General features: G+C 35.1%; 1 protein-coding gene and 2 pseudogenes across 1 annotated transcript; 1 reads left to right on the top strand and 2 right to left on the bottom strand.

Annotated features, from left to right (window-relative positions):
• The first annotated feature begins 8,204 nt into the window (after positions 1-8,204).
• Positions 8,205-109,498, top strand: LOC149265225 (metal transporter Nramp6.2-like). Its single transcript, XM_089402227.1, has 16 exons — positions 8,205-8,920; positions 9,105-9,373; positions 94,001-94,111; positions 94,291-94,421; positions 94,921-95,005; positions 95,133-95,173; positions 104,342-104,420; positions 104,526-104,630; positions 104,767-104,876; positions 104,996-105,177; positions 105,372-105,441; positions 105,551-105,724; positions 106,737-106,841; positions 106,962-107,093; positions 108,739-108,834; positions 108,939-109,498. Exons 1-16 carry the CDS (start codon positions 8,205-8,207, stop codon positions 109,200-109,202), a joined length of 2,670 nt encoding a protein of 889 aa, XP_089258353.1. The 3' UTR covers positions 109,203-109,498.
• A 9,571-nt stretch (positions 109,499-119,069) lies between these two features.
• LOC149265226 (putative receptor-like protein kinase At1g11050 pseudogene) lies at positions 119,070-119,384 on the bottom strand (annotated as a pseudogene).
• Positions 119,385-120,489: 1,105 nt separating this feature from the next.
• LOC149265227 (putative receptor-like protein kinase At1g11050 pseudogene) lies at positions 120,490-121,104 on the bottom strand (annotated as a pseudogene).
• Between the last annotated feature and the right edge of the window lie 23,075 nt (positions 121,105-144,179).

Consider the following 144,179-nt stretch of genomic DNA (forward strand, 5'->3'; position numbering starts at 1 on the left):
TTGAACTTCTTCCTTCCCTATCTTTTCCTCCAACTCCATCTCTCGAGTCCCTCTATCCATATTTGTGTCCCCCCCTCTCTCTTACCCTTTTCTCCCACTTGCTCTCACTTTATATTTCAAAAACATTAAAATACTTTGACAATTAAAATATTATGTTTGAATAATTTTTTATTTTTTTTTTATGTCATACAATAATTTAATTTTTTTAGATAATACATATTTAGAATGCAATATTTCAAATGTGTGTTTTACATTCACCTGGAGGGAAAAAGATAATTTTCCATGGAAATATTATCTACAATTTTCCAAAATATTAATGTTCCAACTACCTCCATAAAAGATACATAGACAGCTTCATGTCTTCCAATTGAAACTGTTTAGGTTTTATTTCCCTAAAGGTAGCATTAGCTTATGATTACTTTAGGATTTTAAAAATATTATATATTTTACTATGTTAGATTTATAGAAAAAATTAGGTTAAAGAAAATTAACATATTGAGTCAGCTTGTATGACACTTTTGTTTATGCATATGACATATATCAACCACATTTATTAATGTGGTTGTGCTAGTATATATTATAATATAAGATATTTTATATTATATTAAAGTTAATAATATTATATTAATCGAAAATCAATAAATATAATATTAATATTTTTTTTTATTAATATCATTTCATCATTTAATTTTATAAGAATAATAACAATATTCTTTTAATATTAATATTAAATTTAATAAGGCATTTACATGACATGATAACAAAAATTCTAATAAGATTTAGAATTTTAAAATGAGGTGAAAGTTTAATTTTAGATCATTCAATTGTTTTTTTTATAGAGGCTTGATCGAGCTACATAGCTTGATAGAGCCCCTCTTAACCACATATATGAATTGATCAAATGTTTACAAAACCATCGATCAAGCTATTTGAATTTGAAATTTAGGCGCTCGATCGAGCCTCTTAAGTCCTAAAATCAACAATTTCAACACCCGTTCTGTAAAATTTCCTCCAACTCAATTTTGTACCCTAGCAGACTTAATGCTAAATTTTTCCTCTATCCAATGGCATATGAGTTTGAAATTTTTGAACTCATATGATACTTTTCATCTAATTTCTTTTAAATGTATTGCTTAAATTTTTTTTGAATGGTTTCAAAGGGGTTGAATAAAAAATTAATATCATAAAATATACACAACGAAAAAATTTCAAAAAATCCCACTATCTTCATTTAGGAGTCCTCGTCAAAAGGGTACTTTCGATTTTTTAATTTATTTAACTATTTGAAAAACGCCTTACGTGAACACATGTTTCTGCAAAACGTAATTGAAATATTACTTCTACAACTTCAAGAAATAATGAAAAATATATTTTTGCATAAAAAAATAATTTTTTAATATGAAAAACTTAGCTCTCTCCATGTAGATCAGTGTCGTATATATATTTTTTGAAAATTACACATTTTAGAGGAAGTTATGCTACGTGGACACGCACATACCTCTTAAGGTCCAAAAATTTGTAGGGACAAGCATTTCATTTAATGGAAAATTAACATATTATACAACACCAAATATTTTTGTAAAAAATATCATGAGGACAACAACATAATTCTCCACAATTTTTCTTGTTACTCTGAATCAAAATTCACAATGCTTATATGAATGTTGAGGGCTTCAATTCGATAAAAGAGGAAAAACTTGAGATTTCATCGCCACATTCAACTGAAACGTGTAACCCATATTCATGGTTTCACCCTTACATGAAATTATATTACATCATATCGACAATTAACTAAACATGCATACCATATTCATTTGTGTTTTTTATTATAGTTGACATTGCTTTTCTATTTTGAAAATATTTTATTTTTATTTTAAGAAGGACACATGCCAACTCCACATTGAGCAGGGACAAAATTACACATCCCCTCGGAAATCAGATACTGTAATAGCTCAATATGACTTGTACCATATTCTCAAATCAAGGAATTTGAGCAAGAAAATAAAATAGGCCTTGTAGATCTCAGAGAAATGCCACAGAAAATGTTTTTGAATGGTTATGATATAACATAAACCCAAGAATCTGATAAGCAAGAAGATCTGAAATCTTGAGGAAAGGTGTTAGAGAGTGAAAAAACAGAAAATCAAGATTCTAATAATTACCTTATAGAGGCCCTGAATCAATTTAGAAGAAAAAATGTGACTAAAGTGGATGTAAAATGAATGAGTTCAATGGAAAGATTTAAACTCATCCAACAAATGTAAGATTCAGAATAGGTAGAAATAAAATCATGGATAAGATAATTTGTTGCAATATTTTTGCAATTTACTTTGCTTGTAGCAAATATGAGCAAGAATGAGTGTAAGAATTTCATTTCAACTGCATCAATGAGAGACAAAATATGATTATTGACTCATATTACTAAATTTGTAAAGAAAGGAAAATATGAATGGAAGCAAAACAATAGAATACCCAGATTTTGATGAAACAATGAATACTTCCCCGAACATGTTGCAGAGTAATCACTTACTTTATTTATAAATCTAATTAGATTTTCTTGTGAAAATCCAATCTCCAAATCAAGTCAACAGAGACCTGCAAAATAAGAAAATTATAAATAAGAAGTAAACTATAAAAAGAAAAAATAAGAACAAATGAAGATGAAGATATGGATGCATACGCGAAAGAATTTTGATTGTAGTTTTACCTCATGAATCTTCTAGTTTTCCCATGCATTTCTCAAAATTTGCATCCGTTCTAAATCATTTACTTATTAAAATGCTAAGTAATGAACTATTGTTTTATATTTACTTCAAAGTAAAATTGAGAGATAAGAGAGAGAAAAGATATCATATAGAAATGATTATGAATGAAAATTGAATTTCTTAAGAATGCTTGATTTTAAATATTCTTTGGAACTTCATTCTTCTTGATTTTCTTTACAAGTTTCAACAATATGATGAAGCTTCATTAAGAATAATAAGAAGGTGTTGCATATGAAAAAATTGATAAATTATACTTTTCAAATACTTAGCATCATAGGGTCATTACATGCTTATTAAAATTCTGAAAACAAGAAAAAGATCTAAATTTAAATTAATTTATTCCTAATACTAACTAACTAAAAGGAAACATGATTAGGTATAGTCATACTTCCGATGCAACCATTCTCTCATTTTAACTCTTACATGTATGTACAAGACAAATATCAATAATAAAAATATAATTACAATTCAACCAACACAAATAAATCTAAATGTATTAGATACACTTATTGCTAACATATTTACAAGAAGAAACTTGTTTACAATCACCTTCTCTTGAAATGTCCTTTCTAGCTAAATTTAAATTGAATCATAGAAATATGGATGTATTTCCATTAATTATGGAAGATGTTCAAAAGAGAAGATAACGGGTCAGATTATGGAAATAAACTTTAATATACAATGACCTCCATGAAATTGTAAGTCTTATGTACATATGTTAAATTATTAACAATCTTATGTGCAGGAAAAATTTTCAAATGGGTCAATGAAATACGAATGGAAGTGGTATACATTTAATAGAAGATTATTAATTGAATTAGATCGTTGGTCATATTTTGGAGATACACTCTCTTTTTGGCACTACTTTTGAGAGGAAAGGAACAAGGGATAAGATATGAACACCAATTGGAATTGGAAGAGTAATAGCTCTTGATGTTCATGATTATGATTTGAAATGTCATTTTCCCATTCAAGAAATGCATCAATTCAGCGTTCAATATTGAGCCGCTCAATATGCCATCATAACATATCTAAAAACTAAAAAATGAACAAACAAAAAAATATAAAATCAAACAAACTAAGTGAAGTAAAAATAACAAAAACAAATAACTATTTATAGTAGTATTATAATTATTATTATAGAACAATTGGGACTCGTTTGAAGTAATCTCCTCTTCACAAGAATTGGCAAGAATAATGCAATTAGAATTATCGCCAACATTATCTTGTGAATTAGAGAGAGGATCAAGACTATGAATATGAACGAGAGCTTTATCATCATAAGAATCATAGATTGGGATGGGTTTTTGAATGCTAAAATCATGAGTATGATTAAATATTTGAAAATGAGAGTCATTTGGAACAATTCATGTATTGAGTTTCTCTTCATTTTCAAATATAGTTTGATTTGGAACATGAGATTTAATAAGGAGACAAATCAACATCTTCAATGTTAAAGTAGTCATCATAAATGACCTCACAAAATTCACTAGTATTCACTTTATTCTCATATGATGTATCAAAACAAGAAGCAATATGCAACACATGTTTATTAATGTCAGAAGAATGATCAATAATTGTCTCTGTATCTTGAGAAAAACTAATAGGAAATTCATTTATATCAACCTGTCTATTTTTTGGAATAGCATTAGAGAAAAGTGGGGATAAATTGATATCAACAAAAAAATCATGATAGACATAAAAATGAGAACCAAAAGCAATGAATTTGAAAATATCTCTATTTGTGGATTCTTGTAAATTTTGTTCATTGTAAATTTCAGATTCGAGATCATTATCTTAGCTAATTGTGCTTTCTTGAGGAATGTTCATTTTCTGCCCTGAATTTAATATTTGATCAAAATTATTATATTGAATAATTTCTGTATCAAAATGCACTTTGCTGGAATGTTAAATTTGTGCTTGTGGTTGTTGATTTTTAGATTATGAGGAAGATGGTTCTTCAAGTATGTTATGGATTTCTTCTTGTATTTGTTTATCAAATTCTTGTAGGATTTGCGATAATGATTCATTAGAATGATTATCATTAATACTATAAGAGTTGTGTACTATATTTATGAATTTATCATACATGGTTGAGGCCAGTTCATCATGGATAATATTCACCTCTATATCTGAATTTTTGATAATGTTACTAGAAGTTGAAGGAGAGTCATCAAATATGGAAATTGTAACCAATCCATAAATTCGTTGTCTGAAGGTTTATCTTCGGCTTTGAATCTCAAGCAAATTAATTGAAATCTAACAGTAAAATGTAAGAAAGATTCATTTTCAAATCTTCATAAATATTTGAATTCATCACATACCTATTCATATTCATAGCCAACAAAATTTATAAATGAATTTTGTGATGAGTTGATCCCAATTGTGAATAGAGACAACTAGAAGAGATTGACACCAGTTTCTAGGTATTCCTGAAAATGTAAGAGTAAAAATCCTACATAAAATGCCTTCATCAATATCATGAAAAGCAAAATTTGAAAATTTTTGAATAAATTATAAGGAATGATCAAATGCAGAAGCATTCTTCTTACCATTAAATTTTACCTTTGACAAGTGTCTTATTATTTTTGCTTGAGTATTAGAAGATGCACGTCTAGAGATACAACTCCAATCGAATGTTTGAGAGGATCCATTGTGATTAAATAAAACTTGAAATAAAAAAAATCCAAAGGACAACAAGTCATCGACCCTCCTTCTAGTGCCAAAAATTTTGATGGCCGAAAATGATCATTCAACATTATAAGGGAGATCACCCAGTCGAGAACTTAAATCAAGTCCTTTTCTGTTTGGAATGGTGGTTCCAACTGGTTAAGCTAGGTCTAGTTACCTTCTCTCCATCTCCACTAGCTTAAAGTATGTCTTTTACTTATTAATAGAGAAGAGACATTAAAGCAACCCTCTTATTGAGCTCATGCAAGAAAGTGATTCTTAAGCTGATCTAGGACTCAACCAAGCTACAACTAAAATTTGCCTCTTTGATAAGAGGAGTTCTATAAATGTAATGATTAATCTAAATGAAAAGTAATCCTATAATGCACGCAAAATGAAATAAATCCTAAACCTATCTCGATTAGGAAGATATAGACCTAACCCACTCGAGAGTAAGATATTAACATAATTGGGATTTTAACATTTTTTCTTAAGATGAATATGTAGATAATGAAGTAGTTCAATTAACTAATATTAAAATTACAAAACATTTTGTTCATAGATCCATTAACAATGAATGATGAACCAATAACATTAGGAAGTAGTTCACATAATGCGAATGGAAATTAAATCAGAAATAGATGACATATTTCTAAGTAAATAGTTGCTCAGAAATTTGGTTTTAATATATCAGAGCAAAAGATACAATTGACAACAAATTCATGAAACTAATAGATTAGATAGCTAATCTGTAAGACATGTATTCATATTGACACTAGTGCACAATATAAATCCAATTAACATAATTCTGACATCAAGAATAAAATTCATATTAAAAATAATAGTATTTCTAACACAAATTTATTTTAACCTGTTATCCTCCTCTGTTATTTAAATCCGATCTCCTACAATCTCCCGCAAAGAATAAACTCTGCTACTAAAAGCAATAGTTGCAATAGTGCAAGCTCTCCCTCTCATACACAATTCAAGATGAAAAGAGACAAATCCCAGTAATTCCAAGATCTGAGAGTGACCCTCTCTTCCTACGGTATGAAACCACTATTACAATAGTGCTTTAAGAATTCCATAATTGCAAAGAAGAGAAGCCCCCTATCTATTCTACAAACCACTATTTATAATCACAAAAAATGAATTCCAAAATAGGAGAGTTGTTGAAGAATAAATCTGCTCCAACAATTTTCACTGGTCATTTTTTTTTTTCTTATCTTGTTGGAGAAATTCCATTGATTCAATTCTTGTTTTCCTAATCTCCTCAATTTTACTCCTCCCGAAAACCAACCAAAATTAAATTAAAATGCAAATCAAAATAAAAAATACCAAATATGAAAAACAAACATCTTCAATCAATTTTAATTAAATAACTAATTAAAAAATAAATTGTGCTTCTCATTTATGCATTTAAATATATTATTTTTCAATGATAACATCATTGCATGGATCTTCAATCAACAGAGACTTTGAGCAAATGAAAAATGCAAAATTAAACTTAGAAAATTAGTTTTCATTAGATATTCAGAGCATAATTTTCTACTAAATTTTAGACTCATCTAATGACCGAATCTGGTCAAGGAACCACTTCAGAAATATTTTCTATGATTTTATCTATCTATGAAGCTGTCTTGGGTCTCATTTGGCCAAGTAAAACTCAACTTATGAGATCCAAAAGTTGAGGGGTCAAAACTGCCAGAATTCTGGAAAAATTGCTACCTCAGCCAAAGCTGGACATTTTTAATTAATATTCTAATTCTAATTAGTTATACAATTAAAGTTAATTTAATTAAAATTATAAAATCAATTATTTAATTAAAAACTTTAAATAAATTACAAATTAATTTAATTGTATTTTAATAAAAAATAAATTATTAATTATTGTTATAAAAAAAACTAATTAATTAATATTACAAATATATTGGGACACGTGACATCACATTAGCGGCTATTGGTCCCATACGGATGGGATAGAGTGCCTTTTTGGCTCAACATATGAGCCATGAGTAGATTTGGGCTCACATGGATAAACCATGGTGAGACTAAGGGGGAGTCATAAGGGATTTGTTATATAATATAATGTGGAGGCCTTAAAGACGAGCATGAGAGACTTGGGATATGAAAGGTTCCTCAAATTAGAGTTGTGATATAACTACTCTCTGAGGTCTGATATATGAGAGAGTATCGACATTTGAAATATCAGAGGTTTTATGAAAGAGTCTCAAGGTCTAAAGGAGGCATCATAGAGTTTAATAATATCAGACATTGGGAATACCGTAATTTTTTTGTTATGTGCTTATGATATTCAACTATCTCGAGGTTATGATATTGCAATATAAAATACATCGAATATAACATGTGATGAAAATGAGTGAAGGTATGATGCGAAGTGGGAGAGGAGGATAATGTGGAGCGAGACCCACCCATAAACTACAATCACTTTGTAATTTAAAAATCTGACAAATCAAAGTACATCCACTTTGCAATTTAGAGATTTTAGATCTCATAATTTCTTTAAAGTTGGGATTTAATCAGAGAGTTATGAAATTTAAAACCACCATAATTTTAATTTTTCTATAGTTGCCCCGAATGCGGGTGGTAGTACGTCTAGCAGTGAGGTGCTACATGCCAAACATGGCCGGCCTCGAGATCAACCGAGGAATTCAATGCCTCGCGCCGTCGAGGAATTAAGAGCTGAGACGCAAGCACAGGGCATTCAATGTAGCATAAGGTGAATTGGGGAGGTTGCAGAGCGCAGTTATGGAGGACGGATCTCGAGAGAATGTTGAGAGGTTTAAGATGGGTAAAGGAATGTTGCAGGTCTATGCTCAGAGCGAAGATCACGCAGTTCAGGTTTTTGGTGGCAATCTCTTCTTTCAGGCTACAGCGCTTGCTGTTACAGCCAGCATTCAAGAAGCTAAGGGAAGTCTCGAGCTCGAATACTCTGTTGGTTGCTGCTTCTGTGATACTGAGCTTCGTCCCAGATCTGTGGGGAGAGGACTTAATTCTGTGGGAAGGCGACTCAAGACGGGAAAGCTTTCAATTGCCGCTCTGCTTCACGCCACCGGCATCACTGCAAAGATGGTTAGACCTAGGCAAAGGCTACTCAGTCGACAGGGCTCTGCTCAAGGAGGTTCTTCAGGCCATCCTGCTGCGGAATCCCACCACCACTGCTATTGTTGTTACTGCTACAGAAGGGTAGGGGCTACTCCCGTCCAGGCAAGTCAATTCATGGACACAGGCAATCCCAATGCTGGACCGCACCCTCTTCCGGCATTTGGATCTGCCATCTTCACCCTCGGCAGCTCGGGGGACAATTGCCGCATTAATGCACACATCTCAGTCTTATTCATTGAGGACTCTCCGGAGGATGAAGGCGGTTCGGGCAGCAAGGGGGCGCTCCCAGATGAACAACTGGAAATTGTCGAGGAAGAGCCAGCGGGGGTACCTGAGCAGACTCCCATCCGACCTCAAGAGTAGGAGGCATCGACCTCCAAGAAGGACACAGTGGAAGAGTGGGACGACTTCCCAGAACATCACGGGTGGTGTAGAATTATCGAGGAGAAGCCAGACGAATAGATTCCAGCGGCACACTCTGTCATCCTCCACTTTTGTTCAGGTCTGGTACAAGTCATACGTCTCTGTCTGCGTCTGGTATAGGTTATATGTCTCTGTCTGTGTCTCTATAGTTCATATATATGTCTATGTTTGCTATGGTTCTGCTAGTAGGACTCGTAGGGGAGCTGTCATAGGTCTTCTGTCGCCCCTGCGAGGGAAGAATTTTTGTTCCGAAGCCCCTGCACGGGATGTTTTTGTATGGTCTGAAAACAATGTTGTGTTATGGCGCGATGTGGAAGCGATTCTGTATGGAAATGTTGCCCCTGTGAGGGCTAATACTGAGTTGCGAGCTGCTAACCCAAAGAGCCACAGTCGGCCTTGGGCAACCTGAATCTTTGATTGTAATGTTTTCCAGTACATAATATAATAGAATAGCGTAGATTTACCGAGAAAAAAAAAATTCTATAGTTTGGTTGTGGCGATTTTGTAGGACCATTAGTGAAAATTAATTAATTAGTAAAAATTAAATAGGAATTAATATTTACAATCAATTACTATTTTCTTTATAAAAGCTAAAATAATGTAGATTTTGTAGATTTTTTAATCGAGGCGGTAAAAATTATCAAACTTTGGATAAGCACCATTTGCAAACCGTGTAACCAAATGAGATGAAATGAGTATTGATGGAAAGCTAGCAAAAAACAAACTCATTGATGCAATCAAAATAGACATCCAACAAAAACAAAAAATTGGCAAAATTGTAGGACACTTAACCAAAAGAAAATATTAAAAAGGTGATCTAACCAAAAATTTATTGAAATGGTCCCCATTATTTGAATTAAATAAGTCAAAAATGGGGAGGTTGAGTTTTCAGCTCAAAAAGGAAATAATTATATTGTGACCTATTATATTCCTATATATACCAATGAGGTCTTATCATTTAAATCATCCAGGATTTTTTCATTTATGTATGTGAAAGGTGGTTTCCCCCTCGAAGAGGTTTATTTTCAAGACATTGATCTATATTTTCTTCTATTTTGTTGTCTCATTACATAACATTAGGTATCAAAGCTTTGTATCATAGGTTTTCACTACTTCAAACAGGTCATCTTAAAATTTTCTTTATAATTATTTTTCTGCAAGGTTTCAGAAGCTAGAATTATAACCACATTGAACTGAAATATTGGTGATTTTTTTTAAATATTTCAGAGCTTGGTTTGCTATGTTTTTGGAGATATATTTCAAAGACCTTAGGGTTTATGCATGCTCCATAATTCTACCTCAAACAGGTGTTATGAAGAAAATCATCATAACTTTCTCTTTGTGCATTGTATTTCAATTTCGAAAAAGGTGACTGAAATTGCATGAGCTGTTAGGTCCCTATAATACTAGTGATTCCCCCCTTACTATTGTCATTGTAGCCCTTATTGTTATTTTTGTGCCCCTATTGTCCATATATTGTTATTATTATGCCCCATAGAATCCTACTATTGTTATTGTTGTGCCCTTATATTATTTTTATTATGTCGGCTTTGATTATATTGTGACCCATTAGACTCCTATATATAGAAAGGAGGTTTTGTCATTTGTATCATCCAAGAATTATTCATTTGTGTAATGTAAAGGAGATTTCCCCCTCAAAGCGGCTAATTCTGAAGTTGTTGATCTATATTTTCTTCTATTTTGTGAGCTGGTTACATAACATTTGCTATCAGAGCTTTGGATTCTAGGGTTTCGCTGCTCCAAACAGGTTGTCATGGAATTTTCAATATAACTTTGTTTCTACGACGTTTCATAAATGTAAATTAAAACCTATTTGAGCTATAATCTCTATGAATGTTGGATCAAAATTTTAGCTCTTTTCTTGCTATATGTTTGGACATGGGATCCAAGTAAGTTAGGGTTTTTGCAGGATCCCGAATTATATCTCAAACAGGTGACCTGAGGAAAAGCACCATAACGTTTTCTCTGAGCATCAGTGTGAAATTTCGTAAAAAATTACAAAAAGACGATAACATTTAGTTTTATTTGTATTGGTTTTGCATCCTAAAGCTGAAACAATGACACATGGCACTTCGTACAAGCTCACTCTACTGAACCATTCAATAATCAGGTCATCATGGGAGATTTGGCATAACTCTTCCTTGGAGAATCCAATCTTAATTAGAATTGTGGGGTTGGAAATAGGACTCAGAGGGCTACCGCAAGAGGAAACTAAAGACCTTGGAGATTTGAAATTACATAGATACAACAAATTCAATATTGACCTCCTACAAAGTGAAAAAAATGTGTGAAGTTTTTTTTTTTAAATTTTGCATAAGTTTGGTTTGAAAAATTAGTTTGAAGGAATTCAAAGGGCATAGTGAAGCATTATTATCATTATTTGATGCCCTGAAGAAATAAAATGGAAACACCTAGTAAACAACCTGAAATATCTAACATGACTCATGAAGAAGAGTGTCACACGGAATCAGTCAAGGGTGCGGACACAGCTGACCTTCCTAGAAGTCTAAGACATTCTAATGACAAACAAAACAAAATGGAGTGATCTTTCTCTAAATATACCTTTTACAACATGAAAGCTACAAGTGTTTAGGCTTACCTTATTCCAAAACGCTATTGTTGTAGTCCGTCCTTGGCGATCCGGATGAGTTCCTCCTTCAAGTCAATTCCTGCAACCACAAACAATCAAACAATTACCAAGCACTTGTATTTCATATAATAAAACATATATTCAACATGCAGACCAAGGAACACATGAAATAACTCATTAACACAAGCTATTGAGAAAAATAAACCAGTTTGTATTAATAACGAAACAAAGAAACTCTTACAACCTGACCTTGGTGTTGTGCAAGTTCCTCCCAGGGTCCATCAAGTGTTTTCCTCTACTTTGACAAAGCTCACCCACTTCCAAGTAGAATCAAGCAAAGACAATCTCTCCTTACAAGGCTCTAAATGGGAGTCCTAATTCCTGCAGCGTTTACCCAAAGAAAATGTATAGCTCTAGCCTCTCCTCCCTCTGGCTCAATGTCTTTATTTATAGTGCTGTAAAGAGGTTATTCAGGTCCACCATCAATGGGATAATCCCCCTCTTTGGGTGGGATAGCTCCCTTATTGATGGGATAAGTTCCCTCTTAATAGAGATACATGAACCAACTGGAGGCGCATCCATTTCATCAAACCGACCTCTAGAAGGTTCTAGAAGTAACCACAAGTAACTTTTTCAAGATAAAACTCGCGCATTTTGCCTTTTACAGAAGGACGCACCTGTCCCTTAACATACAGAGCGTCCATGGACGCAGCTTTTGTGAACATGGTCAGCGTCCCCGCAGGTAAGGCTAGAGAGAACCTGCGACCCCAGAGATAAACATAGTTTTTACAAGACTTTCTCTCTTCTTTGAGTTTGAGATGGATAACAGAGGCATAAGACTTGCCTAAAAGGGTAGCATGACTGTTGATTTGAGCCATACTAACTGTAAGTAGTCAAGGTGACATTTTTTAGTGTAACAGATTGCCCCCTAAAGTGCGAAGCCTGGAATAGATTAGGGTTTTGTAATTCTAGGAAGGGTGAAGCGCTTTATCATTTCAAGGATTGTCTTGTGGATGACCTGGTTGGAACTTGCAATTTTCAACACAAAATACATGTATAAGATTATATCATCACTGAGGTAGGCATTCCCATACTCAGATTCAAAACTTTAACTAATGGACTAACTACTCTGATACAGGAATGATCTTGCAATACATCATTTTTATAGACTTTTGTAGACACAGTATGGACGCAGCCATCTGTTTATGATTAGTCTACATAGATAATGAATACAAAACTCCTCGCAGCCTGGATGGTAAAAACTAGATCCAGGGTCTTCACTTCTACTTCCTGAATTGGTACGATTCTAAGCATGTGATTAAATGATTTGATGTCGAACATGTTAGAAACCACTTGATTACCAGTCAATGATGTAAACTGTTAACAAGCGTGAGAGAGACCACCAGTAATGTCAATGGTTCTCAAAGTACCAAGCACAACCCGTGAAATGTGAATAGATGTTTTGATGTCGAACACTTCACGGAATCCTTTGATCGAAAGTCAATGATGTAAACTGTCGTCAAAGGCGAGAAACCTGCCATTGATGCGTGCAGACTTCAAGGTACTGTCGATTCCTAAGTCATCTTTCTAGATAATGTGTCGATGTCGATAGAAAGTGACCCGTTGCAGGGAAGCCTGCAACACGAAATCATTGTTCAAGTTGAAGAAATATTGTTGTAAGGACTGACTCAGGGATAGTCAAATGGATGACAAGTATTTTGTAGATGAAAGTTTTGCTTGCAGACCTCTTGAACACATAACGACATGACAGATGGTTTGGTGACGAATAACTCAAAGTTAATCCCTGGAACCCGGTTAAAGACTTTCAAAGTGATTTGGTCAACTGTGAGGTAAAAGATTTCCCAACCCAGGTGAATGAAAAGTTTCGTGTTCAAGAGTGGTAATAAAGTTTCTTTTGAGATAAAGGTAACAAATAGGTTCATTCTTCTCTCTTTTCCCCCACCATTTCTGGCAAGTACCTCTTTATTTTTAACAAGCTTCAGGAGGATAACATATGCTTTATTGTAAGCTCATCCTTCGGACGAGTCCAACCTAGTTTAAATTCGAATCCTAGGAAGGAGTGGTTCGTTCCTGTTTGTAATTGAATAGGTCCTCTACTGTAAAAGTTTAACGAGCCCAGTATAGGAGAAACTCGGCGTTTTTCAATTTTAGAGAGTCTGAAAAAACTAAAGGAAACTCCAAGTTGAACTTTTTCGTAAATTTGTGTCCCTCAAGCCCGAAAAAGTATAAAATAATACCTGGGGGAACCGCTTGATCTTGCGACCAAGGAGTACTTTCATAATTAGTGCCACTGACCTGAAAAGTAAAAAGCGATCAAGGACACGTCGTTTTATTTCCGTATCGAGTTTGAAACGACAAAAACCCGGCAATCTTTTCCTGATTTTACGGTCAGAAAAGAACTATAAGGGGACCGTCTTTTAATTCTGTTTTAACGAGTGTAAAAGAAACGCTCGGCAATCTTTTCATATTTTTAGGAGTCTGAAAAGGGCTTAAAAGAGAACTCCAAGGTTTCACTTTTTCGTAAGTTTTAACGAGTTCGAAAAAGGGATAAAAATGTACTCATGGTTTTCACTTTTTCGTAAATTTTAATGAGTTCGAAAGAGGGATAAAAATGTACTCATGTGGCCGACTTTCAATTTAATTTACGAGCAGGAAAAGACAGAAAGAATTCGGCATTTTCATTTGTTTTACGAGAATGAAAGATAGCAAAATAATCTCGGTATTTTCATGAGTTTGACGAGTCTTGAAAATAACTGAAATTGACTCGAGATAGGTTTCATTTTTACAAAAGCTTGAAACAGAGAAAAACTATGCTTCAAAGCAGTTTTATCTTTATACAAGCTTGAAACAGAGAGAAAACTGTGCTTGATGCCCCCTAAGTGTAACTGCCAGAGTGCATGCCCCTCTAGCTTCATTTCATTCAACTACGGTGGATGAAATGAAGGTTCAAGTACGAGATCATTTGAAAGACCCGACCTAAAATTACGTAAAAAACTGAAATAACTAACCTGAATATACAACTTAACATCTATGAGGTCTAGACAAACTCTCGACTCAATTAGAGGAGGATTTGTTTCATTTTTTAACGAGCTTGACACAGGAAAAGAACTATGCTCGGATTCGGTTTCATGTTTACGCAAGCTTGAAACGAAAAACTATGCTTGTTATAAGTTCACATGCCCCCAGCATAATGACGCAAATCAAGGTACATGCCCCCCAAGCTTCATTGCATGCAACCAGTTGGATGGAATGAAGCTTTACTTTCAAGATCTTGTAAAGATATGACTTGAAAAGGGATTTATTTCATTTTTTTAACGAGCTTGACACAAGACAAAGAACCATGCTCATAACTACTCTCTAAGATCTACCTAACAATAAACTCTACTCTAAAAACCTTGATTCATTTTTTAACGAGCTTGACACAAGACAAGGAACTATGCTCATGAATCCTTGTTTCCTTTTTTAACGAGCTTGACACAAGACAAGGAACTATGCTCTAAAATCCTTGTTTCATTTTTTAATGAGCTTGACACAAGACAAGGAATTATGCTCATGACTCTACAATCTACCTACTTAACCTACCCTTGTTTCATTTTTTAAATGAGCTTGACACAAGACAAGGAACTATGCTCAAAAAGTTCGCATGCCCCCAGCATTGCCCCCAGCATAATGATGCAAATCAAGGTACATGCCCCCCAGGCTTTATTGCATTCAACCGGCTGGATGAAATGAAGGTTTACTTTCAATATTTAACTTGAAAAGGGAGTTGTTTCATTTTTAAGGAGGTTGACACAAGAAAAGAACTATCCTCAAACCTGATTCATTTTTTAACGGGGTTGACTCCGTAACAAGAACTATCCTCATATCTGATTCATTTTTTAACGAGGTTGAATCAGTAACAGGAACTATCCTCAAATCTGATTCATTTTTTTAACGAGGTTGACTCAGTAACAGGAACTGTCCTCAAAATCCTACTTTCTACAATCTACCTACATAACCTAAAATCTACCTGATTCATTTTTTAATGAGGTTGACTCAGTAAAAGAACTATCCTCATACTCCTTGTTTCATTTTTTAATGAGCTTGACACAAGACAAGGAACTATGCTCATGACTTCCAGTTTCATTTTTTAACGAGGTTGAGACAGGAACAAACTATCCTCACCATCCTATTTCATTTTTTAACGAGGTTGATACACGAAAAAACTATCCTCACTCTATCCTGTTTCATTTTTTAACGAGGTTGATACAAGAAAAAACTATCCTCGCGCTAGCCTGTTTTATTTTTTAACGAGGTTGATACAGGAAAAAACTATCCTCGTTCCTGATTCATTTTTTAATGAGGTTGACTCAGTAAAAAAAACTATCCTCTGACCAACTGATTCATTTTTTAACGAGGTTGACACAGTAAAAAGAACTTTCCTCATACTCACTGATTCATTTTTTAACGAGGTTGACACAGTAAAAGGAACTTTCCTCACAACCCTTGTTTCATTTTTTAACGAGGTTGATACAAGAAAAAACTATCCTCGCACCTGATCATGGCTTCCAACTGGAAGAAAGAGATGTCAATGGGCACACCTTGATCATGGCTTCCAAGAGGTCTTCATCAGAAGGAAGAATAGTTTTTTGGAAGGAACACACGTCAAGGGACTCAAAAGGGATAAGAACATCGTGTTCAAATAATCCCATAGAGTTTTCCATGTCAATTACCGGATCTAAATCAACAGTGAGAGGCTCACTTACATCGGTAACTGAAATCATGGGACCGGTTGCCACATAATTAACCCGTTGCAGGGTAGATACCACTTTAGAATCAGGAACATTTAGGGGTGTCATGTTATTGGTAGTTGAAACAAGACTAGGGAACGAAAGCTGGTCTACAGTCACAATACTGCCATTGTGAGGGAAAGACATCACGCGAAAGAGTGTCGATACGACAGCTTTCATTGCATAAACATAGTCTCGCCCAAGGAGTAAATTGAAATCCAAGGGACCTCGAACTACCATAAGATCAATACAGACAGTTTTACCTTCCAAGGTAATAGAAAACTTAGGAAGTATCCCTAAAGGTTCACTAATGGTTCTGTTAAAAGCTTTCAGATTCTGCGTAATAGGTGCAAGCTGAGGGGAACCCAAAGCTTTCCAAACAGTTGAGGATAAAATACTAACAGAAGCACCTTCATCTACCTGAGTACGATGTATGTCCCTACCACCAGCCTTGACAACGATTTGGAAAGGGATGGAGGAAGGAAGACGAGGTTCTATCAGTCTATTCCAATCAAAGGAAAAGACCTCAGTGCTTGGAGGGGGTTCTGTAGAAACAGGTGAAATGCCCCCTGGCATAGAAGAATCTTATGTAACAAGAAGAACCTGAGCGGTATGAAATTCACTCTCTAGATGGAAAGTGGGATCGACCGAATGTGAAATTGAATCGACCTCTTGATCAACTAACGGATCATCAACCTGAGTGACATGAGTTTCACTCTCCAATGGAAGAGTGTGATTGATGGTACTTGAATTTAGATCAATCACTCCGTCAGTTGACGGTAGGTTGGGAGAAAGTTTACGGTAACCAGTTGGAAATTCTTGCTATGGAACAGGAAGGTTTTCCAACAATGTTGAGGCTTCATCCATGTGAGGGAAAATGTGAGTTTGATGACTCCCTTTGCATAACTTACAAGGAAACCTAACTTTACCCTTTTTCCCAGGAACCTGACTATCACTGGTTGATGGATCAACGGAAAGTTGATGAGATTTTTCTGACCATACTTCCAAGACCTTTGGAATACCAGGACAATTGACAAGGAAGTGGTCACCCTTACAAAGCCTGCAAGGGTATTTGGGTTTACGATGTATGTCGGATGTTTCCTCAACACAACTAACACTTAGTTGGTTGACTTCTTTCTTATCTTGCTTCTTCTTCTTCTTCTTCTTCTTCCCTTTCTTCTTCTTCTTAGCCTCCTGGTTACTAGCATTAAGGCTTTTACCAGGCGAAGAGGAAGAAATGGAGGAAGAAAAATTAGGCGAAGAAGGTAAAGGGTCAACAGAAGTTTGGTGATGTTGAGATGGTGAACTCTGTTGAGGTGAAGCATCCGGTTGAGGTGGAACAATCGGAGTATTTTGGGCCAACGAAGTTGAAAATAACCATATCGGTAAACCTATTGTAAATCCAGGTAATGACAAAGTAGCCATATAAGGAGGACCAACATTTCCAAAGTAAGGAAAAGTACTAGGATTCTCATTAGGAGGGGTTCCTAGGTTGATAAATTCTGGAACATTTGCCATTATATTCAACTTCAGTGAATTTTATTAACAATCTAAAACTAAAATTAACAATTCACAATTCACACTTAACAATTAAAATTCACAATTCACACCTATGGTCTCTAAAAGTAAAAACAAACAAATTGACACGCGCTATCAAACCTAGGAGTCAAACCACACACAAACAGTAGCCTTCTGGACTGAAAACACTAGTTGGTGATTAAGCCCAACCTCGCAGAATCCAGTACAGAAATAGTGGGTGGAACAGTTACCCCGACAACCTGCTTAATGAATAGACTGGACCAAGTTCCTCCACTTTAACCGTCTCGAGTGAAGTGAACCCCCCAGAAAATCCAAGTGAGTATAGCCGACGTCTGCTCCAGGTACAGTGGGACCTTCCCTCCACCGTCACCTTGGGTAGAATCCTAGAGATTATGGTCACTAAGGTTACCAACGGCCACAAGTACACCTAGGGGAACAGTCTAAACTCCGACGGCACGCAAGGGCAGAGTAGCAAGCTCAATCCCCTTACCGGCTCCTTGACAGTAATCCAAGGTTTACCGATAAGTGACCCCTGGCTCCTCGACAATGGTTAATCCGAGGTTTACCGTTTGTAATACGTACTGTCTGGTGTCGTTCCCAACGAGGGGGGAATGATCCCCTCACTGGTTCGGACACGAGCTCGTGCTTCTCCTTTAAGAGGAGCTTTCCCAGAGTGTAAATGTAACAATTGGATTTGATTCTATCACAAGATCGACTACTTGTTTGGTTTTACTGTCTTGGAGAGTTAAGTACTCAACTACTCCAAGACACTAGCCTAAGCTATGTTGGTGCTTCAGAGCCCTAGAAATGTAAAAATTACTAGATGAATTTTAATTAAGCGTTGTGTTATTAAGGTTGTTATTACTCAAATGGGTAAATGGAGATGAAACCAATGGTGTTATGACCCTGACTCAACTGAATGCAATCGAATATGATAATGTAATCTTTTCAATTCGATGAATCCTAACTAAAGTAAGGATAGAGTTTCTATTCACTTCCAACAATTCAAAAAATTGATCACTAAGAGAAAATATAACAAATTCTCTAATGCACTAATTTTATCAAGAAAAACTAATGCAAATCAATTCCAAACCATTATTTTTTTTATTTTTATTTTCGTGTAAATTCAAATCAAAGAAAGATGATCTAAATCTACAATTGATTTCTTCAGAATGTAAACTATGCAATTGTAATCTATGCACAATTCACTTGAAAAGTATGCAAATGTAATCTATGCACATTTTTCATTCATATTCCGAAAAGGAGAATTCTAATTATGCAAATGTGATCTATGCAAGAGAATTCTCAAACACAAGATGATTCTAATGTAATCTAAGAACCAATCAAGTGAAAGTCGAGAAAATTGGGTGAGAGTTCCAAAGATCAAAAAATAAAAACACTTAGAGGCGATTAACACTCATACACAATTTAGCCCCCCCCGGCGAATGAGGGAATTTTTTTTTTGCAAAAACAGAAGCAAAAAGATGCAAAATTGTGAAAGGACTGAGACAAACCTCCAACTAATGACCAAAGGAAATCAAATTAAGAATTCCTGAAAAAAGAGACTCAAAACACCCAATTGGTGAAAGCTAAAGCAGGAATGCCAAGGAAACAAGCCTAGGTGAAGATTTATGGCAGGTAACCAGTGGATCTGGGCAGTAAAAACTAAGAAAAAACAAAATCTAAGAGCAAAAAATGCAAAAAATGGAATTTTCCTAAATTTTACAGGAAGACGCAGGCAACCCGTTATCACAGGCGCGGGCCCGCTCTGTGCAAACAGCAACAACGCGTCCAAAGACGCACTGTCCAGTACTCAGAGGGTGCGTCCTTCGGGAAAAGTTAAGAAAAACCAAATCTAATCTAGTCCTAAGCTAATCCACCCAAATACAAGTTCACACAGCCAAAAACCAGAAAAATAAACCAATTTTCTCAAAGCAAAGTTCATTCAAAGGAAAAGACTTTGAAATCAATGGTTCCCCAGCGGAGTCGCCAATTTGTCACACGGAATCAGTCAAGGGTGCGGACACAGCTGACCTTCCTAGAAGTCTAAGACATTCTAATGACAAACAAAACAAAATGGAGTGATCTTTCTCTAAATATACCGTTTACAACATGAAAGCTACAAGTGTTTAGGCTTACCTTATTCCAAAACGCTATTGCTGTAGTCCGTCCTTGGCGATCCGGATGAGTTCCTCCTTCAAGTGAATTCCTGCAACCACAAACAATCAAACAATTACCAAGCACTTGTATTTCATATAATAAAACATATATTCAACATGCAGACCAAGGAACACATGAAATAACTCATTAACACAAGCTATTGAGAAAAATAAACCAGTTTGTATTAATAACGAAACAAAGAAACTCTTACAACCTGGCCTTGGTGTTGTGCAAGTTTCTCCCAGGGTCCATCAAGTGTTTTCCTCTACTTTGACAAAGCTCACCCACTTCCAAGTAGAATCAAGCAAAGACAATCTCTCCTTACAAGGCTCTAAATGGGAGTCCTAATTCCTGCAGCGTTTACCCAAAGAAAATGTATAGCTCTAACCTCTCCTCCCTCTGGCTCAATGTCTTTATTTATAGTGCTGTAAAGAGGTTATTCAGGTCCACCATCAATGGGATAATCCCCCTCTTTGGGTGGGATAGCTCCCTTATTGATGGGATAAGTTCCCTCTTAATAGAGATACATGAACCAACTGGAGGCGCATCCATTTCATCAAACCGACCTCTAGAAGGTTCTAGAAGTAACCACAAGTAACTTTTTCAAGATAAAACTCGCGCATTTTGCCTTTTACAGAAGAACGCACCTGTCCCTTAACATACAGAGTGTCCATGGACGCAGCTTTTGTGAACATGGTCAGCGTCCCCACAGGTAAGGCTAGAGAGAACCTGCGACCCCAGAGATAAACATAGTTTTTACAAGACTTTCTCTCTTCTTTGAGTTTGAGATGGATAACAGAGGCATAAGACTTGCCTAAAATGGTAGCATGACTATTGATTTGAGCCATACTAACTGTAAGTAGTCAAGGTGACATTTTTTAGTGTAACAAAGAGGAAGAAATTCAACATGATATATCAAAATTATGAGACCAAGTGCAACAAAATTCACTCTCACAAAAAGTAACAGAAGCTAAGATGGATAGTTTAAAGAATGGCATGGAAGCTAAGATAGATGGTTTAAATAAAGGCGTGGAAGCTAAGATGGATGGTGTAGAATAAAAGCTTAAAGGCAACATGGAATGTTTGAAGACAGGTGTGGAAGCTAAGATGGATGCTATAGAAGAAAAACTTGAAGGCAACATGGAAGATTTGAAGACAACTTTAAAAAAATTGCTACAAGAAATGCTTACTAATGGTGAAAGGGTAGTAACGGAAACTCATGAGGAGAACAAAAGAAATGTTAATCATGCTTTCATAGACTCTAATGGTGGATAGAAGGCCCACCATGTTCCAAAGATCGATATGAGGAAGTTTGATGGAAAGGATCTCTTAACATGGATACTACATATGGAGCAATATTTTGATCTCCATAATGTGCAAAACACACAAAAGGTACGCATTGAAACTTTATATTTGGAACCAAATCAGTTTGTATGATGTCAATGACTTTTCTCTCATAAACAAAATGTCACTTGGGAAATTTTTACGGAAGAAATGGTAGCACATTATGAGGATACAAAAAGCAACACTTTTTTAGCCAATTGATAAATCTCAAACAAAAGGGTTCAATGATGGAGCACATTGAGGACTTCCAAAAATTGAATATAAAGGTAAAATATATTCGAGAGGAGCATAGGATTTATGTGTTCATAGGGAAATTAAAGGATAACATCCAACATGACATTCACCTTTGGGAACCTGATTCATTGGAGAAGGCATTCAGGTTGGAAAGAAAAATGGAAGAAAATTCATGGCAACAAGGAAACCTACCACTCACAACTATAAAGATGGAAGTTTTATTTCCCCTAGCCTTCCACAACCTACAAGGTTGACACCACAACAATTCAAAGAAAAAAGAGAAAAAGGACATTGTTATAGTTGTGATAAAAAATACACTAAAGCTCATAAGTGTGCTAAGAAGAAATTATTTTACATAGATTGTGAAGAGGAGGAAGAAAACGAACAAGAAACGTCAAAAGAAGAGGATATAAACCAAGAAAAAACCCTAGAGAAATAAGAAATGAATCTGAGCATATCTTGTAATGCATTGGCCGGAATTACCACTCCTCAAAATATCAAGGTAGAAGGACATATCAAGAAGAAAAAGGTAATAGTGTTGATTGATTTGGGAAGTACCCATAATTTTGTTCATTATAAGATATCCAAGGAACTGAATTGATTCCTATATCCAGCACCAAAGTGTCAAGTGATGGTTGTGAGTGGAGGAAACATAAATTTCTTTAGAAAGTGCCATAATATCAAGGTATATAATAGCACAATGCTTTCCATTCCAATGGGTGCTATTGATGTTGTACTAGGATTCCAATGGCTACAATTCTTGGGTACAATATATTTTAATTTTCAAGAACTTTTCATGAAATTTTCTTCGGAAGGAAAGGGAGTTAAATTAAGGGGTATCACAGGGAAACCGGGAAAGATAATGAGCTCTAATGAAATGAAAAATATTCTAAAGAAATAAAAATGAGGTGTCATTGCACAATTATGTTCGCTATAGGTTCCCACATCAAAATCATCTATTTCTCCAGATCTCCAAAAAGTCTTGGACAATCATTCCAAGGTATTTGAAACTCCGAAATGCCTCCCACCTATTTGTGATCATGAGCATGCTATTCATTTGATTCCAAAATGTGTTCCTCCAAACATCAGGCCTTACAGATATCCCTATGCCCAAAACAGTGAAATTGGTTGCAGAAATGCTAGAGGCTGGTATAATTCAACCTATTCAAAGTTATTTCTCTGCTCTAGTAGTACTGGTGCACAAGAAGGATGGGTCATGACACATGTGTCTAGATTATAGGGAGCTCAAAAAGCTCACTATTAAATATAAATTTCTTGTTTCTGTCATGGATGAATTAGTGGATGAATTGCATGGACCAATTTACTTCACCAAGTTGGATCTTCATTCAGGATATCATCCAATCAGAATGAATACTGAAAACATTCCAAAAAAAGCATTTAGAACTCATGAAGGTAATTATGAATTTTTGGTCATGCCTTATGGCCTTACCAATGCACCTTCTACATTTCAAGGTTTGATGACTTCCATTTTCAAACCCTTCCTTAGAAATTTTGTGTTAGTATTTTTTTATGATATACTAATCTACAAAAAGTGTTGGAAGGATCATGTTCAACACGTTGATAGGGTGCTCAAACTATTGGAGGAGAAATAATTATATGCAAAAAGCTCCAAATGTTTCTTTGGAGTACAAGAGGTGGAATATCTAGGTCATATTGTATCTCATGAAGGTGCGAAGGTAGGCCCCAGAAAAATTAAAGCCATTAAGGAATGGAAAATCCACACATCCATAAAGCATATGCGAGGATTTCTTAGGTTGATAGGGTATTGTTTCAAGTTTTTTAAGGATTATGGGCGAATAACAGCACCTCTAACAACATTATTGAAGAAAGATGCATTTTCATGGACTCCAGAAGTAACGAAGGCCTTTGACCATCTTAAAGAGGCAATGTGCCAAGCACCAGTCTTAGCTACGTTGGACTTCACAAAACCTTTATTATGGAATGTGATGCCTCAGGAAATGGAATTGGTACTATTTTAATGCAAGAAGAAAGACCCATTGCTTTCGGAATTCGTCCAATCAAAGGAAATTATTTACACAAAGTTATATATGAGAAGGAAATGTTGGCAATACTACATGCACTTAAGAAATGGCGACCCTACCTAATGGGAAGACACTTCAAGGTAAAAATGGATCGTTATAGCCTTAAATACTTTTTAGAATAATGATTATCTTTAGAAGAGAAACAAAAATGGGTCACAAAGATGTTAGGTTATGACTTTGAAATCATCTACAAAAAAGGGAAGGAAAATGTTGTGGCACATGCACTCTCAAGAAAATATGAGAATGTGGAAGAATTGCTTTACGCCATTTCTATTATCCAACCAGATTAGATAAATGAAGCAAGGGATGAATGGAAGAATGATGAAGAAGTGTGGACACTCATTCAAAAGTTACAACAAGATCCCAATACATATGATACATTTAGCTAGAAAAATGATTCATTATGGTACAAATATCGCTTATACCTATGTAATAATTTCCAGCTCAAACAAAATATTCTTATGGAATTGCACACCTCTCCCTTCGGAGGGCACTCAGGATTTTTAAAAGCTTACTATAGGGTTAAGAAGAATTTTTTTTGGGATTTCCTTAAATTGGATATTCAAAAGTTTGTGGCGGAATGTTTGGTTTTCCAACAAAATAATGTTGAACCAATTAAGACCCCAGTTCTATTACAACATTTATCCATTCCAAGCCATCTTTGGGAGGAGGTTTCAATGGATTTTTTCACAGGCTTACCCAAGTTCGAAGGAAAGAGTTTCATCATGGTGGTAGTTGACAGACTTACCAAGTATGCACACTTTTGTGAATTATCACATCCATTTAAATCCATTACAATTTATACTGCATTTATGGAAACAATTCAAAAGCTACATGGAAACCCAAATATTATTATAAGTGACAGAGATCCAATTTTCACTCAAATTTTTTGGACAAAATTATTTTCTTGTCTTGGTACTCATTTAGCTCATAGCTCATCTTATCATACTCAATTTTATGGGAAAACTGAGATAGTATAACACTTCCTTCCATACTGTAGCGAAAATGACCTCATTTATGGTACTTTATGGATATCATCCACTATCCATCACATCATATGTAAGAGAAAATTCTAAGGTTAAAGTAGTGGAAGATCACATTGATCTTCAACAAAAATTTCTCCAACTCTTAAAGGATAACCTCACTTTGGCATAGAATAGAATGGAACAACAAGCAGATCAACATCGAAGTGAAAGAAGTTTTGATGTAGGTGACTAGGTATTCCTACAACTACAACCATATAAACAAATTTCCCTCAAGTAGGCTAAGAAGGATATTAAATTATCACCAAAGTATTATGGTTCGTACAGGGTGTTGCAAAAGATTGGTACTATGGCATACAAATTGGAGCTTCATGCAGCTTCCTGAGTGCACCTAGTTTTCCACGTTTCATGCTTAAATAAGTTTATAGGTGAAAAAATCCCAGTTCAAACAATATTTACAGAACTTGATGATGAAGAAAAAATCGTATTAGAACCTAAAGCAGTCACAGAAATAAGAACTCGACAGCTACGAAATCGATCAATTTTGGAGTATCTCATCAAGTGAAAGAACTTACCCACTGAATATTCCACATGGGAGCGTGAGAATTTTATATAGAGGCATCCAAAACTACTCAAGCATTGAGGACAACACTTTTTTGAAGGAGAGCGGCATGTTAAGTCCCTATAATACTAGTGATTCCCCCATTACTATTCTCATTGTAGCTCTTATTGTTATTGTTGTGCCCCTATTGTCCCCATATTGTTATTATTGTGCCCCATAGAAGCCCACTATTGTTATTGTTGTGCCCTTATATTACTATTGTTATGTCGACTTCAATTATATTGTGACCTCTTAGACTCCTATATTTATAAAGTAGGTTTTTTCATTTGTATCATCCAAGAATTATTCATTTATGTAATGTAAAGGAGGTTTCCCCCTCAAAGAGGTTGATTTTGAAGTCGTTGATCTATCTTTTCTTCTATTATGTGAGTTGGTTACATAACATGAGATGTAGTTTCTCTTTTATAATTGTCAAGGCTGAAGGTTAAAATAGTGAAATGTGACATCCCGTACAATGTCACTCTACTGAACTAGTCCATAATTAGGTCATCTTAGGGGAATTAGTATAATGTTACCTTGAAGAATTCAATCTCATTCTAATAGGTGGGGTTGGAAATAATACAAAGAGGGATACCACATAATGAAATTTCATACTTTGGAGATTTGAAATCATATATATGCAACACTTGCAAGGTAAGCATTATCAATAAGCTCAAAATCAAGTTCTAAAAGTTGTGTATTTATAAATTTGCATTACTTTTACTTGAAAATTATGTTTGAAGTGATTCAAAGGGAATATTGAAGCATAGATATCATTAACTGGTTCCAAAATATCTCCAAAACAAAAAAAAATTACACTTATTAAGCCGTCAAAAAGCTCTATTATGACGCATGAAGAAGAAGAAATACAACATGATATATCAAAATTATGGACCAAGTACGAAAATTTCTCTCACAAAGAGCAACTAAAGATGAAATGGATTAAACAAATGTTAATATGGATGGTTTATAGCCAAATAAAATATGAAATGGAAGGTTTAAAAGCATACATGGAAGGTTTGAAGGAGGCTTTGACAAAGTTGCTATAAGAAAGGCTTCCTAATGGTGACAAGGTAGTCCATGAAACTCATGATGAAAACAAAAGGAATGTGAATCATGATTTTAGAGACTCAAACTTTGGGCTAAATACCAACCATTTTCCAAATATTGATAGGAGAAAGTTTTATGGCAAGGATCCGGTAACATGGATACTACAGATGGAGCAATTATTTGATATAAACGATGTGCAACACACACAAAAGGTACATATTTCATATTTATATTTAGAACACAATCAATTTGTATGCTATCAATGTATTTTTGTCATAAAACACTTGTCACTTGGACAATTTTTACGGAGTAATTTATAACACATTATGAGGATATAAAGAGCAATACATTCTTTAGAAAAATGATAAATATAAAAAAAAGGGTTCGGTTGGGGAGCACATTGAGGACTTCCAAATATTTAATATCAATGTAAATGATATGCTATAAGAGCATATGATTGATGTCTTCATAGGGACTTGAAATGATAACATCCAATGTGAGGTTCTCCTTTAGGAACCTAAGTCATTGGAGAAACTATTCACGGTCGAAAGAAATTTTGAAAGAAAAATTATGGTAACAAGGAGATCTACCACTCACAACTATAATGATGGAAGTATTTCCACTTCTAGCTTCCCATAACCTACAAGTTGACACCGCAACAAATGGAGGTAAAAAGAGAAAAAGGGACTTGTTACAATTATTATAACAAATACACTAAAGGTATTAAGTGTGCTAAGCAAAAATATTTTACATATATTATAACGAGGAGGAAGAAAAGGAACAAGAAATATCAAAAGAAGAATATATACACCAGTAATCAACCCCAGGGGTTGAAGAAATGAATATGACCATATCTTGTAATGCATTGGTTAGAGTTACCACTCCTCAAGTTCTAAAGGTAGAAGGATATATCAAGAAGAAAAACTTAATAGTGTTGATTGATTCAGGTAGTACTCATAATTTTATTCATTCTAAGATGGCCAAGGATTTGAATTTCCTTTTATATCCAACACTAGAGTGTAATGTGATGGTTGCCAATGGAGTAACTATAAATTTCTCAGGGAAGTGCAATAATATTAATCTAACAATGGGTGGGTTTATTAAATAGTCCAATGCTTTCAATTCCAATGTATTGTGTAGATGTTGTATTAGGATTTCAATGGTTGCAATATTTCAGGACAATAACTTTTATTTTTTAAGAAATTTTCTTGAAATTTTTCTCATAATGAGAGGAAACTGAATTAAGGGGTATCACATGGAAACATGGGAAGATAATAATATTTGATGGCATGAAAAATATCTTGAAGAAGGAACAATGAGGGGTAATTGTACAATTATGTTCACTAGATGTTAAAACATCTAAGTCATTTATTTCTCCAAATCTCCAAAGTCCTAGAAAATCATTTTAAGGTATTTGAGACTCCCAAATATCTCCCTCCTATTCATGATCATGATCATGTTATTCACTTGACTCGAGGAAGTGTTCCTCAAAACATTAAACCGTACAGATATCGTTATGCCTAGAAGACTGAGATAGAACATATGATTGCATAAATGATAGAGGAATGTGTAATTAAACCTAACCAAATTTGTTTCTCCTCTCTAGTAGTGTTGGCGCACAACAAGGATGGATCATCGAATATGTGTCTAGATTATAGAGATCTCAACAAGCTCAATATTAAACATAATTTTCTTATTATTGTCATTGATGAAGTGTTGGATGAACTACATGGAGAATTTACTTAACCAAGTTATATCTTTAATCAAGATATTATCAAATTAGAATGAAGACTAAAGACTTTCTGAAAACATCATTTAGAACTCATGAAGGTCATTATGATGTTTTGGTCATGCATTTTTGCCTTACTAATGCACCTTATGAATTTCAAGGTTTGATGAATTCCACTTTCAAACCCTTCCTTAGAAACTCTTGTGTTAATATATTTTGTTGATATACAAATCTACAACAAGTCTTGGAAAAATGATGTTCAACATATTGACAAGGTACTCAAACTATTGGAGGAGAAACAATTGTATTCAAAACTCTCGAAATGTTTCTTTGGGTTGCAGGAAGTGGAATATCTAGGCCATATTGTATGAGGGTGCTAAGGCAGACCCTAAAAAAATTAAAGCCATTAATGAATGGAAAATCCCCACAAACATAAGGCACCTTCAAGGATTTCTCATGTTTATGGGGTATTATTGCAAGTTTGTTAAGAATTATAGAAAGATAGTAGCACCTCTAACAAGATTATTGACGAAAGATGCATTTTTTTGGAATCCAAAAGTAACTAAGGACTTTGAACATCTTCAAGAGTCCATGAGTCAAGATTTGGTATTATCTACATGAGACTTCACATAAACCTTTATTGTGGAATGAAATGCCTCAAGAAATGATATTGGTGCTATTTTAATGCAAGAAGGAAGACACGTTGCTTTTGAAAGTAATCCAATCAAGGTAAATATTTACATAAACCTATTTATGAGAAGGAAATGTTGGCAATCCTACATGCACTGAAGAAATGTCACCCTTACCTAATGGGAGGACACTTCAAGGTAAAAACATATCATGATAGTCCTAAATACCTGGAACAAATATTATCTTCACAAGAGAAGAAAAAATGGGTCACAAAGATGTTGGGTTATGACTTTGAAATCATCTACAAAAAAGGGAATAATTTTTTTTTTGAGATGCACTCTCAAGAAGGGATGAGGATGTGGAAGCATTGCTCTGTTCCATCTCCAATATCTAGCTTTATTGGATAATTGAAGCAAGAGAGGAATGGAAAAATGATGAAGATGTATGGATACTTGTTCAAATGTTGTAGCAGGAGTTTAGTGAAAATAATTCATTTATTTAGAAAATGATTCATTGTGGTACAAATATTTCTTATATCTACATAAGAAATCCAAACCTAAACAAAATATGTTTTATAATTGCACATCTCTCCTATATGAGGGAACTCAATATTTTTAAAAGCTTACCATATGGTAAAAAAGGAATTTTTTGGGATGGACTTAAATATAATATTTAGAAGTTTGTGCTAAAATGTTTGGTTTTCTAAAAAAATTAAAGTTGAGAAAATTATGACCTCCGGTCTATTACAACCATTATCCATTACAATTCAGCATTGAGAAGTGTTCTTAATGGATTTTATCGCAGGCTTACCCAATTTTGAAGGAGAAAGTGTCATCATGGTGGTAGTTGATAGAATTACTAAGTATGTACAATTTTGATCTCATCCTTTCAAAGCCAGTATAGTCACTACTGCATTTGTGTAAATAGTTCAAAAGGTATATGGAAACCCAAATTTTATTGTAAGTGAAAGAGATCCCATTTTCAAGGGAAAATTTTGGATAGAATTGTTTTCTTTTCTAGGTACTCAATTGGCTCATAGATCATATTATCAACCTCAATCTGATGGGAAAATTGATATAGTGAACAAATTTTTGGAAGGATATCTTTGTTTCTCTGTATATGACAAACAAACACAATGGATCAATTGGTTTCCCTTGGCAGAATGGTGGTATAACACTTCCTTCCATACTGCAGAAAAAATAACCCCATTTATGGCTCTCTTTAGATATAATTCACCATCCATCACATCATCCTTACGAGACAATTCTAAGGTTCAAGCAGTGGAAGGACACATCAAGCATCAACAACAAGTTATCCAACTCTTAAAGGATAACCTAACTTTGGCACAAAATTGAATGAAACAATAGGAAAATCAACGACATAGTGAAATAAGTTTAGATGTGGGTGATTAGGTAATTTTACAACTACAACCATACAAAAAAATGTCCCTTAATCAAGCTAAGAAGGATAATAAATTATCACCCAAGTGATATGGACCTTACAAGGTGTTTTAAAACATTGTTACTATGGCATACAAATTTGATTTTCCTGCATCTTCGCAAGTGCATCCTATTTTCCATGTTTCATGCTTAATGAAGGTGATATGTTACAAGCTCCTAGTTCAAAGTAAATTTCCATAACTTGATGAGGAAGGAAAAATAATATTGGTGCCTAAAGTAATCACAGAAACAAGAATATGAGAGCTATGGAACAAATCCATTTCAGAGTATCTCATTAAGTGGAATAACTTACCTACTGAAGACTCCACATGGGAGGATAAGTATTTTATCCAAAAGCATCCAGAACTACTTAGCATTGAGGACAAGAATTTTTTCAAGGAAAGGGGCATGTTATGTCCCTATAATACTAGTTTAGCCCCGTATTGTTATTGTTGTGCCCCATAGAAGCCCAATATTATTATTGTTGTGCCCTTACATTATTATTGTTACATAAGCCATAGTTATATTGTGACCGATTAGAGTCCCATACATACCAAAGATGTATTTTCATTTTAATCATCTAGGAATTTTTCGTTTATGTGATGACAAAGGAGGTTTCCCCCTCGAAGATGCTTATTTTCAATTCATTAACCTATGTTTTCTTTGTTTTATTATCTAATTACATAAAAAAAAATTAACTCAATTAAACCTATCTAATCAACAAATGCTACTTCACCTTCAATACAATGTGAGCATCTCAGTGAAGTGCTCTTTGTGGAAACTATAGAACAATACCAAATGTTGGCTAGTTATAAAGGATCCAATTGTAATTCTTATTGATTGATTGAGATTCATTTATACCTTTGATTTTTTATATTTTTAAATCTTGTGCCCACAAATTTTAGTCCCCACAAAATTAATACATCAATTTCATTGTGAGGTATGGAGAAAGCTTTCATTTTGCAAGGTGTGGATGTGTGGAAGAAGCAAAATGAAAGCTTGTTTTTCACCTCTGCACTTCGAGGATATATATTTTGTATTAATTATGAAATATATTTTATAGAATGCTAACCAAAGTTATTAATTTTTTTTGGAAATATCAACGTGGAATATAAAATATGGATCTGATTCAATATATGCCTTGGGATTTGTTTATCCAATTTCTCTGCATATGGCCTATAATTTCAAGATGTATGTTGGGCATAACATATAACAAGATAATTAATTTTGCTTATGAATTGCAGAAGTATTTTAATGTTTCTAAAAGTGGTAGTCAAAATATCATTAATATATAGTGTTTTAGTGGACATCATTAAGGAGGTACGAAGGAAGATTTCATTATAAGGAGTGTGGAGGAAGCACAATGCAAATGGAAGAAGTAGAAAATTAAAAATTAGCACAATGTATAATGGAATAATATTTCATTTTGCGGAGTGCATCTTCTACAATTCTGTTTTCAAGATAATGAGATTAACTCAATACTAAACATATAGCATCTCTTGAAATTATATTAAAACATGTCAAATATTTCTAATTTTATAGTAAACAAAGGCTTCACTATTGGAAAATGTAAGGCGTTTCAACATTTTTCGGCGAATCAACACTTAAGAAAGAATGGGAAGTGCTATCACATACAAAAAGTTGTTTCTATAAAATAGAGCCAATCGATGTCACCTTAGTAGTGGGTACCATTCCAACCATAAATTTTCTTTGTAATAGAGATAATTTCCCAGTCTCCACACAATATTTCTTTTTGGTTGTTGTTGCACGCCTTTCAAGTTGGAGCTATTATTGACAGCTTGTATGTTAGTTGTCATTATCACAAGGATTTCACATTTAATTTAGTTCACAAATATCTGACACTTAGGTTACACATGTCAATGATATTAAAGCAAGAGAAAAGTGAAAAGTAAATGGATGAGATGGTTTTGCATTTTTTGAAATTTAGATCCACAACTTCCCGTAAAATATGCCTTTGATATATTGAATTTCTATTTAATGAGATTATACTGTAAGACATATTTCATATGCCAAATAGTAAAAAATTGTGATTCTTTAGCATATTGATAAATTTGCACTTAAAGGGAATTGAAAATGTTACCGATTGAGAGAATATTTTGAAACTACAAAATGGAAATGGCTAGCAAACGAAGGAAATAGGTTATTTGTATTGATATGATTAACCCACTTACTCTTTTCGACAAGATATTTTGTTGGTTTGTTACATATGAATGATATGTGAACTTGTCAATAGAACATAATAATAGCAATAACATTTGGTCTAGCGGATTTGAGCATCTTGCATATGTTCCAAAAGTGTTTTGTTTTAGAGAAATCATTTATTTGTGGACAAAAAAAGAAAAAACATGCTAACAATGAATAAGACTCCAATTCCTCTAAATTCCAAGGATTTCAAATGGATATTCAAGCTATTGGAACCATATATGTGCTTAAAACTGTCGGAAGCAAATATTTTTCAGGAGTCACAGGTAGGTGGGATGAACATTATTTGAGAATTCATTTCTCTAACTTATCTGGTTCATTTTTATCTTTATGTACTAGATATTTCTTTGTCTTGATAACCATTTAGAGAATTATTTTGGCTTTGTTCCCATCTGATGGCCCAAGAAACTATAACAAATGTCCCAAAATCCATTCTCTATGTATTGTATTAATAATATAAAAATGATTTTTTCTTCGACTGGGATGATCTTATTTCAAATGAATTATCTTTTTAGTTAGTCATTTTGTAAAGAATAAATAGATTCTTTATGATAATGTACCTGATAAAAACCCTTGTCTTGAGCCATGTCATTGATGATTTACCCCATAAACCTAAATTCAATTCCAATGAAGAATAGATGCAATTTTGGTATTCCATACTATAAAAGAAAGAAATTACTTTAAATGTTTGTCTAATCTGAGATGTCTTTATAAATAAAATTATTTACATGAATTCTGGATAAGAGCCCCATTGGATATCTTCCTAAGCTCAAGTTTTCTTGTGGGGAAAAGGGGTGTATGAATAAAGTAAAAATAATACAATTATTCAAATTTATGGGTTTAAAGGTAAACAAATGGTGCTCCCAAAAAATATTATAGATAGTTATTTTGTTGCTAAATGTTGTAGACAATATTGTGCTTGCCTTGTTATAATTGTATAGAAAAAGAAAAAAAAAAATATTTCTTTTGCATTTACTATTAGAAAAGTCATTGTGAGCAATGTGTTTACATTGTAATGCTTGCAGAGGCTTAGGGTTATTTTAACTTAGGAGAACTTGAAGTCTATTGAGACTTTTATCCAGAAGGCCTATTTACTACACACATAGGTATTGTTAAATATGTGAGCTTGTTTAGAAGAGTTACAAAGGAAAGTGAGGAGAGTCATAGTGCTCCAAAAAAAAATCAAGAACCAATAATGGATACTGAATAAATTTCTAAATAAGGCAACGTCAACATAGAAGCAAAGTACAAGAAAAGAGACACAAACCATACACAACAGTCTCTACCTTGCACATCCAGTACTAGTCGAAATTCATCCTCCAGTCAAAGATAGAGAAAGGATGTTGCAAGTGAAAAATAGGTTCACGGTTACCTATTAGCTGGTGGAGATGGAAAAGGGTCTTCTTAGAAATTCATTCCAGAAAGAACGCCCAAGGTTTAATCACCCAAATCAAAAAGTCCCCTGAAAACAGGAAGCATTGAACAAGCTATGAACGTGGAAATTGGGAGTACAATAGTGCTTGATTGGGTTGGTAATTGTTTAGTAGAAAATAAAAAAATAATGGAGCAAACTACCAAAGAAGCCACTATTTTCGATGACTACCTTATCACTTTGCAAGTTGCAAACTATAACAAGGGAAATAATAACAAAATCTTTCAGAAAAAATGACATAGGAGTAATATCATCGATGCGTTTCACAAAATTCTAAACTCAAAAAATAAAAAGGTTGTTGATAAAGTAGAAATTGAGGTTGATGTGTTTAGGGTTGTAGCCAATAGACTCATGAAATGGCATCAAGCTATTGGTAACACACTTGTAGAGTATATTAGCCAATAAGAAGCAAAGAACTTGATACTGAAAGAAAGAATAAAAGAGCTAGAAGATGCTCTAAATCTAGGTCATTTGTTAATGAATCCAATGGTAGTATGGGATCCACCATCAAAATATTTTACTCTATGCACATCCCATGGATCTAATAAATCTCTCGAACTCCTTAATTTAGTAAAATCTTATAATATCACTAATATATGTCAAATATTTGAAATTATTGAACATGCATGGAAGGAAACTTATGATCTCCTACATTTAGCACAAGGAGTTAACTCATTTATCGATTTGGTTAAAAATAATGTTAACGAAGACAAGAATTTCTTTGACAATGACTCACTTTTATTAAAAGGCTTGGTTTGTTGTTTGATGTAGACATAAAAATTAGAGGAATTCCAAATGGTAATCGAATGAAAGGTCAAAGATTGATGGTTTAAAAGAATCAACGCACTAGAAAACATTATTTCTGAATGTAAAATTATAAACATTAAAAGAAGTGATGCCTTTCTCAAGGCAATAGAAATTGTTTAGAATTCAAACGATCCAAGCATCATATGTAGCTTTGAATTAATATCAAGAGATACATTAATATTTGAATTGGAGAGACTAAAAGAGTAAAAGAAAAGAGAGTTAGATGATATAGCTTATTTTACTATAGAATAAATTAACAAATGGATAATTAATTTTGTTAGTATTAATGAAGATATTTTTTTCTTGGCTTCTCAATTGTAAAAAGAACATGCAGAAATTGAGAAGAAGATATTCAATGAACATATTAAGCTAGAGACTGCAATCGGTCCAATGAAATATTTCATTAAAGCTATGTTGGATAAATTCCTTCAAGAAATCATGGATCCAAAAGACAATTGATAGTCAAGTAATCATGATTTATGCTTTCACATATTATGAATTTCCTTAAATCTTAGCACATTCATTTTTTTTACTAGTATTTAATTATTGAGATTTGTTAGATGTGTTATTGTGACCTAAGATAATTGTTGGATGCATTTTATTGTTTTCTCTTGTACTTATCCTTTTCCATATTATGGTTCATGGGATTTCAATCCAAGTCCGCATTGGGATAATCAATTTAATTTTGTGTTAAGTAGTAGGATTTTGATGAGTTATTTAGACACAATACATAAATATAGGTTCAGTTATATATTCCTTGCCATCTGCACATGCCTTTCTTTTACCATATATTTGTTTCAGAGATAAATTATAATTTATTTTGTTTAATTACTTTATTAAAGAACAATTATTGCTACTTTTTCCTCGAATGTGGGAGTAGGTATTTAAAGAGGGAATATGCCATAATAGCATAGTGAATGAGTTGGTGAGCTGAGCTGCTAAGAATTCTCATTACCAATATAAGTGAGTTCCACCATAAATCAGGGTTCTTAATGTTTTGCATAAGATCTTGTATGGATCTAAATTTTGTGGCGTTTCCCAAAAACATTATTAGGACATAAGTTTTCAAGGATATGCTATTAAATTTTATATTATATCTATCTTTTTGTTATTTATCGCAATGAAAATGAATGCTCGAGAACAATTTTGGATTTCATATATATGTTTTGTGTTTTAATGATAACTATGATTATTAGAATCTGAATCTTGATATAGTTCTTTTCACTGTAAGTATCTCTCTTTATATTCAAGACTTATGCATTGAGCTCTTACATTACATCATACATACATCTCCCAAGAATACAAGGCTAACACACTGATGCTCAATAAAATATTAAAGGAAAATACATAATCAAAGACAACTTTTATTATTTTCATTATCAAGGCTTTTTAGTTCTATTTACTATGATGTTTAAAAGATATTATATGTTTTAATATCTTAATTATTTTTGAAGTGTGGAGGTATAGAAAAGGCTCTCATTATGATTCTCATGTACTCCACATAATGAAATCTTCTTCCACACCAAGAAATTAAATTGATATTGTTGGAAACCTTTGAGCACTACTAAGAGTGTGGTGGGGGGGGGAGGGGGGGGGAGGGGGGGTAGGGGTGAATTATTAGTGCGATCTTCTTAACAATTTACCAATTAAAAATTCACTTACTGAATTATGCAGATAATAACAAATCATAACATGTGCACCATATGAGCATAAACTAAAAAGCATAAGCAACAACATAAAAATTAAACAATGCATACAATCATATCATCACACATGAAACACAATATTTCTAGTGGAAACCCTTCCAGGACAGAAAACACCCTTGTTGTTTTCACTCTAATCTGAATCTCTATTATGTTAACCAATTTGTCTTTTACATAGATAGTTGACTCTGATTATCTTTGAGACTCGATTAAATATACAATAGGCCAACACCAATCAACCAGGAGACTCAATTCTACTGATCCACTTGGAAGACTATCTTCTCACACTGATCTACTGACTACCATCTTCTGAAGGCCACCATAATCAATGATCCTCGCCCTACTTCAATTGGACTATCCAAATCCGATTAGATGGAGAAATTGTTCCTTTCAATGAAGATTTCATATTATTTCTCCACTCTCATGAAGTCACTGCTCCTATACACTATGTGGACCTCATTTCATAAAGTTTCAAACTAAATCCAAGACTCTCTGCTCAACTAGAATTCATCTCTACAATCCAATTCTCAGCAGTAAAACAATCTCATTAAATAAAAAAAAACACCCATAACCAAAAACAACCAGTAGACATAGTCTCACCCATATATAACTCCATAAAAAACAAACTGCAATAGTCAAAAAATACATTAAACCCTCTATAAATTAACAACATAAACCATTAGGGGAATTTTTAGGTCTACAATGAGCATCCTAAAGAAAATATAAAGTAATAGTGGAAATAATAAAATAATACTTTACATCATCAACTTTTAGGGGGAAAAAGAAATAACTATTTTTTCAACTCGTATTTTCAACTTATCTCCATATGGGTTTACTGAAATATAGAGCTGAAACACTCGTTGGATGCAAAATTTTATTCCTCATCCAAGGCGTACCCATGTTGCATACTTTCAATGGTCCCTACTACAAGAAAAATGAGAAATACATGAAAAAATGTGTTTTCAATAATGTTTTTCATGTATTTCTCATTTTTCGTGTAGTAGGGTTCATCAAAAGCATGCAACATGGGTACTCCTTGGATGAGGAATTAAATTTTGCATCGGAAAAGTACTCATGCTCGAAGTTAGAGTAAAATATTAGGGAGATAAGTTGAAAATAGGAGCTGAGAAAGTAGGTCTATTGTTTTATTTTTTTTAATCTTTTTACATTTTGACCCCAAAAATGGTGAATCATCCCCCATGGTTGACATCATCATCTTGAATCCTATTGGTCCTTATAAATTTTATTATGGTTGTACATTTTTCTTATGAGGCCTATCTTAGACCTCAAAATTCCCCTAATGTCTAATATGGCATTCTTCCATATGCACGAGAAAAGCCTTCAAAACAACTGCCAATCATGAAATAGATCCTTTACTTAAACGATACTCAAACATTGGCCTTTTCCTCAAAGCTATTCTTCTCCAAAACAGCTTCTACTACAACAACCACGAATCTTATCTGAAAATTGATGCTCCACAACAGAAATTTGCTACAACAATGCCATTTACTCTTATACAATGAAGAATATATACTCTCAACTAGGCCTAAAGCATATTTCCTCTATGCAATCTTCTCTAACTCACTATCACACTCAACCAACCATAAACCAACTACAAAATGTAGAATATGAAACATGTAGGGAAAATTGTACTTTTGGACTAGGATCAAAGGTGCACAAAGTTGAAAAAATAAATCCTCAACCATCACTAGCTGTGAAGTAAATGTCTTCACACCCACTGGAGGACTTACTTCACCAATTCCAAAATTTACAAATTACTTTAGAATCTTCCCTAAACATGCAAGTCAAAATACATTAGATGTGTGCGAGGGATCTAAAGAATTTCTAGCCAAATTATCAACTCCACGCATAAACCCATTGAATATTAGATGCAATTGCATGGATAAATCTAATTGTATGTGGTTGGGGCCCTTCAACAACATGCACAAACCTAGCTCCATGCGGTTGGGGTATAGGATGAGAGAAAACCAAGAATTTCATCTCCGAATTGCCTCCAAATTCTTGTTTACCTTATCCAACTCTTGAACATGCCTCGAATCCTCTGTCACATCCTTTGAAACCTCTATAAATGAACAAAACAAGTCTCTTAAGTGTCACTTCAATGATGACCTAGAAACCAACAAATAAGGTTTTTCCATGACTGTCAAACAAGTCCTCAACTCTCCTTTGACACCTACAAAAGTTGAAACACCTCTAAATAGACCCTGTAGCACCTCTTCAACATCACCATCATATCAACACATTGTTGGAACAAGTCATAAGAATCCTACTAAGCTCATCAACATGAAGCACATCTCCATCACTTGTAGCAACATCTCCAATGCCTCCAACTCTTGTAGAATCATCTCTAACACATGTAGCAACAACTCCATCATCACCATAAGGAAAACATTCCACTACAACAAGTCATGATAATGAAGGTGAACATGAATACCTAGACTTTCCATAGTCCTCAACATGGAAAAAATCAACATCACTGACACTTGCCAAAGGTTGACATCAATGCCGACATAACTATCTCAGTTTCAACACTACCAACTGCAATCACGCTACAAGAACGGAATCAACACATTAGCTAGGCTACATAGGGTTGACATTAATGCCAACACGAGCTAGCTACCATCATGAACCAACACCAACATCAACCAGTTGCACAGATGAACACAATAATTCCAATAATCTCCCCTTTTGGCATTGATGGAAACCACACACAATCTCTAGACCATCATCCTCTGTCACTCCCCCTTTGACATCGATGGAAAATGGACCACTCCATCTGAATATGTAGCAAGAATACAAGCACAAACACTGAAGAGACTAACCTCCATATGGCTGAAATATGATGCATATCAACCAATAACCATACTCTCCATACAAGCATCAAGTAGCATATGAACCAACAACATGAAAGCATAATGTCCAACCAACAACCTCTAGTAGTAGAAATAATATGCCAACATAAGGAAACCATACAAGAATCAATGAGCATCAACATAATGAGAAAAATCATCCAACAATTTGCACATGAGGCATCAACAATAACTCTCCATAGAGACTGCATAATAGAAACTACCAAACGTATCTAAACATAGCATGAGGCCAAGAACCCCAACCATCATAACATATCATGAGGCACATCATAAACACCTTCATGTGGATCATAATGAAAATAATTTATTTTGAAGTAAACAAGAGAAAATAATGCTCCCCCTGAACACATGTCATGCCTAACATCCTCTTAAGGTTGTAGTGAACCACTTCATCTACAAGTGATTGCTTCCTTTCCAAAGGAAAGAAGCACAAGGTGAACCGAGACTCCCCATGACCATGACTTATGACATATTCATTAAATATATATGGTTGTAATAGTGATACAAAAACCTCATACATGAATATTACATGACCTCATGACTCAATTTTACATGAATGCCCAATTATAGCACCAAATCACTAAAAGAACCAATGATGAAACAATACAAGTACAAGGCATCATGAGCATTTTACATCAATTTTACAATGAATTACATTGTTTTTGTCATCATATATTATGGACCAATAACCCGAAAATATGAAAAATCATTATTGTTACAATAACAGTAGCCCATACATGTGACTGCAATAAGGCTCCATAATGACTCAACATACTATTATATGGACTCTCAACCAATACATAATGATGAAATAGTAAAATGTACATGGATGTAAAAAACTACATATGATAGCCTACATATGGTTGATCCAAGTGTTAAGTCACATTTTCATGGCATTCCCACACTGCATCCATGCTAGGATAACTAAAAATGATTAATGAGTGTTGCAACAAGGCTAATATACATGTGTTTTCCACTCATACACAATAAATATATCAGTTGAAAAAATAATGAGTGAAAATAAATAAACATAAAGAACAAGCCTTGAAAAACATAGCTCCCTCTAAGCATGATATACCTCATATGAAGTGATCCAGATGATATGAAAATGCATGGAATAACTGTATCAAAAGTCATTTCTTCTAGAACTCCTCAAGCTGTCAATGCTCTCCCCTGAGACCATGCTAGTCTCATACATAGTATTGTAGTAAAATAGTTCTAACATGCAAGAATGTATTGCAGTAGGGGCTGATATATCCTACTTTGAATCTAATGAGGAAGAGTACTCCATTGATCTCTTATTTATCTTCACTCTTCCTGTTGGTACCATCCCATGACCTCCTTTTTCCTCCTAAAACATATCATTTGCGTACTCCTTTCCATCATATGTCTCTTAGATCCCTTGAAAATTGATTAGTTAATAGTCCTATAGTTATTAAAATGCATTGAAATTGATTTAGGAGTTTTATGTTAAAGAATTAGGAATTTTTGGTAAAATGACTACAGGAAGTTCCAACATCCTGTAATTGGTTTATTGTTGGACATGTGGCATGACAGCTAGGCTAGAGCGAAGGGTATGGATGAAAAGTAGAATGTCCAAGCATGGACGAATACCTATCGTACAGCAGAATCGACCCTCCTACATGCGCGGTCAACGATGGTCAAAGTATAGCATGTTGGCGACAAAGGCAGAAACAGCAAAGCATTCTAAATTGATTTAGTTTTGTTCCTTTTTGAAATCAGTTTAGGATAGAAACATTTTAAAAATCTCGACATGATAAAAGCGGCAACAGCCACATCATGAATGTACATTCGTTTTCGAAATGTAAGGGTTGTAAAAACATATGTAAAGACAATTTTCTGTAGTCAATGGTTGGTTATCGTTGTATCGTTTGAAAACAAAGTTTAAACTTAATATCAAGAACACAGTTGCAGTCACGATCATTTTCTTGTTGCGTTGATTTTATAATCGGTTGAACACAGTCCAGTATACCTTTGGAACGCGGACGGGCCCTGCGTTAAACTGGTATACTGTAATTTCCTTTTCATTTGCAACTTAGGGTATTGAATGATCTGCACAGTAATTAGAATTGGTTTTCGATTTCAATAGAATGCGTATGGTTTATGTTTATGATAGTGCTTGAACAGTTCATCACTGAGATCGTGAATCGTATCCTGTAAGGGATTTGATCCTTTGTTGTCTTTTAAAGCAATATCATGAACTTTGCTTTCGTTTCAAAGTATTTTATGATTTCCATATGTCTTTATCTTGCATGAATATTAGTGAATGCTGAGTATTTGCTAAACAGGGGTTTTATGCATGGTGTCTCTGTAAGGAGATTAAAATCTTGGTTTGAAGTGATACACAGTGTTTTAATTTGATAAATAAATTGAGTGATAGTGTGGTAATTAGGTAGATTAACTGAGTGACCTAAGTGTTTGGGTGATAGGTAACATACCGCAATCTTCCGTAAAGAAGTCCTGTGACCTACCATCATAACCACTTAGCTAATAATCCTTTATGTCTATATACTTTATACGCATGCCTCTAAGTCTACGCATCCTGGTCGATAATAAATATAGCCTAGTCTAGCACCCTAGATAGGACACTACATTTTGGTGCCGTTGCCGAGGAGGCGTACTTAAAGGATTTAAAAAAAAAATCAATAAACAAAAACAAAAAAAACACAGTTAGAAATCATGTTCATTTATGCCTAGATTTAGAGACAGTCACGGTAGATTCGTAAAAACCCCCCACCATCTAAAAACTAACCTATCATCATCAGGAGCAGACTCTTTAGGGAATACAACACCAGCTGAGGAAGTCATCCAGGTATTAGAGGAAAAACAAAAGTCAGGACAAAGACTTACTCTCATCGAAAGGAAAACTTTATTCACACATAAATCGCAGAAGAAGCACTTTCATAGATCTTCCAGACAAGGAGAAAGTAGCACATTGACCGAACAATCTTTCTTTAATCTCCTCTTTCAAACAAGTGACACTGACACAGAGAGACCTATTAGAATGGCTGAGGAAGGAGCTGGATCAGTACCACTTCAAGGACAGATAGATGAAGAGGAGTCAACTTTTAAGTTTCCTATACATGAACCACAAGAAGGTGATGAGATCAAAATGAAAAACATACCCCCATCCATGCTACCAAACTTTTATGGTATGGCTTCGGAAGATCCAGACTCATTCTTGTACGAGTTTGACATTGTATGTCGAACATATGGCTATACAGATGATGCCCATAGGCTTAGACTCTTCCCAGCGACATTAAAGGCATCAGCCTTAAGATGGTTCATGAGGCTTGGTGAGCATGCTATAGTTGATTGGGATGGCATGAGAAGAATATTTCTAAGGAAATATCAACCATACTGTAGATCCAAAGATTCTAAAGATGATATCTTTAGAATGAGCCAGCAAGAGGATGAAACCTTAGAGGAATATTTAGAACAGTTTGTCTACAACTTACAAAAATCCAAACACCGAACTATGCCTCTTGATCTGATCCGCACAATATTCTTGAAAGGAATCCGAGAGGAATACATGGATGATCTTAACTTGATGGGAAAAGGTGACATTTCTGCCTTACCCTTTGAAGAAATCATTGAGTTGTGCGAAAATTATTCAAGGAGCAAAGCTAAAATGGGAAAAAGAACCCTGTCATCCAAAGTCACAAAATCTGCCTCCGCAAGTGTCACAAGGGCTGAAATAGGGAATCTGTTAGAAGAGTTTAAAACAGGTCTATTAAGCACTCTAGGGAACCAAATTGACACTTTAAAAGCTAAGAAGAAACAAGAAGATGAAGATCAGATAATGGCTATCTTCTGCCCAAAATGCCGGAAGAAACATGCATTAAAAGACTGCCCACTAGAAAACATCCAAGTTTGTGCTTTCTGTACTGAACATCATGATATGTTTAATTGTCCTAAAGTTAAGGTTTTGCAGAACTGTAATATGGCAGCTAATGCAGAGATGGAAAACGTGTATTACATGGGCACAAAGAGACCATGGCAGCCAAGGCCAGCACCTCAAGGTATGTTTCCAAATCAAAATTTGCAATTTCCTGTAAATGATCAAATGTATGCACAGAATTCATGGAATGTACCCGTGCCATGGCAGCACCAAAACCACCCATAGCAACAATGGAGACCATCTCAACAGTACTCTCAATCCTATCATACATATCCTCAATCATACCCACCATATTCACAACCATATCAACAATACCATCATCCGTATTCATCACATTCTCAACCATATCAGCAGTATCCTCAGCAAGTTGTTTATCAGCCTCAACCTACTCAACAAGCACTGCCTGCTCCTCCACCAATAAATCCACCACAACTGCAATTTCCAGCTAACTCACAACCTCCCAGACCTACTCAAATTCCTGCTCAAACTGTCCCAAATCCAAATAATAGAGCATAGAGGCCCTCCTACAATGTAGAAGAGGGAACCTCATATTCCACACTACCCTTGCAAAATATCAACTTGAGGTCTGGTAGGGTACTCCACAAAGATTCTCCAATAACAGATAAGCAAGAAGAAAACACAGAAACTGAAAATGAAATGAAAAATCAAAGAAAACCAAATGATGATACCAAAGATAAGCAGATGCAACCACTGCATCCACCTTTTCCAGACCGATTGGTCCAAATAAAACCTCCACCGTCTATACCACAGTTTGATGTCTTAGATGAACTCAAGAATGTCTACATAAAAATTCCACTGTTGCAAGCTATAAAAGACATTCCCATATATACTAAAGCCATCAAAGACATATGCCTCAAGAAGCCTGCTAGAAAAATAATTGATCCTCAAACCATTCATGTTATAGGACATTTAGCAAGCCTTATGACCAATACCATCTCCATGGAAAAGTATGTTGACCCTGGCATTCCCAAAGTGACCACCATCATTAACAACATACAAATTCCAAACACTTTGATAGATCTTGGGGCCGCAATCAATGTCATGACTCTTGAAACCATGAGAACACTCCAGCTCATAAATTTGCAACATACAACGATTGTTCTAGAACTAGCTGATAGGTCTAAAGTGATTCCTGAAGGGATTTTGGAGGACATAATTGTCTCACTAGACTCTTGGGAGTATCTAGTGGATTTCATAGTTCTTCAACCCAAATCCAATTTAGGAGGGCACCCTATCATCCTTGGTAGACCATGGTTAGCGACTGCTGATGCATTCATAGGATGTAGATCGGGCAACATGATCATTTCGAGAGGGACCGAAAGAAAACAACTCACTCTTTATCCATTGGCACAATCACCAGCAGTAACACACAATTTGTGGCTTGATGATAAATTCAATGATAAAGAAGAAGTACAATCTATTTTTAGCATTGACCAAATCTATGATTTCCAAGAACAAAACAATAATGATTTGGTAGAATTATTCCTTTCTCAACCTGATATTTCCGAAAATTTGAGAAATGACCAATATCATGTTGCAGATGTACTTTTAGCTCAAAATTTTCAGGAGACATGCACCATTCAATCTTTGAAAACCACATTTCACGACATTTTTCCAGTTCAATCCATCACCAACACACAGAGTCAGATCATAGAGATTAGTCCAGGGAAAACTCTGAACATAGGCAATCACCTAGACTCATCTCAGCAAGACAAATTGATTCGACTATTGAGAAAATACCAAAAAGCCTTTGGTTGGGAATACACCGATATGCATGGGATTCACCCGGACACATGCACTCACCATATTTATACAGATAGCACCATCAAACCAGTGAGGAAACCACAGAGAAGAATGAACCCCATGCTCCAAGATATTGTCAGAGAAGAATTGCAAAAATGGTTGAGAGTTAATTTTATATATCCTATTTCTGACAGTCAGCGGGTATCCCCATTGGTTATAGTGCCCAAGAAAAATGGTAAGTGGTGCATTTGTGTTGATTACAGACAACTGAAGAAAGCAACACTCAAAGATTATTTCCCACTACCATTTATTGACCAAGTGTTAGACACCCTAGCTGGGAAATCATCATTTTCCTTTCTTGATGGTTTCAGTGGCTACAACCAGATCAGGATAGCCTCAGAAGACCAAGAAAAAACCACATTCACCTGTCCTTGGGGCACTTATGCTTACAATGTTTTGCCATTTGGACTTTGCAATGCTCCAGCTACATTTCAGAGAGCTATGTTAGCTATTTTCGCTGATTTAATTCATGATTGTGTTGAAGTTTACATGGATGATTTTTCAATGTACGACAATTCATTTGAACATGCATTAGAGAACCTTGAGAGAGTTTTGAAAAGATGTATTGAAGCTAATCTATCCCTCAGCAATGAAAAGTGCTTTATGATGTTAAACGAAGGGATAGTATTAGGCCACTATATTTCTTTTCAAGGCATAAAAGTTGACCCAGCAAAGATCCAGATCATTGTTGATTTGCCAATTCCACAGAATCAAAGAGAGGTAAGAAGTTTCCTTGGGTACGCAAGCTATTACAGAAGTTTTATTGAACATTTTACTAAAATAGCTTTACCTTTTTTTAAACTTCTAACAAAAGATGTACTTTTCAACTGGAATGAGAACTGTCAACAAGCATTCGAACTACTCAAAAAGAAGTTATCAACCGCACCAGTCTTGAGAGGGCCTAATTGGAGCCTACCATTTCATATCTTTACAGATGCATCTGAAACTGCAGTGGGTGCCTCATTAGGCCAAAAAGAGGAATCTTGTAATTATGCCATTTATTTCATTAGCAAAAATCTAACACCCGCAGAGTTAAACTACACAATCACAGAAAAGGAAACACTTGCCATCATATATGCTGTGAATAAATTCCGACATTATATAACTAGTTATGAGGTATTTGTACATACTGATCATTCTGCCATTAGACATTTAATGAATAAACCAATAACTAGTGGCAGAGTTACCATATGGTTATTATTGTTACAGGAATTTAACATCACAGTGTTAGATAGACCAGGTAAAGAGAATCAGGTGGCAAATTTTCTTTCTAGACTGCAAAATCCAAGTGAGGTTGTTCCAGTTGAAGATTCTTTTCCAGAAGAAAATTTATTTGCAATTTCCATAGTGAATCCTTGGTATGCTGATTTGGCCAATTATTTGTCTACAGGAAGGACACCTCCACACTTTACCGCAAAGGAAAAGAAGATACTAGTCAAACAAAGTGCTAGATATTCATGGCTTAATGGTGATTTATTTTACACTGGTTATGATACGATCATTAGAAGATGTGTAAGAATTATGAGGTAATTGATATTTTAAAATCTTGTCATGATGAACCGTGTGGTGGGAATTTTGCAGCTAAGCAGACAACATTCAAAGTTCTTACTCTTGGATACTACTGGCCATCCATTTTCAAGGATGCCAAGAAGTATGTGAAGAGTTGTGATAGCTGCCAAAGAATGGGTAGGCCAACAGCTACAGACGAGATGCCCCTTCAGCCCCAAGTTCACCTAGAGCCATTTGACAAATGGGCTCTAGACTTTATAGGACCCATTAACCCAACCTCCAATGGTAAGAAGTACATCTTAGTATGTACTGATTGCATCACGAAGTGGGCTAAAGCAAAAGCACTGGTTAGAGCCACCGAACACACAGTGGTAAATTTCCTTTTTGAAGAAATTTTTGTAAGGTATGGAGTACCAAGGGAAATAGTGACTGATCAAGGTACTCAATTCACCTCAAAGCTAGTGAAGGACATCATAGACAAATACCAAATCAAGCATAGGAAAAGTACCCCTTACCATCCACAGGCCAATGGGCAGGTGGAATCCACAAACAAAAGTTTGGAAGGGATCATTACTAAAATTGTGGCAATGAACAAGAAGAATTGGGAAGAGAATCTCAATGATACACTCTGGGCTTACAGAATTACGTGGAAAGATACTACAGGATTTACACCATATCAGTTGGTGTACGGCAAAGAGGTAATGCTTCCTATTGAGTTTCAAATACATACTTTTAAACTAGCTGCAGATTTGCAAATTGACTTGGACCAAGCACAACAAGAAAGAATTCAGCAGTTGAACCAGCTGGATGAAATGAGGCAGCAAGCAGAGGAAACCACACTCCTCATGCAAAAACAAAGGAAGCAGTGGCATGATGCACATATCAAGAAGAAGCAGTTCAAGGAAGGTTACTGGGCTTTACTTTTTGACTCTAAATTCAGAGATCATAAAGCCAAGTTTACCACCCATTGGATGGGCCCATACCAAATTATTCAGGCTTACAACAATGGTTCAGTCAAGCTCAAAACTATTGATGGAGGAGGTCATTCCTTCACTGCCAATGGTCATCGCCTGAAACTATACACTAAGCCCATCAGCAAGCAAGATTTTCTCCAAACAGTATCTCAACAAAGAGAGGTTGAGATACTGCATCCCTCAGCTGCAGTATCCCTGCCTTAGTTCATTTCCTTTCCATTTAGAAATTCAAAAAGAAAATTAAAATAAAAAAACAAAACAAAACAAAAACTAAAAAAATATAAAATAAAAAAAATATATATATAATAACAATGGGTTAGATGTGAAAACCAGCCTCTGGCACACTCTAACCCTGAATTCTTACTTGAAAACCAATTCATTGGCGGGTAAGAATTCTCTTTCGTTTGTTCACTGTTTGATTTATCAACTGAATAATGACTTGAGGACAAGTCAAAACTTTAGTGGGGGAGAGAAGCATCAGTATTTTGTTCTTTTATCTCTCCATTGTAAATTCTTAAAGATTTCTTATCTCATCTCCTCACTGTACATTTCCAAAGCAGTTTGTTCCAGCATTCCATATTTCAATAAATAAGTTGTTTTGTCATTGTTTTATCTCAGAGGAACTTGGTTATAAACATTATGCATGGGGACCTGTTCTGTCCAGAAGACCTTGCTACCAACACCAGTAGTAATGGGACCTGTTTAAGACACGTAAAAGGGACCTGTTAAGAGACTGTTACTTTAGGGCTACTTCAACAAAGTTTCATCAAGCTTCTACAAGCATTCACAGGTTGCTGGGCACCAAGACTCCATCAAATACCGAAGCTCAAGGAACCTGTATACATATAAGGAGCTGCATGAACATCTTCAAGATTTCAGAGGGACCTGTTGCATTCGAATCTATCTCAGGGGACCTGTTATGAACAACAAAGAATAGTCAAAAGAGACTAGTCCTACTCAGCATGCCAATGCAACAACAACCAACAAAAGTATAATATGTTCCTTATTCTTAGCATGTAATTTCTTAGATTAATTTTTAATGTTAAATTTAATGACTGTGACTGTTATGATCGATTTCAAGGACACTATATTTTCCATCATTCCTTATCTCACTGTTAATTCTTATCATCTTTCATACCCCAACCTATTTCATACTTCTAAATCCATTAACCCTTTTCATATCAACCTTGTTATGCCAATCGCACCCTACATTCATACCAACATCTTCCATTTGGCCGAGTACCAATAGGAACAGGACACGTGGTGGATTGTGTTTTAAAAAAAAAGGGAAAGAAACAAATGTTAAAGCAGGCATATTCATTGTATTCCACACGGCCGAATTATGATTCCACCACCCGACGTAGCCAAATGATTCAGAGGACTCCCTGAAATCATACCCCAGTATTGCATATACGCTTACAACGCTTCCTATGATGGCATCTATACAAGCGGTACAGCCATTCCTCTGTTCCAAAAGATAAATACGCTATGAAGTAAGTGTAGTGGTTATCCCATCATCATTCTCAGTTATTTCACGCTGGCATTTGACTCCAGTCACTTCCACAGTAAGGATTGAAAGCAGTGAGTGCCACAAGAGGGAAATATAACCATTCGGTTTCGACTCCCACCAAAGTCACAAGACAGTCGACCGAGCATCATACTGGATATTAAGGGAGCGACACCACCAGGTAACAAATTGAAATTTCTTTGTTGAAATTGCTAGAGTACGACCCTCTGCCAAAATGAACAATAGGGTCGAGCCGAGCATGTTCGACAGTTCTCAATATCATGAAGATTGCATTTCAATTCTCAGAGAGATACAGTGGTTGCCCTTTTTAGAGAAATTTCATGGAAGTAATGAAGAGGTTACCAAACAATTTGCTTTCACATTCAATGGAGAGAAAGCACTAATAGGTAACTTCTCATTCAGGGTTTCGGAGGACACCATAGCCCAGTCAATAGGGATTAGCCCAGAAGGGGAGAAGTACTTTAAGACAAAGCAATTTAAAAAGAAGTCGTGGACTCAATTTATGTCTAGATCCAAAGTCTCACCAGTTAACTGGAAGAAAGGCGTTCCAAGGAGTTGGTTGATGCATCCCTGGGATGAGATGGTCTATATTCTCCAAAAATTCGTAACCTACGAAGGTCGTTATAGTATTGTCTATCTATACCATATTAAATTACTGCTACACTTGAAAATGCAGTGTGTTATCATTCTACCATATTTTCTATTAGAAAGCCTAACCAAGATGTCGAAGACCATCCAAAAGTAGAAGGGAAATGAAGACAAGAGCCTATATCACTTTGGCTTAATTAAAATTCTTATTGAGCATGAATTACAGAGAAGAGGGAAACCGTGGAAGGAGTTCTTAGCTGCTAATCAAATTAAAGATGAGGAAGACAAAGAAGAACTGCAGGAGAACTCAGGTTTCATGAAGGATATCGATGAAGAGATCCCAGTATCCAAAGCAAGCAAAGTACCTCCACCTGTGAGCAACATAAGGACTAGGAAAATGAGAAAAGAAGATGCTCAGAAGGTAGAGCAAGATAAAATTTTCACCACTTATTCAAGAAGAACAAGGAGAGCACCAAAAGCCCAGTTACAAGAAGACCAGCTTGAATCCAATGCACCCATACTGATGGATATTGAGAGTAGTGACCACTCACCTCCAGGACCAGGAGATGATATAGAAGTTGAAAGCAATAACATGCAAGAAAAAGGTTCACCACCTCCCATTAAGAAACAGAAGAAACTGGAGAAACAAATTGAGAAATTAAAGGAAGAAGTCATGGAGGCTAATATGCTAGAAAAAGTTATCAAGAAAGAAAATGAGATGCTCAGAGCGCAGAGTAAAGAGACTCAACAGAAGAATGAAAAGTTAAGGGAGCGAATCAGTGAACTTGAGGCTGAGCAAACAGATATTTGTAAATGGGCCACTAAGTGGTACAACCAGAAGAGGACCCTCAAAGAAAAATACAAAAGATTAAAGCAAGAGCTCCATTGTCAGAAAGATGCCCAGGTGAAAAAGAATGTGGACACATTCCTGAAGGCAACAAAGATCCAAACAGGGACAGAGTTCAAGGGAAGCACTTCAGGGTTAGCATGAGGACATGCTAATTCATTAAGTCGTGGAGAGATGTTGGTACCATCCCATGACCTCCTTTTTCCTCCTAAAACATATCATTTGCCTACTCCTTTCCATCATATATCTCTTAGATCCCTTGAAAATTGATTAGTTAATAGTCCTATAGTTATTAAAATGGATTGAAATTGATTTAGGAGTTTTATGTTAAAGAATTAGGAATTTTTGGTAAAATGACTACAGGAAGTTCCAACATCCTGTAATTGGTTTATTGTTGGACATGTGGCATGACAGCTAGGCTAGAGCGAAGGGTAGGGATGAAAAGTAGAATGTCCAAGCATGGACGAATACCTATCATACAGCAGAATCGACCCTCCTACATGCGCGGTCAACGATGGTCAAAGTATAGCATGTTGGCGACAAAGGAAACAACAGCAAAGCATTCTAAATTGATTTAGTTTTGTTCCTTTTTGAAATCAGTTTAGGATAGAAACATTTTAAAAATCTCGACATGATAAAAGCGGCAACAACCACATCATGAATTTACATTCGTTTTCGAAATGTAAGGGTTGTAAAAACATATGTAAAGACAACTCTGTGTAGTCAATGGTTGGTTATCGTTGTATCATTTGAAAACAGAGTTTAAACTTAATATCAAGAACACAGTTGCAGTCACGATCCTTGTATTGTTGTGTTGATTTTATAATCGGTTGAACACAGTCCAGTATACCTCTGGAACGTGGACGAGCCCTGCGTTAAACTGGTATACTGTAATTTCCTTTTCATTTGCAACTTAGGGTATTGAATGATCTGCACAGTAATTAGAATTGGTTTTCTATTTCAATAGAATGTGTATGGTTTATGTTTATGATAGTGCTTGAACAGTTCATCACTAAGATCATGAATCGTATCCTGTAAGGGATTCGATCCTTTGTTGTCTTTTAAAGCAATATCATGAACTCTGCTTTCGTTTCAAAGTATGTTTATGATTTCCATATGTCTTTATCTTGCATGAATATTAGTGAATGTTGAGTATTTGCTGAACAGGGGTTTTATGCATGGTGTCTCTGTAAGGAGATTGAAATCTTGGTTTGAAGTGATACACAATGTTTTAATTTGATAAATAAATTGAGTGACAGTGTGGTAATTAGGTAGATTAACTGAGTGACCTAAGTGTTTGTATGATAGGTAACATACCTCAATCTTCCGTAAAGAAGTCCTGTGACCTACCATCATAACCACTTAGCTAATAATCCTTTATGTCTATATACTTTAGACGCATGCCTCTAAGTCTACGCATCCTGGTCGATAATAAATATAGCCTAGTCTAGCACCCTAGATAGGACACTGCACTTCCCTTCAACACATACACATTATCTGGTGTCTTGACTCCCTTGGAAATCAATCTCCTCGATCCTTCTTTTTGGATGACGCAACCTTTGGAGTTGAAAATTACTTCATTTCATCCATCAACCATTTTTCTCACACTCAAGATATTATGCTTTAGGCCTTCAATGATACAAACATCATCTACATTTGTCCTCTTCTCACCAATATTGGCTTTGTTGCTTCCCAACACTCTTGTTGTTGGTTTTGTTGAGCAAATGAAATTTTCTCTGATCCCCTGACATATATTGTGAACATCCACTCTTAATATACCACATATCATCCTCATCACATGAACAAAGTGTAATGCCACACATTCCTTGCTACTCATCCTTCTTCTATCATGTATTCCTTGGTTGGTTCCTTGGTTGTACATTTTCCTTTGTCTGTTGCTTTTGAACCGAGGGCATCAAGTTTTTCTTATTTTTGATGCTCTTCTCAAGGTCTTCATCATTGTTGCTGAAACTTGCTCCAAATAACATATGAAAATTTTTCCAAAACTCCTTTGCATATATTGAATCTACAATTTTATCTAAATATGCATTACGGGGATTTTCAAAAGTAATTCATCTTGCTTGAGCATTTTTCTTCATTACTTCAAATGAGGGAAAATAGTCAACATATCCTTCACATATTAATCTCCACAAGTTAGATCCACAAGAAAATAATTTATACTTCACACTTTCTTGCCATAATTTGAAAGTTGTAATAGTAAGAACATGTATTCCTTGAGAGTTAATTATGTAAAAGAAACAAAAATTGTAAATTTCTTCGAATAAAACCTAGATATACTCTCTAGAAATTAAGTTCCAACCAATATCACTGCTCTAAGCTAGAAAACTTTGAGCACTACTAGGGGGGGTGAATCAATAGTGTGATGTTCTTAACAATTTTACCAATTAAAAATTCACTTATTGAATCATCCAGATAATAACCAAAAGCTAATGACAAATCATAACATGTGCACCATATAAGTAGAAACTAAAAAACATAAGTAGCAACATAAAAACCAAACAATGTACACAATCACATCCTCACACATAAGGCACAAGATTTCTGGTGGAAACCCTTTTGGGAGAAAAACCGCCCTTGTTGTTACTACTCTACCTTGAATCTCTATTATGTTAAGCAATTTGTATTTTACATAGATAGATGACTCCGATCAGCCTAGCGACTTGACCTCATATACAATAGGCCAACACCAATAAACTAGGAGAATCGATTCTACTAATCAACTAGGAAGACTTTGTTCTCACACAGATCTACGGACTACCATTTGATGAAGGCCACCATGATCAATGATCCTCACCCAATTCTGATTCGACTGTCCAACTCCAATTGGATGGAGAAAATGTTCATTTCACTAAAGCTTCGAAATAATTGGTCCTCTCTCATGAAGTCATTGTTCCTCTATACTATGTGGACATCATTTTATAAATTTTAAAACTGGATCCATGACTCTCTGCTCAACTAGAATTCAACTCTGCAATCCAAGTTTCAAAAAAACTCAATCTCATCAAACAAATAAAAACCACTCATAAATAAAACCAACCAACAACCATAATATCACCCATACATAACTTCATAAAAAAGTAGCTGCAAAAACCTACAAATACATCAAACCTTTGTAAATCAACAATATAAAATCTAATATGGCATTCTACCATATGCACCAACAACACTTGCAAAAAAACTACCAATCATGAAATACATCCTCTACTCAAACCATACTCAAACATTGGATTTTTCCTCAAGGTTATTAATCTCCAAACAACTTTTGCTACAATGACCATGAATCTGATCTAAAAATTGATGCTCTGCTTCAGAAATCTTCTACAACACTACAATTTAATCTCATACACTAAAGAATTTATACTCTCAACTAGGTCTGAAGCATATTTCCTCTATGCAACCTTCTCTAACTCACTCTCATACTCAACCAACCATAAACCAACTCCAAAATGTAGAATATAAAGTATGTAGGAAAAGTTGCACTTTTGGACTAGGATCAAAGGTGCACAAAGTTGACAAATTCAATCCTCAACCATCACTACTTGTGCACTAAATGTGTTCACACCCACTGGAGGAATTACTTGACCAATTATGACCTTTACAAATTACTTTAGAGGTTTCCCTGAAAATACAAGTCAAAATACCTCAGATGTTTGTGAGGAATCCAAAGAATTTCTAGCTAAATTCTTAATTGTGTGAATAAACCTATTAAATGTTGGTTGCATCTGCATGGATAAGCATGTTTCCATGTAGTTAGAACCCTTCAATCTCAAGCATAATCTTAGCTCCATGTAGTTGGGGTAGATAATGGGATAAAACCAGGAATTCCACCTAAAAACTGCCTCTAACTTCTTTCTTACCTTCTCCAACTCTTTAACATTCCTCCAAGCCTCTGTAACAACCATTGACAACTTTGAAAATTAACAAAACAAGCCTCCCAAGTGTCACTTCCATGATGACCTAGAAACCAATAAACAGGGTTTGGCATGACGGTCAAACAAGTCCTCAGCTCTCCTCTGACACTTACACAAGCTGCAATACCTCTGAATAGACACTATATCACCTCTGCAACAATTCCATCAAATCAAATCATTGTTGCAACAAGTCATAAGAATCCTACCAATCTCATCACCTTGAAGCACATCTCCATCACCTATAGAAACATCTACAATGCATCCAACTCTTGTAGAAGCATCTCCAATACTCGTATCAACAACTCCATCATCACCATAAGGCCAACACTCACTACAACAAGTCATGAGCATGAGGGTGAACATGAAGACCTAGACTTGCCATAGTCCTCAACATGGACAACATCAACATCGCTAACACTTCCTAAAGGTTGACATCAATACCAAAATAACCATCTCAATGTCAACACTACCAACTGCAACCATGCTACAAGAATGGCATCACCACATCAACTAGGCTAGATGATGTTGACATCAATGCCAACATGAGATAGTTGCCATCATAAATCAACACAAACATTAGCTAGATGCACACATGAACACCATAATTCCATCATATATATTGATTTTGTGTGACTTGGACTTCCGAGTATACATTTGCTTGATAATATTTCTTGGTGTTTGCCTCATTTTTATTTAATATTATTTCTTTATTACTCGTAATGTACAATAATTTTTATTATTTTGATTATTGAATTGCATGTCTTAATCTTATGCACAATGAGAGATTCCTATGTAGTCCGCACAATGAGAGATTCCTCTGTAGTCCACACAATAGAACCTTCCTCCCCCCCTCCACATTTCGCATAATGAAAACATTGAGCCTATAGGAAAATTTATGATAAAATTTTTTGAAAAGATCATGTTCGACAAGCTCAGAGAATTCATCATGCACTCCCTTTCTTTTGGCATAATTGTTTTTTAGTGTTTCAGTAAGTTCTCCTAAATTGTTGGTTAAATTCAAGGATTTTTTTCGTCATGCAAAATTCTCAAATCCTTAAACCTATATAAAATTGATTACAAGAAAAACCGAAGTTTTAGCTTTGATGTTGCTATTAAATCTATGCATTTTTAAACATATGTGCTCCTATTCTATTTCCATTTTTTTATAAAATTTAGTTCAAGAAAATATAATATTCACCATAACAATGATACATTATGCAAATAATTATGTGTCTTAATCTTTTATTTTCTATTAAGTTAACATCATTGAGTTAATCTTTTAAATTTTTAGTATGTAGATGATCTGAAATGATCATAAACTAAAAACTGATGTAAAATTGATTAACCATTATTGATTTGAATGTTAGTTGAAAGCACGCAAAAATCGAGGAAAAATGCTTGATAAGGACACATTAGGACAACTTATTAAACATAAAATATATGCATAAGAGAATTATAAACAACAAAAACACAGTGATACTAGACAAAAAAAATGATTACGGAGTTCGTCCCTGATGTACTATGTCTTCGAGTCTGCTTTCAGGATGGGCGACCACTTTATTATGATTGAAACAAGAGTAGTTGAATACATAGAGAAAAAAACCAGAATTAATGTGCACGCAGGAACTTCTGATCACTGTCAATAGATAGCTTTCTGAACCAGCTTTCCAATGCTTCTTACGGTTTCCAAAACTGACCCCGGATTCCCATGTTACACTGAAAACAAAACTGCCTATAACCTCCAGAAACTGCAAATGAAAAACCAAAACCACTTTAATGTTTTCAAATAAGCAAATACGCCTTTTAAAGGTCTCCAAGTTCATAAAAACCACCTTTACTGAATATAGGGTGAATTTGGTTTCTCCTGGTTGAGTTTGGAAACTCGGTCTGGTTGTTGTTTGCCACTTAGGGTAAGTTTCTTGGTCATCACATTAGTTTTAAAAACAAACTGAACCAAAAAACCCATAAATAACATTAGGATAAACCATAACCGTAGGTTATTAGGCTAACTAGGAGGAGGCTAACTGCTTCCATGTGAACGCCGGCGGTCAACTGTCTGTCTACCATCTAGTGGTTTTCCCGACAATCCTGGCGATGGTTTCGCCAACCATCCGAATGTGGCAACTGCCAACTTTTACCTGGCGGTTACCTCCACAGTTGTCAGTTGTAAACCCAACATTCACACTATCCACGCGGTGATCTCCTCTGATGGTGAACTCCCACATTGGTCACGTGCAAACCTTTCTTCGATGCGGTCAAGTGTCTGTGCAGTGTTATGAAACCCTGATGGTCTATCCATCTTTGGTCACATGACCATGCATTTCCACTATGGTTTACAATGGCGGTTAGGGACTGTTTCATAATACATTTTCATTATTTATAAATTTCATGGATTGAGGGTGTATTAACTTAGGTTTTTAGGGGTTTAGTCTTAGGTATCTGATGCTTGGATTAGGTTTTTAGGTTTAGGATTAATGTGGTAGGTTAGGCTTATGTTTTTAATAGATTTTGAATCATATTTATATACCATAGCTCATGTCCTTTTAAATGAACCATATCAAACCAATTTGTCACATTGTGACATTTCACCACAAAACCTTATCGACGAAACAACCCTGAGAGAACTGAAAACTCTGGCGACAATTGATGAGACTGACGACAACCTGACTTCTCTAGATGCATTAATCTAACAGATCCTCCTAGATCAATCCTCTCCACTTGAAAGCTTTTGGACCATAAAAGTTTGATTAAACAATTATTCAATGAGGGTAGAACTCTCTCTCTTTCCACCTTGACCTAATGATGTACAAATACATTTGATCAATCACCTACAAGTGATGACCTTGATGATCCTGACCATGATACTTTTGAGTCGGTGACCTGTTTCATCCATCTACAGTATACACAACTTGCGATGATGGGAAAACAACCTGTTATAAACAGGGCAATTGAATTCTTTCCATGAAGAATCATGAGTTAGTGATTCACAATATTTGAAAAGAGTGTGTACTTGTTTAATACTTTTGACATCAAACCAGATACTTAAATTGACATACTTTCCTGCTTCCTGATTACTAAGTGACCTTGCTGCACTGAACCTATCCAACTATAAGGTGAAAATTACTGCAACTTAGTTTGACTTTGAAAGTATTGATTTGTTTGAATCACTTTTAAAATATGTTTCCATTGAATAAAACTTTCCTCTGATGTATAAGTTCCCATTAGACACTTTGACACTGCTTTAGAAAAGGATTTGATATGAAAACAAATAGATTTCCTCTCCACTTGAAAAGAGGTGTCCAAACTATTCAAGACATGACATGGCGACACAATACAAGAGAAATTGAACACTGAATTCACCCAATATTGACCTGTACCCCTGCAACTGTTAAGTTCCAAACTTAAACTGAATTGATTCATTCTGACATTAGGAAGAGGAGCTTTACGCACAAACTGTAATTCATGTTGTAAACCTTGCTTATGAATAAGATGTTTGGTTTTACATAGAACTGGACAAGTTTCTATCCCTTTAATCAAACCATCTTTAAGCTGAGTTGCATAAATTAAGCAAGAATCATGTTGATTGTTATGTTGATCCTTTATACACATTATTACAAACCGCTTGTTTGAACTTATTAATCGCTTCATCTAATTAACATTAATTGAATTCAAGTGATTTTTACTTTGATGTTCCATAACAATAAATTAAACCCCATCTTTCTTAAGGTGATATTTTCTCTCCTGTAAAATACTGCATCGTGATCATAAAGGTAAGGACTTCCTAAGACAAATCCACATATGTCTACTAGAACCACATCTAATTCCACTTCATCAATATAATTAGTTGTTATGGAAAATCTTAATTGACATTGTTTGGTGACTTTTATCTGAGTTGATTTATTTGGCCATCCTAATGGATGATTCCATGTTTCCAAACCCAAACTTTTAACTAAATATTCAAAGATTAAATTCGCATGTGATCCAATGTCAAACATTGTATCTATCTTTGTATGCTTAGAAGTTATCGTAATGTTAAATAATTCAACTCTTTTATCCTCATGTGAAGGATCTACGTTTGAGGAAGATGTAATAGTTTTTGAACTTGAACTAGTATCACAAGTTTTACCTGTCGTAACCATGGCGGTTATCCTCCTCTCATCACCTGAATCTGAACCTAGATGTTGTTGGACTGCTGCAATGGCCTTCTTTTCATCATTCTCCTTAAGGAACCTTTTGGGTTTAAGTTCTAGATGAATTTTCCAGCACTTCGATTCATCATGACCGATTCTCTGGAAATGAGAACAAGTAGGTCTTTCCTTCTGAATGATCGTTGATTTCTTTATCTTCGAATTGTTCTTCCCCTTACTGTCACTGGAGTCTTTGGTTTCCAACTCTTTGGATGAATACGATGAAAACTTGAATGGTTTGCCACCTAATTCAATATGTATGGCCTGAACACACACCTCATCGAAATAATCAGGATTAAACATCAATAAAGTATGCTGCAAGTATGAATGTAAATTGTCGATGTATTTTATCAAAGTTTCACATGTATCCAATGAAATACCAAGTGCCAATTATTTATTTTTGAACTCCTAAGTACTCTTGAACACTCTTCTCTTTACCTTGCCTCAAATGTTGCCAATCAATAACAGCTTGCTACATGTATCCTAAAGGATAGAACTATTTCCTACGAGAATTTAAAAACTTAGACCATGATGAGATGACTTTTCCTTTACGCTTTACATCTATCTGAGACTTTCCCACCGGATTAAAGTTTTTTCCCCCATTCTAAGTGTAGCTAAATGAATTTTAGTTTTATCACTAGAAATGTTCTCAATGTGACAGTACACCTATAACTTCTTTGTCCAGTTACCTAGCCTTTCAGGATTCATTTCGCCATCATAAATAGGTAACTCAAATTTAACATCAAGTTTCAAAAGAGATGTTTTCTTAGGTTTCTTTTCTGTTTCAGATTCTGCATTGGAAGAAGAAGAAGAAGAAGAGGATGATGGAGATGATGGAGGTGAAGGTGGTTTATCAGTATTCCCTTTACCTTTGTCCTTCTTCGATGGCTTTGAAGAAGAAGTTGCATCTCTCGCCTTCTTGTCTTTGTACAATTCTCCCAACATCTGTTGCATGGTTAAGAATGCTTGCTGAAACTGTTCTTCACTCATCTTAGTTTCAGTGTTTTCACTTGCATCAGGTCCTGACATGGTCGATTTCTGAACGACTCATCGCTTTCCAATCTATGGATCGATCTGCTCAAGGATTCCTTCTCTTCGTTGAGAATTTGACCTGGTTAACATTCAATGGAAAATTCTACAAATGAAACCTACTCTTATACCAAACTATATGATCTAAAATGATCATAAACTAAAAACTAATGTAGAATTGATTAACCATTATTGATTTGAACGTTAGCTGAAAGCACGCAAAAATCGAGGAAAACTACTTGATAAGAACACTTTACGACAGTTGATTAAACATAAAATTGATGCATAACAGAAGTATAAATAGCAAAAACACAACGATACCAGATAGAAAAATTGATTACGGAGGTCGTCCCTGATGGACTACGTCTCTGGGTCTACTTTCAAGATGGGTGACCGCTTTATTAGGATTGAAACAGGAGAAGTTGATTACATAGAGAAAAAAACCAAATTGAATTTGCACACATGCACTTATGGTCACCGTCAACAGATAGCCCTCTGAAGAAGCTTTCCAATGCTTCTTACGGTTTCCAAAACCAACCCTGGATGCCCTTGTTACACTGAAAACAAAACTGCCTATGACCTCTAGAAACTGCAAATGAAAAAACAAAACCACTCTAATGTTTTCAAAGAAGAAAAACTGCCTTTTAAAGGCCTCCAAGCTCATCAAAACCACCTTTGTTGAAAATAGGGTGAATTGGGGTGCTCCTAGATGAGTTTGGAAACTTGATCTGGTTGTTGTTTGCCACCTAGGGTAAGTTGCTTGGTCATCGCATTAGTTTTAAAAACAAACTAAACCAAAAAACCCATAAATAACATTAGGATAAACAATAACCATAGGCAGTCCGGCTAACTGGGAAGAGGCTAACTGCTTCCATGTGAACGCTGGTGGTCAACTGTCTGTCTGCTATCTGGTGGTTTTCCCGACAGTTCCGACGATGGTTTCGCCAACTATCTGCATGTGACAACTGCCAACGTTTACCTGGTAGTTACCTCCACGGTTGTCGGTTGTAAACCCAATGTTCACACTATCCACGTGGTGATCTCCTCTAACGGTGAACTCCCACACTAGTCACATGCAAACCTTTCTTCGATGCGGTCAAGTGTCTATGTAGTGTTATGAAACCTAGATGGTCTATCCATCTCTAGTCACATGACCATGCGGTTCCACTCGGGTTTACAATGGCAGTTAGGGACTGTTTCATAATACATTTACATTGTTTATAAAGCTCATGGACTAAGGGTGTATTAACTTAGGTTTTTAGGAGTTTAGTCTTAGGTATGTGATGCTTGGATTAGGCTATTAGGTTTAGGATTAATGTGGTAGGTTAGGCTTAGGTTTTTAATAGATTTTGAATCATATTTATATACCATAGGTCATGTCCATTTAAATGAACCATATCAAACCAATTTTTCACATTGTGACATTTCACCACGAAACCTTATCAATGAAACAACCCTGAGAGAACTAAAAACTCTGGTGACGATTGATGAGACTGATGACAACATGACTTCTATGGATGCATTAATCTGACAAATCTTCCTAGATTAGTAGAACAAACGATTTGAAAAACAAGAATATGTGCATGAAGAAGTAGGTGCCAAAGAAGAAAAATGAAAGGTTCCTCTACACTCCTTTCTCTGTTCCACACAACAAAAGTTTTCTTCCCACCTCTGTAATTTGTATAATGAAACTCTTTTCTGCACCTCAAAAATTTGTAGGAAGAAATATTCCTCTACATCTCAAAGTGAATTTGCGACAACCACTACAACAATTGCAAAGTGTGTATGTATCGAGGTTTGAGTTTCGTTGTGCATGGTGTAGTGGTGAGCAGTAAGATTTTATTCATTCTTCCTTTGCATCTCGAAGTGAACCCGAGGGAACTACTATAACATTTGCAAAGTATACATATCTTAGTATTTAGATTTCATTGTGTAGACATCAGAGGAATGGATGAAGCTTTCATTATGCTTCTTTACTTACATGCAACCACGTTTCTACACTCCCCACAATGAATGCTTCTTCCACTCCCAGAGTGAAATTCATATATTAATTTTGTGGAACATAAATCTTTGCATATGAACTTGCTCCTTGATTCCATTTAATCAAATTTCTTAATATGTGTTTTAGATGTTGATAGTATGAGTAAGCCTTAATTATTTTGATAATAGGTGCGGATTCTGATGGTTTGATGAGTAGTTTTCAAAATTATATTCTTAGCTTTGATCCATCATTGAACTATCGAATTATATATCACTGCATTCCACACATTGAAAAATAAAACCATCCTCCACACCTCTACACTTCATATAATGAAAGTGTTTTCCACTCTGGACTTTCATTTTCCACTCTACACTCTGCACAACGAAATTAACTCAATTAAAAATAAAATAAATTAACTTAATTAAAATTCATATTAGGAGAAAGTTTGTGAGTGGAAATTTAAGTGCCACAAAATTAATATATCAATTTCACATGTTTTATACAATCAAGGTTTAGATTTTATTGTACGGAATGCAAAAATGCAAAGAAAGGTTTCATTTAGCAAGTGAAACACAACATTCTCGAATAATAGCACACTTTGCACAATCAAGGTTTAGCTTTCATTGTGCCAAATCAAATAATGAGACATTCCGCACAATTAGGATTTATATTTCATTTTGTGAAATACAAAGGCATAGATAAAAAAAATTATTGTGCATACTATGTAAATTTTGTGGAGTGTAGAAGTGTGGATGAAGCTATGTAAAGGTGGATTTCATTGTGCGAAGTACGAAGGTGTGCAATTGTTTGAAGGTGGATTTCATTGTGCGAGATACATAGGTGAGGAGGTGGAAATAATGATATATTGTGAAAATGTGAGCATTCTCGAATAACGACAAAATGTGGGCTCCACATAAAAAGACACACGCTTAATTAATTAATTAGTGATAAAGATAGGAACTATTCTGCATTGCAACTATTAATCTTATTTGAATTATTAATGCTCAAAAAATTCATTTTAACTTTATAAAATTTTAACAATTCAAAAAAATACCATCAAATTTAAATATATAACTTTTTCCTCCTGAACAATATACATTAAATTAATTCAAATTAATTAAAATAACCTGTTAAATTATTAGCAAAACATCACAATAAAATTTTATTAATTATTTTTATTTAAACCACCCTCAAACAATATATTCTAGAACTACTATTCAATAAATTACAGTAATTTTATTAAAGTATTGAATATCAAAAAATATAAAAATATATTTCTATATATTTTTTTTCACTTATAAAAATAAATAAATTTGATTTTTTTTCGTTATGTATAAAATAATAGATTTTAAATAGAAAATAACAAATTAGAGTATAATGTATTGAGGCTAATATCTAAAATATTTTTGAAAATTAAATAATCATTTAAAACATATTTTTCAAAAATAAATAATAATATAATGGAAAAAATAAATAATCAAAATTTTCAAAATAAATATTTTTGAAAATTAAATAATCATTTAAAACATATTTTTCAAAAATAAATAATAATATAATGGAAAAATAAATAATCAAAATTTTCAAAATAAATAATAATTTGATAAGTTTATTATGAGATGTTTTTTTTTATATATAATAATAATAAAGAAGATGGTGATACCCATTAAAACCAAATGATAACAATAATAGTAATTAATATACACTAAAACGAAATGGGTTACAAAACTTTATAAAGGTAGGAGATTATTCTAAATATCTTAGAGTTTTATTTGTAATTGAAAGCATTTGAAGACCACTATATTTTTATTGAGTTAAATGGGAACAAAAAAAATTTAAATTTAAATTTAATCTTAGTATAAGGTAGACAATTTCAAAGAATGTGATTTTCATTCTTAACCTTCTTAATGTCAAAAAGTGACAGACACTTTCATTTCATGGTGTTTTGGTTAACCAAAGATGTGTTTCACTATAGGACTCATGAGAATTTGTTGTTATTTGATCAATGTGAAGACATCAAGATCCTTTGTATTTTCATGATTTTGTTGATCACCCCATAATATGTTAGTTTTCTTTTTCCCTCATCTCTTTTATCTTCATCCAAAGATTTGCTTTGGGAATAATTTTAAAAGATTTTTGGGAAAATAGTGTCAATTCTTTTTCTAAGGTCAACTAAACAACAATAGAGATCAACTTTATTATTGCAACACTACTCCACAATTATCATGACAGTAACACGATAGTCCACCAATAAATGATATCCCATACTTGTATTTTCGTTGTTTCATTGTGTCTTTCTAGCCACAAGCTATTTTTTTTTTTCAAAATAATGTGTTATAGCTTGGGTAGATGGGGATAATCATCATGGTCCTATAATTAGAAGGAATGCTTTTATCCCTAATTTTAAAGATAGGTACAATGATATTTTGCAACCAATGCTTAGGGAAGTCTACCTTCACTTCCAAATTTTATGTGAAGGAGAAGAATAAACACTATTGTTTTAATTACTTTAGCATGGTAACTTTTAATATGCTTAGCTTTCCCAATTAAAAGCCACTTAGCCTTGAACTCTATATTTTTCCTGAAAGATATAGACATCAATCCATAATAAGCATCAAAACACTTGCCTCATGATACATGTTAAAATTAAAAATATCATGAGAAATAACTAAATTATAAGCTTATTTCAAATTATTAGAACTATTATTGTTAATTATATAAAGTTAATATAAATTGTACATATACACAATTAAAAAAAAAATCAAACAATTTTTTTAATCATGGATATTTGCCCCTGCTTTATATCAACATTATTAATATGGAAATAGGATTTGATACAATACCATGGACCAATACCATGGTTTATCAATACCACATATCGAAAAAACCATAACTTACTTCATATGATGCTAGTTCATATGTTTTTTTTTAATTTACCAATTTAATTAAAACTGCAAAAGCATCAAAATCATTTTAGAAATAAATTTTAACTTTTGATTTATGTGCACTACTAAAAAAAATTATATAAATTAAATTTGTACCATCCACTTAATTATTGATAATAAAATCAAATTTATAAAAGTCTGGTTTCAAAATAAACAGGCCTATCTCATTAAAAAAACATTCCAAATAACATTTATAAAATTAATAAATTAATTAAAAAAAATTAAACAAAATCTTATTATTACCCCCAAATTCTTTATGCGGTAGAGTAAATATGAATCAGTGATATTAGTGTTTGTAAATAAATATTCATCCACTGATATTTGGAATTTAAAAAGCAATTCCGTTAAAATAGTCATCACGCTCAAGGGTTACTTTACAATGTTTTCAAATTATCTAATATGTCATCATCAATGTGGGAGCTTGATACAGTGAAGTGACATGAATTGTTGTTCACATGTGCATGCCTTATGTCTTAATTATCTTGATGACAAAGGTTACACTACGCAATAGACATTATCACGTACATACGACATGGTTATGAAATAGACATTATCACTTTTATTATCACTTATATTTCATATTTTCAGATTGTATTATAATAATTTAATTATATTAATTTTTAATTAAAATGTTATGTGATTCTTTAAGTATCTTAGAGCTCAGATTCAAGAAACTTAAATGAAGTAATATTTAGTGACAATGTTTCATAAGAGACTTATCCTCTTAGTTATTGAATTTGTTTTCATTATAAAAATATTTAGTTGTTAAATAGTAAATTATTTTATTTATTTAATATTAAAATTAATTCAAATTCAAATTCAAATTCGAACATATGCTTAATTTTAAATGAAAAATTTAAACTTGATATATTTACAGCGTTTAAGATTTCATCATAGAAATAGGGAGTCATCTACTAAGGCGGAGGAGTTTCTCGGACGATCAAAAGTCGCTAGAATCTGAGCAAATATTTCTTTAAAAATCCTGTAGAGGAGTGTTGCACAAACCAAAAGGAAGGACCCGATATGCAAAAGTACCCCAAGGACAAATGAATATGGTCTTATCTTGGTCTTCCCGACTGATTTGAATCTGATTGTACCGGCTAAACCCATCCAGGAAGGAGAAAAACTTTTTCCCTGCCAAACCGTCTAACACTTGATCTATGAAAGGTAAAGGGAAATGGTCCTTTTTAGTGGCTTTGTTCAATTCCCAATAGTCGACACAGATTCTCCACTAACCATTTTTCTTTAGCACTACCACCAAAGAAAAGACCCATTCACTATCAGATGGGATAGATGAACCCTGCATCAAGAAATTTCTGCAGTTCTTCCTTAACAATATCTTTAAGTGTTGGCTTAATCCTCCCTTGAGGCTACCTGACTGGTTTGCAATTCTCCTTGATGTATATATGATGAGTACATACTGAAGGGTGCACTCCCTTCATCTCCTTATAACTCCAAGCGAAGGCATCTAGATGTTTTCTCAACAGGCTGCATAGCTCCTTCTCCTGGGAAGGAGATAGAGATGGATTGGTTTTCAATGTTCTTTCTGGACTGAACTCTATATTTTTGACACGAAGATAAGTGGATTCGGCCACACAGAGATCAGTTTAGGGGTTGTTTTGGGTTTCTCTTACTATGTCCTCTAATGGTGATACACTGGGAGGTGGATTTTGAATCAAATTTTCAATCATATCATCCCCATCTTGTTGTTTCCCCCCATTGCAATTTCCAATGCACAAAGCAGTACAGAATAGACTTCATCCTCATCTTCCTCCTCCAACCAGAGAGGTAGATCATGTTCTAGCAAGGGTTGGGCAGGAGGATATAGGATTAACTACTTAGACATGTGCTCGTTCATTATGGTCAAGTTCCCAGCTCGGCAGCTGATGTAGGCATTGGCAGTAGCCAACTAGGGTCTTCGCAAAATGAGAGGATACCCAGTGAGGTTTGCCTTTGGCTAGAGAACTAAGAAATCAGTAGGGTACCCCCAAGAATCAATGGAGACCATCACATCTTCCACAATCCCCTCAGAGGTCACGGTGGAGCGGTCTGCTAGTTGTAGCACGGTCGTGGTCTTCCTCAAGGAGCCATGGATGTTAAGTTTGAGCATTGTATCCTTTGTCATCACATTAATGGTAGCTCCCATATCAATCAAGGTATGTGGGATCATGGTGCCATTGATGTGGAAATCAACTACTGGGTTTCCAGGGTCCAGATATTATGGACAGATTACTTGCTCTAGCATCAAGTCGAACAGTTGTCCTATGACATTAATGGTTGGGGCATCTCTCTTGCGCCTTCTTGGATGCCTAAAGCACTTCTCTATGATCAACCTATTGTAGATAGGCACATCTTTTATGGCTTGGAGAAGTGGTATCTTCACACATAAAAATTTCCATTCTCTCAGGAGTTCAGTTTCTTCTGGGGTAGGCTAGACTATCACGGATAGTCTCTTAGGAAAGGGTGGAATTTCTTTAGGTTCACTTTCCTCTTTATCTTCCTCAACCTCCCTGGGTGGAGGCTAGCTATCTGGGAGAACTTTCCTAGATTGCAAGTTAATTTCCTGAATCTCCATAGCATAATTTGGGCATGATGGTTCCCCACTATACACTTGTTGAGCCTATCTGTTGTTTGGATTCGGATTTCATTGGGCAGGCATTTGGGGTTGCTTTGGTGGAGCAGGAGGTAATGGTTGTGGTTGGCCAGGTGGTGGAGGAAAAAGAGTGGGAAGAGAGTTGTATTAAGGCCTCCACCCCTGATGAGATGCATTCCACTGAGGTTGTGGCTGAGCATAGGATTGAACTGAATGGGTGGATGGTTGGGCATGATATTGAGATGTGAAGGACCAAGGAGGAGGTGTGGACCAGGAAGGATAAGCAGGAGGACCCCAAGAAGCTGTGGAAGTGACTTGGTTGCGGTTGCAGTATGCCTGAGATGTCCCTTGCATCTCATATTGGTATGGTCTAGGTCCATGCAGCCTCCTTTGGTTTATGTAATAGAGCTGTTGAGTGACTCCCTCAGTCCCGTGATATACAACTTTATGTCCAGGTAAGGAAGGACACTTATCTGTAGAATGATTTTCTTCACAGACTAAACAAACCTCTATAGAGTTCAATGGGCATTCATCCCTAGGATGCCTCTTGGTACATCTAGGGAAAAAAATGGCCAAAGCCCTCTCTGCTTCCTCTTGTTTCCTTTTGATATGTAAGGTATCCATTTGCATGGCAAGAGTCTGCAGCATCTCATTCTTGAAATCTTCCAACATGTTTCCAATTTCTCCTTTAATGGATGAGTTAGAGGAAGAGGTACTAACTATGGATTGACTCCCCCTACCTCTCTTTCTAGCTGCTCTAGAATGGTTTCTAAAAATAGTATTTATGTTCTCATAAGATAGTTGGTAGATGTCTCCCCCGGCCAGTAGATGGAGGATGTCTAAAAGATCTTCCTGAATTCCCCTAAGTAGGACCAGCTTCAGAGACTCAGGGTCAAGTGTACACCCGACCCTTTTGTAACTCAGTTGGAACCTCTCTTCATAGTCTTCCAGGGACTCATCACTTCCTATGGTCATTCGGAAAATTTCTTCTTTAGCATCTTTTGACCTACAATAGTCTCGATACGTGTTGTTAAAGGCTTGCTACATCTGAGCCCAAGTTGTGATGCTATTGCCAGGTAATCCCATGAACCAATGCAGTGTTGCATCCTTGAGAGTAGAAGGGAAGAGTGTCAACTTTTTCTCATCTTCTGCATAGTCATAGGTTCAATAGATCACAACAAACTCGAATAAAAAGGTGTCAATATCTTTTGTAGTCAGACCATGGAAATGAGGTAGGGCGGAAGGGCTTATATTCTTCATTTTGGTGTCCCCATTGGTCTCCCAAATGGGAAAGGTACCATCTATTCTCTCTCCATTCCCCCTATCATTTTTGTTTTCAGCCATTGGCTCCAAAGGAATTTTTTTTTCTTCTTCTTCCCCTATAGGTTCTTCAAATATGTCTTGTTGTTCACCTAAGGGTTCTTCTTCATCGCAGCCACCGAAGAAGAGAGAAGGGTGGCTGTGTGAAGCAGTGGGGGTGTTGGACAAAAATTTTCCTAAGTTATCTCTATTCCTACAAGGAATGAAAGGAAATCTTTTTTGGTTGGTTTTTGTTTCTTTTTCCCCACACTGACAGTGCCTGTAGAAACTAAAATTGATTGAACAAAACAAATTGCATCCAGCTGAAATGAACTTGCTGAATAGAAATTTACAAAATTGAAGAGGAAAGCAAGGAAATGCAGAACTGAAGGAAAAGGAATGACTAGTCTAGCTTTGCTGAAATGAAATTTGCAAAATTGAAGAGGAAAGCAAGGAAATGAAAAGCTTGAAAGAAGAGAAATGACTAGTCTACTTTTGTTGAAATAAACTATTAGCAGAATGTTGCAATAAAAAATAGAAGAAAGCAGTAATCACATAATACTATGACGCTTCCCCAGCAACGGTGCCAAAATGTGGTGAGCACCAGTATTGCAGCAATAATGCTGCAGCTCATGGGTTGCCTACTTTACTCTTATCAACCCAGTAGTTTGTAACAAACTTGGAAGCGGCGGTGTTGTATGCACAAGTACTAGTTCTTACTGCAGGTTGTCACTTGGTCAACCGGCGCAAGATCACTAGGAGCTCAAGCCAACTTCTATGGATTCCAGAAGAAGCTCTATATGTGATGAAAGGAAAGAAAGATTACTCTACAGATGTTATTCTAACTGCAGAAAGGAGAAAGACTGAAATGTAAAGCAAACCTAGTAAACCCTAATTAACCAACTAATTTTAATTTTACAAAAAGAACTATGTAAACCATGAAAGCAATGCCATTACCTACTCAAGGAAGTAAACAACATCTAACTAGTCTATTTCTGGAATTAAACAAGCAAAAAACATATTTTTGGATTTCTATGTATTTTTATGTGAATTTGACATGCATGTAATTTATTGTGTGTGAGTGTGGCAGCGAATAGGTGGCGTTGAAGGGTGGTTTTGGGACTTGAGAGGATGTAGGATGGTGTGGATGGGTCCTAGGAGGTCTTAGGTGTCCTTCTGGAGGCTTTTCCCACACTCGGCCTTCAAAATAAATCCTACAAGAAAATTTACAGGAGGACATAGGAAATCTACAAGAGGAAAATAGGGCAACTACAGGAAGCCTATAGGAGGAGGCTGAGAGCAATTTTCACTGTTTTGAGGGTGTGAGAGTGGGTGAAAAAGGTGGATGAAGGTTGGAATGAGGTTCTATGGCACCTATGGTCTACCATGAACCACCAGGAGAGAGAAATATGACTGGATTTGCTCAAGGAGAGAGGAAGAATTTCTAGGAAAAATGCAGGAAACTAAGGCAGAATTGAGGTGAGACTTGGGAGACCAATAGGGCATGGATCAGATGGAGGGTGTGATTGTTGATAATCTGGCCTACTGCTGGAAGATATCTGCTGCAAAGGAACTGACAGTTAACCAATAAGATCAAGCAAGCAATGAAATGAGTGCATCTAGAAAAACAGAGTTTTGCATCAAAATAGTTTAAACTATGATATATGAAAGGAAATGCTGAGAAATGTTGCAACGAAGGAAAGCATGAAAGAATACTATTGAAAACCGGGAAAATTTTAAGAACCACCCTAAATTTATATGTATAATAAATGGGCTAATCCCCATGATACATAGGAAAAATGGGAGGCGATTTTATCAATAATATAATATGTATATAAAAAAAATTGGCGAATCTCTAGCCCTATTATATTATCTTATACAGTGATGGAGAATCTTTCATTGAGTTATAAAATCTTATAAGATCTTGGCAAATCTTTTACTGAATAATAAAACATTGTGAAGTCTTGGCGAATGTTTTGTGAAAGTATGAAACCATATATGATAATAAGAAAACGTATTCATTAAACTGTAATATACTAACATACATGTTTGGAAAAAAGAAACATAATTTTCTCTTCCTACAAACAATGTTCCAAGTTTCAGTGGCCGTGTTTTTCAAGGTTCTTACAATACACTCTTTCATATCCTTCTATTAGTTTTGATAATATTCCACAACAAAGTTCTTGTAGGTGTTGATATTGACAACGAGTTCTGTCAAGGTAGGAGAGATTAATCTTTTCTCTACAACTTTTGTCAAGCTACCACTTTTTTCAAGTTATCGAATTTCTTTCTTATTCCATAGACTTCAACTGCGAGATAAAAAAAAAACACATCAAGTTTGTGTACCCCAACATGCCAACAAGTAACAAGCCCCAACTATATTATATAAGAAAGTATTAGGTGTCCCAAAGGGTTGAAGGGGATCTAATTGAAATAAGTGACCATTGTGAGAATCCTTCCAATCAATATATGAATATATAAATGTCGATTTATTTGATTTTAATTAGAAATCTTCAATTAAATAATAAAATTTAATTACGACTCTCCCAATCTAAATTGCTTATTAGCATAATTCACTACCCTCACAGGTCTCGCATTTTTTAACAACGTTGTAACATGTAGATTAATTTCCTTTTTATGAACAATCTCCACCTTTTAGGAAAATATGGTGCAATGGCTCCAACCCCTACAAATCATTAGGACAAACTAAGAATAGCACAGAAGATGAAAGGTTGTACAAACCAGCTTACTTTTCAAACAACTAATCCAACATCAATACCTAAACTTTTTCATGAAGATATCATATTGAGAATGTTTCAAAACTGGTGAGAAATATTCGAGGGCGATGTGGAAAGAGTGATAAGATTTCATTGTTTTGAATTTTGTGCAAAGAGTGAAAAGGTTTCATTGTTTTGAATTTTTTTGTTAAATCAGACAAAGTTAAAATCCAATATTAATGGAGATATTGGTAATTTTTACTAAATTTTCTGAACTGACTAAATGTAGCTTTAACCATTCACCTTAGGATGTTTTTACAATATAATTTCCTAAGTCTACTTAATATCTTCATTATCATAAAAACCAACCTATATCCATCTTAACTCCACATCTACCACTCTTAGGGGGATGAAATCTATTTATCCCTCTGAGCACTTAGTAGACCCAGAATTAAGATGGATCTAATATGATAGAATTTCCCCTTTAAATAGTCTATTCTCACATGAATACCATGGTATTACCATGGGTCAATACCACGGGTTATCATAAACCTAAAGCTTAAAAATTACTATTAGTAATTTATAAAAAATAATAAAATTAATAATTGATTTTTATTTTATTTTTTATTTTAACCAAGTTAAAATGTTTAACATACATTAAATTACAACATCCATTTTTACTCTTGATCCACCAAGCCCCGAGAGGGATCAAATATTTTTTCACTCTATGCTAGTTTGCATATCACAATATTTGATCCTCTTGGGGCTTAGAAGATCCAAAGTAAAGATAGATCTATGTTGGTTTAATTCCCCCATTTAAATAGGCTACATTCCACGTGAATACCATGGGTCAATACCATGTGCCATTTTTATTTTTATTAATATTAATATTAGGGTTAATAATGTTTCTTTGCATGGTATTAATAATAATCTAGCCCATAGTATTTGGTCCATAGTATTTTGTCCATAGGTTTCACCTAAATATAATGCATTTTTTGAGTGTTCGTAAATATAAGGTGACTTATGGAGTAAATATTAAAAAATGTTTTATTTGTTTACCATACCTCTCGTTTATTTATATTTTTATTAATTTGCCATACCTCTTTTACAAATATGGTATTTGGCCCATAGGATTCACTTAAATAAAACCTCTTTTTTGAGCCTTCATAAATAGAAAGAGGGTTATGGACTAAATATAAAAAGAGGTTTTATTTATATACCATACATTAGTTTATTTTTATTTTTATTTATTTACCATACCTTTTGAGTAAGTATAAAAAGAGGTTTTATTTATTTACCATACCTCCACTTTATTTATATTTTTATTTGTTTACACCCTTGCATGTACATAAGGTGACTTCTGGAGTAAATATAAAAAATGTTTTATTTATTTACCATACCTCTCATTTTTTTATATTTTTATTAATTTACCATACCTCTTTTATAAATATGGTATTTGGCCCATAGGATTCACTTAAATAAAACATATTCTTGAAAATTAGGGCGAATGGAAGGTTGTAACTCCTAATTTCAAGGGCTAAATTTACCTTTTTTACCCTCTCCCTTAAAATGAGGTGGGCGATTTGAGGCGATTTGTAAAAATGTACTATGATACAAAATATTTTCCCACTAAAAATTTAAAACCCCTTAATTTCGCCAAAGGGCGAACATTCGCCCCTAAAATTTTCCATGATTGCAAATCAGGAAGTGAGCATGATGAAGAATATCTGAAGCAAAGTACAACTGGACTATTATCCTACCAAAAGTTGCAAACACTAGAAATCCTATGAATGAAGAAAATCTGTGTTTTTGGGGCAGCAAGAGGATCTTTGACTCAAATCATGGTCCCAAAGGGACGAAGAGAGGCCAAGGCACTGTTGCTAGTCTTTTGAGTCTTTGTTGATCACTATTTAACTTGCTACAGAAAGCACAAATGGAAGAAAACTACTAAATCATCAAAAGCAACATATTCTTAACCATAAAAGAAATACATCTAACAACACCCTAATCTACAAACTGAAATAAAACATACAAATACAAGTAAAGAGGAGATTGGCTGCTTGGATTGGAACCTAACCTAAGAGCCTCAGCCCTCTGAGGTAACTCAGTGCTAGCTCAAAAAGGATTTCATCTTCATTATCAAAACAATGGTAAGATTACATGAAACTGTCACAAAATAATAAGCTCGAAGTTGGAGCAGAGTTTACATGAGCAAAATTATAACAAAAATCTGAACCTAGTGAGGTCCTAGGCCTCTCTACTTATACAAATGAGGCTACCAACAACTTCCTTAAAATCAGGGAGGTTTAGCTCCCAAACTCGAGATAATCATCAGTCATCCTCCACTTGCTCGGCTGCCTTCTAGTGCATGGTTCGGCTACTTGTACCGAACTAAATGAATGGGAATTTGAAGTGAGGAGTAATAAATTAGGGGAATTCCCTCCTATAAGTCCTCTCCTTTGTCCACTTCGAGTTATTGCTGCCATTTGTCCACTAGATCCTTGACTTTGACCTCGAAATTCATCAATAACCTACATTAAACACATGTTAGACCATATGGCATCATAACTAACTCAACTCACTCTATAAGCATGAATATAATCATAAAATTATACAATAAGCTAAGAGAATAGTTGATTTGACTAGGTTAGGAGGTAAAATGAGCCCATATAATTACCCATTTATGAGGCTCATCAAATTCCACTACAACAAGTCGTGATCATGAAGGTGAACATGAAGACCTAGACCTTCCATAGTCCTCAACATGGACAACATCAACATCACTAACACTTGCCAAGGTTGACATCAATGTCGATATAACTATCTCAATTTCAACACTTCCAGCTGCAACCATGCTACAAGAATGGAATCAACACATCAGCTAGGCTACATAGGGTTGACATTAATGCCAATAGGAGCTAGCTACCATCGTGAGCCAACACTAACATCAACTAGTTGCACACATGAACACCATAATGCCAATAATATCCCCTTTAGGCATTGATGGAAACCACACACAATCTCCAGACCATCATCCTCTGTCACTCCCCCTTTGACATCGATGGAAAATGGAACACTCCATTTGAATATGCAGCAATAATACAAGCACAAACACTGAAGAAACTAACCTCCATATGGCTGAAATATGATACATATCAACCAATAACCATACTCTCCATATAGGCATCAAGTAGAATATGAAGCAACAACATCAGAGGACTATGTCCAACCAACAACCTCTAGTAGTAGAAATAATATGCCAACATAAGGAAACCATACAAGAATCAATGAGCATCATCATAATGAGCAAAATCATCCAACAATGTGCACATGAGACATCAACAACCACTCTCCATACCAACTACATAGTAGAATCTACTAGACATCTCTGAACATAGCATGAGGAGAAGTACCCCAACCGTCATAACATATCACGAGCCACATCATAAACACCTTCATGTGGATCATAATGCCAGCAATTTATGTTTGAAGTAAACAAGAGAAAATAATTCTCCCCTTGAACACATGTCATCTCTAACATCATCTCAAGGTTGTAGTGAACTTCTTCATCTGCAAGTAATTGCTTCTTTGCCAAAGGAAAGAAGCACAAGGTGAACGGAGACTCCACATTACCATGACTTATGATATATGCATTATATATATATGTTTTAGTAGTGATACAAAAACCACATACATGACTATTACATGACCTCATGACTCACTTTTACATGAATGCCCAAATATAGCACCAAATCACTAGAAGACCCAATGATGAAACAATACAAGTACAAGGCATCATGATCATTTTACATGTATTTTACAATGAATTACATTGTTTTTTTCATCATATCCTATAGACCAATGACCCAAAAATATGAAAAATCATGATTGTTACAATAACATTAGCCCATACATGTGACTGCAATAAGACTCCATGATGACTCAACATACTATTAGCTGGACTCTCAACCAATACATAATGATGAAACAGTAAAATGTACATGGATGTAAAAAATTACATATGATAGCCTACATATGGTTGGTCCAAGTGTTAAGTCACATATGCATGACATTTCCACACCGTATTCATGCTAGGATAACAAAAAAATGATCAATGAATGTTGCAAAAAGGCTAATATACATGTGTTTTCCACTCATACACAATAAATACATCAGTTGCAAAAATAATGAGTGAAAATAAATAAACATAAATAACAAGCCTTGAAAAACATAGCCCCCCCCCTCAGAATGATATACCTCATATGAAGTGATTTGGATGATATGAAAATGCATGGAATAATTGTATCAAAAGTCATTTCTTCTAGAACTCCTCAAGCTCTCAATGCTCCCCCTGAGACCATGCTAGTCTGATACATAGTATTGTAGTAAAATATTTCTAACGTGCAAGAATGTACTGCTGTAGGGGTTGATATCTCCTAATTTGAATCTGATGAGGAAGAGTACTCCCTTTATCTCTTCTTTCTCTTCACTCTTCCCTTCAACACATACACATTATTCAGTGTCTTGACTCCCTTGGAAATCACTCTCTTTTATCCTTATTTCTGGATGATGCAATGTTTGGAGTTGAAAATTACTTCATTTCATCCATCAACCATTTGGCTCACACTCAAGATATTATTCTTTAGGCCTTCAATGATCCAAAAATCATCCGCATTTGTCCTCTTCTCACCAATATTGGCTTTGTTTCTTCCCAACACTCTTGTTGTTGGTTCTATTGAGCAAATGCAAATTTCTCCGATCTCTTGACATATGTTGTGAACATCCACTATTAATATACCACATATCATCCTCATCACATGAACAAAGTGTAATGCACACCTTCATACCTACTCATCCTTCTTCTTCCATGTATTCCTTGGTTGTTTCCTTGGTTGTACATTTCCCTTTGTCTTCTGCTTTTGAACCGAAGGCCTCAAGGATCTCTTCTTCTTGTTATTTTTGCTGCTCTTCTCAAGGTCTTCATCATTGTTGTTGCGAATTGCTCCAAATAACATATGAAATTTGTTCGAAAACTCCTTCGCATATTTTGAATCTCCAAATTTCTCTAAATATGCATTATGGGGATTTTCAAAAATAATTCACCTTGCTTGAGAATTTTTCTTCATTACTTCAGATGAGGGAAACTAGTCAGCATATCCTTCACATATTAATCTCCATAAGGAAATAATTTCTACTTCACACTTTCTTGCCATAATTTGAAATTTGTAGTAGTAAGAACATGTATTCCTTGAGATTTCATTCTATAAAAAAAAAAATTGCAACTTTCTACCAATAAAACACAGATATACTCTCTAGAAATTAAGTTGTAACTAATATCCCTGCTCTAATACCAATTGCTAGAAAACTTTGAGAACTACTTAGAGGGGGGGTGAATCAATAGTGTGACGTTCTTAACAATTTGACCAATTAAAAATTCACTTATTGAATCATGCAGATAATAACCAAAAGATAATAACAAATCATAACATGTGCACAATATGAGCAGAAACTAAAAAACATAAGAAACAACATAAAAAATAAACAATGTACACAGTCACATCCTCACACATGAGGCACAAATTTTTTGGTGGAAACCCTTCCAGGAGAAAAACCACCCTTGTTGTTGCTACTCTACCTTGAATCTCTATTATGTTAAGAAATTTTTATTTTAAACAGATACATGACTTCGATCAGCCTAGAGACTTGACCTCGTATACAATAGGCCAATGCCAATCAACCAGGAGAAACGATTCTATTGAACAGCTAGGAAGACTTTGTTCTCACACGGATCTATGGAATACCATTTGATGAAGGCCACCATGATCAATTATCCTCACCCAACTCCGATTGGATGGAGAAAATGTTCCTTTCGCTGAAGCTTTGAAATCATTGATCCACTCTCATGAAGTCATTGTTCCTATATACTATGTGGACCTCATTTCATAAATTTTAAAACTGGATCCAAGACACTCTGTTCAACTAGAATTCAACTTTGCAATCTAAGTCTCAGTAGCAAGACAATCTCATCAAACAAATAAAAACCACTCATAACTGAAACCAACCAACAACCATAATATCACCCATACATAACTCCATAAAACACAAGATGCAACAACCTACAAATACGTCAAACCCTTTGTAAATCAACAACATAAAAACTAATATGGCATTCTACCATATGCACCAACAACACTTTCAAAACAACTACCAATCATGCAATAGATCCTATACTCAAACATTGGATTTTTCCTCAAGGTTATTAATCTCCAAACAACTTTTGCTACAATAACCATGAATCTGATCTAAAAATTGATTCTCTACTTCAAAAATCTACTACAAAAATACCATTTAATCTCATACACTGAAGCATTTATACTCTCAACTAGGTCTGAAGCATATTTCCTCTATGCAGCCTTCTCTAACTCACTCTCATACTCAACCAACCATAAAGCAACTTCAACATGTAGAATATAGCGCATGTAGGGAAAATTGCACTTTTGTACTACAATCAAAGGTGCACAAAGTTGACAAATTCAATCCTTAACCATCACTACTTGTGCACTAAATGTGTTCACACCCACTGGAGGACTTACTTGACCAATTTTGACCTTTAAAAATTACTTTAGAGGTTTCCCCAAAAATACAAGTCAAAATACCTCAGATGTTTGTGAGGAATCCAAAGAATTTCTAGCTAAATTATTAACTGCGTGAATAAACCTATTGAATCTTGGTTGCATCTACATGGATAAGCCTGTTTGAATGTAGTTAGAGCCCTTCAACCTCATGCATAAGATTATCTCCATGCAGTTTGGGCAGTAACGGGAGAAAACCCAGAATTCCACCTCAGAACTGCCTCCAAATTCTTGCTTACCTTCTCCACCTCCTGAACAAGAATCCAAGCCTTTTTCACAACCATTGACACCTTTGAAAATTAACAAAAATATCCTCCCAAGTGTCACTACCATGATGACCTAGAAACGAATAAACAGGGTTTGGCATGACGGTCAAACAAGTCCTCAGCTCTCCTCTGACACTTACACAAGATGGAACACCTCTGAATAGACCCTATATCACCTCTGTAACATTGCCATCAGATCAAATCACGGTTGAAACAAGTCATAAGAATCCTACCAAGCTCATCCCTGTGAAGCACATCTCCATCACCTATAGCAACATCTCCAATGCCTCCAACTCTTGTAGAAGCATCTCCAACACTTGTATCAACAACTCCATCATCACCATAAGGTCGACACTCACTACAAGAAGTCATGAGCATGAGGGTGAACATGAAGACCTAGACTTGCCATAGTCCTCAACATGGACAACATCAACATTGCTAACACTTTCCAAAGGTTGAAATCAATGCCAAAATAACCATCTCAATGTCAACACTACTAGCTGCAACCATGCTATAAGAATGGCATCAACACATCAACTAGGCTAGATAGTGTTGTCATCAATGCCAACATGTGCTAGTTGCCATCATAAATCAACACAAACATTAGCTAGCTGCACACATGAACACCATAACTCCATCATATATATTGATTTTGTATGATGTGGATTTTTTAGTATACATTTGCTTGATATATAATATTTCTTCGTGTTTGTCTCACTTTCATTTAATCTTAATTCTTTACTACTCATAATGTACAATAATTTTTATTATTGAATTACATGTTTTAATCTTATGCACAATGAGATATTGCTTTGTAGCCCACACAATAGAAGCTTCCTACCCCCCTCCACAATTCTCATAATGAAAACATTGAGCCTATATGAAAATTTATGATAAAAAAAAATTAAAATCTCATGTTTGATGAGCTCAAAGAATTCATCATGCACTCTCTTGCTTTTGGCAAATAATTTTTTTTTATTGTTTTAGTAAGTTCTCCTAAATTGTTGGTTAAATTTAAGGATTGCTTTCTTCATGCAAAATTCTCATATCCTCGAACCTTTATCAAATTGATTACAAAAAAACCAACGCTTTACCTTTGATGGTGCTATTAAATCTATGCCTTTTTAAACATATATGTGTTCCTATTCTATTTCCATTTTTTATAAAATTTAGTTCAAGAAAATATCATATTCACTATAACATTGATACAATATGTGAGGAATTACATGTCTTAATCTTTTATTTTCTATTAAGTTAACTTCATTGAGTTAATCTTTTAAAATTTTAGTGTGTAGTGTTATCACCTAGAATTTCAGCCCATGTACTACAGTCCATGTATATAATGTTTTCCCAAACAAAAAAGATTTCATTGTCAAAAAAATGTGTGTCAAATGGTTATGGTCCTATGTGTGTTACTTAGGGATCATGTTTTAAAAAGGTATTGATGTGAATCATTACAAAAACCGTTAGTCATACTCCATCATAATTCTTTAAGGCATGTCTTGTCTTGTTTGCGTCATTGGTCCTTTGCGCAGTTTCGCAGCGCAGTCTGATTGGCCCATTTGGCAGCACAATGATGTTTCCGCCTTTTCGTAGCGTGTCATCTATCAGCCATTTCGTAGCGAATTCTGTCTATTTATAGCTGTTTGCGCTACGGAATCGGGGATTCGAGGTTTCTGCAGCGCGTTTTCTTGAAATGTCAAGTCTGGGGAGATGAATCATTAGGTCCGTCCATATATTGTCAGTTGATGTCCTCTCCAGGTCATTATGGGTCATCATTCCGCTAAGAGGTTCAAAACCACGCACATAAATATCATTCAAAGTGATTTTATGATGTATGGTTGTATCATGATATTTGTTATTAGTGCGTGAACTGACTTGTTTGTGTGACAAGATTATTGAAGCGAAAAGGAGCCCGAGTTTTCATTTAAAGGAGCTGATTGCAAGCGAGCCTGCATTCCAAAGTTTGAAGTTGCATTCTGAGTTGAAGCTGCTGTTAGTTCTCTGTCCGAAAGTTTTCAAAGTAAAATGGAGAAAAGGGAACATCGATCCGGTAGGTTCCAAAGAACAGAACCAGAGGGGCTTGATATTACGTTAAAGGATGAAGGTGTAGCAAGAGCTTTTAAAAGTGCTGGTTGCTGGAGGTTTTGTGAGAAGTTGCAAGGAGGGCACGCAGAGGTAACAAAAGCTTTTGCATTGAATTTTACTGGTTTAAACTCTAAGGTGTCAATGCTAGAATTCCATGTATCCCCAGAAGCCATTTCTAGTGTGACTGAGATTCCTAGAGGTGGACATGAATGGTTCAAAAATTTTAAATTCGACATGAGTCCCTGTAAGAAATTTCTGAAGGAGCCTTATGTAAATGAGGATCTCACAAAAGCTGTGCCAAGGAGCTACGTGAAGGAACATTTTGCCCTGCTCCTCACATGCATCCAAAAATATATAACATGCGAAGGGAGGTATAACAAAGTTTATTCATATCATTTTAAACTTTTGTTACATTTCACAGGCAAAGCATCAATTGATATCCCTTTCTACTTGTTCAGAAGCCTAAGTAAAATGTGTGATAAAATTCAGCTGAAAAAAGATGGCTGTGAAACATCACTGTTCCATCATGGTTTGGTGAAGTTGTTAGTGTTAGATGGTTTGCAGAAGATTGGTAAGGATTGTAACTCCTTTATTTTTATGGCTGGCTTTCAGAGCAAGACGGGCCTTACTCCATTGCCTGTTAGGGAAAGGGAAAAAACAATTGAGGAACCTACTCTTGCTGAGCTCAGAAAAGAGGTGAAAGATCAGAAGAAGTCCAAAACCAAGTTGAAGAAACCAGTGAAGCCTTTGGTGATCAAGGAGACACCTCAATCATCACCAAAAGAGAAGGTCAAACAGAAGAAGGATGCACCTGCACCAAGTGAAGTTGAAAAGGTATCAAGAGTAAAAACCAGAGGTCAGTTAAGCAAGGAGAAGGGTAAGTCAATTGTTGTTGAAGAAAGTCCTGTGTCAAAAGCTAGTTTAACTGATTTACTTGAAGCAATTGAACTTGAACAAGATCAGTCACTGCAGATTGAGCCAATGGAGCTTGAGCAGGACCAGCCAGTGCAACCAATGCACATTGACTTAACCCAATCCTCACCAGAGAGCATGAAGAAATAAAAGGCTTCGAAAAGGTTACGGTTTGAGGAGCCAAGTGAAGAATATGTGTTCAAGCCACGGAGGCCAATTACAAGAAGACAAATGAAAGAGGCCGAGAAAGTGCATAAAGAGGAGGTAGCTGTAAAAATGCCTAGTACAGAGTTTCTTGAAGTTTTGACTAAAACAGTGCATGCAGCCAAGAGTAAAGACAAGAGTAAAAAGGTTATTATTAGCCAAGGAGGGAATGTCATAGCTATCAAGAACCAGGCAGGAAAAACCCAGGAAGAGGTTAGCAGTTTGAAGAAGAAGCTAGGTAAACTAGCTCACTGACTTAAGAGGAAAGGTACTTTTCAAAGTTTTGATAAATTTTGGTTCAACTTCCATCATTTTGAAGTTATTTAGGTCCCTAACACCTGTATAAAATGTCTGAAGAAATCATGAGTTTAAGCAGAAAGCGCTGCAAGATAAATGTGTTTTGTTTTGACAAAAACAGTAGTTTCGTAGCGCGCTATGAAACTACTGTAGATGTTGTTTTATAAGAAACAATGAAATTTGATGATGAGGTCAGCGAATTTTGAAAGGAATGCCTCGAGGACAGGAGGGAGATCATACAAGGCTATCATAAGCAATTCAAACAGTGACAGGTGTAAGTTTTGAAGAAAAAGTGAAATATTTTGGTTTTTTGCTAAAGTTTTCCTAAAGGCACTTTATGACCGAATTTCTAGGGTTCTGGTAGGGTTACCGGGATTTTTGGTTTGTACACCTGTTCAGTCCACAAGGCATCCAGATCATGAGGCATATGGTGTTATGCGTTGTTATTGAAGGATTAAAGAGCTTGGAGCGTGGTCTTTAAATAGTAAAGAAGAATGGAAGACAGGGACCGTGAAAATAGGGTGCTCATGTTTACTAATTAATGAGCCATCTACACAGCTAGCACCCGAAGGCCAGCTCGTTCAGTGAATGTTCCTCAACATATCTCAGCCACAACAGAAATTGTACAGTTGTCAAGGATCCAAGAAGAATCATGCATACGAGGAGATAGAGTTGGACTTTCAATGTAATTAGGACTCTATGTATTTACAGCACAATACCTTATGTATTTAATAAGTTTGTTTAGAAATAGATAAGGTTAATTAATGGTAGATCATCGAGCTCTCCCCTCATGCTTGTGGAGGAGACTCAAGGTAGTTTTAGTTTTGGTTTTTCCTATATATAGTGAAAACTCTGATGTAAGTAGGGTTGGAGATTTATGAAAAAACAGAGTTTTTATATCAGCTTATGTAAAAGACTTTTGACAGTAATATAAAGATTACTTTTTCTCCCCAAGATTCATCATGTGTTCAAATGCTCAGAATATATGTGGCTTTTTCATTATCCTTTATGTTTTACAGCTCACTAAATATGCAATCACTCTGAATTCACCTAGTGCTCAGACTTCCTGTGTTTATTTATGAGTTGAGGTTCTTTTTGAGAAATGTTATGAGTGTTTAAACATTATATGCCTTGGCTTCCATGATTGAGTAGTTAATGGTTTACTGCAGAAGTGTTTGACTCCGTGAGCCCAATGGAAGAAGTGTTGTTTTGTTGTTCCAGCCAGCTTATTTTCATGTACTTTTTAAAGAGTTAGCCATCTGTTCTTGTTATTAATTCCTATCAAAAATCTGTGAGAGAGCCCTCTCTGACTAAGGAGGCTAAGCCTTAGTCTAAAGCCTGGTTTGAAGTAGTTGCATGAGATCTTGCTAAGTAGCAGCCCTTACTACACGATTTTGTGATAACATGTAGAACAAAGGATTTGCAAAGAAAGAATATGTGCAAGAAGAGGTAGGTGCGAAAGAAGAAAAATGAAGGCTTCCTCTACACTCCTTTCTTTGTTCCACACAATAAAAGTTTCCTTCCCACCTCTGTAGTTTGTATAATGAAACTATTTTTCGCACCTCAAAACTTTGTAGAATGAAATCTTCCTCTACATCTTAAAGTGAATTTGTGGCAACCACTGCAACAATTGCAAAGTGTGTATGTCTCAGGGTTTGGGTTTCATTGTGCATAGTGTAGTGGTGAGCAGTAGGATTTTATTCAATCTTCCTTTGCATCTCGAAGTGAACCCGAGGGAACTAGTATAAAGTTTGCAAAATATACATATCTTAGTATTTAGATTTCATTGTGTAGACATCGAAGGAATGGAAGAACATTTCATTATGATTCTACACTTATGTGCAATCACATTTCTACACTCCCCACACTAGAAGCTTCTTCCACTCCTAGAGTGAAATTCATATATTAATTTTGTGGAACTTAAATCTTTTTGTATGAACTTTCTCCTCGATTCCATTTAATCAAATTGCTTAATATGTATTTTAGATGTTGATAGTATGAGTAAGCCTTAATTATTTTGATAATGGGTGTGGACTCTGATGGTTTGATGAGTAGTTTTCAAAAATATATTCATCAACTTTGATTCGTCATTGAATTATCGAATTATATATCACAACATTTCACACATTGCAAAATAAAAACTTCCTCCACACCTGCGCACTTCGTACAATGAAAATGTTTGCCACTCTGGACTTTCATTTGCCACTTTGCACTCTGCACAACGAAATTAACTCGACTAAAAATAAAATAAATTAACTTGATTAAAATTCATATTAGGATCAAGTTTGTAAGTGGAAATTTAAGTGCCACAAAATTAATATATCAATTTCACATATTTTATACAATCAAGGTTTAGCTTTTATTGTACGGAATGAAAATATGCAAAGAAAGGTTTCATTTAGCAAGTGTAGAAACACAATATTCTTGAATAATAACATACTTTGCACAATCAAGGTTTAGCTTTCATTGGGCCAAATCAAATAATGACACACTCTGCGCAATTAGGATTTAGATTTCATTGTGTGAAATACAAAGGCATGATAAAAAATTTATTGTGCCTACTGTGGAAATTTTGTGGAGTGTAAAATTGCAAAGGAAGCTATGTAGAGGTGGATTTCATTGTGCTAAGTACAAAGGTGTGCAATTGTTTAAAGGTGGATTTCATTGTGCGAGATACATAGGTGAGGAGGTGGAAATAATGATATATTGTGAAAATGTGGGCATTTTCACAATGCCCCACATAAAACGAAACAACCTTAATTAATTAAATGGTGATAAAGATAGGAAGTATACTACATTGCAACTATTAATCTTGTTTGAATTATTAACTACTCAAAAAAATAATTTTAACTTTATAAAATTTTAACAATTCAAAAAAATACTATTAAATTAAAATATATAATTGTTTCCTTATAAACCATGTAAATTAAACTAATTCAAATTAAAATATATAATTGTTTCCTTATAAACCATGTAGAATAAACTAATTCAAATTAATTAAATTAACTTGTTAAATTATTAACAAAACATGACAATAAAATTTTATTAACTATTTTTATTTAACCACCCTCAAACAATATATTCTAGAACTACTATTCAATAAATTAAAGTAATTTTATTAAATTATTGAATATCAAAAAACATAAAAATATATTTCTATATATTTTTATTCACTTATATGGTATAAAAGAGAATAAATTTGATTTTTATTTTTATGTATAAAATAATAGGTTTTAAAGAAAAAATAATAAATTAGAGTATAATGTTTTCAGGCTAATATTTACAATATTTTTGAGAATTAAATAATCATTTAAATCATATTTTTAAAAAATAAATAATAATATAATGAACGAATAAATAATCAAAAATTTTAAAATAGATAATAATTTGATAAGTTTAATAATAATAATAATAATGAGAATGGTTGTACCCATTAAAATTAAATGATAATAATAATAATGATTAATATACACTAAAATGAAATGATTTAGAAAACTTTATAAAGGTGGGAGATTATTTGAAATATCTTATATTTCTATATTTGTATTTGAAAGTATTTGAAGATCACCATATTTTTATTGAGTTAAATGCGGAACAAAAGTTTTGAAATTTAAATCTAATCTGAGTATAAGTTAGGCAATTGAAGAGAATGTGATTTTCATTTTCAACCTTCTTAATGTCATAAAGTGATAGATGCTTTCATTTCATGGTGTTTTGGTTAATCAAAGATGTGTTTCACTATAAGACTCATGAGAATTTGTTGTTATTTTATCAATGTGAAGACAACAAGATCCTTTGTATTTTCATGATTTTGTTGATCATCTCATAATATTGTAGTTTCCTTTTTCCCTCCTCTCTTTTATCTTCATCCAAAGATTTTCTTTGGTAATGATTTTAAAATATTTTTGGGAAAAGAGTGCCAATTTTTTTTCTAATGTCAACTAAACAACAATAGAGATTAGCTTTATTATTGCAACACTACTCCACAATTATCATGAGAGTAACATGATATTCCACAAATGGATGATATCTCATACTTGGCTTTTCGTTGTTTCATTGTGTCTTTCTAGCCACAAGCTATTTTTTTTGTTTCAAAATAATGTGTTATAGCTTGGGTAAATGGGGATAATCATAATGGTCCTATAATTAGAAGGAATGCTTTTATCCCTAATTTTAAAGACAGGTAAAATGATATTTTGCAACCAATGTTTAGGGAAGTCTACCTTCACTTCCAAATTAAAGGTCCTTTGTATGTGAAGGAGAAGAATAAACCCTTTTGCTTTAATTACTTTAGCATGGTAGCTTTTAATATCCTTAGCTTTCTCAATTAAAAGCCACTTAGCCCTGAACTCTATATTTTCCTTGAAAGATATAGGCATCAATCCATAATAAGCATCAAAACACTTACTTCATGATACTTGTTAAAATTAAAAATATCATAAGAAATAACTAAATTATAAGTTTATTTCAAATTATTATTGTTAATTATATAAAGTTAGTATAAATTGTACATATACACAGTTAAAAAAAACAAACAATATTCTTAATCATGGATATTTGCTCCTACTTTATATCAACATTATTAATATGTAAATAGGCTTTGATACAATACCATGGGCCAATACCATGGTTTATCAATACCACATGTCAACAAAACCATAACTTACTTCATATGACACTTGTTCATATGTTTTTTTTTATTAACCAACTTAATTAAAACGACAAAAGCATCAAAATCATTTTAGAAATAAATCTTAGCTTTTAATTTACATGCACTACTAAAAAAAACTATATGAATTAAATCTATACCATCCACTTAATTATTAATAATAAAATTAAATTTGTGAAAACCGTGTTTCAAATTAAACATGCCTATCTCATAAAAACATTCCAAATAACATTTATAAAATTAATACAATAATTAAAATAATTAAACAAAATCTTATTATTAACCCAAATGTTAGGGTCCCACCCTAACCCCCTTATTTATGTCATGGGATCACGTCATAGTCAAGAGTCAATAAAGCCCATATTAATATTTGTAAGTGGTTAACCCGCAATTAATGACGAGACCACAGTTAGTTGCAAATGGGCCGTAGTATTAGATAGATGGTATTAATAAAACCCACGGTATTGGCCCGTGGTATTGCATGTATGAGTCATATATAAAGGATAGAGACTCCCTGCGAGGAGTATCGTGTCTTATTTTGTAATCGAGCTCTGGTCTATTGGAGGTTGCCCCCTCGAAAAGGCAAGTGAACATTACTCTCGGAATAATAAAATCATTGCTATTATGTGTTTTGGGTATCTTTTCTTCGCATATTCTGTATTCGGTATAATTTTGTAGGTTAAGAGCATAACAAGTGGTATCAAAGCACTTTCCACGGCCTGTGGGATCTCCAATTCTTAGAAAAAAAAAAATTGGCTAGAGACGTGTTCCGGCATCTTTAAACCATGGGATCTGTCGTTGAGTGCATAAACCTGCAGATTTGGGGAGGCATGCACACAGGAAATACAAGAGGTGGTCACGTCTGTTGGACTCCCTTGTAACCCCTGTGGGTACCCCTTCGAGTAGTAGCGCATTAGACAGAACCGCGCACGAACTGTTTTCCACGTACCCTCTGGGTATATCGGAAGCCCCTAGGCTCCCTTGAAACCTCACCATAGATAAACCGTCGGTCGTCTTGTGGCTATAGTACACCGAGAACAACACTCGGAGAGATTACTCGCCCGTACAATAGGGTAGCCGGGTTGTACAGCTAAGGGTACGGTCGATCCTCCTTAGTTAGAGCCCTGAAACATTGGGCCGAGTACTACTGCCAGACCCTTATGTATATTGCGATCTGTAGCACCTGACACTCCTCAAGACCATAGTTCCCTTTTCTATCGGGGGATTGCATATCATCTATTCCAGATCCGCTAGTGCAATGGGGTGCAGCAGCAACCGGCATCAGTCCCGCAATCTCGAGTTCGCAGATCAGTGATTCCGATCTATTAGAGCCAGCTGATCCGCAACAGCAGTCCATTCTGCCGCTCAGAGCTATCCGATCTACCATTCAGATCTCTCAGATCCTCCAGATCGGAGTTGTTGTGAAGGGTTCCTATACCGGGGTATAATTTTCGCAGGACTTTTCGCCGCATTGACATTTTGAGGATTTGGCAATTGCAGTATTGATCAAGAAGGAGTAAAACTCCGTTAGGAGTTTTCCAAAAAAAAAAATGAGTCTGAGATCTTCCAGGGCGCTTATTGGTGATCTAGCCCATCAGAATCAGGACGACGAGCTGAGCACGGTGGTACCATTCAATTATTAGTGAAAAACTTTAGGCAGTCCCAATTTTTCATCAAGTTGGTGTATGGTAGAAACTAGAGCTCAAGCAATGGCCAATGAAAGAATGGACGAACTTTAAAAATCCGTCCAATCCATCAATAAGCAGCTTACCGGACTATCTCTCCAGGTCCAGCAATTAATCCCGAAGGGAAAGGAGCCAGCCCACGAGGAGGCGTATAATGACAATGAATATGCCACACCCACCCACCCACCACCTAGTCAGCGACCTCCCAAGTTGGATATGCATAAATTTGACGGTTCTCACCCGTCCACATGGAAAGCACAAATGGAGCAGTATTTCAAACTGAATCATATCTTAGATGATGCGACTAAGCTTATGTTGGGGAGCATGTACTTGGACAATGAACGGTGGCAATGGTGGGAATGGCATCAACGTTGCAATGTACCTTTTAATACTTGGACCCAATTTACCAAAGCTCTTCGAGACCGCTTTGAACAGGAGGACTCTTTTTTGGGTCGTCTTACTAAGCTCCGACAGACAGGTACCGTGGATGAATATATTACAGCTTTTGAAGCCTTAGCCTTCCGCACTTGGGGTATCCCAAATGATTTCTACACTGAATGTTTTATCAGTGGTCTTCAAGAAGCCATAAAAGCTCAACTCTTACTGCACCACCCTCCCACTTGGACAGAGGCTTGCAAGGTAGCCCGTAACGTGGAACGTGCATTAGCATCCCAATACAGTCGCCCAAATTTCCCCACTAAAGGTCGTCTCCCACAGGCTCACAACACGACTCAAACACTTAAGGTCCAAAAGGTGTCACCGACGGAAATGGCCGAAAGAAGGAAGCAAGGACTATGTTACTACTCTGATGAAAAATACTCCCCAGGTCATAAATGCAAGGAGCCCAAATTTTTTCAAATAGATCCCACTGACTACAGCTCAATAGAGGAAGATCCACCACTTGAGGAACATGAGGAGCTAGAAGAAGACAACCCAAAGGAGAATGTCTTTGATGAGCCAGTTATTTCGTTGCATGCTTTGGCAGGGATTTCTTCCCCTCAAACTCTAAAAATCAGGGGTTTTCTTAAACCTCGCCCAGTAGTAGTCTTGATTGATAGTGGAAGTACCCATATTTCATCCATCAAAAAATCGCAGAAGCAGTGCATTATTTTGTACGAGCAGTTTCTAACTTCCAAGTCCAAATTGGGGATGGGGGCACAATGAAATGTGAAGGCCGCTATGAAAATGTCAAACTTCAAATGGGGGATTATCAGTTGAAAACCCACATGTTTGCCATACACATGGGGGGTTGCGACATTGTCCTCAGTGCTGAATGGCTCCACACGCTTGGGCCAATCACAATGGATTTTCAGGAGTTATATATGAGTTTTAAGCAGAACAACTACACACATACCCTCCGTGGACTCCAGGAGGGAACCCCTCTATCATCAGCTCGCGTCGGATGGAAAAATTGTTAAAAAAGGGCAATCATGGCGTGGTAGCTCAATGTAATGCCATCCAGGTCGTCGAAACCAAGTCTCTGCAAATTCATCCTGAGATGCAACAGATTTTAAGTAACCATCTTCCGGTCTTTGACAAGCCTCATGAGCTTCCACCCTCGCGAGGGGAACATGATCACAATATCACCTTGGTTCCAGGGGCCCAACCCCCAAATGTGCGGCCATACAGATATCCGTTCACCCAAAAGAATGAAATAGAAAAATCATCAAGGAACTTTTGGAAGCAGGTGTCATTCGTCCCAGCATTAGTCCTTATTCATCCCCAGTGGTCATGGTGCTCAAGAAAGATGGGGAGTGGCGGATGTGTCCCGAATTCAGGGCCCTCAATAAGTTGACAGTCAAAGATAAATTTCCCATTCCGGTGGTTGACGATTTGCTGGACGAACTCAATGGGGCTCAATTCTTCACTAAGCTGGATCTTCGCTTAGGCTACCACCAAATTCGCATGAAGGAAGTCGACATTCCCAAGACTACTTTCCGAACTCATGAAGGCCATTATGAGTTCTTGGTCATGCCATTTGGTCTTTGTAATGCCCCCTCTACTTTTCAGAGCCTTATGAATCACATTCTCAAACCCTATCTCAGGAAATTTGTCCTTGTCTTCTTCGATGACATCCTCATCTATAGTGGCACTTGGGCAGCACATCTTCAGCATGTAGATCTACTCTTACACCTCTCCGCAAGCATAAATTATTTGTCGAGATGTCCAAGTGTTCGTTTTGCATGAAAGAAGTTGAGTATTTGGGCCACATTGTGGGGCGGGAAGGTGTCAAGGTGGACCCCAAAAAGATCCAGGCAATGCAAAAATGGCCTCAACCTAAGACTTTGAAGAGCTTGAGAGGATTTTTGGGTCTCACAGGCTATTATCGTAAATTTGTCTGCAACTATGGCCGCATAGCGAAGCCCCTCACTCAACTCCTAAAGAAAAATTCCTTCTTCTGGAATGAGGAAGCACAACAAGCATTTATCGCTCTCAAAAACGCCATGTGTTCCACTCCAGTCTTAGCACTACCTGACTTCACCAAATCCTTTGTCATTGAATGTGATGCTTCGGGGACCGGTATTGGGGCGGTTTTAATGCAGGATGGGCGACCTTTGGCCTTCACAAGCCAACAACTAAGTGGGAGGAATCTGGGCCAATCTACCTACGAAAAAGAAATGATGGCCATCTTACATGCCGTCGAGACCCGACGACCTTACTTATTAGGGCGACGTTTCCAAATCTGCACAGATCATCACAGTCTTAAATATTTTTTGGAGCAACGCCTATCCTCCCCACAACAAAATAAATGGCTCGCCAAAATGCTGGGATATGATTATGAGATCATTTACAAGAAAGGGAAAGACAATAGTGTAGCAGATGCCTTATCTCGCCAATTTGAGGAAGAAAGTACTCTGCTAGCAATTTCCCTCCCCATTCGAGAATGGATTGAAGAGGCCTGCAAGGAATGGTTTTCACACCCCGGGCTATCCCAACTCATTTCTCAATTGCAAGTAGATCCAAATTCCACCAAGGGCTACTCGTGGCAGGATGATATTCTTTGCTACAGGGACAAAGTCGTAATATCCCCAACATCCACCCTCAAAGGTCGCATTTTGGCAGAATTGCACTCATCGCCCATTGCAGGCATTCGAGCTTTCAGAAGATGTATGCTTGCACCAGAAGATCATTTTTTTGGACAGGCATGAAAAAAGACATCCTTACTTTTGTAGCAGAATGCGATGTCTGTCAATGCCACAAAGGGGAAACAGTCAACACACTAGGCACATTACAACCATTGCCCATTCCGACATCCATTTGGATGGAAGTTTCTATGGATTTCATTACGAGTCTTCCAAAATCCGGGAACAAGTCAGTCATCATGGTGGTTGTGGACCGACTATCGAAGTATGCTCATTTCTGCGCACTACCACACCCATTTACACCAACTTTGGTCGCTCAATATTTCATGGATCAGATTTTCAAATTGCATGGCATGCCCACTTCTATCGTGTCCGATCGTGACCGGATCTTCACCAGTAATTTTTGGCAGGAACTCTTCAGGATACAAGGCACTCAACTAAAACTTAGTACTTCCTATCATCCGAAAACGGATGGTCAAACTGAAGCCGTCAACGAATATCTAGAAACCTACCTTAGGTGTTTCACTTCAGAAAAGCAACAACTTTGGGTACAGTGGTTACCTCTGGCTAAATGGTGGTATAACACCAACTATCATGCCACCACCAAAATGACTCCCTATGAAGCAGTATATGGTCAACTTCCGCCTTCCCCTACTTCTTATCTCAAGGGGTGCTCCAAAGTACAAGCAGTGGATCAACTCCTACAACACCGCGCAACCATGCTCGCCCATCTTAGAGAGAATCTTCATCAAGCTCAGAACCGCATGAAGCAACAAGTAGACGAGCATCGCTCAGAGTGCCAATTTCAAGAAGGGGATCAGGTCTTTTTGAGGTTGCAACCATATAAGCAAACATCACTCAAAGACAAGGGTTGTCAGAAGCTATCTCCAAAATTCTACGGACCATACCAAGTACTTCAGCGCATTGGATAAGTGGCTTACAAGTTGGCTTTGCCACCTACTGCAAAAATCCATCCAGTTTTCCATGTATCGTGCCTCAAGAAAGTGATCGGGAACAATTGCCGAGTTCAAACCAGTCTACCTGAATTGGACGAAGAAGGGTCAATCTGGCTTCAACCCAAACAGGTTCTAGACACAAGAGACAAACACCTGCGCGGCCGCATGATTAAGGAAGTCCTCATCAAATGGAAAGACACCTCTCCGGAAGATGCAACTTGGGAACCAACCACTGTTCTTCAGCAGTTTCCGCAGCTTCAGCCTTGAGGACAAGGCTAGTCTTAAGGGGAAGGGCATGTTAGGGTCCCACCCTAACCCCCTTATTTATGTCATGGGATCACGTCATAGTCAAGAGTCAATAAAGCCCATATTAATATTTGTAAGTGGTTAACCCGCAATTAATGACGGGACCACAGTTAGTTGCAAATGGGCCATAGTATTAGATAGATGGTATTAATAAAACCCACGGTATTGGCCCGTGGTATTGCATGTATCAGATATATAAAGGATAGAGACTCCCTTCGAGGAGTATCGTGTCTTATTTTGTAATCGAGCTCTGCTTTATTGGAGGTTGCCCCCTCGAAGAAGCAAATGAACATTACTCTCTGAATAATAAAATCATTGCTATTATGTGTTCTGGATATCTTTTCTTCGTATATTTTGTATTGGGTATCATTTTGCAGATTAAGAACATAACACCCAAAATCTTTATGTGATAAAGTAAATATGAATCAGTGACATTAGTGTTTGTAAATAAATATTCATCCACTAAAATTTGGAATTTAAAAAGCAATTCCATTAAAATACTTATCACGCTCAAGGGTTACTTTACAATGTTTTCAAATTATATGATATGTCATCATCAATGTCGGCGCTTGATACAGTGGAGTGACATGAATTGTTGTTCACATGTGCATGCTTTATGTCTTAATTATCTTCGTGAAAAAGGTTACAGTACGCAATAGACATTATCACGTACGACATGATTATGAAAATGACATTATCACTTTTATTATCACTTATATTTCATATTTTCAGATTGTATTATAGTAATTTAATTATATTAATTTTTATATAAAATAATTTTTAATTAAAATGTTATGTGATTATGTAAGTATCTTATAGCTCAGATTCAATAAACTTAAATGAAGTAATATTTAGCGACAATGTTTCATAAGAGTCTGGTGCTTTGAAAGTGAATCCTTAATTTGCATTTTTATTGAACGTGAATTTTTAATTTGCATTGTTTTCATTAAAGTAGTAGAAAAACTTTTCATACTTCAATTTAGACTTATCATCTTAAAATTAATTCTATTTTAAAATCAAATTCAAATTTGAGCATATGCTTAACTTCAAATGAAAAAATTAAACCAGATATATTTACAGTGTTTGTCAGACTTCACCATAGAAACAGGGAGTCGTTTATGGAGGTGGAGGAATTGCAAGAACGACCGGAATCTGGGCAAATTTTTTTTAAAAATCTTGTAGAGGCAGTGCTTGAATCTTGTTTTTGATAGTGGAAATAAATTAGCACCATCAAAAACGTCTTAAAAACCTAAAATTTTGAAATTTAAAAACCATAATTTCAATTTACAAAAATCATAATCAAATTTTCTATAAATATAACCAAAATTTCCGGCAACTAGTCAGCCTCGTTAGACTACGGCGAGAAATAGAGTTAGAAGGTTGCCTTTATTTGCATCGTATTTGTGTTGATCTCGCGAGTATTTAGACTTTGCATTAATTAATATCCGCAAGGATAAGTGAATACATCGGAATCAACCTTACTTTAAGTAATATTTTATTTGGATGACTTATAATAGGGAGACATCCAAGGTATTTAAATTAAAAAACTTACATATAGAGGCAGACTTACGTTACAATATACTTAAAATAGAGTGGTTGGAAATAATATAATAGAACCACGTTCAATGGTTTCACAAATACCAAGAACGTCTGCGTGAAAGTGGTTGGAAAAATAACAATGTAAAACACTCCCCGCGCTGGACACGAAACGATCGAATATATATTTTAAGATTAGGGTGAGAATACTCGCTCGCTTGATATCGACCGGTTACCACTATTAACAGCCAATTATTAAACAATTGTGTTGTCTACGTCAGGCGAGAAAAGCGACAGTGATTGGCGGCGGCAAACCGTGGGACCATCTCCGCCGACCGCCGGTCCTCGTTGCGCTTTTGTTTCATTATTTGACTGCCTGGGGAGTTTATACGGTGAGGTTAAGTTGATTGTAGATTTTCTGAATGTTTGGGAATCGGACAGATATGAGTAGTGTGTTTAAAAATTGACTATCCTTATGTTAGTCTGATTCATAAAATCTATTTATATAATGAGAACGATATCCAGTGCTTCATATGAGCTTCCTTGAATTCTCATTCGCCTCCAAAATCAGGTGCTGACAGACTGTGGACTCCAGACTCGAAAGCAATGAATGACGGATCAGTGGAGAGACCTGAGCAGTTAGAGGGCAGCGCTGCACTAGAAATAGAGTCCATGTCAGACAGCATTAAGATAACAGACGAGGTAAATTCTGCAAATCACTATAATTTTATTCATCCCACAAGTTTCCAGTTATAGTAACATTCCGTTTCCAGTTATAGTAACATTCCATTTCCAGTTATAGGAACATTCCTCTTTAACTTATTTCCAGTTATAAGAGCATTCCTCTTTAACTTATAGTGATCGTAAATTCTACGAATATTCTGAATCTCTAACCATCAGAAAAAAAATCAATTCTTTAACCTCTTTCCTATAGTCATATTCCAAAACCTGCAATCAACATAAAAATTTAGAACATTCCTTATCACCTTTCATAATGGTGGCAGAACATTCCTTATCACCTTTCAACTTAAGTTGGCGTGAGAACGAGTTGGCTGCATCGTATTCTATAAAATGTTAAATATTACTTCAAAAATTTGGCGGATTGGTGGATTGGCTGAAGCGTTGGAGTAGGCTGATTTTCAAGCAAAAGAATTCGAAAATTTAGTCACTTATCATCTTTTTTAATTGTGAATTATTACAGAAACTAAAACCTGCATGGAAGAAATTACTAGAGTATATTGGACCGGGAATTATGATCGCCATAGCCTTCCTTGATCCTGGATGCGGTAAGCAATTTTCATATTCTTGTGAGCCGCAAGCGAAAAAAGGGACTCATATGTTGACTATTGGTAATTCTCGTTGTCTCGATTGAGTCTGATGAGTTGATTATTCTTTACTTTCCTTGTATTTCAGTGGAATCTGATTTGCAGGCAGGGGCGCAGTATAAATATGAGGTATATCCCAACACAGCAAGATATACAACATGATAGCAAATACTCATTTTATATACGTGATAGGAAATACTCATTATATAGATAAGATATATTACTCATTTTATATACGTGATAGGAAATACTCATTATATCTATAAGATAGGAAGATTGAAGTATTTTATATTGTTCAGTTTACAACAAATCAAATGAGATTTTGTGAAATAGAAGTGTTTTATACACAAGTGTATCTGATATTATTTTAGAGGGTATATGATACTAAATAATTTTTTTTTATTTTTATTTTTATTTTAAATATATGTTTTCAAATATTTTTGAGTAATTAACTGTTTATTAATATATAATTAGCTTAGATTTATTTTAATTTTGGATCTAATAAGTACGGAGAAGGATCAAATCTTTTGAGTTGCAAACATTTTTTAGAGTGAAAAGAAGTTTGATTCTTCTCTGCACTTAGTAGATCGGAAACTAAGATGGATCTAAAATGGTATAATATATTTGTAACTGATATTAAAATATTTTATTTATAATTCTCCTCCACATTAAATTGTTAAAAGAACTAAGAAACCAGGAAGACCCTCAAGTATTTGGATTCGGGCTCTCCAAATCTAAACTAGGGTTTTGCTTTAGCGTTTTGTCATTGGTCACCATGGCGGGGCGCGGAGGAGAGAGTTTAGCTCCCTCCTACAATCAAGTGGTTGTGGATAGAAGCAAGGGAGTTGGATCACATTGCTTCAAGAAACCAACGGAGATGGTCAGAGGCTACGAATAAAGAAAAATGGGAAACCATCGGACCTCAAAGACAGGAGGAGAATCATGAGGAAGCTAGTAAGGAGAAGATAACAGAGGTTAGTAGTCAGAAAATTGCTCCTGTGAGTACATCACGCGCTTGTAAACCCAGGTCGACCACTATTCCTTGAGTCGTTTTAAGTGATCGAGCACTGCAGGTGCACAGAGAAAACATGGCGGACTATGTTGTTATCTCTAAATTTATGGGGATTCGGCCGACGGAGAAGGCTTTGCAAGAATGGATAAGGAACCACTGGAAATCAAAGGGGAAAATTGACCTTCACCTTGGGTCGAAGGGCTTCTTCACGGTGGTGTTCACAAGCTTAGAGGATAAAAATAGAGTGTTCGAGGGAGGACCCTATTTTTACGCTTCTACAAGCCTTTACATGAGACCATGGGTAATGAACTTTATCCCAGAACGAGAAACTTTCACCTCAGTGCCGGTATGGATAAGAGTATATTCCCTCCCTTTAGATTATTGGCTGCCAGAGTCTCTAAAGGCTATCGACAACAAGCTAGGGCATTTTATAAAGATCTCAGATGCTACTCTAAGAGGCAAATAGACTTCTTTCGCCCGGATATGTGTGGAAATGGACTTATCTGGGGCACTTCCAGATGCAATCATTTTAGAAGTGTATGACGAGGAATGGGTGCAGGCAGTGGACTATGAACACGCCCCATTTAGATGTCGTAAGTGCCATGAACACAAGCACCTATATGAGGACTGCCAAACGAACAAGCTGGAGAGCAATACGAAAGCCACTACAAGCAAGGATCTCGAAGGTTTTACTAAGGTTGGGGGTAAAGGGAAAGGAGGCAAGCGGTACCAAAAGAAAATTACTGAAGATGGACAACCGAACCAAAACAGCTTCAAGATCTTAAAAGAAGAAGTTGAAAACAATGGGACAAACTAGGAATCGGAGAATATTCCCACTGAGAAGGAAAGGGATGTTAATATGGAGGATATACCAAAAAACAACAAACAAATGGATGATTTGCCGAGCATGATGGAGCTCAGCAGGGACAACGAGATGACCCCAAGTGAGGCTAGAATGGAAGACCATGAACTGCAGGAGATTCTAGAGAGGGAGAATTTAGATCTAGAAACGTTTCTGGAGCAGGGAATCACCAAAGGGGTAGACTCTCTGCCAAAAGAGGAGTTTGACAGGGTTCAACAACTCTTCCTCTGGAGATCACAAACGAAGTGTTCTAGAGTCAAAAGAAACCATGACAACCAAGAGAATAAGGGAGGGCAAATGATGGAGGATACACTGATGCTTTCTTCCAAGAACCCGAGTAGGAAGAGAAGAAGAAAAAAACAGAATGAGCTACTATCTGAGTGTGGGAACTTATGATTAACTCAGGGAAGATGAAAGATATTACCAGTTACTCCTTTACAAACCTTTCTTAATGAAGCTTACAACCTGGAACATTAGGGGTCTAGGAAGTAAAAGGAAACAAAGAAATCTTAGCAGTAGAATAAAATAAGAAAAATAAGATATGGCTTTTATTCAGGAAACAAAATGTTCGATGGACAAGATCAGAGAGATACACAACAAATGGTTAATCAAGTATGAGTATCTATAGGTTAAAGCGAATAATTCGGTGGGTGGGATTCTTACTCTATGGGATCCTTAAAAACTTGGAATCCTGGATGTTACAGCTTCTAGGAACTATCTATCGCTGGCGATTCAACCTTTGGGTGATAAGGAGATCTACATGATCACTAACATCTATGGTCCTCAAAAACTAGAAGACAAACTTAAGATTCTCACCTCCTTTGAGGAGCTGAGAGAGAGATATCCTGATATGCCCTGGATTTTGGAAAGAAATTTCAATATGATTAGATCTCTTACAGAGAAAAAAGGAGATCCTAGAAAACTAGGAAGAGACTCCATTGCCTTCGAAAACTTCATGCATAACATGGCGCTAGTGGACACCGAAACAATAAATGACACTTTAAGTTGGAATAATAAGATGGGAGGGGCTTCTCAAGTCGCCTCTAAATTAGATAGATTCATAATCTCAGAGGACCTCCTTATCAAAGGCCTTGATATGTCAGCTTTAATCCTTCCCTTTAGAGGCTTGGACCACTAGCCTGTCTAGCTTGAAGCTACTTTTATGGGTACATTGAGGAACAAACCATTTTAGGTTTGAAAATATCTGGCTCTCTCACCCTAAATTCACTGACAATATTTACAAATGGTTGACGGAAGATAGGCCTGTTCAAGGCACTAAAATGTTCATGCTACAACAAAGACTCAAACACATCAAATCTAGGCTTAAAGATTGGAACAAAAAAAAGTTTGGCAATATTTTTAAAGCCAAAAGAGAAGTTGAGTAGAAACTCCAGGAGATTAATCAGATCACTATCTCAAAGGGTTTTACCAAGGAATGGAAAATTCAGTCTGACTCTCTTTAGAATGAATGGGAAGATCGTTGCATACAAGAGGATATTTTTTGGAGATAGAAATCGAGGGTGCAGTGGACTAGAGAAGGAGAAAGAAACACGAAGTTTTTTCATAGATCAACCTTGGATCACAGATCTCATAACAGAATTTCCAAACTTAAAAATTCTCAAGGGAAAGAGCTCGTCTCTCACAAAGAAATGGAATATGTCCTAGTTCAGAACTTCCTTAGCATAGCAGAGGAGCCTCTCGTCGACAGATCTCGGTTCATTAGCAAATTCACAAAGTTCATTCCTAAGCTTGTAACCAGGGAAGACAACCACAATATTAGCATGCCCGTGTCTGAAGAGGAGGTTAGTGAATTTATCAATGAGATGCAAAATGGGAAAGCTCTTGGCCCTGATGGTTTCGATGTGGATTTCTTCAAAGCTTGCTGGAAACAGTCAAACAAGATATCCTTGTTGTTCTGGAAGACTCTAGAAGATCCAAAACTACTTTGAAAGCTATTAATGCCTCTTTCATAGCTTTGATTCCAAAGTAGGAAAAAACTATGACATCGGACATATTTAGGCCCATAGCCTTATGTAATGTGGTGTACAAAATTATTTCCAAAGTGATCGCTAACAGACTCAAGCCTCTTCTTCCTGCTCTCGTCTCAGAGGAGAAAACTGGTTTTTTGGAAGGAAGACGAATTCTCAACAACATCATACAAGCTCACGAGGTGGTACACTCTCTTAAGAGCAATAAGCAAGCTAGTATGATCATGCAACTAGACCTAGCAAAAGCTTATGATAAGCTAAGCTGGTCTTAAATCAAGGAAGTGTTATGAGCTTATGGCTTTGACCACAACTTAATAAGATGGGTTATGGCCCTTGTATCCATGGCTAGCTTCTCCATTCTGCTTAACGGCTCTCCCTCTAGAACCTTTATAACCTCTAGGGGTCTTAGACAAGGAGATCCACTCTCCCCCTTCCTCTTTGTTATCATGATGGAAGGGCTAGGCAGAGTGATCAAAAGGGAAAATGCTGAAGGAAGAATCCAGGGTCTGAAACTTACTGCAGATGGTGCTGCTTCTACTCATCAACAATTTGTTGATGACATAATGCTGCAGGGAATTCCTACGGTCAATGAAGCCAGAGCTTTCAAACAAATCCTGAATGACTTTGATTTGGCCGCTGGTACAGAGGTAAGCCTTGACAAATCAAAGGTTTTTCTTTTCAATACCAACATTGTTATTTGGAGGAACCTGACCAGAATTCTTGGGTTTTAAAGGGATCAGTTACCTTCCAAGTACCTTGGAATGCCTCTTACTAACAAACCTCTGAGTAAGGTAGTGTGGGAGTTGGTAACTAATAAACTTCAGGATAAAGTAAGGAAATGGACTTGCAGGTATTTGAATTTGGTGGGGTGTTTTGTGCTTACAAAGGCTGTCCTTCAGGCTATACCCATTTTCATGTTTTCAGCTCTTCCTGCTCCCAAAGGAGTTATGCAACAAATCAGGAGTATTCATCGAGATTTTCTTTGGGGAAAAGGGGAAGAGAAAAAGAAGTGGGCTTTGGTAGCTTGGTACAAGCTCTACAAACCTAAGGTCCATGGTGGTTTGGGGCTTCATGACGCTGAAATCCTCAACAGAGTATCAGGATCCAAACTTTGGTGGAGGTGGCTCAAGGAATCGATAACTCCTTGGGCCAAGCTTTGGAAGCAGAAATATGCAAATAATTGGCAGGAGAGGGATCATATCAGAAATGCCAGGGCTCATCAAGGGCTTCCACATTTGGAACCTTGCTTGGGAGAATAGAGCCATTGTCCAACATCATAGTTTCTGGGACATCAGAGCTGGGAACCTTGCACGGTTTTGGGAGGATAACTGGCAGCAGGAACCAAATTTGTTTAGAGAAGAACTAATCGCTCTCAAAAAGGACACTGACAACAAAGGTTTAATTATGGTAAGTGACTTCTGGGATCAAGTAAGGGACAATGGTAAATGGAGAATGTGGAAGAATCTTGGTTACAGTGAAGACAGTCCTTTGAAGGCCTAGGTGGATTTCCTTGCTCTTGACTTGGAGAAGAGGAAGATTGTGGTGTCTTCCTCGTCTGACCAACTGAGATGGGGTCGAAACAACGAAGGCACCTTTAACCTCAAAGAAGCTAAACACATGGCCCTAGGTTTTGAGTATCCAAACCCTGATCAGGTTTGGAATGACCTTTGACAGAACTCGGAATGGATGAAAATCAAGTTGTTTATGTGGTTGGTTCACCAAAAGAAAATTATTAAATGGGAGAATCTTCTGTAAAGGGGATTTGTTGGCCCATCCAAATTCCATCTATGTGGCTTATAGGAGGAGACGATGGAACATTTACTAAACCTCTACCCCTTCACCTCTACCTTGTGGGATTGGACAGCCTCAGTCTTCAGGGAAACTGACAGGGACAGACTCAACATCACAAACACGTTGAATAATTGGAGGAAAGACTTCTCAGGTAATGAAATCATTGACAAGGCTTGGACTCTGGTTCTAGGATTTATTATCTGGGATGTCTGGACAGAACGCAATGGCAGGATTTTCAAGAACAAATCCGGATCGACCCAGAATATCATTGTCCAAATTCTACGACAACTCAAAGATATAGTAGGATCCCTTATGTGGAAAATTCTTGAGGACCCCCCTTCACCCCAGGAAGCTTGCATGTTGCTGTAGTTGGGTCTCCATTCTCTGGTTCCCCAAGGCGTTGTCAATGGTGTGAGCAAAACAACTGCTGGTAAAGATTTCTGGCAGCCTCCTCCTCATGGTTTTTTGAAAATCAATATAGACGGGGCCTCTAAGGGCAACCCAGGGATGGCTGGATTTGGCAGTGTCATAAGAGATGAGTAGGGGAGCATAAAGGATATCTTCCACAGTCATTTGGGGACTACCACTAATAACATGGCGGAGCTCATGGCCTTAGAGCGGTGCCTGGAAATCTTGATGGAGTCAAATTTACACAATGCCATCATTGAAGCTAAATCAGAATTGGTCATTAATATGGCCAAGAAAATGTGTAATGGAACGGCACCTGGAAAAGTGTCAAAACATTGGAGGCTCTCGCAGACCTTTCAGCGTATTCATTCCCACTTGCGAACCCTGAGAACCGTCAGTTTCATTCATGTGCGAAGAAAAGCCAATATGTTAGATGATCGTCTAGCGAATGAAGGAGTGCTATGTAAGGAAAGTTATATTTGGTACAACTGGGATTCTATACCCTCTGGTAAACTAAGTGAAGATTGTCATCAACAAGCTGCCAAAGACATGGACTACTTCCAGACCACAAATAATGAGCAGGAGGAAGACTAGCGAGAGGAGGAAAGAGTGAAAGTCCTTGAGCCTGGTTGAAGTGCCGTAGTAAATCGTAATCGTCGATCCCGCAGTCAATGCTTACATCATAGCTAACTACGGGTGTTGAGAATGTGGTAAACAACATGCTAGTTGAAAGGTCGCAGGCCATAGGATTTGATGGCCTTCAATATCGAATGGTTATCGGGTTTTAAAATGAACGAAGGTTAAGTCTAAGAGCGGACCCGAAGTTTTTATAGACCAAGGTTATAGTCTATATTGGATCCATAAAGCGGGTAAGTGCCGTGCAAGTTTACGAATTGATATCTTGAGGACCGTCGGATCAAATGGGTTTTGATCTACGGTGCAGGATCACCGTGCAACTCTGTTGATCGGAGAGAATATCAACCATCCGATTGAAGGTAAGATCGACAATGGAGATTGAAGGATAAGAAATGGGGAGATTGAGCGATAAGAATTGAGGAGAGATCAATAGTCTAAGCACTTAGTAATAATGACTAGGGTACTAATTTTGGTTATGTGTGTAAGGTTTTGGGTTTTGTTAACCCTATTGTTTGTTGATCATCAACAGGTCTATCTTTTGTGGGTCTTTACACTTGTAACTTCGTGTACCATATGTAATATTTTTTCGGTTAATTGAAGGCTCCACTCTTACTTACCAAAAAAAATGTTAAAACATGCACGTCATATTTTATTTTTTATTATTAATATTTTCTAAAATACTATGCATAAAATCCACACTAACCATTGAAATAATTACAAATATTCCTCATACATTGAATTAGAAAGCAACTATTAATGGAATTTCTTGTTAAGAGCTTTTACTCAACCTATTTTTTGAAATATTCTATTTATAATCCGCGTTAAACTTTTTATTGTTATTTTTTTAAATCTTATATATCAACTCCATATTAGAAATAAAATAAATTACATAACTTCATAGTTATAGAAAGTGAAAACATAACAATTTTTTTAATTTAAATTACTTCATTTTTCTCTAAATATAAATTAGATATAAAATTATCTTAGACATTGAAATATTTCACTTATAGTTGGCAATAATTTTTTTTTTGTTATTAATATATTGTTGTTTTAAATATCAAAGGTAAAATAAACATGAATTACATATCATGTAACATCAATAATGCTATTTCTTCTCATCTCTGTATTAAGTGGTGAACAAATTATATTTCTTCCTCATAGTAAAAGGTATTATTGTTTTTATTCATCTCCATATTAAGTAGTTAAGAAAACACATTTCTTCCTCATACTATATCTCTATATGAAATTAGGTTACAACATCTCTCCCAAACTAGTTGTAGAGTACCTCTATTCGTGCAAATGATATGAAAAATTTAGTTTACAACTTTGGTAAAAAAAAATAATAGATTGCTTCAAATATTACTTCTTTAAATGAATAATGAAATCTTTTATATATATATTTCAATTTAGTGCAACTCAAAAAAGATTTTATTTGTTAAAAGTGTTTTCCTCAACTATATATATTAAAATTATAATTATATATATATATATATATATATATATATATATATATATAAATGTAATATTCAATTAATTCGATCAGCTAAACTAACCCACATATGGAACCAAATTTTTATTTTATTTTAATATATAAAATATTATACATATTCCTTTTTATAATTATATATTAAAAGAATGTATTTTCTTTATTGATAGTTATGTGATTTTCGATAGTGGTTGATAATATAACTTCTTATCTATTTAAAATAAATATATCTAATTCTTCTAATTTTATATTTTGATATCACTTTGTTTGTGTCTTATGTTTTTATACATTGAACACATTGTTGCAAAAATAAGTCTACACAATTTTGATGAGATTATTGTTGAAGGCATATTATTTCAACTTAAGGTGGATGGGGATTTGATGATTTATTTTTTAATTAATTGCCTAGATTGATTTTCAAGGAATATGTTTCATTTGAATGTTATAGAGTTTGTTAAGTTGCATTCACTTTTAATAAATTAAAAAAAATAGATTCATGCCATCTGGCTCCTCTGCTCACCCATTTCTTAGGGATTTGAGATTATTCCAATTCTAACAAGTTCATATTCTAATTTTATGAGAAAATTAATATATAAGAAAAATTTATTTAGTAAAATGGTCCATTTTACGATATATGTGTATTTCATTTTTTTTCTCCAATTAAAATTGAAAAATAAATTTTTTATACATGATTGATCAAATAAATGTATACAATTAGTAAAGCATTTTTCATATTACAAAAATATTTTGTTTATATTTATGAAATTTTTTTACTATATCAACCACTAATATTTTAATATTAATGTAGTTGAATTTAAATGAGATTATGCTCTGCATTTCACTGTTTTCGTTAAAGAAGTTCTGAAGTTTAAACTCATAAATTATTTTTTTATATAATTTTTTTACACAATATTATTTTATAATAATATTAAACAAATACATTATGATCAAGAGTATAATAGCACTTTGATTTCACGTTCATAAAATTTCAAGATATTTTATAATAATACGTCTAAAGAAATGACTAATTAATATCAGTAAGTTTATTCATTGCGTAAAATTGCCATGAGGTGATCGAAGGGGATCCTTATCGTCAATATATTTTCCTTTGTAGCTACTGTGGATCATACTTGTCGGATCTGTTTTTGGCGTCCTTATACAATATCTTGCAGCGAATTTGGGAGTCGTGACAGGTCTGTCCAGAGACCCATCCTCGGTTTCCTCTCTTAGACAGTTATATATGCTCATATTTTCCTAACAAAGTATTATCCTAACCCATGAAACTGTTAACATCACAGGCAAACATCTGTCCCAACACTACAGAGAAGAGTATCCGAGGAAATTAACTTATGTCTTATGGCTGCTATCAGAATTGGCTGTTACTACAGCGGATATTCCTGAAGGTTAGCATCATGTGTTCTGTAAATATCTTCTATCTTGCTTTTCGATTTTAAATTGCAAACTGCTTATGAAGTAGTGAACATATTGGTAATTAATTTCTCATTTACCTACCGCGCTACTACACTGTATTTATGACAGTTATTGGAACTGGTCTTGCTCTTAATATGCTGTTGCATATACCTATTTGGGCTGGTGTTCTCATAGCTGGAGTCAGTACGCTCGTTCTTCTTGGATTAGAAAGATTTGGGGTGCTATATCTTTTCCATTATATTTCATTCATGTCCTTTCATACTAGATTGCTCCTTAATTTTCTTATCAAAATGTTGTTCCTTGGAAATCTTTTAACATGTGTTGTAATCAAATCTAGATGAGAAAATTGGAGGTATTCATTGCTCTTCTTCTGTTTACGATGTTGGGGGCTTTCCTTGCAGAGCTGGTATATGCAAAACCTAAACCCGGAGAGCTCTTTAAAGGAATGTTCGTTCCTCAGTTAAGTGGGCAAGGTGCCACTGGTCTGGCCATCTCACTAATTGGAGCCTTGATTACTCCGTAAAGTTCTATCATTTTTCCTTTTATTAATTCCATCAAAATATTATCTTACACAAGTTGTGAAATGTTTAGTTGATCCAGCTGTCTATCCCATGCCTTTCAATGGGATCCAGTGGCCTTCTTTCATCATGAATGTCTTCTGTAAAACATTTCTGACAAACGATATAACTAATAATATAATCATCCATGTCCAGGCACAATCTATTTCTTCATTCTGCCTTGGTGCTCACGAGGAAAGTAAAACCTACTGTTGATGCAATTAATGTAAGTACATTTCAACCTTTTATACAGCTCTGAAACCATACATGTATCGATGTTCCACTAATCAAATCAAACATCTATGAAATGATTTGGAATGTCATGTATGTTACAGTCGGCGTGCAGATATTTCCTCATAGAAACTGGAATCGCTCTATTTATCTCATTCGTCATCAATGTGGCTGTTACTTCTTTAAGCGGGGCAGTGTGCTCTTCCACAAGCCTATCTCCGGACAATCAAGCGAATTGCGCGAACTTGGACCTGAATAAATCATCTTTTCTACTGAAAGTAAGTCAAGATCCTTATATATCGCACTGACTTTTCTCTCTACTGGGTTGGTTTGTTTTTAATTACCCTCTCTGGTTTGTCTATCCTAAATTTAAATCTAGCTGTAATACCACAATAAATAGTGAGGGTGATAATTGAAAATACATTGAGGAGACTGTATGGGTTTCTTATCATTAAATAAAATTTTACAATAAATTAAAATTTTCATTCTCGTCGTTAAATAAATTTTACAATAACTTAAAACTGATTTATTTATTTAAATTTCTATTAACTCAAGATGATATAATACAAAACCAAATTAGATATCATTATATAATTTGAGTCATGTCACAGCCCGCCACATAAGAAAACTGGTATTGTTGACAAAGCTCAATAGTCTAGGTCTAATGAAATGTAAAACTGGTATTGTTAACAAAGCTCAATAATCTAGGTCTATCAAAACGTAAAAAAATAATATTGCTAAATTCATGACAGCTGAAAACTTTACTACTGAAAGTGAACGCAATAAGCCAAGAAGCCAAAAAAGGATATATATGTCATGAAGTGACTGTAGCCACGGATGCCTTGCTAAAGCTGGAAGTATGTGTGCTAACCATATTAATAGATTAAATTTTCTCAAAATATCTTTATATTACTACTATCTCAAAATATATTTCTAAAATAACTTGTACTGAAAACTATCTGTCAACTAACTCACTGAAAACTAGCTCAACAGAAAAAAATATATTTTATCAATTTCAAACCCTTATCCTAACGTTGCAGGGAAACTGACTCGTCGAATCAGGAGAATTTTACCTTTTGCTATTAGATTTATAAAGGCTGCAGAAATTTCGTTAGTAAATATAGCGACCTCTGGTCTCTTAGTTCCTGGTGTATCGATTGTGCTTGAATTTAGACAATGCAGTTCGTGTATTTTCTTTAAATCCCCATTTTTCGAAGAGGAGTTTTCCATACTCTTAATACGGGAGGTTCCTAAATCGATAAACTGAAAAACCTCTTTTGTCCTCTTCAGAGTGTTCTAGGGAGCTGGAGCTCAATACTTTATGGAATTGCACTACTGGCATCTGGGCAGAGCTCCGCCATGACAGGAACATATGCTGGGCAGTTTATCATGGAGGTGCGTTATGAATTGATCTTTCTCCGCAGTTGAAGAGAAAGGATTATTGAATTTTGCCAGTCTAATTTCCATTATATTCCTCTGATGACATCCAACTGTGGTGAGTCTGTTTCGTTACAGGGATTTATCAATTTGAAAATGAGATTATGGCTCCGTAATCTTATGACACGGTCCGTTGCAATCATCCCATCTCTGGTAGTTGCTATCGTCTCTGGATCTTCTGGTGCAGGAAAACTGATTATTATTTCCTCGGTATGCTCTGAATGTCTATTCTATTAGTTAGGATTTGAGTAACAAGTAATCCAACGGTCTGATAATCTATATTACAGTTACATTAATTTCTATTATTTATACCTTTTATCTTATCTTTTACTGAAAATTAATTGAACTAAATGAACTAGTGTGGTGAGTAGTTTAGTTATGGCTTCATAAATTTAAATTTAAATGTAAATGTTGAGCGAAACCTTATAAATTAAATGTTTATTAAATGTTTAGTAAATCTGGTATCAAAAAGTTAATTTATAAAAATTAATAGATTATAATATTATTATTATTAATTAATTAGGAAGAGAAAGTTAATTTACCAAAATTAATAAATTATAATATTTTTATTAATTAATTAGGAAAATAATTGATTAGTATAAGTTTAAAGTTTTTATTTCAAGGATATATTGATTTTTAATTTTATTTTTTTAATTAATAGCTTAGATTGATTGTCAAGAGAACACACTTAATATATGATTCATTTGAATGCTTATCCATGATTGTAGTGTGTTATAGAGTTTGTTCAGTTTGATTAACTTTTAAAAAATTTGATATGCTCATGCCAACAATAAAATAATCTTATATTTTAAATTCTAATAAATTTCTCTTTATAATTATATATCTATAATTCTTAAATACTATTTAATTAAATAATATAATAAACTTATATATTGAATAATAATAAATTTTACTTAATAACAAAATTATTCCAATTATCATAATTAATAATTAATAATAAAATATCTAAAATATACCAATTATCATAATTAATGATTAATAATTAATAATAAAATATCTAAATATTTTTGTGTGAATATAGCAATAATGTACAAAAATGATAAAAAGAATCTTGAAATTATAATGAGGCAAATACTCTTTAATATATATAACATGGTATCTTGAAAAGTTACAATAACACTATTAATTTATTTATTAATTAAATTTTAATAAATAAATATATATAGTTAAATATTATATAATTGAAGAGAAATTAATAATAATTATTAAATATTAAAATAATATATATTTATATATAAAATAAAAAATATGCAATTAATGTAAATTTAATTTAATTATTATAACTTGATATTTCATTAATTAAATTATATCCATTAACATACAAACAGATTTAGATAATTTCTTTCAAATTCATTTCTTTTATATGGATCATAAAACAAAATATTAAAGTATTTTCTCATCTAAACCATATAAATTTTATATATTAAAACAGACATTTAAATAAAAATTCAAATTTAACAATTTAATATCTGTCGGGAATAAATAAAGTTAGTAACACACCTTAAAGAAATATTCCACCATATTTCAAATTCATAAAACGCTACGAACTTTGAAAAATAATTTTTTCCCTGTTGTCTTAACTTTGTCAAAATAAATAATATTTGTATCTATTTCGTGCAGGTGATATCATCCTTTCTATGGTGATATGTTGTCTTAACTTTGTCAAAATAAATAATATTTGTATTTATTTCGTGCAGATGATATCATCCTTTGTATGGTGATATTTTAAGCTTTGAGAAAATCAGTAATACTTGTATTCTTATATTATCCTATTTGTACTGCTTGATGTTTTACCCTAGCGATAATCAGTAACATTTGTATTGTTTCCCTGCAGATGATATTATCCTTTTTATTGCCATTTTCAATAATTCCGCTTTTGAAGTTCACGAGTAGTGACGTAAAGATGGGTCCTCACAAGAACTCAATCGCAGTAAGCTACTACCAGTTTTCACAAAGAAAATTTATTTTCATAATGCTTTGGAAAATGTCGGAATACTTTTTTTATAAATGTCAGTTGCTCTTTATGTGTCGCAGGTTACGGTTGTGACTTGGGCGATCGCATGGTGTATCATAGGCATCAACCTCTACTATCTGTCGGTTGGATTTGTAAAATGGTTGATCCATAACAGTCTGCCTAAAATAGGTTCCATATTTATAGCAATATTGGTATTTCCATTCATTGTTGTGTATATAGGGTTGATTCTGTATTTGACATTTAGAAGAGACAAGAAAGTCACTTATGTAGCCCCAGGGGGGTCCTCCCTGCCCAGCCCTCTTAGCACTCCAATTACTCAGTAAGCAGAGAGCTAGAGAACCTTGGAACTTAATATCGTGCAGCGTCGTCTGGCCTCCATGGAGAAAGCAAAAGATGAAAATGGCAACTTGCCCATTCTCTTATATGGTCACTTATATATAGAATTAAAAAATGTTTCACCTATACGTGAAACATGTAGATAGTATATATAGACATCAGCGTCTGCTGCTTTTGTAAAATGTGTGCTCGTCAGAAATAGCTTTTAGTTGTTGGTTTAGTTTGTGAGAATAAAATGTCTCAATAGACCCTGCAAAATAAGTCTCGTAGCTTAGAGGATGATCTTGGAAAAACATGTTAACATATGTTCATATTCATATTGTTATGTAAATATGCTTTGTTATGATCTTGGAAAAACATGTTAACATATGTTCATATTCATGTTGGTACGTAAATATGCTTTGTTATGATCTTGGAAAATCATGTTAACATAGGTTCATATCCATATTGGTATGTAAATATGCTTTGTTATGAATCTAATGAGAAGGTAAGGAAACTGCAATTTTTAAATTGATCTATAGACCGTTATCGTTCTTTCTTAATGGATTTGTTCTACGAGTCGCTCTCTTATTTTCTAACACAAAGGTATATTTTCGCTACTTAGAACCATATGTAGAGCCCTACCAATATTTCCAGTCGTGATTCTTTATACAGTATGGAATCTGTATTCGACTTAGTGTTGATTTTGGGAGAACAAAGGAAAGAAAAACCAGAAAATTGTTGCAACTTCCTGGCCAAAAACACAATTCAGTGTAGCTGTAAGTATAGTTACCAAATTCGAATTGGTAATTGGTTAGATAGGGAAAAAAAATTAGAGTATACATCTTATAGTATTTAAACCTTTTTTTTTAATTTAATTTTTATTTCATGAACTATAAAAGTTTAATTATTTATTTTTTATTCTTTTATTTAATTTTTAATAAAAATTTAAATCAACCATCTTTATATTTTAAAATGTTTAATTATTTTCTATTTTTTAATATAAGAGTGTTACAGTTTTTAAATTTTTTTTATCTAGAAGTTACCAATTTGCAACTGCAATCTGTTATTTAATAGTTTTTTTCAATATAAAATTATGGTATTTTTATATATTCTTTTTATATTACAAATTTTCATTTCATAATTTTTTCCAATATGAAAGTTACCATTTTAAATTCTTTTTTATCACACTCACTCATTTACAACTACAATATTTCCAATTTATCATTTTGTAAATTTTTCAATATATAAATTATTAATTTTATTAAATTTTTTATATAAATAAAACTTATAAAACTTTACAAACAATGGGATAAGTTTCCCTTATTGAAGTAAAACAGTGGGATAAGTTTCCCTTGTTGAAGTAAACCAGTGTGACCCGACTGATTGGGTGGTCGATGACATGATAGAATCAAATTAGTTTGATTGGGTGGTCGATGACATGATAGAATCAAATTAGGTCTGGGTGAACATGAATGGCCTCATTCGTATGTTGTTATAATAAATTCCAGTGGGAGAGCTCAAGCTCTTGAGCTTGGATACAACTCTGGATACTTTGGAGGACAAATTACGGACAAGAACCAGAAAGGATACAACTCTGAACACTTTGGCAGACAAATTATGGACAAGAACCAGAAAGGCCAGTGGTCGTGCCAATGAAAAGGGCGCTTACCCTCTAACTTAATAAGGGTATGCCAATTGATCTTAGGGGCGCCATGTTCTTCTAGTTGTGCCATATCCCTTTCCGCCACACATTCCCCTTAGCCACAAACAAAACATTAAGAAATTATCGAAATTCATGTTGCTTATCAAAATGGAGGGACTCCAAAAAGTTGTAGAGAGAATTGAAACGGTGGAGGTAGAAGAGATGATCAAAACGAAGGGACTACAAAAAGTTGGTCTATTTGTAGGAGAGTGAGGCGCTAAAGTTGGGCATGAGAAGTGTCCGGTTCAATTTTCTGGCCGTCAAAACTGCCCTAACGATGTTTTGATGGTTGAGACCCCATATGATCTGCGGAACTTTGACAAACTTATCATGTCACCTACTTATCTCAGCCTACTGAGTGTACTCTTATTCACGTCTTTCACTTTTGCATGACTAGGCCTTCATGGTGGCAGGAAGCACATTGGACAAAGAATGTTGGAGGTGATAGTGCACCAGTGGATAGCTTTGACTCACTGTACAAATTCCAATTACCCAAACTATTAACTGGGCCCAAAAGTATTGGCGAATTTTCATATTTTTTAGGCCAATACGACCAAAATTGGTAACTATGGTTGTAAGGGATGAAAAATAAATAAATCAGTGAAATAATATATTCTGGTTAACGTAATAGTTGATGTTTCTTTCTTATATATATATATATATATATATATGGATAATTATTTGAATATCTAGAGAGGAATTACTAAAATTTAACTAATTAATATGGTCAATCTTGATAAGGGAAAACTATATTATCTAACACTTCATAATTTTCCCTATAACAAGTATCAATGTGTTGTTTTTTAAATTCAAAATTGTGGCCTACTAATGACTATGTCAAATTCTAGAATAATATTGTCATTGTCAACAAGCTCACTAATGAAATGATAGTAAGTGTCAATGTGTTTACTTTTGTGATGAAACACATTATTTTTGGATAGTGCCAAGTACAAATGTAAAAAGAATTTGAAATTGTTAACAAGTTCAGTTTACTTTTGTGCTGAAATTCATGGATTGTACAACATATTTACTTTTGTGATGAAATTCTTTGATTGTGCAACCAAGAAACTATTGTCATAAAAAAATGGGAATCATTCTCTTCTTTTGCAATATCACTAAAAAGTCTTCTCAGTGATATATCATGAAAACATGTTGATGTAGCTACTACATATTCTACTTCAACTGAAGGCATTGTGACAATGGGTTGGTTGATTCTTGGATGCCCATTATATTAAACTGATACCTAAATGGAATGCATAATCCAAAAATACTCTTTAGTTTTTCAATGCTACCTCGAAAATCACTACCTTCCTAGCCAACAAAAATATTGTCTTAGGAACTGAAATACCAAATTTCACAATCTATTGTACTTAAAATGCACTTAAAAATTATTTTACCAACAATCCAATTTGAGTCTTTGGGAGACTCCATAAATATGTAAATTAGGCTTACTCCATACATAATATTTGGCCTTTTCATTATAAGACATATGAGGCTACTTACAATTCTCCCATATAAAGTAAGATCAATAGCATTATTTGCTTTACTTAACTTTATACCTATTGTAATTGGTGGATCTATTGGTTTTTTTTTATCCATTCTGAACCTTTTCAAACTATTAGTGTGACAGACCTAAGTAGTTACATTTATGTATGCAATGTAAATATTTAAAAACATAAAATAAAATGGGTTACGAAAGTGACATGATTCGAGAGGGATGGAGTGATTACTTCTTTTGTTGATTGCTTGTTGCAAATAATATTAATGTACACAAATTTAAAATGAAGAATAACAAGCTTCCAACTCAAAATAAGTGTTGGCCACTCACTGTATTAAGCAAACAAAAGGTGCATTTAAAAACAACATGGAGAATAGTTGGACAAGTGGTACATTTCACATTGGCTTCCAAGTTCTTTCAACCAAGAGTTACTACCTAGAGGAAGCAAGAGAAAGAGAATTTGAATAACTAAAAATAAAGAAACTCAGTAGGGAATTTGAAAGGTCAAGGGACAACAAAGAAAAGGAAGAGGAAAAATCGAATTACCGGGGGAGATTTAGAGCAGCAATAGGAAGAAAAAAAAAGAGAAAAAGAAGAAAGGAGAGCTAGAAGAAGAAAGAGCACAAGAAGCAAGAGAAAAAGAGGAAATTAAATGCCAAAAAAAGGGTTAAAAAAATGCACGAGTTTTTAGTTTGAAAAAGAGTAAGAAGGAATCACTAGGCGAGGAATTAATTGTCTCTCAAGCTCCCATTGGATTGGAGGGTGGAGATGGTGTTTCGCAAGAAATCCCTAAGGGGTCGGGTGGAGGAATTGATCCTAGAAAACTCCTGTAGGATTTCTAGACGTTTCTTTGATGTATGTTGATTTTATTGTGAGTTTTGGAATCCCCGACTTGGGTGGAACCATAATGCTTAATTTTGAAGGGTGGAGACAATTGGTCTCTAGAATCCCTATTCATTTTTTTTATTTCAATTCAATTGGTGCATGGAAAAGGATAAATCTTTGGAGTCCCTATTTGAGCTAATGAATGTGCTTTCCTGAAGCAAAAAATATCTCAACCTTTGGATTCTGGTTCTTGGGTGACAACTAAAAGTGAGACTTGGTTGTAGTTGTCTATGGTTTGGTGGAGAGTCATAGTTGTGGACTCAATTTCCCATTACTTTGAGATAGGTATCTCTCATGTTCTCAAGAAATCACATATATATATATATATATATATATATATATATATATATATATATATATATATATATATATATATTCCCATTTACATTATTAGTTAGAAAATAATTTTATTGATGGCATGGTTCATGATTTCTTTATCTTTATGATTGACCAATGTGTTGTTGTCCCTATGCACAAGGTGTTGGAACAACTTGTGGATATAGTGGTTATGTTCATGTAATAACCAACATAAAATATTTCTTATTGCAGTGATATGATTTTGTTTAATAACATTACTATGCGTGTTACTGCGTGTAAATTACAAGCTATATGAGGATGTGAAATGCGTGAGATGCATGGTCTTATACTAAGATCTTGGATGCAGTGGTTAGTTCACTATGATGTTGCTAGGTTCCACCGATAAAAGTGAATTCTCAACAGTATGGTCATTGTGGAAATATTGGAAATCTTGTGTTGAATGCATGTTTAAATTGTTGTATAAGTTCTCACAGACATGTTGCATGCCAATTATTACATTCTTGATTTCACATACTAGCACTCCCGTTGTGACTTAGGCTGGAAGGGTTGGGACACCTTCACGTTGAAGATCATGATGTCATGGGGGCAATTCCCAAATTTGGATCTCTTACGAGGATTTTACTGGGGGCACTCATCAAAGAGGATTCCTTGATCCTCAACACCATTAGTCTCACTGTAGCGAGAAACATAAGAAATGGTAAAGGTTTTTATCTTTGCACCTAGACTTTCCCTTTGTACCCATTGGATGCTTCAAGGGAAAGTGGCATGGAACCATTGGAACTTGATGAGAAATTATTGAAGGGCATGAAATACTTGGAACCCTTGGCATCACAAGTAAATTGTTAGGCGTGGTACCCTTTGAACGTCAAGGAATGGCACATCTGGCTTAACACACTTTGAATCACAAATAAACTATTAGGTTTGGAACCCGTGGAACTTCAAAGGGAAGTTCTTGAAGGGCACGGTCAACTTGGCACCCTTGGGATCATTAAAAAGAAACTAATAAATATAATGAAGATAGGAAAATCCTACTATTCACATAAAGTGGTAAATGATGTTAGAATCAAGACAATTAAATCAAGAATAAAACTTGAGATATAGGGAGAATATGAATAATTAAAAATATTGTACCTTGAAGAACTCTACCCTTCCCATGCTGAAAAATATTAGGTATATAATTTTAATAAGTGATTTAATTAGGTAAAAGGGGGAAACGATACATAGATTTAATTTTAAAGATTAATCCTAAAATAGTTAACCTTCAATAAGAGAAGAGGTTGGTGAATTAAAATGAGATTAACAAATTAAAATTAGGGAAATTTAAAGAACATCTATGTGGAAAGATCCAACATAAGAATATCCATCTAAGAGGAAAATTGAGTTAAATTAGGAGGTAGTTATGGGGGCAAATATGAGACTTATTTGTTGACTTCAGCAATGAACACAAATTAAGGAGTAGAAAAGGGGATCAAGAGACAACTAGGAGAAGAAATAGGAAGCCTTATTAGGGTGTGGAAAATATTATTTTTAAATTAAAATTTAAATAAATAAGTTTGGAGAGCCTTGGCGAGATGGTGACACATGGGTGGGTGAATAATCAAACTTTTGGATCAATAAAAATAATTAATTATGTATGAAGTGCTAAGTGTCACCTATGCATCCTCCTATAAAAGAAGGGGAAAGCCATGAGAGAGAAACTATTTTCTTGCCGTATTGTTCGATAGATGAGATTATGTCATTATGAGTGACTACGAGTTATAGTTTATTTTGGTGAGGTAGAGTGCTTTAGAGACGGGACTCTTGAGCTAAGGAGTGCTAACCTCTATGAGCTAGCATACTTCCTCCATTGTACAACCTCATTACAACTCGGGGGTGTGCAAGGAAGAAGAGTACCTAAGGAGCAGGTTGGGAGGTCAAGCGGTGGTCACTACATTCGGTTAGAGCACATCAACATTCACATTTGGAGGCAAACGACAGAAAGGGAGTGCAAGTAGTAGCAAGTTCCAGATCAAATATCATCTCTAGGTGAATGACACATGTGCTATTTATAATGTTCCAGTTATATTACTTTGTTGTGCCCATAGTTAATAGAATATAAAATAGATGATATGTGTAATGTAATGAAATTCATGGATGTTTGATGTAAGTGCTTTAATGTTTCTTATTTTCCATTGGTTATCTACTTGTGGTTGCATTCCCAGATTATCCTCTAAAATAAAAATTGGTTGGTCCCTAGACTTGGTATGAGAGCCAAGTTCACTAAAATGGAACCTTAAACCTGTTAATCTTTTTTCTCGCAGTAATTTTTCCATCATCTCAGAACTCCATAATTTTGTCTATATCCCCAAATGATATTATTTTTTGTTGCAGTTGCATCAATCATATCATTCATATTACTTTTATATGGTTGGATAAATTTAAAAAAATTAATCAAAAATCACTTTCATTTCAATATATTAACTGAAATTTATTTATTTATTTTATTAATATTCATAAAAATAAATCGGGCTTATTATAGAGAAATGATAAAAAGGGAAATGATTTTTATTATCTACGTGATCCATATTTTGTTACGAATTCACATCACACCCAAATGTAAATGGATAATGGATTCATAATGCTTACACCCCTAGATATACCATCTCAAGGCATTTCAGACTTCTGTAAGTCGGTCCATGCTACTTTAAAACCTAAATGCCCATAAAAGACAACGTAGAACATTTTTTATTGGCGTTTCCTACAAAGTCCTTCAAAAAAAAAAACATGCGGTCTAGCGAAAACAATTCCCTAATATATGACTTATATTTTCCTTAATTATACTTTCCTCGTTTCTTCTTTTCATGAAGGAAGTGGCTGCTTCTTGAGATTAATTGTGTGCATTTACTACCTCCCTTAAAATGACTAAAGTCTGCAAAACATTTCCGATATCATTGCCAAGATTCAAAGCCTCTATTGTTGAATATGTTCCATCAGAAGTAGAATCTGCAATGTCCTCGGGATTTGTTTTTAAAGTGCAGTTTGGTAAGCTCCCTTGTATGACTAAGGCTTTGTTTAACAGTAATAATTTCACAGATGAAAAAAAAACTAGCAGTGCCGATGAGGAGCACCAAAGGTGGGTACCACCCTTTGAGTACAGGAGTGCTCAAGGGTTTCCATGCCATTGGAACTGGAATTTCCTAGAGATCCAATGTTAGAGTTACATGAAAAGTGGCAAAGAAATGGAATTGGATTTGAATGCCTTGAGCAATGAGCAATTGTGTGAACTGCTAGGCCTTGTGAGGAGTTGTTTAGAGGTCAGCGATGAAGGGTTTACACATGTGGGGGGGTTTACACATGTGTGTGAACTGCTAGGCCTTGTGAGGAGTTGTTTAGAGGTCAGCGATGAAGGGTTTACACATGGGGGGCGGGGGTTTACACATGTGGGGTCGAGGCGCAGTTGGTTAGCGCGTAGGTCTCATGGGAGAAATTTTGGGGTGAGAGTGGCTAAAATACCGAGAATTATTCAAACATCAGTAATTTCGCATTTGACATATTCTTCAAAATTTTCGGCTTTTAAAAGTCGACATTTTCCCAAAGTAATTCTTGGAAAACAACAAAAAGGATTTTTGAAAAATAGAAAAGGACGGGCCCTTTTTCGTTTAAAAAAAAATGTGTATCAATATTGATGAAAACGAAGTGGAAGATTTACATTCAATGAATATTATAACTAGCATTTTTACTTATTGGTGAAAAGAAATGTCGAGGCAGTGTGTCTGGATCATGTGACTAACTAGTTGAATGACATGCTTATGTGATGGTTGGAGAATTTAAGAATAACAAAACAATTATGATTGGTTATGTTTAGGTGGCGGATGACGAATAGAAAATCTTTCGATTTGATTATTAAATTACATATTAAGAAATATTTAAAATAAAATAAATTAGGAACCATTAGGTTGATCCCTCCCTTTTTATTCCTCATTTATTTTATTTTAAATATTTTTTAATATAGTGAAGTAAACATGGTAAAAAATGTGAAGTAAATATGTTTATTTTTCATTTATTTTATTTTAAATATTTGTTAATATAGTGAAGTAAATATGGTAAAAAATGTGAAGTAAACATGGTAAAAGTTTTAAGATTTGATTAATTGAGTTGAGAAGCTCATTCTACAATCCAGTATGAGGGCAAAGTGTAATTTTGTCCACATTTAATCTAAATTTGACATGTGTCTCATTTAAAATAAAAATAAAATATTTTCTAAATAGAAAAGTAATGTATCATTATGAAACATTAATAATCCCAACTTCACTATGGTCGCTTTTCATTGTTGATATTACAACCAAATGCAGTAAAAAAATTTCACTCACTCTCAATAATAGATAAAATATTTTGATGTCCATATGAAGTAATATAATTTTATATCAACTTTAAAAGGAATAAAGTAATTAGAAGTAAAAAACTGTGAGTAAGATGTTTAAATTTATACCTTTAAAAAATATTTCAACGTGGATTTAAATAAACTATTTGAAAATCTAGCATATGTCAATATCAAATTCATGTATAAGTATATATAAAAAGAAATGTTAAAATAAAATATTGTAATGTTGTATATGATAAACTATTCAATGTCTAAAGAAAAATAAATTAAAAGTTAAAATATAAAACAAAGATATTTAGTACTTCCCAATAAGAATAATAAAGATTATGTATATATCATATAAAACACTTAGAAAAAAATTTGTTTAAAATATTTTAAGTAATTTGTCTATATTTTATATTGTGGTCTTTTTTAGGTATATGTTTTTCGTCAATATAGATAGTGTGTTTAGTAGCATAATATTTGGGAGAAAATATTGTTTTGCGTTAATTATATATATGATCTCAATCGTATTTTACCTAACATCTTATCAATAAGTACACTACACCTTTCTTTAGTTAGAATTAAAAATAACCCCAACTTAAATTTCGTTTCTGTGGTAGGAAAGGAAAAAGAGATTTTAAGAAATAACTCGCGATTAAAATCATTTGGAGAAAGGAAAAAAATAAATAAATAACATTTTTCGAAAGGAATGTTGGGAGGTGGTGTGTCGACAACATCCAAAAAAAGCAAGAAATAGGCAACATCAAAAAAAGAAGAAGCAAGAAATAGGCAGACATCATGGACCACACATGCTTCCCTTTTGCGCTGTTTGGAATGCCACTGTATATTCCAAGAAATTTATTGTCGAATGTGGGGTCCACTTTCATGAATGCATCTAACACATTGCCATAATATATATCGATTTCCTTTCTTTTACAGAAATGTTAAAAACACGTTGGAAGCCTAAATTTAAGTTGAGTTCATTTCATTTACAAAATTTTACGCTCGACAGTTACCGTCATCCACCGCAATTCTGCTGGCCTTCACTGGTTTCACGCCCCAAATATTTTACCTGGATCCTTTGAAGGAAGTAGAAAAACATTGTCAAAAACCTTTAAGGAATCGTTTCATTTGCCTGCAAGGAAGGATATCACATGATGCATCATTAGCAAAGGTCTGTCAGGAATTTCAGCGAGCTCCGCTTCTCCCTCCAGCATTTTCACGACCTCCACCATTCCAGGTCTGAATGCCACCATGATGTGGGCGCACATAATACCCACCAAAAAAAATCTCTCCATCAATCTCTCCACCCCGTCTTGCCTAATGTTTTCGTCTACTATTTCACTAGTCCTTCCTTCTTTCACCAGCACCCATGCCCAATTCGCAATGAGATAATGGGAGGCCGACTTTGTAGTGGTGTCTAGATCTTTTCTGCCACTCATGATCTCCAACTACAGAACCCCATAGCTATGCACATCAGTTTTATTTGTGAGTTGGCCATACACAGCATATTCGATGGCGAAGTAGTCATGCGTACTTGGTTCGATACGATACGATAAAAATTCAGAAGAAAAAAATTTAATTCGGACAAAATTCGGCACTATACATTATATATATATATATATGTATATATACACACGTCATATATATATATATATAACTTAAATACTTTTCTTTCATTTTCTTCCCATTTATTTTGAAATTTAAATAAATTTAATCAATATAATATACAAATCTAAAAAATATATCCGTATTTAGTTTCTGATTTTATTTTAAAATCTTTTTTATAGTTAAGATATTTAAAAATTAAATATTTAAAACTTATTTTTTTTAAATTCCTTTTAACAAAAATATATATCCAAAAACCAATTCTTAACATAAATATATATAAAAAAATCAATTAGTTTTTAGTCAACTTCAAAATTTTCTTTTCTACTTATCTCAGGTTTTTAAACCATTAAAGGAAACATTAAAATTTTGAAATCTGAAAATTTCAGGTTGTCATTAGTTTCCATTTTACCTCTTATCTTGTTTCCTTTATTGGCATCAGTTTCCATTTTACATTAATTTCTATTTTACTGCTCTCTTGCCTCCATTAACATCTATTTTCAGTTTAAAAATAATTATATTTTCAGTTTAAAAATAATTACATTTATCATTGGAGACACTTGAGATTTTTTGTTTATCTAATCAGAAAAATTAGGCTTGCATTTTATGTAACCAGCAAGTAATAGTAAGTAATACTAATCTGCAAAAAATACTCCAAGATATAATAGGAATAATCTGATTAAGAATGCACGCTCTCATATTATGCAGAGATTCAATAGTAAGTACAACTAATATGCAAAAACAATAGTCAAAAAATAATAGGATGAGTCTGATTAGAAATGCACACTCTCACAGGGTAAAGCGAATATAAACCAGATCGAATTTTTATCGAACTATTCGAAATACAAATCGAACTCACGAATTTCAGTATTTTTTCCACCGATTCGGACGTGTAACTATGCTTGCTACCCTTGTTGTCAAACAAGATTCTCATGTATCTTATTTAGTCATGATCCTCGCCAAACCAAAATTGACAACACAAGAATTCATATTGTCATCTAATAGAATGTTAGTGACCTTGATGTCTCTGTGATAAATCGTAGGCTCAATTTCATCGTGGAGATACGCTAGCCCCTTGTTAGTCCCCATCATGATATTCTTACACTGCGGCCAGCTCAAAGGTTGGGCCATGGACTTTCCTCCAAAGATATGGTCATCTAGATTCCCATTGGGCATGCAATCGTATATTAGAAACCGCTGATTCCCATCCCTTTCATCATTCCCCACGTAGAAGCCTCTCAAAATGACCAGATTCATTTGCCTCGTGTTGTTGATGATCTCCACCTCATTCAGAAATTCAGAATCCCTTTTCGGACTAGAATTTTTTATTCTCTTCACAACGATCCATTGGCCATCATCAAGCGTTCCTTTATAAACTATACGAAAGCCCGCTTGGCCAATGATATTTCTGTCACTGAAATTAACGGTGATGATCTTGATCTCCTGAATGTCGAACCACATTGCCTCATTGTTGGGTTTCATGGCAGACTTCAAAAGTTTTTCATTCTGTGTCTCCAATCCCCTGTACAAAGACTTACGATTCCTCCTCCTCATGCACAAACTGTAGAGAAACCCAAAAGTGTAGATCAGGAGGTTTGAAATGGCACCGAGAATTCCATAGGCTAAAACTAAGCGCTGAGACGAGGTTTAGACAAAGGGCAGGCTAAGAATACACTGAGCAGTATTTGGGCTCTTGGACTCAAATTCATTGACCACTCCAGCAGCATAAAACAATGTGAAATAGTAGCATTTATCACTACTTGCAGTATTTGTCAAATTTTTGTACATGTCCACCAGAATCTTATGAACGAGGTCTCCACTGTCTTTGCATAGGTGTAAAAGTGGATCGATCTCAGCTGAGGTGCTGAGCGTGGAGTTGCAGCCCTTACGTGTATTAGGAAGTCGAGAAATGAGTGAGATAATGTTGGATATTGATTTTTTTATGACGCATTTTTAGAGAGTCTTTTGGCCCTGTTAATATTTTTTATTTAGGTAGTATTTTTGAGTCACGGGAATTATTAGATCAACGGGAATTATTAGATCAACAAAATGATTTTATTGATGACCATAAATATCCAGAGCTGAAGTCCATTCCACATGAAAGCAAAACTTGCTCTTTCCTGAACCCAATTGCTAGTAATGTGATTGGATCCACTTCTATGATTTCTATGACAGTGGAGGATACTACCATGGATGTTGTTTGGTGAGAAGAGTTGCCTACCTCCATACAAAAATCAAATGCAGGACAATATGTTTGTAGCAATAGAATTGACGAAAGAGGTTGAAGACATGAATCAATCAACTATGTCAGCAAAGAAAAATGAAGGAAGAAAAGCTCTTTCCAAAGAGCACGATGACAAAAATCAATATGGTTTTTTTTATGAATCTAACATTGTTTTTGAGTGTGCAGATATTGACAATCAGAAAGAAGCAACAAAACTTGAAAAAATTGCAAACATTAAGGACAAGTATAAGTCCCAAGAACCTGAAGCAATGTTGAATACAAAGAATGTTACCCTGCAATCAAGAAAGGAGAAACTCAATCACTATCTTATGACAATAAAGGTGAAGATGAAACTGCACCAGCGAAGGAAAAGGAACAAGCATGGACCCTTTTGTTGTAAGCCTAGCTAAGACTTAGACCAGCAGGCAAGTTAAAGTTTAGGTCGTCGTGATTAAGGGGAGGTGTTAGAACATTAATCACGCCTGACCATATGACTACGATAGTCAATGAGTCATCAATGTTAGTCGGCATAGAGTGGCTATAGTCGACGGATTTAAATAGATAATAAATAGCAGTAAGTGAATCGCTATGGTATGGAATTTTGTATAAATATATGTGCTTTGTAACGTAATGAACAAGCTCATTCTATGAGTCTTCAAGTTTCTGATAGGCCAGATCTGAGAGGTCACCTTTGCATGCCAAGTCCAGGTTAGTATTTCCCATTTTGCGAATGGATTCCTACTTGGTTTGTATGCCCGCGTAGAGGAGAGGGGTCGATACAAACCCGAACAAACTATTCTCCAAACATATCGCTACCAAGTCTGGCAACAAACCTAGAGAACCCATATTTCGCTGAAATTGCTTGAGACAGGCAATGGTAGAGGCATTTCTTGGTATCTCAAAAATGGATGTGTCTCTCAAGTACTGAGCTAATCCTACTCCAAACAATCCAAGCAATGTCTCGTAGCATGAGCTATCATTCTCGCCACTAATACGTGATTCATAGGAAGCCTTGTCCCAAGAGAATTTACTAAGATATTGTAAGTCCATTGGTCATTTTGCATCAACGAACATCCAATATTGTAATGAGAGCAATTGCAGGAGGAAGATAATCTCCATTTTCACTTTTGTTATCCTCCAGGATCAACAAAGAAAAGGGCCAGAGAATCTCAATCTAATGCAAGGAATGAGGAGGCTAAAGCAGAGAACAAATTTACCTACGAGTACCTGAAAACAGGTCACACACAGCCATGTACGCTAGAATTCAGAAATGTGAAAATATTCAACTAAAACTCTTAGTCGCATTCTCTTTCATGGCAATGGAAACTCGTATGGCCTTCCACGGGTTATGGAAATGGCGCACCTTTCAATCCTCTACTACTTTCCACTGCATTGAAATGACGCAATCACTGTTTCTTAGCATCTCCACATCCCGGGTTCATGTTGCAGCAAGAAATTTAATTAAGTCAAATGGTGAGAAACTACAGCTAGATTACATGGCGGCCAACGAATCTAGCTACAGTATCGTGAGGTAAAGCCTCACCATAAAAAATCCTTCAACTTAATTATGGAGTTGATGCGTGCTAAAAATATATATTAAAAATAAAAAATAATTTTATTCGTTTTCAGTAAATGTAATTGTTTTAAAAACACAATTTTCTAAACACTAATTATAAATAGAAAAATAATTGTTGAATTGAGGCTTCTGTGATCCATAATAATTATTAATTAAGAAAAATAAATGATAAAAAGTTAGAAATTCCAAAATAGCAAAAACAATTTCATATACATAGAAAAGCAATTTCATATACTCAAATCATTTCCAATGTATTAGATTCATAGTAAGGTCTATGTTGGTAAATTTAGGACTAGGTGAAAGTGTTATAATGGGAGATGGGAAATTTTACCTGAAGAACGGAAATCTTATATTAAAAAAAATAATTGGCAACTTTTACCTGGGTAATTATATAAATGCGAATAGGATGGGTAATTATATAAATGCGAATAGGAAGGGTAGAATATATATATATGAAACATTAGCATAAGTTGATTAAGAAACTCTCCAGCTCTTCAATTTAATTAGAAACAAGTAATGAGCATATATATATGTATATATATGAAACATTAACTTAAGTTGATTAAGAAACTCTCCAGCTCTTCAATTTAATTAGAAACAAGTAATGAGCATACATATTTAAATTGCAATAAAATTTTAAATATTATAGGATAAGGAGAATTATAAATGTTTGATTCGTTGAGTATATTTAGTTGATGTCATTTTCATTTTTTTTCTCAATTATTTACATAACTTAGAATAAAGCGTTCTCGCAAAGGAAATACATCCTCATTTCTCTTATAAGTTATTAACTAAATTAAGTATGACATTCAAATATTCCTCAAAATCCTCATCGATTCCTTGATAAGTTTAGTAGAATTGTAAGAAGGTGTGATTTCATGTTGGAAATGTATGGTGAAAGTGCAACACTATCTAGTTTAGATAGGATTTTGGTATTTCTTGCATGTGTTATAGAAGGCCATAAAACTATTGCTTCTTTTGATTGTACTAAGGCAACTTAATGTTGACTTAAAACAATTTCGATGGCTAAAAGAGGCAATAGAAGGGGTAGGACAGCTAGAGGATGCAACATGCTGCCACCACAAAAACCAACTTTTGTCACCCCACCCAATGATGGGGAACACATCGCAATACAAGATTAGATTCTTTCTCGAGAATTATTGAACTTAATGAGGTCATTTCAGCATATGCATGGGGTATTGATAAGACGTTTAGAATGAGAGCATGGACGACCTGTCATTCAGAATGAAGCACCCCAAAACGCTGCAAGAAATGATGTATGTCAAGATTTGGAAAAGGTGAAAATTCCATAATTTTGGGGGTCCATAGATGGTCAGACCACAAAGGCATGGCTCGAAAACATAGCTATGTGCTCTACACTAAGGGACTACACCTCAAACCTAAATGCCAAGATGGGGATATTTTAGGTAAAGGGAAATGCCCTATTTTGGTGGAAGACATTATTACCCTAGTTGGGTATGAATATCTCATAAGTAATTTGGGAATTATTTGAAGAGAAGTTTAGAGAACACTACATGTCAGAGGAATTCCATGAGAGACAATTGAATGAATTCAATGCACTAAATGATGGTGGTCTCTCAATACCAGAGTATGAGGATTGTTTCATGGAACTACTATGTTATGGAACTACTATGTTATACCCCTCACTTAAACAAAGAAAAGTTCAAAGTGAACAATTTTTTCTATGGACTAAATTTTAATATGGGCCATGGTTAGGATCTTAATTCCTTACACCTTGCACGAGGCAGCTCGACAAATGATCATTGCAGAGGAGGAGATCATGAACAGTCAACCTAGTAGGACAATAAGGCATGGTGGATCAAGACTGTTCAGAGGAAACAATATGGAACAAAGAAATTTTCAAAGGGGGCCAGTGCTCAATCATCAAAAGTGGTCAACAAGAAATCAAAGAGTACCTTATAGGAATCTAGATTAGAAACTGCACAGAGTACCTAATAGACTCTTCAACCAGAACAACACCATCCTATGTGACAACACCAAGCCATGCCACCATAGCACCGATCCCAATAGTCTGGCTCTTACCAGCAGAGTTCCAGGCCAACTCCCAGTTAAGTCGGTAGTAGGAGCCAAGCTCCTAATAGGGGGTATTGGACTTGTGGAGGTCCACACTATGAGAGGGATCTCCCTCAAAATATAGCTAATACCAATTCAACTCAGAAAGAAGCTACAGTGGGGGATCTGGGGAAACCTCAATGCATCTATGCAATGGTGAACAATAGCTAGGTAAAACACCAGTCCACTATGTTGGAAACATCATGTAATATTGATGGTATGAGTTTTTTAATTTTAGTAGATCCAGGAGATACTAATTATTTTATTTCTCTAAATGCATGATCAAATATTAACCGTGAAATAATTGCACACCATGATTTTAGACATGTAGAAATGGAATGTGGTATGAAGAAAAATGTAGGAAATATTGTAAAGGATTATGAGGTGGACCTGGGCATATGTAAGACTAAGGTATCCTTGTACTCTATGAACCTAGGAGTTTATGAAGTAGTTATAGGAATGGATTGGTTGGAACGACATAAGGTAGTTCTATAATACAAGGATAAGATACTACATTTCATAGATGATGACGACCAAAGAAAATCCTTGACGAGAAAGAAATGAGGGGTGTCCCTAAGGTTCATCTCCTCAATGCAACTGATGAAATTTTGATGAAAGGGATGTCAAATGTTCATGGTGGTAGCTCTAAATGATAAAGGAGATTGTAATAAACTTGATAAACATCCAACTATTGTTGAGTTTAAGGATGTATTTATGAAGAACTACTTGGAATACCCAAAAAAAGGGAAAATGATTTTACCATCGACCTTAAACCAAGCACAGAGCCTATTACAACGAAACCTTATCCTATGTAAAATCGAGAGCTAAAGGAATTTCAAATGAAATTAAAGGATTTATTATACTTGGGGTTCACACAACCCAACATATCTCTATGGGGAGCCACATTGATTTTTGTTAAGAAGAAGGATGGGTCTTGGCGACTGTGCATTGACTACCACCAGTTGAACAAGGTGATGATAAAAAATCAACATCCTCTACCAAGGATAGATTACATATTTGATCAAATAAGGGGAGTTACAGTGTTCTCAAAGATAGATCTTAGGTTAGGATATCATCAATTGAGAATCAAGGAAGAAGATATTCCAAAGACAACCTTCAAGACAAGATTTGGACATTATGAATTTGTAGTTTTACCATTTGGAATGAAAAATGCCCTGTGTTCTTTCATGAGTTTGATGAATCGAATATTTCAAGATTTATTAGACAAGTTTGTATAAGTCTTTATTGATGGCATATTGTTCTACTCAAAGACCCCAGAAGATCATTGCGAGCACTTGAGGCTAGTTCTATAATGTCTTTAAGAGAATCAAATGTATGGGAAGTTGTTAAAGTGTTCCTTTTACCAAACCAAGATTCATTATCTTGGGCACATTATATCTAGGGATGGTATCACGGTAGACCCAATGAAGATCGAGGCAATCATGGAATTGCCAAAACCAACCAATGTTCATGAAATACAAAGTTTCATGGGCATGATAAGCTATTATAAAAAAAATTGAGGGGTTTTCTATGATAGCAAGCCCCATTACCGAGCTCTAAACAAAGAAGAAGAAGTTTGTTTGGACTGAAAAACGTGAAGAGGTGTTCAAAAGGTTAAAGGTATTTCTAACAATGACACCAATTTTGAAAGTATAGATATCAAATAAGAAATTTTGGTTTGCACTGATGCCTCCAAGGAAGGATTGGGTTGTGTATTGATGCAAGAAGGAATAATGATAGCATATGCAACAAGAAAACTTAGAAATCATGAATATAAGTACAAAACCCATAATCTATAAATGGCAGCAATTGTTTATGCCCTAAAGATTTGGAGACACTACCTTCTAGGAAGGAAGTTTGAACTTAAGACTGATCATTGTGGGCTACAACACATATTCACTCAACACCACTTAAATTCAAGACAAAGACGATGGTCTCAGCTAATTAGTGAATATGATTTTCATATTACCTACATAAAAGGAATGGTAAATAGGGTGGCTGATGCCTTAAGTAGGATCCCTCGAATATTTTTGGTAATTCCCTTAAATACAAACATGAGGGAGAAGTTGCCTGACTTACAAATTGAGGACACCTGGTACCAAGAGGTTAGCAAGAGTTTAAGGGAAGACGAAATGATGATCCCAAGATATGAAGGATACTCTGATGGGCCTCGAAATTATACATAAATTAGGGCCCATGCATCTTAATTAAACATAAATTAAGGCCCATCTGACTATCCTTCAGCACATTAAACCTCTCTTCTTTGCATTAGATAATGTATTTTTAAGTTTAATATATTCATTAGAAAGGTTTATGAATAATTGCATATTTGTGCCTAATGTTATTTATTTTTGTGGAATATTATGAGAATATTGGGCATATTATGAAGATTTGGAGGAGGACATAATTTAGGGACTTGATCCCTACTATGGGAGTATCAATATTAAATAATAAATCAACAAGATATTATGGAATTATGGCACAGATTATGGAACTCCAATGATTGATAAAATCTAGGAATGTGTTCCCTGCCATTTAATGCAGATTCCTAGTATTGGGAACCAGATCCACTAATCAAGGGATTTTGGTGGTAAAAGCTTATTCCTTTCATGGGGAATGATTCCTACTCAGTTTTTATAAGTACCAAGTCAAATTTTCCTCTAGGGAGAGTTTTTTATTAGTCTTCTTATGGAGAGAACTTGTATTTTTGCAGGTCCATTATATTTTCTTGTGGGGATGTAATTATATTGATGAAAATAATAAATATTGGTGTCATGTTCAACGCCTAAATTTTGTTCTACTCAATGGGTCTCTGAGCTTCCATGGTCTTGGCTATCCCAGGAGCCTCAGAGCCCTTTTGTATGATTTTCTTTTCTTCTTTTCACTTTTTAGTCACATGCATCTCTTGTTCTTATTTCTTCCCATTTCTGCGTTTAGTATTAATGATTTCTTGTTGTAGGATTTGGTTAAATGATTGATGTAAGTTCTTCTGCAGGATAAAAATCATCATTTCATCCTTGGAAAATATTTGGAAGGTCATAGTAGTCGTTGAGCTACTTGCATTAGTCTTCTTATTCCCAAATCTAGATTCATAGAACTTCTTTTTAGCAAAGAACAATAAATTTCTGCTATTTTTTAGAGCATGCTAACGAGCTTCCATTTGCATTATATATCTATATCTATATCTATATATATATATATATATATATATATATATATATATATATATATATATATAATAAAATTACCCCATTGCATTTTCACTTGGTTAGGGTAGGCATTTGATAGATTTACTAGTTCACTAGTTCTCAAATTTCTAATTTTTAGACTAGTACTTTTCCGTTATTTAATAAAACTTTCCCATGTATAGATAAATTTATGGATAGATGTAGATAATAATGTGTGTTGTTGCAGGAATACCTCACCTAACTCTCCTCATCCAAGCCTCATCCACCCATGTCGCCAAAATCCGCTAAAATCTCAATCCAAATTTTTGTTTTATAAGTAAAAATTGCCAATTCCATTAAGAAAATATACCCGTCTTGAAGCCCTTGCTTGAGTTCTGGGTAGTGTTAATCACCTCCATGCCTTATTATTGCATTATCCACCATTCCCAAGCTCCATTCCACCTTCTCGACCACTTCCTAAGCTTTCGGACTATTTTTTGTAATAAAATATGGGATCTTGTAGACATCGTGCAGGAACTAGTACTTCTTGTAGATATCCTGTAGGAAAACCTGTAGTGGCATGTTTTGAGCCCGAATTAAGAAAAATCATCACTGGAAGCCAGGATTAGGCCCGTACTTTCCATCAAATCCATACGTACCATTGAACTCCATTTCCTCCACACCTATCTCTCTTGCCAAAGAACCAAGAAGATTAGCATTTACATTTTTCAAGCAACAAGATAAAAGGGAAAAAGTTATTTTATATTTATTCATGCTCACAATAGTTAGCACTCTATAGATTATATTCCATTCTCAGTTAGTTTAAATCATCACATGTGATAAATAGGGTTAAGTTAGGTTTCCTTTCCATTTAGTTCATGATCTTTATGCAATTAAAATATGTTTATTTCCTTGTACTTTATTTCCTTCAATAGGTCAGGGTTTCCATTACAATTCATTTTCTGCAATTAGTTTAGGGTGTGATTTCAATACAGGAACTCCATTACATCATGACAGCAAAGGAAGTAGACATTTTATGCTGCACATATAGTGCTGATACCTCTTAATTTTGTACGAACCTTGGGTTGTGTTATGCTCCTATAACAATAGGTGTCATATTTCATGATTGACTTGATGAGCTATGAATATGTTCATACCTTTCCTTGTTGCTAAGGTTTTCCATATGGTCAAAAAATCAAAAAATTGGAAAAAAAAGTAAAGAGGGTATACCCTAAAAGAAAAATCAAAGGGTGAAAAGAAATAAAATGGTAAAAAAAGTGAAGAAATGAACCCCAAACAAAAATAGACCAGGAAAGTGTGCAAGTTAAATGCCACTACTATTTCATTTTCTGTAATAAGAAATTGTGTGCAGCTTGTTAAACTTATGCCACAATTGATGAAGAGTCAAACTGTTTAAACTTAGCTCATTGATCTTTCAATTTCATGTTTTATAAGTAGAGAATAAAATCTGACCAAACTGTTTAATCTTGGCAGATAAGTAGATAGGTAGAGTGAATAAAAGGAGCTCAATAGTTTAATCCGAGCCCTTGGATGTAATAAGGTTAGACTTAGATAGATTTTCATATGTAAAAGAAAAAGTGTGATAAGGGTTTTCCAGTGCAAGTGCACCCTAATAAAGAAGAAAAAATGTCAGGATAAAGTAGGCAGGGTAGGTAGTTAGTGTTGCAGAATGATACTTGTGATGGATCATGTCCCTAAATGTGTTAAATTTTACTTTATCACAAGTGCAAAGCGGACATTTCACTTGATGCAGTTCAAGCAAGACAAGGTTGAATAATTAACTTCCCTTCACATTTTTCCTTAAAGATTTCACCAATTCCCCCTAAAGTATCAAGGTCTTTGAAAATCAAAGGGGCTCAGAGAATTTCTCTGACTTTTGGAGGGACCAGACCCTCGGCCCAATGACCTAAAAAGCCTAAATACTTAGTATCATCCATAAACCGTTCAATTCATTTCATTTCATTTCACTTAAGTTTTTCCTAAGTAAAATCTTATTTTACTTAGGAATAATGCACAATATCACCTAAAAACCCCCTTTTTATCTATAGCCTAAGTTAAATATAATCTTTAAATGTTTTACTTAGCACTTATTCTCATTTTGATGTCATATTAACCTCTAACACATATTATATAAATCCCGCCCTATTTTACTCGGTCCAGTAATATGTAAATATATATAAAAAGACCCACATTACTATATATCCCACCCTGGTTAATTATAACCGTAGACACTTTTAAAAGGGGATTAGTAGATTTATCCGAAATTTATTAATAGCCTAATCCCCACGCACTGCAAATTGGAATTAATTAACCCTTAATATCAATTAAGAACCACCCCCAACCAATTGTAATGCCCCTGATACAATTAAAACATGTTTATTATGTCAGGCCTGCTGCAGTAAAACCTATGCCATATTATCGTTCCCGTCCGTCGTCCGATCACTTCCTCATCATCCGACATTTGATATCGATATTGTGCCCCCTCTGGTGACCGCGATTTAATGCGCGATCACCAAGCAGTTTTCCGCCCGTACCTCCGCCATGCGTCGTGTGTTCAATGTGACCGCTTGCCCTCCGCCCAAAACCACTTAACTCCAAAAGTGGTGTGAGCACATACCGCTTACCACCCCTCCGTAAAATGAAAAAACGTCTTTTCACCACTTACGTCACCCGCCTGATAAATCCAAAATGAAACCCCGCCAAGCTGAGTTTTGTTAAGTAAAACAAATAAGAGTCATTTTTCAGTGTTATATGCTGCGATCAGTGCTCCCATGCAAAAAAACCTCCAAGTCAACTGTTCCAGTTCCCAACTGCCACCTGATCAGAAAATCTACAGCGACACACTCCACAGCCTGAAACTTCCAGAGAATAGGATCAAACACAGACTGCTCTCATTCAGGTCAATACAGGGGAGCCTCTAGCTCTACAAACTCCTATGAATGAGGAAAGTAATAAAAAGAGGGACAGGGAAACTACTACCCCCACCAACGGACCTACAGGACAGCCTGGGAAAAAGAGGCAAAGACTAAATCCTCTTTCAGAAGAGGAAATCATTGAAGAAACTACAAATAGTCAAAGAGGAGAAAGGGTAGTTAGCCAACAAACTTCCCCATTGGGAGGAACATCCACTAGCTCACAGAGGCAAGATCTAGAAAGACAACACAGTGCAAAAATATCATCTACCAGGCCACAAAGTAAAGAGGCCTTGGAAATCAAGAAGACATTCACAGAAATAAAAGCCAAAAATGATCTAGTAAGACTTCAAATTTACAATTAGTATTTGAAAAAACCAGCAGAGATTGATGTCAGCTTATGATATTCAAGAGGGCAAAATGATAATGAGCTACTTCAAGCCAAAGGTTCAGCAACCTCAAACAACAGCAGATTATATTAGGACAAATCTGGATGTCTTGGCTAAGGATATTAATCCTTTGGATCAGATTGAAATTCACAAGAAAACTAGAGAAATGGTCTATTCAACCTTAACCAGTAAAGCATTGATGGCTCACAGGTTACAAAATTCTTTGGATAATACAACATCCCAGCTGAACTTAAAAAAAGCCTCCTCCCTGGCTAAGGATAATAGAATAAAATCATTAGAATAAATCATCATCGGATTGGGACATGATACCAAAGATGTAAAAGGTGTAGAATCCATAATCAAGAAGAAAAAAGAAGACATTGCTGCCTTGAGGAAGTAGCTAAAGCTGCCTCCTTCAAGGCATCCACAGACAACTAAGGTTATAAAGCAGAAATCTGAAGAAGAGATGATGGATCTCCTCTTGAAACTCAATGAAAGATTGAATGACATAGAGCAGACATTAGAAAAAGCATTGAAGGATAGGCAGAGAGAGTCGACCTCCCAGCCTCATGATGTAATCCCCATAGTCTCAATAGCAGTCCCTTTTACACTTGGAATAGCATTAGCTCCAAACATTCCAGCAGTCACAACAGAGGTGGTCACAGGTACAACAACATTAGGAACAAGACAAGGTAGCAGTGTTAATTTAGGCACAGAAGAGCTGAGAAAGGCAATGGAAGATATGAGATTACAAATTTCAGAATTAAAACAAGTAAAAGAAAAGTTGGCTAAAATGGAAAGAAATTATGATCTCTCCAAAATAAATGTTGTGGAAAAAACAAGGGAGATCAAAGCATTAGAAAATAAAGTGAAAACATTAGAAAAAGATCTCACTTCTGACAAGCCTCTTACAAAGATCAAGAATATTCTTTGGGTCAACATCACCCAATCCATAAATGATGTCTGGCCATCTGTCCAAGTGATCTATGAACAGATTGATCTAGTGAAAGTAGCACAGGGAGAAATTCAAAATACCAAAGCTCTGTTAGGACAAACACCTGATCAAGCCAACTGGCTCATACATCTTTTGAATAACATAAATAAAGAACAATTGGAAGCACTTGGCAACGCAGATAGAGAAGAAACCATTTTGGAAATCAAAAGGGTGTTAACCAAGAAGACTTTGATGCAGAATTTGGAGAGAAGATGTCAAGATATGCAGGTGGAAATTAATTTTTTTATGGAGAAGTTCACTATTTTGCAGAATAAAGGGCTACCAAGTCCTTTGGTGATTAATGATAGATTAATGAAGCATATAGATTATGTGAACAAATTGAATAAGTATGCTGGAAATCAAGCTAGTTCATCAACAAGTGCATCAGGAATAAAAGCACTCCCCACTGGCCGAGTTCTCTAGGAAAGCTTAGAGAACTTATTCTATGTTGAGCATGACATTAAACACTTATTCCCAATCCAGCATACCTCTTTCAGATATACAGAAACTGATGAAACTCTGAGGAAACTTCAGAAACATAGATTTCCAGAGCAAAAATGGTGGGAAGACATGCTAGAAATTTTGTAAATTTATCCATGGTAAAATGTAAATTTTGGGCTATTTACTGTGGTGACATGAACAAATGTGAGCAGAGATGAACAAAGGTCAAACAGGTCAAAGTGTATTAGAACAGGTAAAGAGTATAAGTGAAAACAGGGCAGCCAACACAGAGTTACTAAAGAAGACAGTATCAAGCCAAATCATAGGGCCTCCCTCCAGCACACTCAACAATAAAAGGAATAGCACAACATCAGTTTACCTCTCTCCTATCTTCGAGACTAGTTCTCTCTATTTTCTTGTAGCCTACTCTTAGTCACCTTAGAATATATTTCACTCTATTATGAGATATTTTTTGTAATTTTTTTGTATAAATACCCCCTCAATTGGAGTATTGAGGGTGGATTCTTAGACATTGCTGTAATATTGACTATTTTGGAATAAAGTGTTGATTGGGCCAAATTTTGTATGGCTTGCTGGATAAAGAATTGAAGCAAAGGACTATTCACAGATTTCTTGAAGCAAATACAAGATCAATAAGTCCTCTATACCTTATGTTTTAAAGTTTTTCTTGTTTATTATATCATCTATGTTTGAAAATATGAATGATAAACGAAAAAGAATAATTCAGAATATGCTTGATTGCACTCTGTTTTCAATCGTTATTTTTCTCCATTTTTTCTTCTGAATTATTATAAATAGTGAAATCTTAAGTGCTCTTGTTTTCTAGTTCATTCATTCTGATTATTTATTAAAGAATTCTTAACTGCTCTTCAGTAGTAATCATTCAAGTTTCCTCTTTAAATGTACTGAAGGATTCTTAACTGCCCTTCATTGATTTTAAACCCGTTCCATTTATCTCAAGTTGGCATTTGTTCCATGTTTGACTATCTTGCCCTGTGAAACCATCCTTTGTTAAGAAACTGAATCTAGTTAAGCCATTTTCTTTGACTCCATTATCCCAATGGACTAAAGTACTCAATCATACCCCTCTGCTATTGAATCTCACCACCCAATTCAAACAAAACCCCTAAACTTCACAACTAGCCTAAAACCTTATAAAACAAAGATAAAACTTAAAGAGAGAGCCCTCTCTGGATACAGATTGGCTAGATTCTGTATCTAAAATATTGGTTTGTGGTTACCTTAGACCCCTTTCCCCTTCTTACAACTTCTGGGAAAATATGAGTGATAACATAGTGGTGACTCCACTAGGGACCGAAAAATTTGTTTGTTACTATTGTTTACTGTATAAGCTACAGACGGAGCCTGAAGTTAGCCAGGTAGCCTTTGGACTGCTCTTGCTTTGCAATTGCATAAGTAAATGAATGTTGCTTAAGTCTATCTCCAGTCTAGCTTATGGATTGAACATCTGGTTTCAAATTCTTGATCAGTTCCTCTTATCAAATAAGTCTTTAAGAAAATTCAAATCACATATCTAAAACCTCTTAAAGAAACTGTAAGAAGTTGTATTGTCAAATCATTTAAAGAAAAAATCAAAACATACCTAGAAACCTCGCTTTGGAAAGGACTCATTACACTAGAGCTAACCCTGATCCAAATCCACCAGAAGTGTTTGAAAATCGTAATATGATCCCTAGGATTCTCAGGAGACAAGAAAACCAAGAGAGTTCTGCTAGTTCTCAACCCTTACACAGATCAAACTCCTGTCTTGTGAAGTGGATTTACCTTGAGGAGGAACCCTTTGATGAATTTTTTGAGACCTCTTTATTTGTAACATTTTCTGACTCTGGGTTGGCCCGTACAGTCGAGGACCCAATATTTATTGAAGATTTACAACTTGAAGTTGTCACTTCACACCTTTACAAACATTTGTAGGATTCCATTCAATCTGATCTTACATCGGTAGAAACACCAAACCTTTCTGTGATCACTTCAGCCTCTCCAAGTTCATCAACAACACCTCAGATATCTCAACCTCAAACCACCCCTTCCACCCCTCCTACTACTACTCCAAGACCAACCCCAACTATTATTTCAACCTAATCTACTACAACGGTAAACATATATGCTCCTCTGGTATTACCAGCCAATCTAGGGGCTATTCCCCAAGATTATCAAAGTAAAATAACTCATTTTGATGGCTCTGGTACTTACACTGCACAACAACATACTAAAAAGATGACAGACTACTTTGAGATATATGAAGTTGATGTTGATGATGTCAGAGTGAGGATATTTGTTCAAAGCCTGACTAGAGATGTTAGGACCTAGTTTAGAGCCCTCCCTGCAAATAGTATCAATGACCTACAAGCTCTTTATACGACATTTTTGAACAGATGGGAAAAGAAGAAATATCCTCTCCAGATCTTATTAGAATATGAAAACCTGAAGATATGAACACAAGAAACTGTACAAGATTACTGTACTAGGTTTAATAATGTTTACAATGCTATTCCTCAAAACCTCAGACCTCCTCCAGATTTGGAATTAATAAAATTCCCTGGTGGATTTGATTATGATATGGCATACCAACTTAGGGAAAGAGCTCCTCGAACCTTAGAAGAGATGCAAAGTATAGCTGTCAGTGTTGAAGCTAACCTGATATCCAAAAGAGCGAAAGCCAGAGCTAAAAGGAGAATACCTTTGAAAGAAGAAACTTCGACCTTTGAAAAGAAATTAGATGATATTATTAAAAGAATGGATAGGCTTGGAGATAGAGTAGAAAAAATCGAGAGAAAATCCCCCTGAGATGGTCAACCAAGCAATACTGGGAGAAATCCAAATTTCAGGAAGAATCAAAACCAGAACACTGGAAAGACTAGCCCGGATCAAAACCTTAGGCCCCCATTCCAGGAAAATTATGCTGAAGCCTCAGCTTCTGACGAACCAATAGAAGATACCCAAATCAATTTGATGGGACTCAACAATGAACAACAAGTTTTCTTGACCCATGAGGATCAAGAAGCTCACATTCTTAAACAATTCCAAACTCAGCCAGGTGAATCATTTGACTTTAGAGAGGGATATGATACAGCCATTTATGAAGTCCACAAACAATATAACCTGAGGAGTAGAAGATTAGATATTCCAGAAACCAATAAACAAAAAGCCACAAAGCAGCCTAACAAAGGTAAGACCAATACCACCCCTGTACATATTCTTTCCAGAACAGATCCTAATCTAGCTAACCCAATTATTGAAGATGTATCCGATAATCAACCAAATGATAGACAACCTTCCACTTCTTTTCCTTCCAAAGGAGACATGGAAGAACCTCCAGAAGTTGATGTGGAAACAACTTCAGCCCATAATCCCACTCCTGAAAAGGAGAGAAACAGAGAGAATACAGAAGAAAAAGAGAATCCAACTGTCTGAAATCCAAGAACTCAGACTGAAAAACCTTTTAATCTGGAAGCTAAAGTAGACAAACTAAAAATAGTTGTTCCATTGTCTGAATTAGCTAAACATGATTTCTACATAAGCCAAATCAATAAATCACTCAAAGTTTCTGTTAATGAAGATTCAGTAAATGTTTTCGATGACCAACCTGATTTTTGGCCCTGAAGTGAATGGGAAACCAGTAGATGGAGGAATTCCTCCTTTCTATGTAAGTCTAAACATACATGATAAAATACTTCATAATGCCATGTTTGATTCTGGCACATCTCATAACTTGATGCCTAAATTTGTAATGCAGAAATTGGACCTAGACATGACCAGGCCGTATAAAGGCCTCTTTTCTTTTGATTCAAGTAAGGTCAGATGTTTAGGTTTAATCAAAGACTTGTGTGTGTTACTAGTTCAATATCCTACCAAAACAATCTTAATGGACATAGTAGTAGTATACATTCCACCAAAGTATGGCATGTTATTGTTCAGGTCTTGGGGTGCAAAACTTCAAGGATCTCTACAACTGGACATGTCTTATGCTACTATTTCAGTATTCGGTCAACCCAACAAAATTATACAGAGAAACCTTAATGAAATACATTGTAAGTAGTCAGGAGAAACCCCAAAATTTCCATATCTACTCAGTACACTCTGATATGGATTCTTTCATTCTCTACAATGCTGAAAGTGATTCCTCAAATGAATTGGAAGCTTTAGCATAAGAACCAAAATAAATTACAAATGAAAAATCTAATTTTCAAATACAGGAAATTTCTTAGAACAATGAAACATCAGATACCCAAGAGAATACATAAGAAAGCAAAGAAACAAATCTCCCTATTAAACAGATTCCTGAGACTCCTGACACCAATTATGAACATGAAATTCTTTGGCACTTAGAATTTGATGGTTCAGTTAATAAATTAGGAGCAGGAGCAGGAGTATGGGTGCACAACCTTGAAAATGATCATGATGAAGGCCATGCCTACAGATTAAACTTTAGATGCACCAATAATATGGTAGAATATGAAGCTCTGTTGCTAGGTCTTAAATTGATTAAGAAATTAGGAGCAATCAGGGTGTTTGTCTTAGGAGATTCGGAGTTAATAGTTCAACAAATTAAAGGAAAGTATTCAACAAATGATCCTAGATTGAAGTATTAGAAAGATACAATGATAAATATTCTCAACACATTTATGGAAACCATGCTTGCCAAAATCCCAAGAAAACGTAATTTGCAAGCTCATAGTCTGGCAATGTTTTCCAGCACCTGCAAATTACCATTTGAACCTAATCATCAGTTCATAGTTGAGATTAGACATAGGCCAGCTATACTTGAAAATCTGAAGAACTGGCAAGTGTTTGATAGTGATAAGTAGATTAACAATTTCTTGATCTTAGATGAAGAATTTTGTAGCACTAACATAGATGTAGATACAGTTAATGAGTTTGATCAAACAAATAAGATAGAAACAGACATTTCAGCAGAAAGTGCAACTCAAATGCTCCATCCAACAAAATTTACCAAAAAAGAAATGCAGGATCTTAAATAAATGGACATTGATGAGATTATTGAAGGAGAATCTGAAGTAATCAATTTAAAAGACAATCATTTGTCTAAGAGATTAACTCCTCTGGAAGATCTTTTTGATTTCAATGATATTCCAAAGAAGCCTAAGATGGAACCCTTAAAAGTGGGTATTGAGGACTATAATTTGGGAAGTGAGGATGATCCAAAAATGGTAAAGTTATCTAAATCTTTTCCTCCTGACCAAAAACTAAAATATGTTGAACTAATGAGAGAATTCCAGGATGTTGTTTCCTGGAGTTATGAAGACCTGAAATCTTATGACACCTCAATAATTCAACATATAATACCTCTGAAGGAAAATAAAAAAACCATTCAAGCAAAAGCTCAGAAGAATTAACCATGTACTGCTTCCCTTAATTGAAAAAGAAATCAAACGAATGTACGAAGCATGGATAATTTCTCCTATCACGTTTTCAGAGTGGGTGTCCAATTTAGTACCTACCAGGAAGAAAATGGGAGAAATCAGATTATATGTTGATTTAAGGAATGTTAATAAGGTTTCTCTAAAGGAAAATTACCCTTTACCCAAGATGGATCACATTTTACAGAGGATGGTAGGTGCTTCTAGGATTTCACTCTTGGATGGGTTCTCAGGCTATAACCAAATTCTGGTTCATCCTGTTGACTAGGAGAAGACTGCTTTTACAACACCATGCGGCACATTCAAGTATGTTAAAATGCCATTTTGACTTAAAAATGCAAGGGAAACCTTCCAAAGAGCCATGGAAATAGCATTTACAAAATAAATTCATGATTTTCTGGTTATATATCTAGATGACCTGACTATTTTTTCTCAATTAGATCAACAACATTTGGATCATCTGAGACATTTCTTCTTGAAATGTAGAAAATATGGTATTTCTTTTAATCCTAAGAAGTCCTTATTTGGTCTAGAGGAAGGTAAACGTTTAGGCCACATTATCTCCAAAGATGGCATCAGAAATGATCCTGCTAGAATAGAAGCTATTCTGCAAATACCCCACCCTAGAAATGTCAAAGAACTTCAAGTTTTCCAAGGAAAGATTAACTTTTTGAGAAGATTCATATCTAATTTAGCTGAATTATTTAGATTGCTTAATAATATGTTGAAAAAGGATTCTAGTAACAGATGGACAGTTGAATCCAAACAAGCCTTTGAAGAAATTAAAATGGCTTTGACCAAAACACCGATCCTTACAAGTCCAAAGTCTGATAGAGAATTCATAATATTTTCGTTTGCATCAGAACACACCATAACAATTGTTTTACTACAAAATGATGATCAAGGATGTGAAAAACCCATAGTCTTTTTCAGTAAAGCACTTAGGGATGCACCACTAAAATACAAAATCATGGAAAAACAAGCTTTTGCACATATAAAAGCTATTAAAGACTTTAGAATCTACATATTGTATTCCCATGTAATAGCCTATGTACCAAATGCTGTTGTCAAAGACATCTTAACTAAGGATGGAATTGAGGGCAAACGAGGTAAATGGATAGCTGCTATATTGGAGTATGATATTGAAATAAAACCTACAAAGCTTATAAAAGGACAGGGATTGGCCAAACTTATGACTGAAACAAATTGTCAAGCCCTAGACATTAATGAATTGGATAATGAACAGGAGATGGCGACTCCACAAATCAGCCAGGCCTTCTTAGATTCACCTTGGTATGCTGATATAATTCATGTATTATTAAACTGGCAGGCTCCTCCAAGGTTATCCAGAACAAAGAAAAGGTTTTTAAAGATGAAAGCTTCAAAATTTTGTATTTTAGATTATGCTAATTTTTAGAAAAATCATGAAGGTATTCTATTGAATTGTTTATTAAAAGAAGAAGCTGACAAGGTTCTCAAAGAATTTCATGCAGGAGACTGTGGTGGACACCTTTACTGGAAATCAACTGCAGATAAGATCCTGAGGGCTGGATTTTATTGGCCAAACTTGTTCACTGATGTAAAGAAATTTGTCACTGCTTGCAACAAATTTCAAATTTCTGAAGGCAAAATAAAACTATTACCTTAACCCCTGAGACCAATTTCCACTGAAAAACCCTTCCAACAATGGGGCCTAGACTTCGTTGGAGAAATCCATCCTCCATCTTCTGGCCAACATAAATGGGTTCTCACTGCCACAGATTATTTCACCAAATGGATAGAAGCCATTCCTTCTAGACAAGCCAATGACACAGTGATTATAGGATTCTTAGAAACCAACATATTGTCTAGATTTGGCTGTCCTGAGAAGATCATAACTGATAATGCTGTTGCCTTCAAATCCAAGAAAATGATAAATTTCTGTAATAAGTACCATATCAGTTTAGGCCATTCCACAACCTATACCCTCGAGGTAATGGTCTAGCTGAGACTTCCAACAAAAGCTTAATTAATATTATTAAGAAATTACTAGAAGAAAACAAGAAAAATTGGCATAAGAAGCTTACAAATGCACTATGGGCAGACAGACTTACCACGAAGAAATCTATTGGAAATAGTCCTTATGAATTAGTCTATGGCATGGAGGCTATATTTCCTTCATCTTTAGGAGTTCCTGTAATGAAATTACTTCAAAAAGCTCAAGTGGAACCCAATGATATTCAAAGGAGGACAAACCAGATCATCCATCTGCAGCAGACCGGAGAGGAAGTATATCATAGATCCCAAGTGGTACAAGAGAAACTTAAGAAAATATTTGATAAAAGAACCAAGGCAGAAGATTTCTACCTTGGAGACAAAGTTTTAAGATGGGATTCCAGGAGAGAGGATAAAAGAAAACATGGGAAGTTTGACTTCCTATGGAAAGGACCTTTTGTTATCCATACTTTACAAGGAAACAATACCTACTATCTCAAACACTTGGATGACATTGAAACAGAAGAAGGGCTAGTTAATGGTAAAATGTTGAAGCATGACTATGATCCCACTTTTTAATGTATTCTGATTTTAACATGTAAATACTATATCCTTGGTAATGTCACAGTTTGGATTGGATAGTAACTTGTTGGAGTTGAAGCCTGGAGAGAAGGCCCTAAGCTTCAGAAGGATTAATGTCATACATACAATAAAACAACTAGCAAAGGGAAATTTCAGAGCACAGTCAAAGTCATTTAGAAGGCCATCTGACCTGTTGTTCTTGACTTTCCACCGGGAAAAGCCATCCCCAAGTGGAACCAGTGTTATGCTCCTACACCAATAGGTGTCATATTTCATGGTTGACTTGATGAGCTATTAATATGTTCATACCTTTCCTTGTTGCAAAGGTTTTCCATATTGTCAAAAAATCAAAAAATTAAAAAAAATGTAAAGAGGGTATACCCTAAAAGAAAAATCAAAAGGTGAAAAGAAATAAAATGGTCAAAAAAGTGAAGAAATGAACCCCAAACAAAAATAGACCAGGAAAGTGTGCAAGCTAAATGCCACTACTATTTCATTTTCTGTAATAAGAAATTGTGTGCAGCTTTTTAAACTTATGCCACAATTGATGAAGAGTCAAACTGTTTAAACTTGGCTCATTCATTTTTTAATTTCATGTTTTAGAAGTAGAGAATAAAATCTGACCAAACTGTTTAATCTTGGCAGATAAGTAGATAGGTAGAGTGAATAAAAGGAGCTCAATAGTTTAATTCGAGCCCTTGGATGTAATAAGGTTAGACTTAGATATATTTTCATATGTAAAAGAAAAAGTGTGATAAGGGTTTTCCAGTCCAAGTGCACCCTAATAAAGAAGAAAAAATGTCAAGCTAAAGTAGGTAGGATAGGTAGGGTAGGTAGATGGTGTTGCAGAATGATACTTGTGATGGATCATGTCCCTAAATGTGTTAACTTTTACTTTATCACAAGTGCAAAGCAGACATTTCACTTGATGCAGTTCAAGCAAGACAAGGTAGAATAATTAACTTCCCTTCACATTTGTCCCTAAAGATTTCACCAATTCCCCATAAAGTATTAAGGTCTTTGAAAATCAAAGGGGCTTAGAGCATTTCTCTGACTTTTGGAGGGACCAGACCCTCGGCCCAATGACTTAAAAAGCCTAAGTACATAGTATCATCCATAAACCGTTCAATTCATTTAATTTCATTTCACTTAAGTTTTTCCTAAGTAAAATCTTATTTTACTTTAGAATAATGCACAATATCACCTAAAAAACCCCTTTTTATCTATAGCCTAAGTTAAATATACTCTTTAAATGTTTTACTTAGTACTTATTCTCATTTTGATGTCATATTAACTTTTAACACATATTATATAAATCCTGCCATATTTTACCCGTTCCCGTAATATGTAAATATATATAAAAAGACCCACATTACTATATATCCCGCCCTGGTTAATTATAACCATAGACACTTTTAAAAGGGGATTAATAGATTTATCCGAAATTTATTAATAGCCTAATCCCCCTGCTCCGCAAATTGGAATTAATTAACCCTTAAGGTCAATTAAGAACCACCCCCAACCAATTGTAACGCCCCCGATACAATTACAACATGTTTATTATGCTGGGCCCGTTGCAGTAAACCCTCCACCAGATTACCATTCCCGTCTGTCGTCCAATCACTTCCCCATCATTCGACGGTTGACATCGATATCGCGCCCCCATGGTGACTGTGCTTTAACACGTGATCACCAGGCGGTTTTCCGCCTGTACCTCCGCCATGCGTCGTGTGTTCGATGTGATCGTTCGCCCTCCGCCCAAAACTACTTAAGTCCAAAAGCGGTGCATGCACATACCGCTTACCACCCCTCCATAAAACGACAAAACGTCTTTTTGCCACTTACGTCACCTGCCCGATAAATCCCAAAAGAAACCCTACCAACCTCAGTTTTGTTAAGTAAAACAAATAAGATTCATTTTCATTGTTATACACTATGATCAGTGCTCCCATGCAAAACAACGTCCAAGTCAACTATTCCAGTTCCAACTCCCCAACCGCCACCTGATCAGAAAACTTACAGCGACACACTCCATAGCCTGAAACTTCCAGAGAACAGGCTCAAATACAGACTCATCTCATTCAGGTCAATATAGGGGAGCCTCTAGTTCTGCAAACTCCTCTAAATGAGGAAATAAATAAAAAGAGGGACAGGGAAACTACTACCCCCAGCAGTGGACCTACAGGACAGCCTGGGACAAAGAGGAAAAGATTGAATCCTCTTTCAAAAGAGGAAATCATTGAAGAAACTATAGATAGTCAAAGAGTAGAAAGGGTAGTTAGCGAGCAAACTTATCCATTGGGAGGAACATTCACTAACTCATAGAGGCAAGAGCTAGAAAGACAACACGGTGCATAAATATCATCCACTAGGCCACAAAGTAAAGAGGCCTTGGATATCGAGAAGACATTCACAGAAATAAAAGCCAAAAATGATCTAGTAAGACTTCAAATTTACAATGAGTGTTTGAAAATGGAGTCGCCATTCTGTCGCGCGGAATGGGTCGATCTTGCGGACAAGATAGACCTTCCTAGAATCTAAAGAAGACCTAACAACAAGCAAACCAACTAGACACTATCTTTCTCTAAATATGCTTCAATAAACAATAGCAAACAAAGGTTTCTAGGGCCTACCTTTGGTCCAATGCAAGCTTGTGGATGCCCTCGCTCTTTCGATCCAAATGAGCTCCTCTTCGCGAATCTGCAAACACAAACAAGGCAAACAAATTAAATAGCACCTGAAAAACCAATTGAAAAACTAATTGCATGAAACATATTTAACATGAAAGTCAAGGAGTCCATGAAACAAATAACATAAGATACTTGTTGAGAA

The sequence above is a fragment of the Pinus tabuliformis genome, chromosome 6, assembly GCF_031772625.1.
Source record: "Pinus tabuliformis cultivar Carrire ecotype Pingquan chromosome 6, CPIR1, whole genome shotgun sequence".
Classification (NCBI taxonomy): domain Eukaryota; kingdom Viridiplantae; phylum Streptophyta; class Pinopsida; order Pinales; family Pinaceae; genus Pinus; species Pinus tabuliformis.

Bases quoted from the DNA above. Each gene is read 5' to 3' on its own strand.
- LOC149265225 (XM_089402227.1), top strand. From the start codon at position 8,205: ATGGAGGACGGATCTCGAGAGAATGTTGAGAGGTTTAAGATGGGTAAA. The intron at 9,374-94,000 runs GTCGGCCTTGGG...TGTCTACGTCAG, and splicing joins TGCTAACCCAAAGAGCCACA to GCGAGAAAAGCGACAGTGAT. The intron at 106,842-106,961 runs GTGCGTTATGAA...GTTTCGTTACAG, and splicing joins CTGGGCAGTTTATCATGGAG to GGATTTATCAATTTGAAAAT.